Below are 143,704 nucleotides of genomic sequence, written 5' to 3'. Positions count from 1 at the left end.
ATGGGTAATAACTGTTGTAATTTTTAAATAATGTTACAACCAAAATTTAGCACCAACGCATAAAAAGTAAAACACTTCAGAATTATTAGTAGTAATTATACAATAATAGTAATGATCATGATTATGAAAGTGATAATGATAACGACAACAGCAACGATAACGATAACAGTAACAATGATGATGATGGTAATAATAATAATAATAATAATAATAATAATAATAATAATAATGATAATAATAATAATAACGCTTATGACGCTTTTATCAAATCATTTTTACACAGTTTTTTTTTTGCACAAATTATTGTGTAATTGTTACTAGCCTAGCCAAAGCGTTTATTTCTTACTCTGGGCATCCAGACGTTTGTACTGCCTTAATAATAATAATGATGATGATGATGATGATGATGATGATAATAATAATATTAATAATAATAATAGTAATAGTAATCGCATGAACCAACCACGAATATGTTTTTTAGATTTGGGGTTAAATGTTTTTCGATTTCAATATTGTGCACTGATTGTTGAAAAGACTAATTCAACTTCTTTATTTTAGGTCTTCTTAACGATAAAAGCAGCAGTGCAGAAAACAAAGCAGTCAAGCCCACTCAAGCAGTCTTCCAAAGCCAAAGTACGAATTTTGTCACTTTTAGATAATAATAGACCATTTGCATGATGACGTCATTTTACTACTACGACCAGAATCCTTCAGGACTTTGCTTTCTTGTGCAAATTAGGGCTTTTGTTATTTAAACCTCACTGGAATTACCAAATTTAAATCTGAAAGGAAAAACGAAAAGGATTCTAGTCATAGTAGTAAAATGACGCCATCGTGCAAATGGCCTATTGTAACATCGCCCCTTGCAAGGGAATCCAAGACAGTCTTAAATTATGGACTCCAGGGATTGGATTCCGGATTCCAGGGTTTGGATTCCGGATTCCAGATGGGAATTCCGGATTCCAGGAATTGGATTCCGGATTTCAGGTATTGGATTCCGGATTCCAGGGATTGGATTATGGATTCCAGGGATTAGATTCCGGATTCTAGGCATTGGATTCCGGATTCCAGGGACTGGATTATGGAGTCCGGGGATTGGATTCCGGATTCTTTGTTAGCGGAACTTGGATTGCGGATTCCAGCCATTAGTAGGGATGCCGGATTCCTTGAGCTGCATTTCGGATTCCACTAGCAAAAGTTGCCCAGATTCCGGAATGTACGGACTCCCTCACTTAGGGCGTGTACGGACTCCCTCACTTAGGGCGAGTATCAGTTGCCACAAGAAATGTGGTTAATATAATTAATGGAGCCCTATACCTGAGAGAAAATGATTAGTCAATTTCAAATTTTAAAACCTACTACAAATCGTGTCAGTTGACCGTGAGGTCTGTCTTATCAGCTGGTAAGAATGATGTAGGGGCACCCAGCGACCGTATGTTTTCAAGTTTGGGGAGTAAGGGATGGCGCAGGGGTGAGAGCGCTTGCCTCCCATCAATGTGGCCCGGGTTCAAATCCCGGCGTCGGCGCCATATGTAGGTTGAGTTTATTGTCGGTTCTCTCCTTTGCTCCGAGAGGTTTTTCTCCGAGTACTCCGGTTTTCCCCTCTCCTCAAAAACCAATTCGACCAGGATTCAGGTAGACGAAGAACCACTTTGTGGATGTGCTACCTCCAAATCACTTTTATTTATATTTATTAAAGTACGTTAGAAGTGTTCGTTTTACATTGTTTTCTTTACACTTGACTTTTCAAACCTCTTTGGTTAATTTGGAGCTTCCCTAAAAGTAATTTATCTGTTCGGAAGATTCTAGGGGACGCCTTTTCTTAAGACCGACATTTTCAGGAGACCTTTTTTTAATAATAACCTTGGAAATGATAAAAAAGGAAAACACAACTTTGAAAATCTTAGGTAAGCTAGTAGAAAAACTTCGATTATCTTAGACGAATGTAACGAACGGTTATCCCGAACTTTTAAGCCTTTTGCCAGGTTTAGAAAATAATTTTTTAGGCAATATTCTACTCCATTGAACAGTTATTTTACAGTAGTAGGCTGCCCTATGTTAAAATGCCCTGAAATAGCAAACTACCCCTTTAATTTAAAGTGTAGAAGAACACATAAGTAATGCAAAAGAGCTTAACAAGGGCTTTCGTTGAACCAGCGTTTTAAAAGTGTATCTCACAGTCAATAAGGCTAAAATTGCTTGATGGTGTGACTTTCTGTTATGATTGAGTGATTTTTCTTCTACTTTCGTCAGTTACTTTAATCGTGTCTTTTACAACTTTAATGTATTTTACCGTAGAATCTTTGAGACGTGATGGACCTCTACACATTGTTGAATTTAGCATTGATTTGAAGTCCCATAAGGATGCCGTTCCTGCATCAGTTGGAGCATTCGTTTACCTGACAGGTAGGATATTCAATCAAAACATTCAATCGTGAGAGCAGGAGATTTGCTAATAGCTTAGCTAGCCTGTTCACAGACCCTCTCTTTGCTCTTCAAAGTCCGTCGAGCGCGGGGAATTTATTGACCGCCAGCGCAAGGGGGGCCCGTTCTTTAAGCCAAGAAGCCAAAAAAGCGCGCCTTCACATCGAATTTTACACTGAAATTGTGGAACGATCTGACGCTTTAAAATGGAACGATCTGGCTTGGGACGATCTGACCATGGATCTAAGTGACCGTAAACCAAAATGATAACCGAGGGGTGAAAGGAATTGAAAGTTTCCGGAGCGCGTACTTTAAGTATCTCTTATTTCCCCCTGCTTGTCAGTAGCGATAGAATAATTTTTTTGAAGTGTCTTCATGACAATAAATGTTGGTCGGAGTGGTTTATAGCATTTTTCAGCACTGAGTAATTCTTTTCGATCAATACAACAAGCTTTTTCTTAGCGATCGGGTTTGCATAATTACAACACAAGATACGCTAGCAGTGAAAATATATTTTCCACCGTTATTTAGCCTCGAATTCTTTTTTACAGTTTGTCGCCTTCAGGCGTCACACTTATGGTTAGGGCCGCACGCGATCCACTCATAGCTGATTTTACCTGGTTTTGCGGTTATTTAAGCGATAAATAATTAACGTTCGTTTGAGCGAAGCTAATTACAACGTAATCTCTATAACAGCCAGGCGTCACAACTAATGTAGGTAAACAGTAATTTCGTTTATGGCAATCGATCTTTGGAAATATCTCCCTTTGCACGTCAAATTTTTAAACGGGCGTCTTAAAGCGCATCTCAGTTGAACTAAATGGTTACAACTAGAAATCGTTCTAGTTAACTTAGCCCCCAGAGTCTTATAGTACATTTGTATTTCATCTATAAGTATTTTTGTGTGTACTAAAGAGAATGTTAATGCAGATTGTAAATTGGTGAATTGACCAAAAGAGCAAGGAAATTCTGTCTGTGTATCCGTGGGATAATAAAAGTACCAACTAGTAAAATGCGAAATGATTGATGTGCGAAGCATGGTCGTTTTTCTTGCATAACAATTCATCATAACAACGGAATAAACCTATCTAAAAAAGAGTTTAGTGGGACAATTTTGGGTTGCTCAGTTGTAATCAGTTTCTGAGTTGTTTGAGCGAAGCTTAAAATTTTTTACCCAGATTTACTTTTTTCATTTACTTTTTTCATTTATTTTTTCTTTAATCTCATTATTCCAACCTTAAATTGTAAAATTTTGTATATATGGCAAATAAAGAATCAATGAATGAATGAATGAATAAATGAAAAGGGTTCAGAACAATTTTAATTTTAACTAGAGGTGGCTAGAGATTATTTTCGCGCTTCTTGTAACAACAGTTTTCGATTTTTTTTAGGAAACCTGCTTGGACCTGTTGTCAACACTACTATCCAGGGTGGCCTGGAGAAGTTTTTCCGTCAACCCACTGGATGTGGGGAGCAAAATATGATCGGTCTCGCTCCGAACGTCTACGTTTTAGGATATTTGAGTGCTACCAAGCAGTTATCTGGGGACAATGAGGAAAATGCTTATCGTTTCATTCAGTCTGGTGAGCTCAGGGTTATGGCGTTTAAATTTAAAGCGGGACGCATACTATTTGGGTATTTTTGTCTTATCAAAGCCTCACCTTTAAGGCACAAAAAAATGCTACCGTGACTATTTTAAGTCAATTATTGTGTTACAATACTGATTGTGGTAAAGTCAAATCTCTGTTAGGGCCTATCATGAAGCTCTCAGAACGTGTTGTCTAATATTAGCTATCGAACCAATCGATTTATGACTCAAAACAATGTCCCTTATGCCTAAAACCAATAGCGGGGGTGTTTTCAAAGGCCAATGAAAACGGAGGCACCAGCTCAGCGAGGGGTATTCTACTAAGTGGCAAAACTCTCTTTAGGCCCTTTTTATTGGAGAAAACCTGTCCCGGCCCGCGGGAATAAGGGTCACCCTCTCATCGGAGTCAACTGAAGCGATCTTTTATGTGATAAAAAAGTTGACCCCTCTGCCCGAACCAACAGCTCTCACGCATGCTCTGATTGTCTCACCTTGACCGAGCTGACCCGGCTGAGTGAGCCAAAATAATTATATGGGGAAAGGTTGGCCCGGCCAGAAGGGTGACCCTACCATCACAAAAGGATGACTTGGCTAGACAGGTCCCCCTTCTAGCCGAGTCAACTTTTTGTTTCTAGTTTAAACGCCTTGCCAAATTTTATAAAGAAAATGGAAGAAAATGTGGCTAGCCCAGGGTAGCTCGGGTAGGCGGTGACTTTTCCACCGTGTACAACTTTTCTCAGTATAAACCGGGCCTAAGTGACATGTTCGGAGAAGTCCCGTTGGACAAGATGTTTATTCCTTACACACAGAATTTCTCGGCTACTTGACCCTTTCTTGAGTTAATTTGGTCGCTAAATAGAGGTTCGACTGTACGCTCTTCTAGGATACCAAAGTGAACTGAACTACCGTCGCAATGACAAGTCCTTTAGCGCTTTTGGAAACAGCCGACCAGGAAGTACATGGTGTGTAAATATTCAGTGCTTTATCATTGTCTGGTATCTTTAATCTTTCTAGAGCCTGTCATTTTTTAACCCGGGTAGCAGTGCTATCTATACATCACTTGCCTTTTTTTCTGTTTGAAGGCTGACAGCTTTTGTAATGAGAGTATTTTGCCGGGCTAAACAGTTTCCTGGGATCAATGTGGATGAAAACCTTGTTTGTGAGTCAGTGCATTGGTTAATTCAGAATCAACGCGGAGATGGTGCTCTCCCAGAGGTCCACCATGTCATTCATAGAGAGATGGTGGTATGTAAGCCCTGTAGTGTTACCTTTTATGGAATTCGAGATTTATAAAGGTTGTCGCGAAGCAATTCTTCGCGAATTTTTGTCTGCGTAACGAAAAGAAGACAATAGAAAGTAATGTTACTGCACATGGCCTAAAAGCTAACAAATGAAGTGTGTGAAAATTAATTTAAGAATTAAAAACGCCCGTACATTTTACCGCAGTTTAGTAGGGAATAAGTATTTCTGGTTCTCAGTAATAAAATTACTAATTTATTTTGCCTTTGATGTGGGTAGACGGGGGGGAAGGGGTATTCTGCTGCAGGCTAGGGTTACGCTCCAGTTGATTTACACAGGAACCTGATGGGGCAATCTCCGAGAAAGTGGGTTGTGGACTTAGGTTCTCTGCTCACATTTATGTGCCCAAAACTGTTTAGAAGACTGCAAATAGATGCTGACCGTTCGGACGAATATTGGCATTTAAATCCTTGATGCACTCAACTAAATATTAATTAAATGTTTCGTAAATGGATAAACTAAGGCCTATTTCTCATGCATTTAAATTCTTTTCTTATTTAAGGGAGGAATATACGGTAACGAGGGAGACGTTGCCATGACAGCCTTTGTTTTGTCGACTCTGGCAGAATGCAAGTGCAACGGAGTGGTATGTGTTTGAGTTACTTCAGGTTAACGTGGTGATAATTTTAATACAAGAAAATCAACTGGTGAAATATCATTAAAAATAAATAAAGTACTACTGGCAGCGGAAAGTTTTTAAAGTTTTTTTAAGTGTGGGGTTGATGGGGAGGAGGAATCACTCGTCGTACATCACGCCAATCGCATACCCCTCCTCGAATTTACCATAATGTTCTATTCGTAGCTCTTTGCAATCTTAACACTACTCACTGTTTGCTTAGTCAACCATTGTTCAGACAACCCTGCAACATAGGCTTTATGTTGCTTCTTAGTTCTTGATCTGAGTTGTCGGAGGGAAAAGCCATCAATGTCATTGGGAATGTAAAATGCAATGTGGTTTAACGATCTGTGAAAAGATCGTGAGACCAGATATTTGCCAAATAAACATTTTTACTCTTTGCAAGCGATATTTTCGGCACCAATTTGTGGGAAGCCAAATCCCCCCAAAATTTTGAGGACCAAAGGTCGCATAGGTCCTACTCCTGCCCTGCCTACTTTGCTGCCAATGCGGGGAAAATAAAAGTACAATTTCCCACCGGTTCGCTCTCTCTTTTCAGAGTTGTTGCCAACTGAATAAGGTGGCCTTATTCTTTTTGGTTCATTTATTTTCACTTTGTAACATCCATATCTCCCGAGCCCCCTGAGTCACTGACTGAACAGACATCTTTTAAATCCATATTTATTTATTTATATATTTTGCCACGCAGATAATATTACATTGAGAGTAAGTTGTGTTTGATTTGTGTTTTCAGAATTCCCAGGCAGCCATTACGCTTGCTACACAGTACCTGGAAAATCAATACAGGACCCTAAACAGACCGTACAGTATGGCACTGACAGCTTACGCGCTGAGTCTGGTGAACAGCGCAGAAAAATTCAAAGCAAACGACAGGCTTGTGCAGAATGCTGTCTACGATAATGGTTCGTGTGTTTCTTCGCAGTATCAGACTGTTTTCAAATTGACATGACTAAAGATAGTAGTGTTTAGTAAGCTTACGTACGCATTGCATATACTGTAGCTGTAGATCCTGCATGCTCAGCCTTATGGAGTCAGTGGTGCTTAGGTAACACTATTTCCAAAAAAAAAAAAAAAAAATAAGAGAAAAAGACGAGAACAGCGGTGTGTTAATCAACAGAAAGCAGCAATGAACGCGGCAAATTGAAGCCAAGGGCAACTAGAAGATTTATTTTAACACACCCTTTGAGATGAAGAGACTAAGAAGATTTGCAGGTTTATTACATATTCAGTTGCTAAGTGCGCATGCGTTGTCCTCATCTTTCAGCCAAACAGACACGTTACTGGAATGCTGGTGGAAACGCACTGAATGTGGAAACCGCTGGCTATGCTCTCCTAGCTCAGCTTCAGCTTGGTCGCACTGGATATGCCGGTCCTATTGTAACTTATATGACCAGTCAGAGGAAGGGTGGCGCTGGATTCGTTTCCACTCAGGTAGGTAAACGTCCGTATTCTTAACACAAGGCAGGCGTTTTGCATATAACAAGGATTAACCTAATAAGTTAGGTTATGCAATCTCGTCGCCAGTCTCCTTTCCCACCCGTTCTTCACCCCTCCCCCCCCCCCCCCCCCGCTTTCTCTCTTTCTTGCTTCAGGAGACGAGTTAGAGAGGACCCTGGGAATGAGATTGTCGGTTATACAGTTACATCGCTTAATAGGTCAATTTAGGGTTGTATGCTAAGTAACCCAGCCTTCGAGTGGAAGTGGGCCCCTGGAGATAACTAAGTTTTGATAGAAACCTCAGTGCCGTTTGTCTGCATATATTAGGAAGTTTAAGAAACGACGTTTTTGAGCGACGCACGTCAACTGAAAGTGGACTTTTTGCACTCTTGAGCCATGATTGTGAACAAATTTTCCCAGCAGACCATTTCTATCAGAGTAAAGACACTTAGCAATACAAATTTGATCAGTAAGTACGCAGCTCTTCAAAACCTCTAATTTCATTGGTTCTAAATAACACGCAGCTCCGTTGTTTTGGGGATAGAGTCATAGTCATATTTCTATGTCTATTGTTTTCACAGCTAATACTGTGAGGCCTTGAAGGACCTGCGTGGCGCCCCAATTTGATAGCATCAAGGCATATCAATAGGGAAGAGGACTCACTTCAGGTTGACGTGCGTCGCTCAAAGATGTCGTTGCTTAAACTCCCTTTTTTGCGTGATTTACTTGTAAAAAGAATGTTTTTTTAAATCAAGGTCATCACTAGCCGAATTAAAGCGCTTGATAATGGTCAGTTTTACAGTAATTAAGGGAAACTATTTTCAGGACTTCGGTAAGTGACAGCTTATAATAGAGGTTCGCTTAATTTTGACTGTATTTTTTTTTTCTACAGGACACAGTTGTGGCGCTACAGGCTCTTGCTGCGTACAGCGATAAGACAAAAGGAAGGGGATTGGATCTGAGAGTTAAAATTAGGTCGGAGCTGGACATTAATTGGAAACCAGCCGAGATACATATCAACAAAGAAAAAGCACTGCTACGCAGAGCGATTGATGTAAGTCAAAAATTTATGTTCATTTTAAAAAACGAGCGGAAGTGTATTATCTGCATTATCAGGTTTGAAACTCGAGGCGCAGCGAGTTTTTTTGAACGGCTTCAAAATCTCTGATATAGATCAACTCATTCTTGCACTAATATTTAAGATTTGGGGTTATTTTGGTCTAAAAAACTGGACGACGTAGAGTTTAGCCGTGTCTTTATCAGGTAGAAAGTGAGTTTTTTAATACTTTACCAACATGCTGTTAATTTGCTAAACTGTTTTTAAAATACTTCACTCAAAAAAGGACTAGGCCTAAGTGTTTAAAACTAGCCCCTTCCACGGTTTCTCGGTTTTTGACTAGGGCCAGAAAATCCGACATTTCCACTGGAAAAAACGCCTTAAAATCGGAAAGAATACCAATGCCCCGTCCACACTTATCTGGATATTTTTGAATCCGCAACTTTTTTTTTCCGGATGCGGGTTCTGTCCAAACGTATCCGGTGAATCCGCATACGAATCCTCAACTTTCTGATTCTGCTCTCCAGAGTAAAAATTTTTGAATACACTTTGAATCCGGAATCGTGTGGACGCTAAATCCGGAAAGTTTTCTTTATCCGGTGACATAACAAGATCGAACCCAGTTCTTTGCCGTGAATACTATGTTCAAGATGGTATCCTCGTTCCCAGGTTCTCTCAGAGCAGAGCAAGATGTAAATTTCTCGCGTTTTACGACCCATTCCCTGTTTCCAATATTCCCAGAGGAGTCCTGGGCACTAGAGTGAATCCGGATTCAAAAATATTGAGATACATGTGGACGGGGCTCAAGTTTGAAAGTGATTTGCTAAAAACTAACAAAGATGTACGTAGCTCCGCGAAGTCGCGAAATTTTACAGACGTTTATGTGATGGGACGGGGGGGCAAGTCTATCCCCCCCCTGACCATAGACGTTTTTGAGCGACGCACCTTTACTTTTTATAAACGACCTACAAAGGACTCTAGACCACAGATAAAGACCAAGACTGTTTTAAATCTTTCACAATTATATTTGTTCGTCGCTACTTATTTTAATACTCTATCGATCTTATGCTGACAGAACAAACGCGGCGCCGTTTTTGTCGTCTTTGTTTTGATCCTTGGGCTAAAACACACATTGATCGCGCAAAATTGTTCGATCGTGCCGAATCACTGCGACGTCGAGAAAAACATAACCAAGTATCATTGGTACACTACTCCATTCTAAGAAGTCCGTGAATGACGATGGAAGGCAAACTTTAATTACTATTTTCCAAACATCCGAGCAATATACTCGAACATAAACAGTTCATAGAAGTGGCATTCATTATTTCAAAGCCCTGAAGAAGCTCATTACAATTTGGAGGTAAATGCATGCTAAGACAGTTAAATTTACTAATTGTTTATACATTCTGTTCCTGTGTCCAACGATGGTGAATGGAATTGCTCTAAATAAAACCAAAAATGAACGCCTCAGAAGTCTGACCTTAAAGTTAAAAAAGGGCTGAAAACTTTGTGTTAGTTCTATGTCACTCTATAATGACGATGTAGATTGTGTTTCCCCAAGGATTTTTAAATTTGATCCTTCCACAGCTGTATGTTCAAAGCAACGAAAAGCTGGAAATTAGAAAAGTTTCCATACTAAATCGGTGGCTAATCTATTTATATGTTTGGTTGAAGGAATACCCAACCTCTAGATTAAGAATTAATTTTAATAAGTCAAATGAATTCAATATCGGCTTTTTTCACAGGTCAAGAGGTTCCTGGGTGGCAAACTTATTGTGACAGCAAAAGGAAAGGGAATTGGGCTACTCGAGGTAAACACATTATTATTCTGACTTACTTGTTGATTTATTAGGGAGCCTTAGATTTTCGAGGACTAGGACGACTACGAGTACAGGATTTCCTCAATGACGTTAAAGTTTTGCGCGCGTGTAAATCAGCGCCATTTTAGAGGGAAAAAGTGATTTTAGAACCGGATTTAGCGAGAATGTCGTAGTGGCGGGAACAAGTTATCAAATGTAAGAAGTTTTATCATTTTGCGATCGGGAGAGGGCTTAACCTCCTTCAGCATAAATAACCGTACTAACTTGTTTGGTGAAAAAAAGTAAAATCAAACTTTCCGGGCTACCATTTCTTTTTTGAGAACACGCGCTAAAAAACTTTAAGTTAAATCTCGTACTTGTACGCGTTCTCGCCCTCAAATCTAAAGCTCTCTATTAATTTATTTTTAACAGACAATTTTACAGTTTTGGACTGAGTATCCTAGCTTTTGAGTGAATGTGAAGCTGAGGTTGAACTTGTTTTGATTCAAACCTTCTTTGTTTTATTATGGACGTTATGCTTGAAAATACTACAAGTTAGCATAAGAACAATATGATTTACATAAGAAAGATGGAGGTATTGTATTAGAACAAGGTCAACTACAGCCAGGGGTCAATTTAATAAAACTTTTACACGTGTAATTTACAAGTGTAGCTATTGTTTTCAGATTCTAAAACAATGGCTGCACTTGTAAATTACACGGTTAAGAGTTTTATGAAGGGCCTGTTTACATGGAGGTAGGGAACCCCAGGTAGGTGAGGTAACCTGCTTATGTGAGGTAAAAAAATTAACCCTCCTTTACATGCAATCTTACAACCACGCCATCCCGGGGTGCACCTTCTCAAAATTATTGAGTGGTCGCCAAGCACGCAAACAAGAAAAATGCTGACAAACTACGTGTTTTGGCGATTAATGCACTTGTACACTCTTGCTGAAACCTTCAGTGCTGTGGCTTTCTATTGTTAACTTTGATAACAATGCAAAGCAACCGCCAAAGTGAATTTTGCGCGAATTTGATGTATCACGAATCCGACCCCGGCCAGGCGGGTTACCACACCTTGAAACGTTTACATGGCAAAATGTGACCCCGGCTGAGAGGGTGACCCGGTCTGGTAGACCGGGCTACCCGCCTTGGTGGGTCACCCCACCTATCATGTAAACGTGATCAAATTAAAATGAGAGGTTATATGGACAGGCGGGTTACCCCACCTAAGCCAGTTACCTCACCTACCTGGGGTACCCCACCTCCATGTAAACAGGCCCTCAATTGACCCCTGGTTTCTATCTACAACAACGGGCTATTGAACACTAAACACTTTGCTGGAAATTCATTAAACCTCGCTGTAACGGCTGCCGTCGGTCAACATTCGCGGGTAACATTACACTGTTACCCTCTGATGTCATAGATTTTGCAATGTTGCCCGCTCAGAGATTTTGGCGGGAAACAGTTTCATTGTTAGATGTCATGTGGCCTCGAAATAAACAATGAGAGCGCGCTGTTGGGAAAAAATTTCCAGCTATATAACAATATTTGTTACTGAGTTAAATTACTGCAGGCTCATGATCAACGACGGCTGGTGCACACTTCACCAGCGTATCGAAATTTAAAGGATATGTTGTCGCCTAAGGAATTCTTTCTTTCGTGTCTTCGTTCCTGCAATTTCAAGAAAAATGGTTGTCATTTGTAAAAAAATTTTCTTGTTTTGTTCAAGGTGGACGTCCGCTATAACCTTCCTTCAGCCAAAGGTGAAGTCTGCAAGTTTGAAATAACGAAGCCGGAAGTTAAAGAAATCAAAGAGAAAAATTCTGGGAATCTGTTTGGCCCTGGAGGGGACCAAGCTGATGATGATGGGGATGACGCCGATGTAAAGCCAAAGAAGAAAAAGAACAAGAAACCAGATAAAAAGAGGAACAAAAAAAAGTGTAGAGGAAAGAACAAGAACAAGAAAGGGTGTAAAAATAAGAAGCCTAAAAAACCTAACAAAGGGAAAAAACCAAAGCCAACAAGAAAGCCGACAAGAAAACCACCCAAACATCAACCCGTGAAGAGCATTCACTTGAAATTTTGCACTCGGTAAGGACTCTTTCATAGGATAACCTCTCTTATCCGAAAGTATTGACCCTCGTTAGTAATGGAGAGCAAGGGATGGCGCAGTGGTGAGGGCGCTCTCCTTTCACTAATATGGCTTGTATTGTCGCCTCCGTTTATTCGTACCTGCATCCAATTCACTGCCAGAGTGGATGATGGAGTTTGTGACGTGGTTCTAACTTTTACGTCTGTGGACAAAATCCTATGGTGCCACCATTCGAATGAAATCTCTTTGGAAGTACTTTCATGTGGTGTTATTTGTTTTAAAAAATTTTACAAAATGAAATTGGGATTTTTGTCGAATTTGCCTTTGGTCATATTTGGTAGTGAAAGGGTTAAGGCATCAGAGTGTGATAATAGCAATATTGAAACTAGAATCTTATCTTATCTTCTGTCTCCGAATCTTCCCGCCTTCAGGAAAAGAGGTCCTGACTTTTTTAGCAGACCAGCGGCTATTAGTTAGAGCCTCATATTGGTTTTTAAGTAGCACTTAATCATTTTTTTTTTTTTTTTTCTTGTAGATATAAGGAGAGAGGAAATACAAGCATGTCTATAATTGATATTGGCATTTTAACAGGCTTCAAACCAGAACAAAAGTCTCTGCAAAAGGTAACGGTAACGATGATAGCAACCCTTTCACCCAAAGACAAAATTCTTTAAATTTTCAAATTTTTTTTTTTGTCAAATGCCGAAAAATTAATTGTACCAGATGAAAGTTTTGCTAAAGAGAATAGACCTTTTTACTGATAGGGGGGCCATATTGAATTAATTAGATTTAAGATGTATTATAGGATGCCCAGGGGGCATGAGTACGATCCGATATACTCGCTCCGTATTTACGCACGCTTTTCGGGCCAATTTTTCTCTACGTTTTCCTAGAAATAATGATCGCCTTTTCCCCGAGAAATATACAGTGAAGTTTTCTTTTTGCACAAAAAGCGAGCGTAAATACTGAGCATGTGCCCCCCGTGCACACCATAATACTCCTTAAATCTAATAAATTCAATATGGCCGCCGTATCGGTAAAAAGATCTATTAATTTAAACGGTCACACCTTTCAAGACCTCATCATTTATGGTTTAAAACGAGCTTTCGTAAGATTCTGTTAGTTTTTCCCCGGCCGTCGTGAAAATTTGCTTCACTGCGAATTTCTCTATTCTGATTGGCTGACATACTCCTTATGTATCAGCTCGTAGATAGCGGGCAAATCAGAAGCAAAAATAATGCTAGAAGTCAATTAGAAAACTGATAAGCATTCAAATGTTCGCGCCGTTTTCTCTTCTTGACTGCGGCTCCTTGATCTCTCTACTATTTAGGTGCAAGCAATCTTTCCAGCCACAAAACAATGATTTTAAACTTTTGACTGGATAACTTGACTACTGAAGAAGCAAACTCTAAGTATTTTTTTCAACACATTAAAGAAGACTTAACTTTCTCACTTCCAATGCACCTCGATTTTTTTTCTCTCCCTCCCCCCCCAAGCCCCCCATTACCCAACGCTCTGCATTGATTCGTGTCCAGGTCCCCCGTCCCGTCGGCATCGAATAAAGACACAAGATAATAAAGATCTGTGAGCAGTCAATGCTGAATTATTGCACTAAACAGCTATCGTTTCTCATCTTTTCTTACGGGAACTAATCGGTACGTGTTTGTTATTTTTATCTCACAGTTGGGGGATGATTTGCCAGAACTGGACAAGTATGAAGTGTCAGACAGATCACTCGTTTTATACCTAAGTGAGGTACGTTTCTCGTCAACAAATAACAATTGTTGGTTGTAAATATGTGTAATATACATGTTCTTCCTACCAGAGGTTATTTTTCTAATGATACCCGGAAGTTAACCGTATATCTCACTTGGAATAAGGGGTACAGCTGTATGTCTTTTCCACCATCATAGGCAGATAACGCTATCAACTGGATCATTATCTATCCAGTGAATAGTGCAATTGATTTTCCTAATACTTATCTTCTGGATAGTGATTTATCCGGTGGGTAGCACTATCCGTAGTTTCAACAACCGGGGCCTGCAGAAGTCCAACTGAGTCATCTGGCATTGATATAAAATAGTAATAGTGACTTCATGATTATACATTCGAGCATCAGTCCTATAAACGTGCTGTTAATTTATTTCAGATTCCAAATGACCGACAGCTGTGCGTGAATGTTCGGTTTGACCGGGAATATTACGTGGGTGTGGTTCAGGTGGTTCCTATTATTGTCTACGACTACTACGAACCAGGTAGAATAAATAGCTTGACTCCGCGAAATACTGAAGAACTAACAACAGATGAAACCTAAAGGATTTGTCAGGGGATTTCATTTACGTAATTACCCCAAAGGATTTTTTTAGGAAATAATTGACTGACTAATACGTACATCGCCCCTTTAGAAATGAGGAGGAAATTTGGCCGGGTTAACTTTCAAAAAAACTTCTGGGACTGGCCAATAGCTGACCAGCGGGTTCCCAGTAACTATCCCAGAGACATTTGCGGGACCCATTTCGGATCCAGTTCTCTTCTTTTTTCTAAAGTGGCGAAAGTGAGAGCTACGTACATATTTTACAAACTGGCTTAGGAATTAAGGGTTAACAAAGTGTCAAACATTGGTTTTTATATATGGTCCGTGACAGCTGTACTCTGTCAGTGTTTCATTTTTTGAGAAGCTCTTCTCAACCAAGTTTATTCCCTCAGTTAATAAGCAAAGTATTTAAAAAGGTTGTCTCAAATAAGCGCTATCAGACTTAGCCCTGAAAAAAAAAGGCCCACTTAACAAACCCGCCAGGTGGTACAGTAGATAGCTGAAATTTAGTGCGCGTAAGTGGTTTGGCGGTGAAACCGTGAGGAGAATGGGGATGAATCGCTCCCATACAATTTCCTCCATTCCTTGTAAAATTTCCTTAAAACTTTTTCTCTAAAAAACAGTCCCGTACTAAGAACCTCACAGCTTGTGTAACTGTGAGCTATTCGTCATTTGAACAATTGTGTTTGTTTTTTGTAGATGAGTCGTGTAGCGTGTTCTACGGGCCAGATAAGCACAGCCCATTGAAATTGGGCGTTTGCGACATTGGCTCTAGATCCTGTAAATGTACTCAAGGTAATGTGGGAAAATAGTTGGTTTAATCTGATGTCATCACAATTCTAAATAAAAATTTTCATTCCGTAGCCATTTTTGAAGTGCTCGGTATACCTCCAACATATGTACAGTTGGCTCCCGATAACTCGAACCCTCGGTAACTCGAACCTCCCGCTAACTTAAAGTAATTTTTGTTTCCCCTCAGATCATTTCTATATCGAGGTCAATTTTACCCTCGATAACTCGAACCATGTTTGAGCCCTTAAAAAGTCTAGGAAAAACATCGTACTGGCGTCGGAAACATTGGATTTTGAAGTTCCATTGACGTGTTGTAGACATATGGTTTACTAGTAGAGGCTGATGTTGTTTGTCTCAATTCTAACGTGAAACAACTTTACTTCTCAAAACAGTAAAACGCCTGCTCGAATTACGCTATGTTTTGTTACGTTACTTTCTGATTTATAATCTAAAAGTATCTTTCAATTTCCACCCAACATTTCTACAGTAAAATGTGATTAAAGTGTTTACTGTACAGTAAAACTGTTTTTTACCTTACTTCCGGCTATTTCCTTCTAGCTACCGATAACTCAAACTTTTTCGATTTCCCTTGAGGGTTCGAGTTATCGGGAGTCGACTGTATAAGGCGTTGTGCAATGTATTGGTTTTTAGTTTTTGTACAATGTGCTCCCCATAACTTGGTTATAACAGGTCATCGACCTTCAGCTTTTTCGCTGATGTTGTTTAGTAATAAATTTAAGCTTACCCTATGTTTGTCTTTAGTCGTTCAATCCATTATCTTTATTGTAAAACCAATGTTTTCATCACTACCCGCCCTGGCTATCATCCACTGACTCATGACGAGAAAGCCTTTTTAAGTGATATGCTATTGGCCGTTTTTATGGTAGAGATGTTACAGTCGCCTGAGATAGACCGCTTTAATGTCTAGTGTAAAAACGGCAAAAAATAAGACAGACGACATTAACCTCTTCCTTTAAGTTCGTCGTTCAGACGCACTTAACAGACGACTTTAACGTCTCAGACAATAAATGCAAGTATAAAAACGGGACGCAATAAACTGGGACACATTTATCCCCAGCTCGTCAAGAGACGACTGGGAAAAGTCAGTGTTGGAAGTCTTTTTAAGACTGTTTTGTTTTTCAATGGTATCTTTTACTTTTATGCGTCCCGTTTTTACAGCAGTTGACTGTACTGTCTTAGACGTTAAATACGTCTAGACGACTTTGACCAGTGCTTAACGTCCCTAGCATAAAAATGGGCGGTAGTGAATGTTGCAAGTAATTGTTTTTAACCTCTGTTTTGCAGACGAATGCGCTCAACACGATCCTCCTATCGGCAACATCCCCAAGCTCATCAACATGGCTTGTTTAAATTACAATTACGGTAAGATAGCCTAAGCAATAGTGCTACGACAGTGATTGCATGGGCCGAGTTAAGCAAAACCAACAAAACAGGTCAAAGGGAACAAGTCACAAGAACTCGAACCAAAGATTTTTGAGACAATTGGCTTTGTTATTTTCCTCTAGTTTCGAGAGTGACAGGGAAATTCTCGCGTGCGATGGTTTATTTCGGGAAATATGGCGCTTGAAATCATCCGAAATTCAAAGTGAACAATTTTCCGCTCACTTGAACGCTTCAATTCGCTGATCACGTTATACTGAATACGTCACAGGTGTGGAGCAACAGAGGAACCTGAAAATGGCTGACAGTAGTTTAAGTGTAAGCTGTACTCCTTCGGGGTTTGCCCTTCTTTTAAAATCACTATATAATTTCCATTTCCGTATGCTTATGGAGGTCAATATATCAACTCTACTTACTACAATGCATGTTCTTTATATTCTTATGACAGCCATAAAAGGGAAAGTTGTGCTGATCGACGAGCAGAATGCCATGCTTGCCTACGTTGTTCAAGTTGTGAAAATCATTAAGCAAGGCAACAAGGTGTTAAAGGATGGAGGCTTAATTGAGCTCTGGAAGCGCGGAGCCTGCCAGAGTCCCGACCTTAAGGAAAACAAAGAATATTTGTTTATGGGCCGTGACGAGGGGGAGAGGTATGAGCTGGACAAGACCTCGTTCGTGAAATTGTGGCCTCAAAACAAAGGCAACAAGGATAAAACAACCTTGGATGACTTTGCTGCACAGTTAGCCTGCTGAATTGAGGCTGAACACTGCAGACAGCTTGCGTGGCAGGCGTTAAAATAGGAAGGGGAAGAAGGAAGATGTAGCTTTATGTAGTTTTCTTAAATTAAAAGAAAAAATAAATATCAGTTTTGCATTAAAATGTTGAAACACTTAAACAAGCTTAATTTCTCAGACAAAACAATTCGAGGCCTGTGCACAATGGATGTTTTATAAGTAAAGTCAGAGCAATTTGCATAGATACATTCATTAACTCCCATCATGACCTGGCTTTTCGGTCCCTTTTTGTTAGAAACGGACCTTTTCTGTCTTTTAGAAAGTCAACAAACGTGCAAAGTTCTAGTCTTTGTTGTTGCTTTCGCTTTTAAATGTTAATGTTGCGCCTAGGAAACATCTCCGTTGACTATTTGATCCTTTATATTTAGAGAAAGAATGATTAATTATAATATATTCAGCTTGTGCAACGACACGTGTTTCTGTTAGTTCGCGGTACTGCTAAGGGACACTAACGTGGTAGTGTTTTCTCCGATCCTCAGCTTTCTGTATCTGGGTGAAGCGTTATCCTGGTTAACTCAAATAAAAATAACACACACCTGAATGTAGGACTTGATTATACAAATTTATTTCTCCCTCATACCTCATGATCACATTATTCACTTATATGTCCTGAATTATAATGACTTGAAATATTTGAAATGAATCTTTTTTAACTGCGGATAAAGATTTGAAAGTGAACATGATCTTTGAAGTTGAATGAGCAACTTAAGCGGTTGAAAAAGAACCTGAACTTTATTCAGGCTTGACCGGGAATCGAACCCTGAATTTTGCGATGACCAGGCGCAATGCTCTATCTATAGGGCTACATCTGGAGACCAGGCCATTTTGAGTTCGTAATATACCCGATGCTGGAAATCACATGAAATGAATCATATTTTGAATTACGGAAAAAATTTAGGAACAATTTTTTTAGGTTCTTTTTTTCATTGTCAGAACAACAGCACAGTCATAACTGACAAACAATTTTTTTTCCTATTTCGAATATTTAGTTGTAGGTGGGTAAGCATACACCTTTAGTGGCCACATACGAGAACCCGGCCATTCCTGTAAGCGGGTACGTGCAGTTACGGACACCTTTTTCGCCTCCCCAGGGTTATTCCGCTTACGAGAGCTTCCACTGTATTGTTAAAGTAATCATGTGCAGTGCAGTTTTGGGTGACCAGCGGTGATAACTTCCTGTGTGTGTTCAATATCCGTATTTGATTTCTAAAGTAAAGGAAAATTTAGCCTGTTCAGACACCTTTTTTGCTCTCTTTAAAGCGCGAGTATGAAGTTAATAATAAGAAAAATAGACACCTTTTCTGCTGTCTTTAAAGCGCGGGTATGAAAATAAATTCCCGCGTGATAAGGTTGAACGCTAGCGCAAGAGGTGCCGTTTCCTTTTTTCGCGCTTCCCGCTTGTTCTCGTGCTTTTGCCGCACTTACACCCTTGCAAAATTCCTGCAAATATTGACTTGTTTTTCTCTCAGGTTTACATGATTTGCACCTGTTCGGAACGCATGTCTTCCTGATTAGTTTAATTTCAGCACTTGTGTTCACCTAGAAGTGTGAGACGTAAGTAAGGTTGTCGTCATTATGACCTGGCAGTATGTCTACACAATACCTGATAGCTTTTCGTACCGACATGAAACGGCTACCCGCTACATTCACTTATGAACGCTCCGTCTATTTTTGCTTCCGCTACACGTTCACAGCGCGATGAAGAGTGGCAGAAACTTGGCGCGGCCGACATGTGACGATCCACTTCAAGATCGGCGGTGGACCGGTGCGAGGAGTCTCCAAGCGAACTCTCGCCAGGTTTCGCGCGCCACAATATTAAAATCCGAACGAAACTGCTTATGAACTTTAAAATGCGTAACTCGGTGATCGAAAGAAGAGGACTGAAGATTCTTCACTTTCTATGGAAATTGAAACATTGGATGATATTGTCGGATGTTGTTTTTACAGAAGATGTTCTGTTCTACTTAATGACAGCGTCTATTTACTGTCACGTTTGTTTACGAAGCTGGCGGCCACCATTTTGAAGGTTTGTAAGCTTGTATCTTCATCACTATCAGGTAGACTCCTAAAATCATAGAGCAAATTTTCTCGTCGATGCATTGTTAGTATTGATTTGGATATCGACAGCAATACCGCTCGGTTAGCGGCAAAATATTTTACAGATTTAAAGCCGTGAATTGATTATCGCAACGACTACTGTTCAAGCGACTTGAATTTCCCGCTTCGCTGAGGTCTTTGTTCTGACAAACAAAAGGTTTTCTTCTCGTTTAACAAAAGATCTCCAAAAGCCTGAGGTTTTTACTCAAATTTTTCCTTGAGAACGAAGAAGAATCAGGCGAAATAAAATACATGTACAAATTCTTGTCTCATCCATAAAATTGAAGGCGGCGTGCAAAAATACAGCTCAGTATTCTGAGCAATTTGGATAAAAACATTTTCATGACCACATCATCACATAAGATTGATAATCGCTTTCATCCCTTTAATTATTGAATGAAGCTAAGTATGCTGTGAAGAATCATGTAGATTGAGGAGAATATTATTTCGGCCGAGGTGGATTAACAGGCTTCGGGATCTGCACTGACTTCACATCATACGAAAGCTGAATTCAAATTAATGTTTTCGGCTATTGATTCAAAATATTTGTCCCAAGTTTTTGACAACGTTATTTTCTTCAGAACATTTGTCTGTTTCTCAGCACGGTTTCAGGATATGAACAGATATTTTTTCTTGTAGATACTCCTCAATAGGGTTTGATAGATTGTGCCAGCATAATTTGGCATGATTCGTCAGACTCGTTACTACTAGAACAATTTTCCACTATTTTCCGATAAAAGCTTTGCTGACATAATTTGCTTTTTTGGCTAGGTTTGCATATACAAAATTGTCATTTATTGATCATTCAACCAATTGTTTTGGCCCAAGATCCGTGTAACAGGTAACTTTAAGTAATAAAATAAATTTTTGGCCTGTTTATTTTCACATTTATGAGACCTGTATTTAGTAACAAAATTGTTGAGACAATGTCCTCAAATAAGTTATAACTTCGGAGAACAAAACAATGATCCCCACCTCTCCCCTTTCCCCTCCATTCAAACGGTTGGGGTGTCTATTGTTTTCTATAGGTAGCTCCAACAGCGGCACAACATTGCGTGAAGGGCGTGGAGGAAGGAAAGCTTTATTTTCTCCGCCATTTTAAGTTGGCAAAACGTCAGAGAGGCTCTTTAGGGCAGTGTCGCACTAATTTTGCCTTTCCACAGGGCTCATCGCATGCGTACAAGTCGGTTACCCAACATGGCGTAACACCAGGTCACCAACGTTAGCTATGCAAATTAATTGGAACAAAAGAAAATTTATGTACTCGAAAAAGGATTGGTTTGGTACAACAATAAGGCAGATGTGACGTTAACCCTTTAAGCCCTAAGAGTGATCAGCATAAAATTTCTCCTTGTAATATCAATGCTTTGTAAAACCGAGTGGTCATGAGAATTACGGACATGATCACAAGAGATGAATTTACTTGATATTTTATCAACTTCCCCCCACTACTTCTGTAGGAGTTAAATAGGGCAACAAATGAGAATTCAAATTTTGCTCTTAGGGTTTAAAGGGTTAACTGAAAACGTTCTGTTGGCTACCTCTTCCTAACAGGATAAGCAAGGACTGGCTAAGAATGAGGAATAAGTTCTCTGAGGGCCTAAGTTAAAGAGTACCGCAATGCTGCATTTCTACAGCCTTTTCTCTTCCTTATTTTCCTTGTTTTGTCAAATTAAGACGTATTATCTGTCTGACGCGAATTATCCAACGGATAACCCGTCTCAGACGGATAATGCGTCTCTAGTGTGAATACGGCCGATAGTTTTGTTTCACTGAACGTGTTAAAGTTTTTAAACAACACTTACATGCGAAATAGCACAACATACTTTTAGCGTGCCCAGTCAGCTTCCATACAAGTAATATCCGGATTTTTTCAGCGCTTTTTTTTATTAAGACGGATTAAGTCCTTCTACTACGTAAAACACTTATCTTTTGTGCCATATCGCACATTTTCAATATTCCGTTCGTGGATTTGTGATGTCGTTGCTAACAAATTAAAGTCGCGCGAAATGAGTTTTATCAGCGCTCGTGGCCCAAATGAGGCCCTTTCTTCTCTTATTCAGAGCTATTCAATTAAATGCTTGTGCATTTGACTTTGCCGCTCCGGCGTTGTTCATGATAACTATTATGATGTCCACTCATTTTGCGCGATGTCTACGTCCATGCTCAGGTAGAAATTAAACAGTCTCCGCTGAGATTTTTTTGAAAAACCTCTTAAGCATAGAAAAACCTTTTATTTAATTTAGCGTTTCCTCAACACGTTTTAATATGACGTTAAGCTGTATAACGTTTCGCCCTTGACCTCTGAGTCAAGGATCTGCCAGTAATTGGCGAAAATTTCTTGGCAAGTAAACAGGAAGTTTTTAAAACTTTACTAGTTTTTTTATTCCCTATATCTTATGACTCGCTTCAGCGATAACGCCTTTCTTGTATCTGTGACGCCACTTAACCCTTTAAACCCTAGGATCAAAAATTGAATTCTCATTTGTTGCCCTAATTCATTTCCTACAGAAGTAGTGGAGAGAAGTTGATAAAATATCAATCAAATTCATCTTTTGTGATCATGTCCGTAATTCTCATGACAACTTTGTTTTACAAAGCATTAATATTACAAGGAGAAATTTGATGCTGATCACTTTTAGGGCTTAAAGGGTTAAGGCTGAATGTTCGAACACGTTTAAGGAAAATAATAATCATTTGATCCCCAAAGCCTTGCTGTGAGCATGGCAAAGCGCCTTGGTACAATGTTACGATCTATTCTGTTCTTACTTGCTATAGGATGCATATCAGCGAAAAAGTAAGTAACAAGTATAACTAAATCTATAAAACGCGTTGTGAAATTTGCAGTTCAGTTATATTAGACGGCGAGGTTAGCGCGATCGAGCGCATTATTTAGGCGCAAACATAAAGAAGGAAAGGCAGGTGAAACTTCAACTTCAACTTCAACTTTAATACCGTGACTGTCGAGCAAAGCGATAAGTGCTGAATTGGAAAATAGCTAACTGATTTAGAGGTGCTATTCTTCGATTTAGCCCTACGCAGATTTCCTCCAATTTTACTATTCTGCGGAAGTAAACGTATATTAAAGACAAGTCTGCGATTTTACGATTTTTCCGATTCTACTATTCTACGACAGTCACTGTAGTGTGCTATTGTCCGATTCTATCCAAACGCTACAGTAACAAGTCACCGACTGTACAATTCTTCCTTTTTTCCGATTCTAGCCCTCTGCTATGTACTCTACCACTTTAGTGTGCTATTGTCCAATGTAGTAAATATCCCTTATGGTAACAAGCCTCCGATTGTACGATTCTCCGATTTTTTCTGGAGCACGTTTGTTTCCGTTTATGGCTTTATGGGAGTCCAGAAGAAGAATTTTCCCGCTAAGTGCGTCAAAAAAGTGCCGAGCAAATTAAAGATCCGCGATTGATTTCGGCGAGTGACGGAGATGCCGGTTATTTTCCTAAATCAGATGTAATGCATGACTTGAAATTTAGAGGTCTCTAAATAAATCCTGGCTTCTTTGAATCTACGCACGACTGACTCCAAAAAAATCAACAACGGTAACAATAATATCATAGGAACATGCGCTCGATCATGATCCTAGTAACTATCATTTTGGTGGAAGCTCCGGTTTTGTAATTTAGAATATGATAAGAAGGTTTCATCATCCATCTGGTATGAATTTATATCATTTATTAAAACCGATAACTCTGCGTACAGTATTGGTGTATTCAAGGTTACTATACCTCTCTTCCATTTTGCCATAAAAAGGCCTACCGTTCTACTTTACTCAGTTCTCTCCCTTCTTTCAATTGCACGATTATTACACGCAGCAACGACGACGGCGACCGAGCGAGAACGTCAAACAGCAATAGGAATAAGTAAAGCATTGTACATTTTTTGCCGTCACTGCACGACGACAACGAGAATTATTCTCATGCAACGTTTTATGGTGAACGACAAGACGTCAATGAATTTTCTTTTCACCTTCTAAAGTTGGGTTCGGTCTCCCTAACGCTGGGCGCTCTTGCATCCAAGACGCCTGGGTCGCAGGCCACAAAAAGATCAAGTTACTTCGACAAACCAGTAGACTGAAGTGTAATCATCTTGCCGTGAACAATCTTTGAAAAGCGTTTCTTCTTTGCAGGTATGCAATCATGGCTCCGAATGTGTTCCATATTGGGGTCACGGAACAAGTGTCCATTGCGGTATTTGATGCCGGGAACCCTGTGAATGTAAAGCTGTATCTGCAGGACTACCCACACAGACGAAAGACATTTTCCCAAGTACAGGGACGTGTAGGTCAAGGTAATAAATACTAATAAGTTGTATATCATGTTTGAGCTGTTATCTAATAAGCGAGAGGGACTGATTAGGGACTTTTAGATGCCACGATGGTGACGACTACTAGAACTGGGTGAATAAGCAAAACATCAACTCTGCACGTGCATCATGCTTCTTTGTACATTTCTTAACCGTCACTGTGCGACTACGACGGGGAAATGCCTATTCACGTTTTATGGACGACGTAAACAAGCCACGGCTAAATTTTCTTTCTCTTTCTGAACTTGAATATGGCTCTTAGGAATTCGGCTAAAAAAGAGTTCGCATGCCGACAAAGTAAACGAGTTCGAGAAATCACGATAGAGATTGAAAGAACGCAAATTCACTTTTTAAGCGACGTTTTCGCGGCCGTCGCCGTCGCCGTCACCTTCGTGGTATCTTAAACTCCCTATTAATTAAGTGGAAAACAGTCGCGGCCAGCGAGGGAAGTATCGCTACTATAAAGGGGGCTGAGTTACGAAAGTTTATCAAATTTACATCAATAGGTTATGTATTGGTGACACATTTCAGGGGCGGATCTAGGGGGAGGGTGCAGAGGGTGCGCACCCCCACCCCCCTGAGATGACCCGCGGTTTTCTAATACAACTGGTATTCTGCACATAAAAAAAAACTATGTGGTTTATTGGTGTTGAAGTAGAGCAAGAGACGAGTGCACCCCCTCCTAAAAAAAATCCCGGATCCGCCCCTGCATTTTTTTCCAAGTCTACTATATCCATGATGGAATCGAAATTTTTTAAAAAAAATTAGGTTTTTTGGTAGAGACGAAAAAAAGTGGTTACCTAGGAAAGTAGTCTTTAGGAGAAGGTCCGAGAACAGGCGACAACAAAGTCAACTCAGTTCGTGAGTATGAAAGAATGAAACAAGAATCGAACCCAAGGTAGCTAGAAGTGAGGCCAGATTTCTAACGCCTTCCTAAGATGATAAAGATATATCTAAACTATTATGTGATTATTTTTGTATATCTTAGCTTCAGAGGTCCAAAAATGGGCCGCAATGTCCTGGGGCAATCTAAAACTTAGGTCACGTTACCATAATTGTATCATATTTTTCCTTATTAAATCTAATGCTTAAAGGACTTATTTTGTTCTTTGTTTTTGTTTCGGGTTTTGTTTTTATTTCTTAGGGAGCAACATCTTTCTTCCAGTAAAGGTAAATACTGAGGCACGGTCATGATCATTAGCTATTATTTGAACTTAACCAAGATGATGGTTGAGGCAGAATTAATTAAAAATTAATGAATGAGGCTGAGTGTCTTATGAAGAATTATGGAGATCTCGGAGGGTGTTATCCGTCGAGGCCGCATAACCCCCTCCGAGATCTCCATAATTCTTCATATGATACGAAGGCCGAATTCAATAACTGTTTTATTATTCATTCAAAATAATTCCTAGTTGAAAAACATAGCTGAAACAAGCTTACCTATACATCGATGTTAAGTTTATCTTCGATAGTTTACGTTTAGGTTTGTCCAGCTCCGCAAATATTCTCCAAATAGCAGATGTCGCCCTCCGAGTTGTCTTCTTGCTGTTTTTGCTATGTTTTGGCCATTATTTCGCTTAGTTCCAGCTGTAGTTCTTACTCTTGAAACGAGTGAAGTGTCCGCCATTTAAGTTTTTACAACGAAAACACCCCAGGTCTTCTTGGTTAACGGTGCATTAACTTGTACAAGGCTGCATTTTTGACGTAATTTCCCCGTTAAAGATAAAATTCATCTAAATTTGGTCATCAGTAACTGGTAATGGTGAATTATGCGCGTGCTTTTAGCCAATCAGAATTGGGGAAATGTTTTGAATGAATAATAATGTGATTTACTTTCCCCTGTCCTAGTGACTACTTACAAAAGAACGCTGAAACCTTGCTATATATACTTAAAGTAACCAGAAAGCAACGGATCATTGAGAATTAAATTGTATCCTGCTTTTTGAGCACTCTCGACCTATCACTATACTAGTAAAAATGAATTAAATAATTTAAATAAGTTTACATACAAAATCTTTTATTTCAGTGGCCCCGGCCGAGGAGCCTTTGGCTTGTAAGCTATTACGCAAAGACACTATCCCCATTTCATCTTTCCAAGAGTCTTGAAAGACAAAACTGATATTTTCTGTACATTTTGTAATTTTTGAATTTTTAGTGTCATCCGAACATATTCGTGTAACCAGAATCAATGTCCACATTTTCTGTATGGCTGAATCCGCGACGGGCAAGATGAAGCGAATCCTACTTTCTGATTGGCTACCTGAGCAAGAAGGGCCCATCTTACCCTCTCAGAAATTCCCGCATTGGCCTTGCAATAAAAAGTTCTCTTTTTTGGCTATGTAATATATCCTTTATTAACCAATCGCAAGCTTGTTAGGCCAAGATGGCTGGATATTAGCCTCATTCTTTTCTGCGTTTTTATAGACCGCGACTTCGTCTATGCCCATAAAAACGCCGCAAAAAAGAACAAGGCCAATATCCAGCCATCTTGAACTCACGCTTGATCAGTAACGCTTATTTATTATACATTGGACTCATTAGCGCTCTTCTCATTGGCTAAGAGCCTACAGCTATGCCAAAAAAATTTTTGAAATCAGCGCAACCTACGGATTAGTTAGTTATCTGCTAGCAGATGACTGACTAATCTGTAGGTTGCACTCGCAATGCATGATTTCCAATGGCAATCAATTCAGGTTCTTTGCGACGGTATGTTTGTCGTTATTTTCTTCAAAACGATGCATAATAAAAGAATTATTAGATTCGTTTTTTGTGATATCCTGAATAATCAAGGTCCCCGGCTCGGCTGATAACACTTACAGAGGCCTTGATTATTCTGGATATCACAAAAACCGCATCCAAAAGTAATTGTTTAATATCACCTGACATCACTGATCTGCCGTTGACAGACTATTGATATTATATCTCATATTTTTCCAGGTTGAACCACAGGATCTGCCGGACATCAACTCAGTGAACAAACAATACGTTTATCTAGTGGCCAAGTCAGATGATGGCCATTTCCAGTTTCACAAGGAAGCCAAGATCCTTCTTAGCTACAGAGACAGGATGGTGTTCATAGAAACGGACAAACCAGTCTACACTCCCCGACAAAGAGGTAAGAAACTCAGACTTACGTTCGGTAAAAGTCATCAGAATTCACCAGCATAGAAACAAGCATAATCACAGCCATCACACAATTTGATGAAACCGATTATTTAAACAAGAATATACATAATCAGCAAAGACCTCAAAAGAAGAGGGAAAGTAGAAAAGAATGAAAAACGACAAAAATGAAAGAACAAGAAAGGCAAGACAGGAAAAATCGACAAGAAGTAAAAAAAGTATAAGATCCGGAATACTTTTGATAGCAGTTAAGACAAAGCCTGTGAATTTAACAAACTGGATCCTAGTCACTTAAGTTGTAAGTTTTTGTTACTTCTCTTTTGGACCTGACCGTGCACAACGTTCAAAAGCATTCCTATCATTTTGAAGTTACTGACCAATAGAAACATCGCATTGATTTATTCAGTCACAATTTGTTAACGAAAAACAAAGGTCAGGATTGTGCACGGTCAGAGAGCTTCCAACATAAACTTAACAGCACCTTGTATAAACCTTGATGTTTGCCGGCTTTCATAAACCAGCCTCCTCTGCTGACTATGCCTGGATTGGTCTTTTCTTCTTTTCTTTGCAGTGAAAATCCGAGTATTTCCGCTAGAGTTTGATATGAGGCCTTCTACCAAAAAAGTGAGTCGAATTTGCTGTTAATTCACGATTTTTTTTTTTTTTACTCTGACAAACTCGAGTTCTAACGATTTGTTTTTGTTTGTTTGTTTGTTTGTTTTTTTCAAAACAGATAACCGTTATGGTTCTGGTAAGTCTCGTCTCTTTTTGTTCCTGCTTATAGGAGCTGAGCCTGATCCCGGTCAGCAGGAATGGATGCCTTACCATGTTGGCCGGGCTCTGTCTTGCCTAATAAAATTTTCTATGTATTTATAAGAGAAGGTGGCCTGATGTACTTTCCGAGATTTCGGTAGCTTTCACCAGATATTCATGTAATCATCAAGACGATAAGATTTTTGGAAGTTTCTAATGTTTCCTTTTGACATAATACCGTAAACTGCTGCTTTAAGTTTTCTCCCACCTCCCTAGTAATAGGCCCATCTACTTGTAAACAAAAAAGGCACACATCCGATTATAACCCTGCCGGATATTAGCCTTCCCCCAACCCCTCCAAATGTATCAAAATAAATTCGATTAGTCCTTCGTTGTATTGTGACGTTTTAAAGCTTAATTTTTTGAAAACCAGTAAATACAAACATAATTATTATGATCAGCATTACTAGAGCTTGTTTCGAAGCACTCTTCCTTTCCCGGTTATAAACCCCCTTGGATAATAGCCCCACCCTTTACAAACCCTTCTAAAACCCCTTACGAAGATGTATAAGCCCAGGGCTTATAATCAGCAGTTTACGGCATGTGGTTAAGACGTCTTTACACTATTAAAATTCTGACATGACCTAGGCCAAAGTTTTCTTCTGTGTACCGCCATGCCACTCTAACTACAGTAACTACTACTTACTAAAATGTTAGTATTCATTCAAAATATTTTTCCGTTTGTGATTTACTCAAATCCTACGGATAATTCATCATAACCGGCTTCGGAGGAAATTTGTTATAATTGCAAAATGACGTCAATGCTATACAGCATAATTACCAGAAAACTGGACGGTTAACCCAGAAGACCTGGCGACGAGGTTGAGTTGTTATGGTAGGGAGTACAAAATGGCGGAATATTGCACTCGTTTCGCGAGGAAGAAATAGGGAAACTACTGGCTAAAAACATAGCCAGAACAGCAAGAATACAACTCGATGGACGTCATCTATTATTTGGAGAATATCTGCAGAACTAAACATCCCTTTATCTCCTAAACTTGTCGATAAACAGGCTTTAACATGAACTTAACATTGATGGAGGTAAGCATATCTTGTTTATAAACTAGGAATTATTTTGAAGGGTGTTATCCGCCTCGACCTGATAAAACCCTCCTAGATTTCCATAATTCTTCAGATGATACTTAGCCTCATCCAATAATTGTTAAATGTTTCAGTATTCGTTTTCGTTACGTTTGTTTTTCTTTCCTTTCAGAATCCACAGGGAATTAGAGTACAGCAGTGGAAGGACCTGGACACTGGTACAGGTATGTTTCAGTTCTTCTTAAGTTGACTTAAGCATTAATTTGATTTCATTATATATCTGTTCCATTTTTCCATAAGGAATCATAACGAGAAGGCTGGATCTGAATGATTTGGGTCTCATGGGTACCTGGACTATAACAGCCGTATATAGCCATCAGGTATTTGCAATGTATTTCTACCTTTGAGCACTTAAGGTGATTCCCTAGTAAAAGAACCTAACATAGATTGTAGATGAAACTTGGTACACTGATGTAACAAGTCTAGAAGATGATAAAAAAGTAATAAAAAGAGGGGGTCACCGTGCTCGTTTTGACGTCGCAATGCTGAGAAATACGGCTATTTTGGACCCTTTGTCAAAAACCGCGCGCAGCCCAAAACTAGACAAAAACGAGAGATTTTTTCGATGATGCATGTGGTATCGCACAGAATTTGACTTTATTGTATTGTTTATCCACTTGCATACCAGAAAAATACCTTTTAATGCTCCTGTTTTTATTTTACGCTCCAAAGTAGAATTGAATTGGACACGCGCTATTCGACCCGTGATAGCTCAATCCGTACAATTTAGTAAAATTGCCAAAAAACTGAACATAGATTTGGGCCAATTTTTTTCTCATCGAAAGAAAGCACTGTCCTTATTAAAATCATGAAATAAAAGATGGGGGACCGGGTCACCGTACTCGTTTTTGCGGTAGAGCTGCAGAAAAGTGCGCACCAAATGCATTTTCTCCGAGTTTTGAGAGAGGACTGGGACGAGTTTCAAAATAGAATGTATGTGAAAGAGGGAAGAAAGTATACAGAATTTACATCGAGATATCACATTTAGGATACAATAAGATAAAGAAAGCGTTTAAATAAAAATCAAAGTGAGTAAGCACAAGTTAAACATCCACTATCGAGGTTCTCTGTGAGGAAGTCGAACTCAGCAACACGCGTACTGCCTACGTTATGCACATTCCCAACACATTGAGTCTCACCTCGGCAAGAAACAACCGCAAGCAAAAATTCCAATAGCGTTTCTCTTCATTCAACTTCATTTTAATAATGTTACTTCACATGCTCTGTTTTACGGCGGCCATCTTGTTATGCGCAGTAAGAGATGCGCAGTGCAAAACCAGGGAATCACCTTAATTACACAGGTAACAGACAGCTCTTTCTAAGACGGACTCTGTTGGGACCGGCACAGAGCGTGATTGTCTTTAAGGGAGAAATCTGCCAATAGACCGTTTTCACATGATGTCATGATGGCCACCATATTTAGAGGGAGCCTAAGCAGCCATGACGACGACGCCTATTTCCCTTTCGTAAATGGTATTTGCCATTTTTAACGGTCGATGCCACCACTAGTAACCAGGCCTTAAATCATGATAGATGGATTAAGTTACAATAAGGCAAATTGCTGGTTTCCAGTGTCACGCGGCATTCGAAATAGATCAAAATAAAATCAAAACCGTTCGATAGATAAAGTCCAGAATCTAAGAAATAAAAGAAGGTACATATACAAAGACCCTCGCCAAGATTCAGGTCAGAGAAATATTTCGTATACCAGATATCCGAAGAAATGTTTTACCCAAACTTATAGAGATTTGTATGGAGACGCCATGCTGGTGCTCACCTGGATGAGCTCCAACATGACGGACGGAAACCAACAGAAATATCTGTTACCGAGTTTTGCTACAAAAGCGTGAATTTTTTGTTCGAGAAACTCATAAATATTAAAGTAATACTTTTTCTAATACATGAACTATTTAGTTAGCAAAAATTTCCTGAAATAAGTCATTTTTTTAACCTACATGACAGCTCTCTTGCCCGTCATGTAAAGACCGCGTCACGCAAAAGATTAGAAATTCAAGCGTACTCTATCACAAAACCAAAAACTCTTTTAAAGCCAAAATTTGTACGAAAATTAGTTTTCAGCTGCTCTAATGCATCGTGAATGTAAAATCTAGGTAGGATCAATAGTTTTTTAGTTTGAATTTTTGTCACGTCATGTGAAAACCAACAATAGTACGTTTTTGGATACGGTTAGAAAGAACGACTTTGAAGCCCAAAAAAGCGCTAGGGTCACTTGTTATAGATGTAACAGTTAAGAAAGACAGTTTGCAAGTGTACTTACTTAAAATTTAAGAATTTTGGATTGTCGGTGTGGTAGAGAGATTAGGGTACGAAAGATCCCGGTTCGAGGTCCGGGTTTGACACTGGGTTGCGATTTTCTTTCTTTACTAGGAACACTCTCAATAACAATTCCAAAATTTTCTAATTGTCTTAAAAATGGCGGCGACCGATCACGAAAGGGCCAACTGTGATGACGACAGTAACGAGACCTTCTGTTTCTGTTACGTCTTTTTCTTACAATATTATGATTTCTGTATTGAAGGATATTCACAATTCCTCTGTGCAGTTCGAAGTGAAGGAGTACGGTAAGATAACTTTCTTCCAATTTTTGTTCATTTTTATTGCAGTTATCTGTAAATTTAAGCTGTTCAAATTTCATTTCTTTCAGTTCTTCCCAAGTTCTCGGTGAAATTGAATGTGCCACCTTACATCCTCAAAACGGATACCCAGATAGGAATAAACATAACAGCAAGGTAGAATTGGCGCGTCATGAAATACCAATGTCTGAGTACATGATTCTGGTAGTTTTGTGTTTTTAGTTCTCTTGCCTAATCTTGCAAAATTCCGTTTAATTTTCATCTAAGTCAAGGAAAATTGTAATTTGTGATGTTTTTCATTGAAACAGAACTCGATTGTCAGGGGCACCCAACGACCGAATGTTACCAAATATGCCTGAAGTGTCTGGTTGATTTGGGGCTGCTCTAAAAACTGTTTATCTGCTTGGATGTCTTAGGAGAATTTGAGTCGTCTCGAAGTTTGTACGTGGCTTTTTCGTAACCGTTAGCTATCCTGATGGGTCCGGTCGAAAGTTCGAGGTCATGGAGTAGCCGTACTTTCATTAGAAGATTTTTTATCAGAACATAACGGTGCTTGTATCTCCCCACCAGTTTGCACTAACAGCCTGCTTTATGGCAAAGGGGCTTTTTTCATCTATTGTTTTCTGAATATGTCAACCAACTGCAATCTTGTAATTTCAAAAAATTGTGAGGTCCACTCCTCTTCACTGTGAGCTACTATTGTTTTCTTTGTTACTTTGTCGTTTTGATGTGTCCATACGTATGTTTTCTAAATCATTCAAGCCTCAATCATCATCCATGAACTACATATCATTTCTCTAACACCGGCTTGTTTTTTTAAAGGCACGTTTATGGAAAGCCCGTTATCGGCACTGCAGTTGTGTACTTGAGCATGGTCGGACGAAATGGAAAGAACGTGCCTTTCGCTAAACATGCAATCTTGGTAAGTCAATATTTTTAGGACGAGGTTTACCTTCAAGAAACCGACAAATCATGAAAATCAGCTTCTCAATGGTGGTCTTATCATTCAACAAGTTTGGTTGCTTTGTTTAGTAGAATTTTATTTATTCTTGGCGTAAATGAAATTGTCACGGGTTGTTCAAATTGTTAAAATTACACAATTTACAATGCATTTTCGTCACTAAGCAATGCTTGACTTATTCTGAAAGTACTTGCAAAGCACACAAGAACTTCACGCGCTCATTCAGAGATGCAAGTAGTATAGCAGAAACCGTTTAGGCGATTTTTTATGTGGTGAAACCCTATTAACTTGCGGTGGAACAATATTAACGTCGATAAGTTCATAGCCATCCTTTACAAGCTCCACATTTCTATTGTCATTCCACCACCACCACCACCACATTTCTTTTTTTTTCCTGCACCACCACAACCTTCATCACAGACGCCAAATATTTTTCTTGGTTCCGGGTCACTGATTCTTGGCACGCAAATTATGCATAGGACGTTGGGTGGGTGCAAGCAAACCAATACTTAACTTAACACCTGCAAATTTTAACTGAAATGTCTATATGTCGACCTTTACCAAGAACTAATAATGGAACTTTATTATCTTTTTTCTTGTCTCCCGAGCGGTGGCAGTGGAATATCTCTAACACTTTGTACACTTGTTTACAGTTGACCGCCAACATAGGGAACAAACTGCGGTACCAGAATAGGCAGCACACCGGTTCAAGGCCAATCAAAAAATGAGAAAAAAACTAATGATCATTTCAATGGGACTTCACTGCAGTGTTCTTTTATTTCATTAGTATACAGTGAATATTGTCACTTGAGTGTAACAAAGTCAAAGGTTTTCTTGTTCCCTTCGGTGATCAGTTGTTAAAAAGCCTGAATTTAATTCTACCCTGTGTCCGGCCTTTCTGTATGTTCCCCTTATTTTCCTAGCCTAGGACAGCGTTTACCCTCAGAATATGAAGCGGAAGGTCTTGATCCTTTTATGAATTACATCTGTTCATCTTCATTTTCTTGTATTTTTATTTCGTCACCCTTCATTAATAAAATGAAGAGAGTATTTTTGAACTTTTAGCTAACCTTTGTTAAGACTGTTCCGCATCGTTCTCTTCTCGCTTATGGCGCCTCGGAATTTGGAGAATCTGTACATTTCCCCCTTTGGATGATAAAGAGGGCTCCAGAGCTCTCCTTTCAGTGAAATATTTGCACTTTCAGTAAATTACGCCTTTCCCCATTGCACCAAAGAATAAAGGATTGATAAGGCAAGAGAAACAGTCATATGTTAAAATATTCTGATATTCTTTTTTATTATCATAACTTATTAAATGTAGCTCGATAAGAGTGGTGTAACGACCCTGACAGAGCAACTTCAGAGCATCCGGGACCTTCCAGGGAATTTGTGGTTTCCAGACAACAGCCGACTTCAAGTTCAGGCTGACGTCATCGCGAGGGCGACGGGCAATAAAGAAACTGCAGTGGATAAATCATGCCAGTTTATATCAAGCCCTTACCTTATTAAGTTTAAGAACACGGGGAAATATTTTAAACCAGGACTTCCTTTTGCAGCGAAGGTATGATCGAGCTGCCAAAATAAACTAGTAACGAATTTGAAATTCAAAAACAAACCAAAAAAATGATAAAGGAATTTGGCACTGATTTTAAAGAAATCTGTTAAGTTAGCTGCCAAAACGCTTGAAGTGTTCTATGCATATAAAAGTGGCATAGAAAAGGCAGCCTTTAATCCAGAACATTTTCCTAGACAAAGGAATCTAAAGAACTTTGGCCAAAAAGTTGCATTGCAGTAACTGAACTTTTGACTGAGTATTTTACTTCTGAAATCAGCCCCAAGAGGTCTTGGAGATATCCAACAGCTAACTTCTGACAAACTCTGTAGGCGTTAGCAGCTATCGTAAATGATCTAATGGACGCCCAGGGCGTATTCTAGGGGAACCAAGAAGGGGTCGTTTTAAAGACAGGAGGATTTTGTTCTAATAACTGATATTATCGACCAAAATATCTTCACATTTCACAAATTTTGACTTTCCAGTCCATCCATTGATACGTCTAGGCCGTTTAGAGATCCACATCGTGTTTTTGTAAAGCTCAACTCTGATGTCACAATCCCGCTTACTTTGAACTTGACTTTGAACATGATGCAATGTGCAGACTCTTGTTAATCAAACAAGAAACTGAATAAATTCCGATAGGGGCAGAATAAAAAACAAATATTTTATTTGAATGATTAATTGTTAACAAACCCCAGACCAACCTCCATTCAGGGGACACCTCTGTTTAGGGGGCACTTTTCTTGGTCCCAAGGGTGTCCTCTGAAGAGAGGTTCCACTGTAGCTTTAAATAATTTTTCTTAAGCAGTAAGCAATTTTGTGACTTTTTTTTTAAGGTTGTCGTAACCTACCCTGATAAACAACCAGCCAAGAATGTACCTTTGTTGATATCGGCTCATGGAAGGAAAGGATTTGTTAGGATACAGCTCAGGACAATTAACAGATACGCAAGAGGGTTTACGGATGAACATGGGGAAGTCGAATTTATTATAGATGCCTGTTCAAACTGCGACTCTATTTCTATTCAGGTAGAAAAATACTGTTCGTCGTGAAGCCGGATTGGGCACTTGTTGATATTGTGTCATAATCCTTGTCACCTGGATATTTTCGGCGTTTAGAATATAATATTAGTTGCATTCAACGTTAGGTGAACACAACTCCTTATCTAGGGCATTCTGTGGTTTTTTGGGTGTCCCGCGGTGATAGGTGGTGACCTTTAATAAGTAGCTAAAAGTGTGCACGTTTTTCGTCCTTCGTCTGCGTTTTCACTGTCATCTTGAATTGCAGCTCAAAAAGCTCACAAACAGCAAGCTTATCTTCTTTTTTTTCGAAACAGAAGTTTAACCATTACACCCAAGATATCGATATTGCACAAGTACAGATTCTTGACCGAGGGATAATCAAACCGGTGTGAGCAACAAATAAAAACAGAGTTTTGCACCAGTGTTTATTGACGTTTGACAACTTTCCGGTATTCTTGTCGGTGCAAGAACTATCCGTTATAGTATGAACACAGTATTATATTTCTTGTAATAGTAATTACGTTTTTCATATTATTTTATTTATAGGTGAAAACCGATAATGTCAAACTGGGAGTTTCTCAGAACGCGTTCGCCAATTACCTGGTGAGGCCGTTTGATGCTGGTGGAGGACCTCTGATCATGGTTCGCCAGCTTACACCAGGAAAGGTATGGTGTACCATTGTATCATAATTTGTCCAAAATGTATTGATTTGTGCAGAGTTCGTGTTCACTTGAACATTTTAGTGAAACGCGCAATACACGCAAAAAACAAACAAGCTACTCATGATCAGCTTGTCGCGATTTATAAACGAAGAATTTTTTGCTCATTTATATGTTGAAAATACAATGCTCTGACAATATTTCATTTGCTTTCATTTTCAATATGGAGGGTTAATTAGTAACTTCAAAAGTTTATACCGTAGAATTACGTTAATAAAGGGTCCCCCGAAAATAACGGCTACCCGAAAGTAACGTTAATTTTTTACCTTGCTATTAAACCCCGAAAGTAACGCCCCCCCGCCCCCGATAATAGCAGCCCCTGAAAAGACCTGAAAATGACCACTCAAAAAAATATAATTTTTGTACCGTTAATGTAACATTTCAAGAGGGTCGGTATGTGGTTACAAATACAAGTAGGTAGTGGGTTGAATAATATGTTCCTATTTAATTTACAACAAATGCCACACAATGTTTTCATATTTTAGTGGTGTACCGTATTTTCATAAACATAGGATACGGGTAACATAGTAAGTAAAACGCCTAAAAACAGATATTAAAGCTGTAAGTGTCATCACAGTTGTCATATAATACGAACAATATTTTCGACGTATAGTATACGAACATTTGAGCCTTTCTTGTTACAGTTGATTTTGTTTACATGGATAATGAATACCGTAACCAGCATGCAACCTAAATGACCTTTTTTATGGTTGTATGCGTCCTCTTTGTGTAAAACCCCTGCTTAGTTACAAACGTTTTCTAACCATTCGAAAGGAACGGCTACCCGAAATTAACGGCCCCCTTGGCCTGCTAAATCCGAAAGTAACGGTGGCCGCTATTATCGGAATCCCACGGTATTTTATATATTTGATAACTGTATTTTTCTGGCTATAATAGTACTACTACAAATCATAATAATAATCTGAGTAAAATCATGTAGAAGACCATCTTCGTTTTGCTGTCTGTAAACATAAGGTTGTTAGCAGTTCCCTTCAGACAAACCAAGCTAAACCAGCGAGTCCGATCTATTGCTACAGTAGTCCCTTGCTCCTGGATAGTGTTTTACGATACAGAGTAAGTGTATCCCCGATTAATGTTAGCCAGGAGTTCAATGAAACTAATAAATAAACCAAAATTAAATAAATTAAACCGTAGCTTGAAAACTTTTAAACGTGTGATTGATTCACAGGTTGGGCGCAAAGTATTTTGTGAAAGTTATAGAACTGTCAACCGTGGTGGTGCTAAAATCGGACTTTCTTTTGCGGTAGGAGCATAAACAAGATCCTGTGTAGCAGTCTTTTCCTTTTCTTTTTCGCCAAGTGGGAGAAGTGCACGGGACGCGTGAAGAAATGAGCGAAAACAGAAGTGGGGTGGGGGGGAGGGGAAGGGCACCCTTACCGTTCTCGTATTTTTTTGTGTTCCTTTTGGCCCAATGCTCTCACGCGTCGTTCGCGTGCTCCGCTTGGCTCAAAGGAATTGGAAATTACTGCTACGTACAAATATTATTGTTATGTATCACGATAATCATATTGTGATTTCGTTGACTGAATTGCAGGTGTTCCCTTAAACATAATGATATGTTACGAGGGAGCTTTTAGCAACGTCGACAAAATAAAACTTTTTATTAAATACAAACTTTGTCTTGACGATTTCCCCTTGCTTAGAATTTCAAATGTTGGTGAACTTCCTTGGAGCGTAATTCTTGGGGATCAAACCCAAGTTTAGAAGGAGAAAGAGAATTCGTCGTCGTGTGTTGACACGTCCTTCACAAAAGGTTGCATTAGGAAACTTCACGCAAAGAAATGAATGCCAACGGGCAGTGCCACACTTACAGAGTTGTTGTCTTGCTAGTTCAACCTATTGCTTTTTGGACGAGCTCCCTTAATTAATTATAGGTCAAGTGAGCAAACAATCACCTCATCAGAGATACGAACAGTACCTGCTACGGTCATCGCTACTACTCAGATACTGCTAAGCTATTTAGAAAATTGTACCACCAGATGTGTACTTATCATCAGCTTTTATTTCAAAATACTTGGCTGTCTCCTCATGTCTTGTAATCCGGATTCCAGAATCAGGGAAATTTTTACTTGCTGGCATCCTGGCATCCGGAATCCCGCTAACAATTGGAATCTGGAATCGAAGTTTCACTGACAAGGAATCCAGAATCCATTGTGTGGAATCCAGAATCCAATGCTCTCTTGGATTGCGTTACATGGAGCAATACGTTTTTAAATACTTGTGTTTTGTAACATTTTTGTAACTTACTCTCAGGGAAACCTCTATAAGGTGGACAGCCCTTCCGCAAACGGACAGTTGATGTTGGTCCGCTGCTTTTCTTCATGCCTTTTCTTGTACGAACCCCTTTTTAAGACAGACACTTGGGGCGCGATCCATTCAACCAAAATTTCCGGAAATCTCGGTCCAAAACTCAATGGGTCGGTTCGGTCCAACCGGAAAAGTTTCGAAAAAACGGGTCCAGCTTTTGAGGTGGACCAATTTTCCCGGTCGGACCGGTTGGAATTTTGGTTGAATGGATCGCATCCGTGATGCCACTTCTGGAGGTGTCCGTCTTAAGAGAGAGTTGACTATCAATCGTAGCCTTTCTCAAGGTCAAAAAGAGAGCCTCCCTATATTTTTCAATATCCGTAATAATCATTATGATTGGTTAAGTTTTTATATTCCTCGTTCCACAAACGTGTGAACAAATTGGTGTCGTCTTGGTCAATGATTCGACTCCTTACCAGTCTTCACCTCATTCTTCGAATGTTGTTGTTTCTTTCTTTCCAGGTGGTATCTCGAGGTAGGATTCTCTCACACAACACAACTGATCCATTTGATGGGATAATCAGAAGCTGGTCCTTTCGTGTAACTCCACAAATGTCTCCATCAGCGCGTCTGATTGGTTATTACATTGATAACAATGGAAGAGTCGTAGTTGACAGCATTTTGCTCGATATTGAAGACAGTCTTCCAACTGAGGTTATAAAAGCATTTGCATATGCGATAGAAACATAGCCACATTTACCGGCGATAACAGAAACATTTGGCACGGCACCACTAAAAACGGATACAGGACCACCTTTTCACACGACCCCGGTACCCCTAGATTTGTGTGCACCCATGCCCAACACAATTTACATTTGCACGCCGCAAAAAATAAGGGTTGCCGGGCCAAACACTGACAGGCACACGTGTCAAATTTTAGGGTTGTTGTGCCTCAAACTCTTGCTCGCTGTGCCTTAAACCGGGTTCTACTGTCCCGCATAAATTTTGTACCACACGGTAGGAATTCCAAGATGGTAGATATGGTGGTTCACAAAAGTTTATATTATGCGTATAAATTTCTAGAGAAATTCAAGACTTTCACTTCTTAATTTTATACTGGTAGCTAGGCTCACACATGGAAATTTGAAAAGTGTTTTCCCGCTTTTATTTTATTTGTTTTTCAATTTTTATTTTTTCCAAATGAACTTGAAAGATTCCTCTGCAGTTTCAATGATTTTTTTTATTTCTAAGTTTCAAGCTGTAGCGTCACAGAGCGAGCCTCACTCGGAGGTCTAATTCTTTTCTATTCAAGTTCGTCCCGAATTACTTTTTTTGGCAAGTTACTTTTCTTGGTGCATAAAAACCTCAACTAAATGGAACACTTGTCCAAGAACCACCAGGAAGGGGGCTTACATCTTGCAGATTAAGTTTTGAATGTAATACGAAATCAAATCAAACAATCTACAACGAACAAAGAACTTAAGGATTTTATTAGCCTAGGGTAACAAAAACAAACCAGAGAATCAAAGGATCGCGTGTATTTTAAGAAAAATAAAGTCATTCGTGGGATATTTCACGGTATACCACTCGAAAGCATTGCATGACCAGTATGTATTCCATGAAGTTCGTTTCGCCCACGTAAGGGAATCCATGATAGTCTTGGAATCTGGATTTCACGCCGTGGATCCGTATTCCGGGTACTTGACTCCAGTCTTTCCTTGAGCTGAATTCCAAATTCCAAAGCCCAGGATTCCGGATTCCACGAGTAAGATTTTTCCGGATTCCTGAATCCGGATTCCCTTACATAGGATGAATCGTTTTAATACTTTCTCTTGTAATATAGGTTACTTTCCCTGATGCTTACAAAATTCAACCGGATGGCTTATCTGTTCAAGTTAACGAAGTTCAAATACAACCAGGATTGCCATACAGATTGGGCATTAAGGCTCCTCAAGGAACGAGATTGGGTCTCCTAAGTGTGGACCAAAGCGTTTACCAGTTGGGAAATGAAAACAGGCTCACAAAAGAGCGTGTAAGTATAACTACAATAAAATTGCTTCCGTTAGAAGACTCCCATCTCTTAAAGCTGAGAAAAGTAGCTGAGTGGAAGAGAATAGGACGTTGTTTGCGTGCAATTTGTCGTGATCTCAGCTTGAAAGCTTAAAGTGTATATTGTGTATATTTTTTATTTATTTATTTAATCACGCAAATTTCCCTCCTTTAATCTCTACGCTATCAGGCGGCCAAACTGACAAATATGACGTCGAAAGATTTACAAGAATGTAGGCAACTTGTCGTTGTCGACAACTCCGCTGTCATCTTCTGAATCTTAATTTGCTTCGATATATGGTGACCTTTCTTACAATCAAATACATCGTTTAATTCCCCAAAACACAAAGCAACGACCTGAATCGAAAGCGAAAGCTTAGCCAATCAGCTGACGTCATATGTCGTTCTCTCTTTGATCCTTTACTCGTTCGAGCTGTCTCTGGGACATTTCTCATAGGCAAAAAGCAGTTTTTGGACAGCCAAAATTCAAGAAATATTTCGGGAGACACATTTTCAAAGTTCCTACTTGCTGATTAAACTTATTAAAGAACCAAAAACATTTGAAACAAATTTCATGTTATATCAGTGCACTTTAAGGTTACCAAGTGATGTGTAAACCAGTCTTAAAAGACCTACGGTCTCAGAAAAAAATTGTTAGGATACTTCCACAGAATTAAACGCTTTTTTAACTTCTGGTCAATCTCCTCGTCCTCCAAATGAAAGTGTCCTAATAATTTTGACTGAGACTGTAGAAATGGAAATCAATCTTAACATTTACATCATCATCGTCATATTCACTACTCGAATAAATCTCAGTATTTGAGACAGGCTCTGTGTTTGGATCACCGCAGTTCGAATTCCCGATCAGCCAGCAGGCTTGCAAGCTTCCCTGGACTCTCAGTTCGTTAGTCATATGTTCCTCGTTTTCAGCCGTCATTCTGCACCATCCCCTACATTATAGTATAACACCCATGAAGGGATTTTGTAAACGCTTTGGTGGGAGTCCAGGCTTTAGAACCATATGGCATGGTCGATTCAATCGATGCCTATAAAAACCTTACTGGAAAGAAAAACTGGTAACCGGCGACCAGATATGACACTGAAAACCAACCGTTTACCATCTCGAAGTTTCTCAACATCGCCAAACCATTTTTAATGAACAAATAAATAAAATGCTAAATGGTTGTTCAGCCGAATCAATTTAGCTTACTCCCTCCTCTGCAAGAAGACTGCACGTAATAGTACAAAGTCCGATTTAGACGGTACTATTTTTGCTTACGACTATCGTGCGCGACTAGCATACGTCATGACTTTCGATTATCCACACGCGCACAATTTTCACTTACGACATTCAAAGGTGTCGTACGGATGTCCTGGGTCTAATTTACACGACATGGTGATGGTCGTAAGTAAAATCGTACCGTCTAAATCGACCTTAACTGAGTCCTAGGACAACAAACAAGAAATTGAAAACCACACTCCCCATGGACGGTACAAGGGAACAGCGGAGCTGTATCACCCCCTTAGGTGTTTGTTATGTCAAAATACTTTACAAAGACTAATCGTTTAATAGATAGCCTGTGGTGAACTCTACAACGTGATATAAAGGTTGTGATGGCACTGCGCGCTGCGAACCTGTGACGTCATTCACTATGGCCGCCACTTTGAATCAGTTTACTGAATTTTCAGATTTATGTTAACAGTTTAAAAACTTTAAATAAGCAATTATTCAACATTTGTTGTCTTTTTTACCATTTTATATTACGTCTTCTCAAGACCATATAATCATATCAACCCCCTACTTCCAAAGTTTGCCAAAATGTGCAAAATGTGAGAAATAAATGACATATCCTGGTGAGAGGAGGTTCTGGCTTTTAGCGCTTTAGAAAGAAAGAAAGAAAAAAAACTAAAACTGGGAATAAAACATCTACGCATAGCTTCTATCGTGGATCATAAACTTTGTTATTGTTAATCATTGGTACAGATTTTCAAAACAACCGAGGCTCTCGACCTTGGGTGCGGTGTTGGTGGAGGAAAGAACAGCAAGGATATCTTCAAGGTTGGTATCAGAGCTACAAAGATAATTCTAATTGATATTTACGAAGAAAGCTACTAGGTCCTTTGCACAAAACGGTCACGGGTACAAAAACCACCTTGCTGGATGGCAAACAAAGTAGTGGGACCTTGAAGAAAAAGGATGTTTTCTTATCTTTATGAATGATGTAGCCTCTGTTTTTCCTGCCCCTCTGCGTCTGATCGTTTGCCATCCAGTAAGGTTTTTTTGTTCCATATGTGACCGTTTCGTGCAAAGGGTCCATTACAGAAATGAATCACACCTCTGAACTGCATGTCTTGCAAGGAAACCTCTTTTATTGTCTCCATATTTCCAAAAAAATAGTCAAAAATCATAATTGTTGTTGTTCTTAATTTAAAGAACGCTGGTGTCGTTTTGATGACTGAAAACTTTGTGAGCGATGGAAGAGAAGGTGAGAAAAAAGTATAAAGGAAATATCCACTTCACACTTATACACTGCTATTATAATGACTGTGTCATTGTATTAAAAATGCTTCATCCCTAAAACTGCGATGGTATGTTTTTGGTAATTAAACTGCGCAAAAGGAGAAGTATACGAAGAAACTGAAGACTGCGACCCATGTCGACAGAAACCTGGAATTTGGGCTGGCTGGGCCGATATGGTGCAATTATTGCATTAATTTTGACACTGCGCAAGGAGAAGAAAACGCAGAAGAAAAGACTGAGACGAAGACAGATCTCCCCAATTTGCCAAATAGAAACTTCGGATCCATGGATCTGGGTTTGACGTTTAGTGCAATTTAACCACTGCGCTTGAAAACTGTGGTTCGTTGAAGAACGTTCTCAAAGAATATGTTGAAGAAAAAGCTTTACTGGTCGTTTATGCAAAGATTCCCCTATTACTTATGTTACGTGCAAACGGACGCAACAACACCCAACAATGTTGGGAGTTGTTGCGTCCGTTTGCACGGGGCTAAAAGTTTGACCGGTTTCAAACTTTGCGCAATTACAATTCCCAATAACACGCAACAACAAACATGCAACAGGGTGTGCAAACGGAAGCAACATGTAACATCCAACAATGATATTGCGTCCGTTTCTACTGGGCTTTACACTGTTATGGCCAGAGTGCACGTGGACAGGTCTTTCGCCGTAGCTCTCAAACCCAGTACGTAATTAAGTCACTTATATTGTTGCTTTAACTGAAGAAAACTGAAGAAAGCTAGGGTAGACCTTGCTTTTGTCTTGCTTTTGAAATAAGTTTATTTTGATGTATTTTTCAAATGTATTCATCATTCATTGCTCAGGTTATGGGTGTGGTGGTGACAACTCGCGGCAAAAAAGACGTGCAAGTGACGATGTATCAGGTGACAAGTTGTCTTGGTTTGGTTTTCATTTGGCATCTCAATATGATATTGTTTATGTCACTCCATCCGAGAAATACGTTAAATAAAAACGACAGTGCAGTAAGGAAATGCGTTTAATGCTAAGGACACTGTATTTCTGTATACAGTTGTTGTGTTGCAGCAACATGACTGTCCAATTTGACCCATACTGTAGCCAGCGAATATATACAGCCTTCTCTTCTAGCTCCTCGCCGATCCTGAAAACATAGCTCTCTCCTCTCCCTCCTCGCCGTTCGGGGCGTTTCACGGGAGACGTCTGCCATTCGGCCCCCAAAATACCATACTGATTACGCGAATTAATGTTTACATAATTAATCTGGTAGTCATGGGGTTCCAAATGTAAATGTGTTCGAGTTTATGTGACTTATTCGTATTTAATTGACGGTACATTTACAGCAGGGAAAAGGGATTCCGCGTTCCAAACTAGGTATGAGAAAGACGAAAGGAATACCCCTTCTGTCAATAATGGTATACTAAGGGAAGGGATCAGTCTTCTTTTTTTCCAGCCTCCCTGTATAAAACGTTGTTGAGATGCCCCCTAGGAGGAAAAGCCGAACTCAAGACTAAATACTACTAACGTTAACCAGTTGGTCCTGTTACGACAGCAACTGTTCTTTCCATCAGAGACAGTTCAGGAAACACCACACGTACATACCCTTACGATAAATGACTCTCATAGACTGGCAGACAGACAGACTAACTACCTGTATTTTCGATCTTTGTTAACTTCCGAAAGAAAGAAATTTTGCATCTTGTCCAAAATAAGAACTTATTACTTTGCCAAACTCTACCTATGTATTTCAATTGCGGTCGATTTTTCTAACGAACAAACGCCCGGTTTTAAGTCCCTGAAGTTTACCGTTTTTATGTTCTTTAAGTTCTACAGGACTGTTTTCTGTTATTATTTATTAATTGTGTCTGTTGTCTTATTATATATCAATAGCTCCGTTTGGGCGAATGAGGCGAAGTGCATTTGATGACGGTGACTTTGGTCCCAGTGATGAGGAGATTCTCTACCATACACAAGTGAGATCGTTCTTCCCAGAAACCTGGATTTTCGAAGAACAAGTAGTGGGGTAAGTCAAGTCAAGTCAAGTCAATTTTTATTTAAACTCACACAGAATAATTATAATTAATACAAATTAGTGCTTTAAAATATAAAATTGAGAGATTGTGAAGGGAAAGAAACTTTCAATTGTAGGGTTCATTGTGCAGAGTTTGGGACACCTAAATAGTTCGTGGAACTAACCGAGTAGGTGACACAAACAAGAATATGAGTAGAAGTAATATAGATGCAAAATGAATGTTTTAGATAAAAAGTATTACTTCATTAATTAAATAGTAGTTAAGATAATATAATCGTAAAACGTTGGGAATCAATAATAGTATTATAACCATCAATCAAAGAATTCTTGATATGTTGACGAAAACTGGAAAACGGCTTGATTTTCTTAACATCAACGAGATAAAGAATTCCAAAGTTTTGGACCAGTGTAACTGAGCGAACGAATGCCGTATTGATTTTTATGAACAGATTTAACAAACAGATTATCAATCTGTGATTGACGTGTATTATATGAATGAATTGAAGATACTGGGTTAAAATAATTAACAAAGAGGAGACTACGCAAAAATTGACAATCAGAAACCCATCATTCGAAATCGTTCACCAGTTACCATCAAACATCAACTGTATTGTAACCTCTTGACTAGTTTATTTTTCCCCGAAAACCTTTACAAGAGCCAATAGACAGCCTTTGTTTTTGACTGCGCTGGTTTCAACTGCCGTTTGTTGCACATTTACTTTGCTCCGATTGAGAGCCAGTAAGAGAGTAATTAAGTTTATGAATGATAGACTGTGCCAGGTGGGGAAGAGGCCGGGCGGGAGGTTGATAGGCACGTGAAAAGCCGAGACAGGAGTTGCTAAACATTCCATATGAGATGTAAGTATGCTCAAGGGTGAGTTAAAGACACACAAGGCCACAAATATCCCGGAACATTCCGGAACATCATAATAAATAAATAAAACAATAATAAAGAATAATGATTATAAAAATTAATAGTAATGAAATAAATGAAATTACATTACGTAAAACGAAAAAAGAAAGAAAGAAAGAAAGAAGGAAAGAAACGAAACGAAACGAAACGAAACGAAACTTGTACCATCTCCGAGTTTGAGAAAACAAATGACGTTTTGTGGCAATTAATTTGTTTGGTGAGTGAGGGTCCATTCAAATGGCAGTAATGAGTGATTAGGCTTTCGTCTAAATTCCAAATATATTAAAATGGGACACGAGGAGGGTGTTTTTCAAGCTTTCCTTGCACAAGACAGGATATTTCACAGACAGAAAGGTCCGTGTAGTGTTGATTAAAATTTCTTAGTCAGAGATTTGACCTTAATCGAAGTTGTCTATTATATATAATTTCTGGAATCTGCGTAGCTTTCTTCGTTGTTTTAGAATACGTAAGGAGTACCTTAGTATAGGCCATTTGTATTAAGAGGTCATGTGACATCGTTTTTATGAAAATGAAAGTTATATGATTTTGTCTTCGAAAAACGATTAGTGGGTCATATCTTAAACAAAATAATAGTGATTTGGTTTTTCAAACCCGCACCATTTTCTTAAAATGAGTAAGTTCGTAAATGCGATTTTTAAAATTATTAATTACCTCTTTCTTGCACTTAAACTTCAAGGAAAATGTTGAAAAGATGATGTGGTAACGTTTACAGAACATCTGAGCGTAGCTTTAAAACGTTTAACAAGATTTATACAAGCAAACGTAGTTTTGGCCGCCATGTTAGAGGGCAAGAGTAATCCCTCCAACATGGCGGCCAACGCAAATCATGCTATTTTGTTGAAAAATCAAAGTGCCATAAAATATCCCTTAAATGCGTTTCCTCTCAAATTTTGGGTGTATAAATATCGGGTATATTTATTGTTATAAAATAACTGAGATAGTACGCGTGATCTGATTGGTCAAAAACCTATGGTTTATTATACCGGTAAACCCATAGAAAAAGGCATCCGGACCACGAGCCATAAACAAAACCGGCTATTGATCTGCAAACAATGATTTTAGAAAGGCTAAAAAAAATAACAAGTTACCTACCCAGCCCTTCTTAATATCAAAAGCGTTGGTTTCCACATTTTATTACTGCCATAGCTTTAGAAGCAATAAAGTACAAAGCTGGAAAGCAGTTTACATTTCACGACGATGCCAGATCGCAGAGAAAGACAACTACTGTGTGAATTTCTGGTGTAGAAAGTCTCCAGGAAAACTTGCCCATGTCCCAACCAGCAACAAAACGGATAGTTTTAGCATTCTTGATTTATTTTATGTCAAAGTTAAATTCCTTAATGAAAGAAATTGTTCCAAAAAGAGATCTCTGATCAAGATATGGTACAAAATCGGCCGCTGTAGGTTGTAAACAAGCTGCCAACAATGATGAAAGATGTCAGAGTTTTGGGGCTGGTTTTTTTCAACATTTGAACAAATTATTCGGTGATATCGATGCCATAACCTACCTCAAACCACCTGACTTTACAAATCGACAAATATTAACGCCAATATGTGGCTACGGCAAAGAAACCTTTTTCCACTAATGACATATTTCCATCGGTCGCTGTACTTGCATATAAAAGTTACAGGCGACAACTTCGCAAATGCAGCCACGTCGTTACCGCAGCATTTCTTAATTATAATATAGTCCAGAAAACAGATCTTAAACCACTGCGGCTTGTAAAATGTGAATGAAGTCCTCCATTACAATAGCTGCCAGTTCCGTCTGTAAGCACGAAATTCTTACGGATCGACTCAACAAAATACAGCGGCGTACAGTCTGATGTTCAATTAATTTCTACTTCTGTAGTAAACAAACCATGAACGTATTTTTTCATTGTACGTTCGCTTGAATAAATGTTGACTTTTCCTGTAAAACAGCTTTCATAAGTTATCATGTAATGAGTGCAAAAACTCGTGTTTTGAAGTGCTGCTGTTTGTTGTTTGACTGAACTGAGTTTTGAGAAAGTTCAGCGCTATTAAATCGTGAGTCATGATTGGCTTATGATGACTTTAGAGAGAAGACATGACTTGATCACGGTAGTAGAACCATATTTTTTACCTAAAAGACTTCCATTCTACTAAAAGTTATTTTATAAAAGCAATAGACCACACTTTCTATGGGTTTACCGGCGTGATAACCCACGCGGGATGTTGGGAGAACACGAGAAAAGCTTGTAAATCACGAGCCGAAGGCTCGTGATTTACAAGCTTTTCTCGTGTTCTCCCAACATTCCGCGTGGGTTATCACGCCGGTAAGCCCATGGAAAGTGTGGTCTATTGCTTAAATAATCGCATTAAATAATTACATTTACAATACTACAAGAAAGCATTTTAACAATAGACATTAACAGAGTAAAGCAAAATTTACGGTTAAAATATTACAGGGCTAAAAGAAATTAGAAAAAAGTACAACAGGGCAATGAAATAATACGGAGTTAGGACAGTTAACTTAAATAAGGCGTCAGTATCCAATATATTTTAAAGAATTCTTTGTTGCTGATTTTTTCTTCTGTTTTATATCTAGCGATGATCTTCGCCCTCAATCCATAAATGTCTGGAAGGATTTGTTTGCTCCTACAGTCCCACAAATAGAGTTTTCCAATAATTATAAAATAGTTCGGCAAATAAAGTAAAGGGCAAGCATTTTCCGTCAAAATTCCAAAGAGCACATTTTCTAAGCAGAGATGAATTCGTTGATTCGAAGTAAGGCACCAATATAATTCAAATTCTATCCAAAACTGTTTAGAAAGTGAGCAGTGATAGAACAAATGGGTAAATGATTCAGGTTGATTGTCACAGAAAGTACATAAACCATTTGTTCTAAAACCTATTTTGTACAACTTTGTATTTGTGTAAAGAATTGAGTTAATTACTTTGTACTGGAAGGCTTTAACATACGATTCGACAACGATAGAATGTGGCAGCTTAAATACTTGCTTCAGATGGTCGCTGTTCTAATGAAAGTTACTCTGTAATAATATTGAATAATATTAGGCGGTTTAGCTTTGTCTAAGTAGGTTATAGTAATCCTTTGATTTCCCTTTCGTAACATCAAAAATGTAGTCACTTACCACAAATGTTGGAGAGTTTATGAAAGGATACCTGTCATAACTTCTTAACGATAATGGAATGGACCTACGTAAGCTAGCCCATTCTACAGTAAAATATTTGTTTCGCATATTTTTTTAGACAGTTGATTATAAGAATCGGTACTGTTCAGACTAAATAAAAGATCTTGAATGCAAATGATTAAGGGAAGCATTGGTCACGTGACCTCTTAGTGCAAGTGGCCTATTGAGGTGCTTTCCTCCTGCCTCTTAACATATAATCTTATTACTAAATTTTAATACAATTAATCTTGTTTATTTCGTAGTAAACAAAGGCAATTCAAGCGCTTTCCTCGCCTTCCTTCGCTTTTGACACACATAACAATATAGCTAAAAACCATAAGTAGCTACTTTGAAATGCCATTTCCCGAGCTAAAAGTTCTCTCCAATCTAGCTAGGCAAGTTACACATGTATATCAAAAGAAAGGAAATTTCCCGTAGTAATAAAATACAGACATGCGTAGATGCCTAGATCCCGCGCGTGGTCGTCTGACGGGCCAAAATGTTCTAAAAAAGAGTCAAACAGTTAAAATATAAGCTGAAAAACCCGAGAGAAAAAAATATCTGAATTCTTGTAAATAAAGTTTAGCCTTAAGCTTAGATAATGAACTTTTATATTCTGGAGGTGCATTTGGGATTTCTTTGATAGTGTCAGTAAAGCAGAAAAAGGTTGCAAAATTACGGTCTATTCGGGTGAACCATATTTTGGGGGCGTGGTCGTGAAATTCAGTGTAAGAGTATTTATCTGGCAGACTTTGATATGGTTCCGTGTTCCGGGTTTTATCGATGCCCTCGGAAATGTCATATACTGCAAAAGACAGAAAGCTCTAACTTATTACCAGGCAACTATTTGCCATTTTTCTATCGATCAAACACTAGGTTTTGTTAGGTTTCCTCGAGTATTGAAGGTAAAGAGTTTTTCATTTGCACTAACGTGTGTTTACAGCCCGAGCAGCGTTGTTCAGATAGATGTCTTAATACCAGAAACTATAACCACCTGGGTAGTGCAGGGCGTGGCTATCAACAACAAAACAGTCCTGAGGTTTGCAACGCTGCTTAGAATTGTGGGTTTCTGAGATTTATTTGTTTATCGGAAATTACATATTCAGTCGGAAGAGGAGAACAAGTCTCTCTTTTAGCAACAGAGTTAATTATCACTTGGAGGAGATTCGGGTAATCCTCTGAGTAAGCCTGAAAAAAGAATACTTTTCAGATTTTTTAAGTCAAAATTTATTTCAGCAAAAGTACAGCATCTTTTTCAAAGCATCTTTTAAAGTAGCCTAAATTAGTGTCAGTTGTTCGCTCGGCTGATAGACAGAACAATCTACAGTGTACACAGGACGTGCCTGGCTTTCTCATGATACTTACCTGTATACGTATGTGATGTGACATGCGACCATGTGTTTTTGAATTTTTATAGAGTTTACTCTTTATTAAGTGTTGATTTTGTTCGATCCTTGCCGTATCTTCGTTCTCCGCTACAACAAATCGACAGCTCCTGCTCATATTTGTCTCTTTATAACTTAAAGTCGATCGGACTTGAATTAAAACAAGGTCGAAGGGATGTAGTTATAAGATTTGATTTTCCTTTTTATATGATTTTTCTTTATTGTATGAAATCTCTATTCTGGCAACATTTTTCAATTACCATCATGTTTTATGAATACGAGTTTAGCATGAAAAATAAACAGTAATTTTTCCCTCTCGCTTACTTTTATTTGAAAGGCATCTTAATTGAGTTTCAATTTTTGCCTCTGTTTATATTTGTCTTCTTCGGTTACAATAGATAAATTCGTGAACTGATGAACTAATAAATACACGAATTGAACTGAACGAAGAACTTAGAACATGGCCTAAAAAATGTTCCTCGTGAACAAAGCGTCTAGCTCATTACAGTTGAAGTAAAAAAAGAAGTGTGTCTCTGGGGTACCCTGATACCTAAGTCTTCCTTTCAGGCACGTTGCAATTTGGTCTAGAATCGATTATGGTGGTCATGGTGATATCCGTTGAGAAATAAAAATTATATTCGCCATGAACAGAACCGGGAAATAATGAAGATCTTGGCCTGACAAATCTAATCTTTCAGTGCTTTTTGTCTTTTGACATTGTTTTTTTTCCGGGACCTCTCTAAAAATCACCCTGGTGAGAGAGCCTCCTGGTTAAAAATTGTCATTATTAATTATTATTATTATTATTAATGTTGATAGTTATTAACCATTGCTTTTTCTCATTCTGCTGTCAGGCAAAACTGTATCTAAAAGGTGACAAAGACTTCTGTTCTATTGCGGCTAATGAAAGGAGGAAAGGAAACAAAAACATTCGCGCACCGCAGGCTACTACGTTCACTAAGAATTTTTCATATGAAATCTTTTAGATTGAAAATACAGTTATACCTCCACCTTTAGTCACCTTTTGGTAACAGCCACTTTGTTTTGGTATTGGCGGATACATTAACATTCAGTCTTTGCTTGACATCAAGCTTTCTTTAAAAAAATATCACTGAAAATAGTGTCTACAAATTAATACACAAGATCAGCATCATTGGCCACACAGGAAAAAAATGGGCAATACCTGACCGGTGTGTCCCAGAAGTCTTTGCGCAAGCTTACTCGGCCCGGTCTCTTGTCGTCTGTAACAGTGGCGAATAGCAAGTAAAGGCTCGCACGCTAACGTTTTAAGCGTTATAGTAAGTAAGTAAGTAAGTAATAACTTTATTTAACCACGGAATCCTTATCACTAAAAGTGGCCTTCTAAAGAGCCGTGCACATTAAACTAAGACTTAAAAATAACAAACATTATTGAAAAAAATCCTATAATAAATGCCTACTAAGAAAATCTTAATGTACAATAGCGGAATAAAAACAATTTAAAGTAGTGACCCGCTTAGCCTCAGCAGACAGGCTGTTCCATGTTACTGCGCCCCTATAACGAAAACTTTTCTTTAGGGCCTCAGTGTTCGGTCGCGGAATAAACAGGTTATGTTGCGCACCTCGAAGATTATGCCTGTGAATGGTATTAATGCTGGCGAATTTATCAGACAGGTATTCGGGTACAAGGTTATTTACGGTTTTAAACATTAAAGATTTCAGTTGCTTAGCACGTCTGTCAGCGAGGCTATCCCATTTAAGGGCATGAAGAATCAGGGCAGAGCTGGCATCCCAGCTAGACCCTGTAATTATGCTTGCAGCCCTGTTTTGTAGTTTCTTTAGTTTTTGGCTGAGACCATTACCGATAAAGCCCCAGACAGCGCTGCAATAATCGAGATGCGGAAGAATCAATGACTTGTAAATAGTGACAAGGGTACTCTGGGGACATATTGGTTTTAGCCTTCCTCAGGGCAGCTAGTACTTTTACAACTTTACGGATGACTTCGGAGATATGAGCCTCCCACGAGAGTGTTTCATCAACCTGAACGCCTAGGCATTTGCAACTATTGACTCTTTCAATTGAATGCCCGTCGACGGACATGTGTGGATCGCTAGGGAGCAAAGAGATTTTTTGCCTTGTACCTGTAAACAGACGTTTAGTCTTAAGGACATTAAGACTTAGACGGTTAGAATCGAGCCATTGCTTCAGATTGCCCAAATCATGAGTCAGCGATGAAAACAACTCATTAGGGTCTTCGGAGGCAAACGTGAGATTAGTGTCATCGGCGTACATTCTCACATCCGATAGAAGGTTACAGTTAGGGAGATCATTAGTGTATAATAGAAATAGTAGGGGGCCGAGGATTGAACCTTGAGGCACCCCACAACTGATGAAGCTAGTTTCGGAATTTACGTTGTTTATAACTGTAACCTGAGTTCTATCTGAGAGGTAGTCTCGGAAAAGATTGGGACTAACACCTTTAAACCCATACAGCTCCAATTTTGAGAGAAGGATCTCATGGTCAATAGTATCAAAAGCCTTTTTTAAGTCAAGAAACAAAATGGCATTTGTCAAACCATCGTCGATATTGAGATACCAGTTGTCTGGAACTGGAACTGATTATGAAGTCGATTTTTGGAGTGACTCTCCGCAGTCAGTTAGCCAATTGATGAAACCTCTAGTTACTGAGTACTCTTATAGAAATTGCAATTAGTAAGAAACTACTCTTGCATGGGGTCTCATCTTAGGCCTCGTTCAAGCGTCGAACTTTTTATGTACCAAACCTAATCCTTTCAATTAAGTACATGAAACGACCAACGTTTGAGTCAATTAAGTCCGACAAATCTAACTTGGGTCGACCCATGAATTAAGATCGAGAGGCCCTCATGGAAATTTCGACTGTGGAGCAACTTCGAACGTCGATTTTGCCGAACCTACGGAATACATTACTATGATTTTTATTCGCTGTCAAGCATTAAAGGCCATTGTACATCGTAAAAATAAATTGAGTCCGACTAATTAAGTTCGACGTCTGAATCAACTTACATCATTTGGGTCGACTCAAATAGGCGTTAAGTTTGGTACATGAAAAGTTCGACGTTGAACCTGGCCTGTGAGCCCGTAAGGTCTCTAATGAGAGCGGGGTCACTATCCTTAGGTACACAACAATGGAAACAATGCTCTTACCTTTGAGTTAACTGTAGCAGATGTAACACTATATTCTTTATCGTGTTGTAAGATTACAAGCTCAAAAACGCACCTACACTTAAGACAGGACTCTAGTTTGGTAAGAAAAACTTAACTTTGGCCATCTTAAGCGTACGTTATGGTCTGCAATCCGTAATTCATTTGAGTATATTGTTCGTTACCTACAGCCCCAGCGGACTTGTGGAGATGTATGTCACAATACCAGATACTATAACCACGTTGGTAATGCAGGCCGTGGCTATCAACAACAAAACAGGCCTGGGACTAGCAACGCCCCTTAGAATTGTGGGATTCAGGGAATACTTTATCTCTCTCAAGTTGCCATATTCAGTCAAAAGGGGAGAACAAGTTTCCCTTTTGGCAACAGTCTTCAATTACCACGACGAAGACATGCGGGTAAGCGTGGGAAAAAAACTTATTTTTCATGTTAAATTTCTCGTTTTGTAGTATTTTAAGGCATCTTAAGTTAGTTTCAGCTGTTGCCTTTGATTAATCAACTTAATGAAATGATTGCCTTTGATTAATGAACTTAAATGTTGGCCTCCTATTAGCCTGCGTAGCAAGCGTTTTCGTGCAGTTTCGGAGCAAAGAACATCGAACGAGAGTCGGTCCTTCTTTGCCCCGAAACCAGACGGAAACGTTTGCTACGCAGGCTAGCCTCCTTTTTGTCGTCATTGCAATGATTAACCTAACATAAATGTTAATGACTGTGACGAAGAATAATTCGGCATTTAAAGAACCAGAGGACAATCCAAGAATTAACAATGTATCCTAAATGTACCCGCCCTTTTTTGTAATTATACAGTAAAATTGACAATGCGAGTGATAGGGGCGATGATTTAATCGATCATTGCAGCTGCCAGGCGGTCACTGCCATAAAATGCTCACAAACAAGCTCAACCATTAGGATAGTGACCACAATTTCAAATGGCCATTTAATCTCTTTAATCTCTCATTATTCTACCCATAGTTAGTAGAGGAGACTGGTTACGAAAACCGGCAAACATCAAAGTTGTAAACAACGGTTATGTGGTTAATGTTGAAAGCTCACTGACCGTGAACAATCCTTTGTTTTTTGTTCACAAATTGTGACTGAATAAATTATTACGATGGTTTTATTGGTCAGTAAGTTCAAAATGATAGGAATGATATTGAACGTTGCGCACGGTCAGGTGACCGTGCAAAACAACAACAAAAAAAAGCCAACGAAAACATAAAGCAAGGCAGTCTAAGGTCCTGTTTACAAGGAGCGAGGGTTACCCTTGTGCTAGGGTAACCCTAGCAAGCAGGTTAAAGTTAGCTCTGGTTTAAAAGAAAATTTCACAGGTAGGGTTACCCTATCACCTGGGTCAACTTTACCAGCTTTGCTGACGTGTTTCGTCATGCGTGACATTCTTTGTAACGGTCCAAGATTTGAAATAATCTTGAAGTTCTCCATGGAAAACACGTTAAATTCACGAAAAAAAGGGAACATATTTTCCAGATTTTTATAATTAAGCTAAGAAATTGGATAATACTGTTCAAATTGGCACAATTACTGGTCACGCATGACGGCGGAAAGTTGACCCGGGTAGGCGAGTTATCCCTAGCAGAGCGTTTACAACGCAGGTAGGATAACCCTCTTGCCAGGGTAACCCTTGGCTACCTGCCTTTTAGACACGCCGTGTGAAAAAAGAATAAATATGCGAGTGCTGTTGGATTAACCCTCTTGCACCAGGGTTACCCTCCCTCCTTGTGAACAGAACCTAAAGGTTTTCATAAACCATTCATTTTCACTTTAATAACTAAGTTTTACCGTTTTTGCTTTCCTTTCGTCAGGCAAAACTGTATCTCAAAGGTAAAAAACACTTCTGCTCTATTGCTGCGGACGATAAACTCGCTTTGATAGGTGTGGTTAACATACCAGCCAATGACGCAAGATCTGTAGCAGTTCCTATTGTTCCCAAGAAAATTGGAGAGATTCCAGTACAAGTGTCGTCCATTCTTCAAATTAAAGTTGGTAACAGCTACATGAATTCGGCTGGAGATGCTGTGACGAAAACACTTTTTGTTTTGGTATGTGCCTTGGAGTAGGTACCTATTTCTTCTGCGTTCCTTTTATTCCTAAAACAAAATTATCAGCTTTAGACAGCGGTGTCGTTTATTCTTCATATGAAATTGGTACATAAATTATGTCTGAGATTCTTTGAGGACTGAACACCGTCTCCTTTTCATTTGTAAGTCAGTTAAGGTTTAACTTGTGCGTTGCACTCCGTATCCCTGAAACCTAATGCTCCCACTCACCTGCTTTTGTTTCTTGATGTGACTGAAGTCCAGTAGGTAAAATGGTGTCTGTAAGAATAAACGGCAATGTCTAAAATCATATCAATTTTTTGAGGCCGGCTAGTACTCCATGGTTTAAAAAATTTAAACAAGCCCGAGGGAAACTTGGCGGTTTTGTGTGCCGAGCGGCCGAATGAGGGGTGAAGCCGTGGGTAGAATGGGACGAAAACAACGAGAAACAGCGGGTTTTTTCTCACGGCTTCAATGTTTGTTAGCGCGCGCTTCTCGCAGGTTGTCGCAGCTTTCTCCCCCCCCTCGCCAAGAAAAACTAGACATACCGCCAGCACGCAGGCAGATCGTACTGCAACAACAGTTGTTCCAAAGAAAACTGGAGGAATCGGAATAGTGATGTGGAGGCTATTTTTCAAGTTAAAGATATCATTGGTAACGTAATTGGCCAAATATGAATTCGGGTGATCGAAGACGCTGTACTTGGAGAAAACAGTGAAAGCTTTTTTTTGTAGCCGTTTGTGGATTATATGGAAGTAAGCTGGTTCACGTGTTTAAGACACTTTCTGGCAACAGTACACTTCAGTTGTTACCGTTGCGAGATATATTAGGTCAAAACTAGACATTTTTCAACCGTGACAAATATTCATCTTTTGATAATACTGTATATATACCCATCCTATGAATATACCTTTAGGGTTTTACAGTCAAACCAGGAAATCTGTGAACAGTAGAAATATTTCTGGAATGTTATTGTGTTGCAAGGAAAAAGCCAATCTGGCGTGAGAAAACTAAACAGCAAACAAGAACGTTAATTAGTTTGTGGTTTGTGGCTTGCTCTGATGTCCTGATCTTTGCTGTGATTGGTCTTGACACAATAAACATTCTTGAAATATTTCAAGTGTCCACGATTTTCCCGGTCGCACTTTTAACATCTCTCTTTATAACGAGATCGGGGGTGGCCACCAAAGCTCACCAGCTTGGTCGCTATTTTGGATGACGTCATAGACACTCAGTATTTCCATAGTGCGTAACCATATTTTAAATAGGCGTCGATAAAACCCGGAACACGGAACATTCCGGAACATTCCGGAGCATGCCGCAACATCCCGGAACATGAAAAAATAGAAATGATTTTCTTAAAAATATAATTAATGAAATAAAATAATAATAAAAAAAACATTTTTTTGTAAAAATTAATTATAACAAAATTACATAAAATAACAAAAAGAAAAAAAAAACGAAAAAAAAAATAATAATATAGAGAAAGAAACTGTATCATCTCCGAGTATGAGAAAACATCGATCAATTTTGAATTTAGAAGCCAGCCTTCACTCATTACTATCCGTTTGCATGGACTCTCAATCGCCCAACAAACTATTTGCGACAAAATATTGTTTTCTCACACTCGGAGATGATACGAGTTTCTTTTTCTTTATTTCTTTAGTTTTCGCTTTTTTTTTGTTATTTTACTTTATTATTAATTTTTACAAAAATTATTTTGTTATTATTATTATTATTATTATAATTATTATTATTAGTAGTATTCTTTTTCATGAAAATTATTTTTATTTTTTCATGTTCCGGAATGTTCTGTGTTCCGGGTTTTATCGACGAGCATGGTAAATTACATTTATTTATGAGTTATCTACTTAAGCCAAACTTCGACTTGATGTATTGTAACAGACGTGGACTAACTGAAATTAGTAAAATCCAACTAGTGGTCCATTATCAATGCTGCGTTCTGATTGTTTGAGCTACCACTAGGCTATATGTTATAGTTCTATATATTTAAATTTTTTAACCTTATTTTTCGTCTCCCTTTTTTTCCTTAGCCAGAAGGAAAGGAACACCAAAAGTCACAAACTTTTATTCTGGATCCTACGGGTAATAACTATATTAATGTTTTCCCAACTAACAACTGCTGCAGCCGCTCAATAGTTGAACATCTCAGTAAAGTCTATCATTTTGTTAAATATTAAATATTGTTTACTCATACTTAGTTTAGCCTGTTCCAGACTCCAATATATTGAAAAATAATGTGCGGATGCTAAAAAACTCGTGGGGGCTGGGCACACGCTTGTTTTTTCGACGGCCCCACGTTCTGTTTGATCTATGAGAGCCTGGCGCTAGCTGCTACTACTACTACTACTACTACCACCACCACCGCCACCGCCACTGCTACTGCTACTGCGACTACTATTTCTAATAATAATGCCGTTATTGACCCTCGGCAGTACTTATAGCACGAATGCTAGTGGGGCCGAGCAAATGCCTGAAATTACAAACAATTTAAATTGAACTTAAGAGGGTTAAGAATCCCAACTGGCTGGAGGCAAACCAGTTGGCTATTTACAAGCATGGCCGAGGATTTGAACTCGGGACTATCGTGAACAAATCCAGCTAGCGGTCAGAGCGGGACTTGGCCACGCTGCCTCCACAACTATGCTTGCTGGCTTAAAATAATACCAAAAGCGAAAACGTTTCATGAACTTTCATTGTTGGCCTTTTCATTTCAGGGTATCTTACCGACAATGCTAGCGGTGGTGGAAACAGACCAGTAAGGCCCACTCAAACGGCGTTTCAAAGTAAAAGTACGCGTTTAACCATTGTTATGCCACTATAAATTAAAAATTAAGTGTTCATAAAGATGCAGTAACTAAGAAGTACAGACTTACAGACTGGAGGCACTCAGTTGAGAAGTTCATCAAGAAAGTAAAAAAAAAATGTTGAAACAAAAAGTTAATATTAACGTTAAAAGCCGACGTTTTCGGTATCATCATGACACCATTCTCAAGGCAAAATGAACAAATAATGCGAAGATTTGATTTCTATAGTCTCTACAAATTAGCATAATATCAAAGGATCACAAATTCTTCAAGTGAATACCTTTGCGCGAATCGAGTCCGCTTGCACGTTTAGGGATGGTTTGGGTTTTCTTATAAAGAGTATCTCCTTAATTAGGCAATCAAATTTGTTAGAACCTTTAGTGAGCACTTGAAATTGTTCTGAAAGAAAAGGTGGTACGTCCGAGTTATGTTCGCTGTTTTAGACCCCGTTTACATGGAGTGGGGGACCCCGGTCTAGTGGGGTAAGTTTCTTTTGTTTTCACGCTCTGGGGGACACAAAACAAAAGAAACTTACCCCACTAGACCGGGGTCCCCCACTCCATGTAAACAGGGTCTTAAGACAATGTTTATAAATTGACGACGATTTCTGTTTGTGTCCATCAACGCGTTCGTGAAGGTGGCCGCGAGTATAACCAACATATCCTGCACCGCACAGGTTACATTGAAATTGATAAACTAAACATTGTTGGTTAACAATGGCTGGCTTGACTTCTCGAAATTTAAGGTCTTCGTTGAGTTTTCTGCTGATGAACACGGGCTGAATAGTGGTCTTGATTTTTAAGCTGAGGTCTGTGAGACGTTTTTTCACTATATTAGCAGAGACCTGATCTTTAAATGGTATGACAACTCGGATGGGGGCTGGAGTCGTGTCGGTTGATGGTGGTCTGCCACCTTGGAATCTACGAATTGTTTGACAGCCAGATTGAATAGGTGCCTCGGGTACTTAAGCTTTAAGAATACAGTCTCAAGCCGATTGCATTCTTGTGACAAGTACGACCAGTCGGAAGATATGCGGTAAGCTCGATCTAACATGGTGGTAATTAGACTGCGCTTGTACCGATTATCCACGTGGCTCTGATAGTGGAGTAAAAGGCCCGTATTAGATGGTTTTACGTAGACCTTGGTCTTGATTCTGGGAGCTAAGCTTAATAGTTCAACACCGATGAAAGGAAGCGAGGCATTCCAATGCAAATTAAGGAGATGCTCTTTATAAGAAAACTCAAACCATCCCTAAACGTGCAGGCGGACTCGATTCGCGCAAAGGTATTCACTTGAAGAACTTGTGATCCTTAGTTATTATGCTAATTTGTAGAGACTATAGAAATCAAATCTTCGCATTATTTGTTATTTGGGCGTGGCCCAAATAGAGTAATGGAAACGGCTTGTTTTGACGCAAATGTGCAATAGGCACGCAATACGTGCTAACGTAAACAAGGCAAGTAAACAAGCGAAGCGAAGCGAATGTCTGCCATGCGAACGTCTTGTACAAGGTAAGAGGCTTTTGGGAAAGAAAGCTCTGCTAGCGAACGGCAGTTAATCGCACTTTTACGATCTCAAAAGTTAATCTGAATCTTCAATATTTTTGCCTCATCGAAATTTGGAAGTCTGAAGTCCAGGGATGAAATCTATCAAAAATATTTGGAATATTAACGTCGGGTTTTGGTCACAAGCAACGAACCTTGAAACACAGAAACTCAAAAAACGGATCGAAATCCATCAATCACAAATCATAAACAATGACCTTTTGAACCCGTTGAAGAAAACTTTCGTTTCCTAAGAGGTCCGCTAAGATGATTGACGTCTGACATTTTTTTGAGGAGAGGATCGAAATGCACCAATCATAGAAAGACAGTTTTAATTGCATGTTTCCTAAGAGGTCATCTGAATTTGCTGTTTTCTTTATTTTATGTCCATTTTCTTTTCCTTATTTTGTGATTGGTCGATTTTGTAAGGTCGAGTGGATAATCCAATGAGGGACGCAGGGGGGACGATTTGGATATCGTTTGATCCGAAATTTTTCGAAGCAGCAGTGAGAAGCAGTTTGGATAACATTTGGCCGCGGCGTTTCGAGGAAAATGTTATTATATTGTTCAATCATGTTATCCCGGGTTAAACTTGCAAATGCACACACTGTTCGCGGTAGGCCCACACTAAAAAATAACACTGAGAGTTTTCGGAATGGGCTGGTCCGCGAACTCAAAGAAAAACAAAGGAAATTATCAAGACATTCAATGACATCAAAGACTTTTAGTGGACCCTATAGACGTAATAACAAATCGGAATATCAGGAGTGTACGTGTTAAATGGATAAGAGTTTGAACAGAGGAATGTTGAACAAGTGTGAGTGTCGAAAGATTTGTGTAGCCGGTTATCAGTGTGACAATAGTGATTTTGATTTTTGCATTGCGGAACACAGCGAGTTGCCTGTGGTAAAAATCTGTTTCGATGAAGGAAGAGACGATTGTCAACAATTGAAACCAAAAGGGACTGAGACTTCTTTTGGAACTACTGTGATTACTGCAACAATTCTTTTTATTATTTCAATTTTGTTTTAGCAGGGTGACGGTTAATGTACTTGTTTTTGTATTGCGTTTTGTGTTTTTTCAACTAATTGTGTATGTTGTGACGCGCGGTACATGTACGATGCTGTGCGTCGGGATTTTGCATTATCAGCAAGTTTTGTGTTAGAGTGTTTTGATGGCAGCGAGGTGACGACAAGAGAAGGTAATGAGCTAGTTGTACAGAAGGAAAATTGTGTTGTGGAGGAAATAAAAGAAGTTGAATTGAGATCTCGTCGTGGGAAATTTATTTATAAAAGAACTTACAAATTAGGTTAGTCAATTATATTTTCGGCATGACAAATTACCATTAAGTCGAGACTGTAATAGACCATTTTACAGTTGTGGACTTAGTACCCTAGCCTTCGAGTGAATGTGAGGCTGACGGTGACCTTGTTTTGATACAAACCTCCTTTGCTTTGTTATGGAAATTGTCCCTGAAAAATACTAGTTAGCATAAGAATAACTTGATTTACATAATAAAGCAGGAAGGTTTGTACCAAAACAAGGTCACCGTCAGCCTCACTTCCATCCATAACTGTAAAATGGCCTATTCGAAACTCGCGTTGTTTTCAAAATTTGCATAAATCGGGCGCTGCGAAGAAATATTTAGGTTACAAGCGCTTTGAAATACTGTACCTTCAGAACGGCATAGCTTTTACTTGTTGTGCTATCTTTCAAAACTATCGATCGATTCTAGCTCAAAAACTCTCAAAGCAGCGGTTTAAATGTTAAAGCTCGTGGCTGGTTTGTTTTCAAACGATTTAGGATGGATCGAATCGACTTTGGATCGATTATTATTTTATCAGCTTGTGGTATGAAAGAAATGTTTTTCTTCTCGATAAAGTTCACTCAACAAATTTAGAAAGATTTACTTGACTTTTCATTTGTGGAACGAACTGATTTTTTGTGGAACGAACTGACTGTTTTATGGAACGATCTGACTATTGATTGGACGATCTGACTTGGAACGATGTCAACGATCTGACCATGAAACGAAATGACCGGTTACCTTCATGCCCCCAGCAGACTACCGATGAACAAATTAAAATCTTTGTTACAGAAAACACGGAAAGTGACTCTTTTTTATGGAAGACTATGCGGAGGTGTGAGGTTTTTACTTAAGGGGCAACTCCAAAACTAGTTCGTAAACGAGGGAAGGTGTATCTGTCGTCTAAGCATCAGAGCACAGGCGATTTAGGTGGAATGAGATATCCAAATAGGCTTCTAAGTAAGAATTTGCCTCTCTGTACATGTAATTTTCCATTTTATAGTGCTTAACACAGTTTGAATCACCGGGTTAATTTTGGCCAATTTAAGCTTTGTACTGATATAGAGAAGAATCCAGGAACCTCAGTTTATGTAGATGCTACAAAAACAGTTAATGCTCCATACTGTCAAGGAAATGTTACAGGATTTGGGGAAAATGGTGGACAACGATGTGTCGCAATGAGTCTGTGCGCTTTAATTTACAGTAAGATAACAAAGATTACTTCAGTTTATATGACCCAAATATTGATTGTTGGTACTCAATTATATTCTAGTCTGTCACTGCTTGCAAGACAGTCTATGTTCAAGTTAACAGAATTGCCAGGAATGGTTACAGTGTTTGAGCAATTTTTCCACCTTGAATACAGTTACAGTTATACTTGTAACATCCTTCGCTACTGTATTAGCCTGAATTTCATCCGATTACTTCGAGTCGTTATTACTCCCTCAGTAACGTCCGGAATCGACCGGCCGTTAATGCCGTCCAGTGACGTCACTACTCGTTGCCCATTGCTTTAATTCATGCAAAAAGTAAACACGATATTCAAGTGGCAAACCGAGAAATATCGTTTGGAAATGTCTGCATGATACAGAACTGCTTTATGTTTTTCGATTGTAATTCATGTTTACCGTTCAAACTATCAACTGCATGCAGCACAACTCTGAACCGGTTGTACTAAATTCTGTAATCAAACTCGGTCGCAATCACGCAATGAAATAAACACACACACGGAACGCTTAGTTCAAAAACACAATGATTTGCTTTAATTGAAAAGAAGCTATTTGGTGCTTAACGAAGAAAAAAAACAAGGAGACAAGAAAGAAAAGCTAATAGAATCATTACACTTGACGGTAAAAATAGCAAGAAAGTCGAATTATAACATTGATCTCAGAAAACTTCGCGTAAACAAAATCACCGGCCGCCGAAACCACAAAGCGGCTCTAAATAAAAAACCTACCGACTCTTTGCAATGATTCTTCATTCGCAGTTCAATTTAGCATTTCAGTTTCAAAGACAAGGGCAATTTTGCTGTTTAAGATAAAGATTAAGCTTATCGAAATGTTTGAACTAAACGAAAGAATGCCAGGGATGCGATCCGCTCGCTGAATATCAAGCGACAATTCCGCTAAAATTTTTCATAATTATACATAATTATGCGAATGTTTAGACAATCAACCAATTAAAATCACTACCCGGGTTTCGGGTAGTGAGTGACGTCACTGGACGGCATTAACGGCCGGTCGATTCAGACGTTGTTGAGAGGAGAAAACGACTCGAAGCAATCGGATGAATTTCAGGCTACTACTGTATATGCCACTCACAGGTTACAGCATTTGAAACACTCTCGGCACTGAACTACAACTCATTCATTTTAATGGTGGCAATTATTGGTGTTAGCATCTACAGCACTGAGGCTGGGGGATGTAATGTATTTGATTCTCTTACTAGAGATATGTATCATAACAGTCATAGTGAAGGGACATGTGTATTGTTGGAAATACCATCCATGTATAAATTAGTACAATATTTTCAGACTCTACATACACTTTTAAGTTCATATATATCCTCATTCCTACATATTTCCACCTTTGAACCTCATCTTTTCTCAAGCAATGTTGAAAATTGTAGTATATCAAATGTTAATAGTTACCAATGTTCCTGTAAACAGTGCTACAATATACCCTATAGCAGTTTATGCAATGTATTACTCTCTTATTAATCCTGTGAATACTGGACTTAAGGAACTTTATTTGCCCTTGTTAGTAGCCGGAATACACTGTACAAAGTGATGGGTGTGAAAACACATCTGTCAGTATCAGTGGAGCTGAGATAAACCTTACTCTCCGGGCTGTAACCACTTATGTCCTATGTTGAAATTTGGCTCCAAGCATGTCTGCATTGAAGATGCGCATATTTTCAAACATTGTCGTGAAATGACGCTATTTTTGTTGTGGACTGGGACATACTGTATAAGCTGTGTGGTTCAGCAAACAAGTGGAGTAAAGGATTTGTCTTCTCTGGTAAGATATGATGACAGTTCTTTAGCTGCAATAAGGCATGTTCAAAGTATCATACCCGTAGTACGACCACGCCCAGATATACGCTCACACAGCGTCTTGTTCATTTTGCCTTGAGAATGCTGTCATGATGATACCGAAACGTCGGCTTTTAACGTTAATATTCGCTTGCTTATGTTTTAAGAAATCGTTATTGATCAAGAAACAAAAAGTTAAGTTGAAAAAATATCATCTTTCCCAAGATCCTACAGGGTGTATTTGGTATTTTGAAAACTAACCTAACGAAATTGCAGTCATTTCAGTGAAAAGGCGTCAAAGGTTTCTTAAGCCCGAGAAGCTCCAAAATCATAGTAACGAAGGAAAAGGAAAGGAGAAAAAGAAAGAGCGAGGAGAAGGAATGGAGGAGAAGAAAAAAAGCAGTGGTCACACTCTTAGTTTTTATAATGACTACTTTAAAGATAATTTTTGGCCGAATAAAACTGTTGGAAGCAAAAGGTCCATTTGGCAATAACGTTATCAAAAATCCGGTGAGATATACATTTGGCTAGATCATGATTGGTCCCATAAACACGTAATAGAAATTGCTTGAATGTTACTGATGTCTCATAACCTAGGGAGCCTATCATTGCGATGAAATTATTTGCACGCTTTCAAGTTTCCCTGAATCTTGTTAGTTTCGAAAACGTTTGGACCAGGATAAAAAAGAGGAATGAAGGGGAGGGTGAGGGGAGAAATTGGCTGGTGGGGGTGCTACCCTCGAAATGATCTTAAGAGAAGCACACTGCCCCACCATGTCAAGGTGGTGACCCCATTCCAAGAGACTTTTTTCTGTACGCTGTATCTTAAGTTATCTCAAAGTGTGATTTATAATGCTCATAAATAGTCTGAGTTGTTTTCATAGGTATCCTTCATTTTTTTTCAATGAGGTAAACCAAAACTAATTAATACGTTACTAACCCAGCCCATTTAACGATTTTACCTTAGAATCATTGCGACGGAAAGGTCCCCTTCACGTCGTTGAACTTAGCATTGATTTGGAGTCCCACAAGGATGCCGTTACTGGATCAGTTAGGGCTTTCGTTTACCTTACAGGTGAGAATTATCAAATCAAAGCCGTGACATGATGTGAAGACGAGAGAAAATAATAGCCGACAGAGAGGGAATCTTAGGGCGTTGGCCGGGATATGTGAATAGGCAACGTTCGATATATTTTATCGAACAAGACTCAAAGGCTTTAGACACAAAACTGCAAATTTCCACGACTCTGTTGTTTTGCGATTCCCAGAAGAGACTTAGGCTCAAAGAATACCAAATCAAATAAAGAAAAATGATCAGAAAGACTCGGAGTCATGTTATATTAACATATCGAACGTAGGTAATTAGGATGCAATTAAACGGAAGTTTATTCCTGAAACGTCCGCACGTTTTAATCGATTGTTTGAAACGTCATTAAGTCAACGTGAAATTCACACATCCCAAGGGCTAGACTGGGATTTTCCCTCGTTCCATTACTCTCTCCTGGTGAAGACTATTTTTCTAACCAAATGTCTCGTACGGGTTGCTTTTAGTAATCATTGTTAGCAAACATGCATTCCATACCGGCAAAAAAAAATACTACTTACCGAGTAATCATCATTCGTTTTGATAGGAAAGGGCGATAAAGTGAAAGGAAGGACACTAAATCTGAGAGTGAAACTCGCGTCTGAGATGGACTCCCACTGGAAACCACCCGCGATCCATATTACCAAAGAAAACGCTCTGCTACGAAGACAATTTGATGTAAGTAGAATTTTCGATTCTGTTTAACACATTTGAAAGCAAAGATCTATCAGATTTACGAGAAGAAATCTAGCTACTTTTTAGTCAAAATTTGTTCGATTTCGACTATGGGTAAATTTATAATAATAGTTAATAAAAATAGCCGGAATTGAGATATTTCTGCCGCACGAGAGGAGCGGTGACTGAGGCCAGTTCAGCATGGGTAGATGGAATCAGAATCAGAGTTCCATATATACTTAAATCAGAGATTCCAGCCCCGTCAACTACAAAAAGGGAAATCTTAGGAGCGGCATAGCCGCTACCACGAACGCCGACGGTGCGAGCCTGTAGGGGGTCCGGGGACATCTTAAGATATGTGCCTCTAGTTCAGGTAACAGGTTGGTCTCCTTTTATAAATAGGTGACGAGGTACCTCGGTGGAAAATTGAATGTAACGGCTGAAGGGACTGGAATTGCACTACTTGAGGTAATTGCATCATTATTGTAAATTGTCCTTTTAGTCTCTTGAGCACTGAATTTAAGCGTTCTTTAATTTTTTTTTTTTATGTTTCGATTCCTGCGTGCAACTTCCATCAAATGCTTATTTGTTAACCTTTTGAGAAGCCATAAACAAAATCAAATTCAATTTTGCGGCACAAAGAGTTTGTAGTACCCGTAACTTTACCGCAAATTCTTTGCGATGACAGTATAACCAAATAAAAATATGCTGACGCTGGAAAATACCCAAGCTCCTCTTCAATAATTAACGGAAGAAAACTTTCAAAAAATGCCTTAAAGAGGAAACTAAAACAAACACTTTTTGAGATCCTAGCTTCAGAAGACTGTTATATTGATCTCCCAGAAATCGTTCAAAAAGTTAAGTTGAATTTATTTTCCTCTTAGTTGATATGTAATCATTAGTATCGTTCAGCGTATCAGTATAGTCTCTTGTCATAACTGTCGTCATTTATTATTAGTAAATACCATTAGTTTATCAGTAGTCTCCAGTCATTGTTGTCAATTTTAGTTTCTTTAGTTCTCTTGTTACTTTTAGCTGTATTTAGTTGTATTTATTTCCTGTAAACACGCATGACCCGCCTAGATTAGCTTAGCTACCCGCGGGCATGTTATCGTACTTTTACCTCAAAACACAATAAAATAAAATGTATGTATGTAATGTATGTATGCAAGAAATGGCATACTCCTCAAGGAAACGGTTTTGTCAGTTTTGACTATATAATTTTTCAAACTCCAGGTGCTATTGCATGTTTTCTTTCCTAGCTACTTATATTATCATCGTTATTGAAACCTTACTTGCCATTTTTAAAGGTGGACATCCGCTATAATCTTCCTACAACCCGTGATGAAATCTGCAAGTTTGATGTGACAACCACAGTTAAAGAAACCAAACAGCAAAAACCTGGCCCTGTTCAAGTAAAACAACGGAACAAAAAAGGAAGAGGAAATCGGTGTAAAGGGAAAAATAAGAATAAGAAAAAATGTAAAAAAGGAAAAAAGAGGCAACCACCGAAACCTCCACCTGTGAAGAGTATTCTGTTGAAAGTTTGCGCTCGGTAAGTTATGGTAAATAAAACTCTGGGAGAGCTGTCCTTCAGCGCAATAACTGGACCGTTGAAGTTCCATATCGACTCCATAGCTTAATGGATATAGTCGAATACGGATCGTTTAGGGTGACTCGGAGCTGGCTTATTACTGTCAATCAGAAAAGATAGGGTTCTAAATGATTTGTTTACCTCGTAGGTATAAGGAAAGAAGAAATACAAGTATGTATATCATGGATATTGGCATTTTAACAGGGTTTAAACCAGACCAAATGTCTCTGCGAAAGGTAATTTTCCAATATATGTTGCAATAGACCAATTTCGATTTTTTAAAAGTTAACCCATTCTTGGCTCTGAGGCTTGGGGAAATAAAACAAAAGAATTTATTAATCATTGCTGAGCCTTCAGATGATTTCTTTTGTTTTATTTCCCCAAGCCTCGCAGTCAAGTAGGAACTCTAATATATCGAAATTGGTTTATTACTGTCCTTTCTTTAACCTTGTATAATTATAACTCATAACTATAATTACCTATAGTTAAAGAGGGTAACACCAATTAATGTAAATGTATTCTCACTGGTGGCCCTGTAACTGCACTGCGCAGCTACCAAGATCATGGCAACGGCGTCTACGTCCCCTACTTGTGTTGAACAATGTCAGGGGTTCCTTGACATCCCTTCTATAACTGATGTGTAAAGATGATGGAGAAAATGCCAACAGCGTAATCTCACCGCCTAATGACGGTCCTTACCGCGCGCTTTCCCGTCGTCAAATGACGTTCCCTTTCTGTTGCTAAATCGGCTTAATGTCTCCCGTTCAGAAGACGAGCGCTCTTCAATTGAGTTAACTGGGCGGTAATATATCCAAAGCAACGCTGTGTTCCCCTTAATGGGGGGTTCCGCCCGAAAGCAGTACCTTTTTCAGGCTTCAGGTATATGAAATGGTAGGGATTTCATTAATTGGAGGTTATGAAAGGGTTAAGAAAATCATATCTGTCATTTCGGTTTGTAAAAGGATCAAAAAGTAGATGCATTTTATGGATATGAAAGAGACATGAAAACTTCCTGGTTTAGTGATAAGATAAATGTATTTAAAAAAGGCGATGCAATTACAGCAGTTAAAAGGGATGCAATGCTCTAAACAAGCTAAGTGAAAGGGGTAGCATTTTTCAGTAGAAGTTTTGCGAAAGGGGTACTTTTTTCTGTAAAAAGTGGTATACAAAGCTAAAGGGGTGAGAGGTTGGACTTCGGGGGGAAACCTCCCCATATAAACCTTCTTTGAGTAACCGCCAAGACTGTGGTCAGTACCGCCAAACATAGTAACAAGGAATGCATTTTTCAGCGTCATGTAACGCCATTTTGCCGATCTACGCTGTTTAATTTGTCCAGTTCTAATTCTTACCGGATTAAACTATATACTTCCGATTTCATTTGACAGTTGCAAGATAATTTGCCTGAATTGGACAAGTACGAACTGTCAGACAGATCACTGGTTATATACCTAAACCAGGTAAGTCGACTGTCACATAAGAATGAACGAACCTTATTGATATTTAAAGATGCAGTTTTCATGTTATTCTACCCATCGTTTTAACAGTAACCGAAACTATTATATGGCTGAATCCGCAAGACCAATCAAATCCTGTGCTCTGACTGGTCACCCGAGCGGGCAAGTTGTACCCGCTTGAGAGTTCCAGCGTTGGTCCTTCCAGGAAAAATTCCTTTTTTGGCAATAGAATGATGAAGTTTCTTTTAGATGGCTGAATATTGGAATATTGATATATCTCTCTCCTTTTTTTGTGTTTTCAGCCTTTGGTCATTATTTTATGTTCGCTGCTTCTGTCAATGCCCAGTACGAAAAAGAACCTAAAGTCTAGTTATGCGTACGTGTAGCTCGCTCAGATTTATTTGTATGCTTCGCCTTTTTGTTAATGAATATAAGGAGTTCAAAACTGTTGGTCATTTGCTTAACTGTTGCGTAATAGGGGTTCTCATATCCCGTCTTCCCGCCTATTTTTCTTCTTATATCCCTCTACTTTGCCCTTTTTATGTACGAATCCCGATTCCGCCTTAATTTTGTCACGACTTTCTTGCTTGAACTATTGAAAAAGACGTTATATAAGACTAATCTTCATGCATAGCAGCTTTAAGTTTAAGGTTCTTAAGTGGGTATATAAACTAGAAACATGGCTGCTCACCTGTAGCTAACCACAACATTATAACTAACCTCAGTGAAAATTATCGTGATCCATAAAATGATGACAAAACGAAAACTTCAAAGCTGGGTAAAATACAATAATTAAAGTCACTAAAAAAGCAGCCTTGCTCTCGCCTTAGTTTTAAGGTGCTTTGTCAACTGACCCTTAAAAAAGTTAAAATCTGTGGAGTTGCTGATTGTGATAGGGTGTGGTAACGCAGTGAAAACGCTGACAGCGCTGTCTTGGATTAGGTCCCTGACTCTAATGGAGCCTGCAACATAACGGGACTAGATGATCTTAGCGTCCTTTTGGCGTTACGATTGTTCAACCTAAGATAGGAGAGTTAATCCTCAAGGTACAGTGCCTTGAGAACATCATTTGGCAAATGCTTCTTGCGTTTTGGCGCCATCCTAGCTTATTAAGCAAATATTGCTTGGTTGTTGTTGTTTTTTGTTTTTTTGTTTCAAAATAACTGCTGTACTCGTTGAAGTCTCAACATAATATGCTGGTCTTTATTTAAAATGAATGTGACTTCCAACTTCTGAGATTAAATACTTCTGGACACTGACGAAAACCACACGAAAATAGAAATACCGGAGAAAGGTAATAATGGGTAAATTTGACAAGTTTCACTTTCTTTGCACTCATAGCTGTCATTCCTTAACCACAAAGGCGGACTGCTCACAAAAGAGCCATTTTTGTCAGTCAACGCGGTGTTGTCAGGACAAAACTAAATTCCCGTATCCCGCTACTGTTCCTTTACTTTTCCCGCATCCCAAGCTCATAAAAATAGGAAATCCCGCTCCCGCTCGCTATCAAAATTCTCGCTTGCCGCTCCTATTTAGTAAGAAAATAAGTAAAAGCTTTATTAATGTGTCAATGTATTTAGTTTTCACAAGCTCGCATCCCGCGTATCACCATAAAAAATAGCCAAATCCTGCATGATCCCGCCAAATCTATTGTGGACCCTCTTACTTACTTGCTTTTCACAGATTCATTTACGCTTCGCATTTGGTCATTATTTAAGGTTCGCTGAATCTGTCAATGCCCAGTACGAAAAAGAGCCTAAAGTCTAGTTATTACGCGTATGTGTAGCTCGCTTGGATTTATTTGTACGCTTTAGCGCTTGATTGTTAATGAATATAAGGAGTTCTCAACTGTTGGTCATATGCCTAACTGTTGCGCATTGTTCTTAGGTCGGGACCTCTGCACTAAATTTCACTTACATACACGGCCTTGGTAATTTTTGTTATCTCAGATTCCAAATGACCGAGACCTGTGCGTGGATGTGCAGTTTGACCCAGAATACAACGTGGGTGTTGTGCAGGCGGCTCCTATTAATGTCTACGACTACTATGAACCAGGTGAAATCAAACACTTTAGTTGGATCAAACGTTTCGTCCCCAGAGGTGGAAAATATCAATTTGCAATAAAAATCTTAAATTGCGATGGCGAAATACCAATTGATATGTTGCTGTTGTTGTCCTTGTTTGTTTGCCATTGCAGACGAGTCGTGTACCAAATTTTACGTGCCAGATAAGAACAACCCTTTGACTTTGGGTGTGTGCGACGGGGGATCTTGTAAATGTGTTAGCGGTAAGTTGGAACAAGTACTGACGTTGCTTTCATATTTTGATCCTGCTATTGTTAAAATATTTTACAGACCTCTTTAGCTTAATGTACAGTGGAACCTTGATATTATGAACCTCTGTGTAACGAAGTGCTCGGTATTACGAAAGATTTTCTTTATCCCAGTTATACTTAAATACATGGAAATGTACCTCGATATTCCCCTGTATTTTTTGTTTTTTCAATGATGGTCTCATGGGAAATTTCCCCTTAATCTTTTGATGAATAACGCGTACATATCCACGTAAACATAACGAAATTTGAAAGAAATGGAGCGTTTTCACTCACGTGGCCACCATTTATGCTAATTCATTGTTGCCGCGAAAGGAAATGCAACCTCAAGAGAATAAGGCTTGGATTTATAACGTCAAGTTTTAAATTTCGTTTCTTCAGATCCATGTGCTAAGGAAGATCCTCCCATTGGCAACATCTCCAAGCTCACCGACATGGCTTGTCTTAATTATCATTACGGTAAGATGGCACGAACTTACTGTGCGATTTAATAGTGACTGGGGCACTTTAATTTTTTTAAATTTTAAATTTTTTTTTTAATGAACACTAGTGAGCAGCACAAAGCAACGCGAAGATCTTGTTTACTTGATTTTATTTCTCCCACCGGTTTCATCTGATCACACAGACTTCATCAGGGAGTATAACAAGATGGAGCTAAGGAACTAACTTTATACCTAATAATTAAGACAAAATTACGTTCCTGTTAGGGTGCGAACAGTAAAAAACGCCCACAAAATATGCGTACAAGATATGACTATAATCCTGCGTTATAAAATTTGCAATGTTTAGTTTTGGGGCTCACGGATTTAACATTTAATTTTCAAACACTGACAAGAATCTTCGATAAGATTACGTGTTAGTTTCTTCATCGCCTTCGTTCACAAATAAACTCAGTTTTAAATGTTGAAGGAGAAGTCAAGGTTGATAGACGCCTTATAACTTTATTTCAACCTTTTTTCCGAGGTAAAGAGATTTAGAGCTCCGAAATGAGCATTTTCTTTGAAATTATGGTCCGTATAGCAAGTTAAGGACCGCAAATTGACCAATCGCATGGCGAAAACAGACTCAGCCATATAATAATGATTATTATAATGATGATGATAATGATGATGATAGTGATAATGATGATAGTGATGATGATGATGACGATGATGATGATTAAAAAGATCACCCTATTGGGAACGGCGCGCAAACTAAGAAAACTTCTGTCTATCCCGAATTAAAAATACCCCTCTGGCACCTCGGGACCAAGAAATGGGTCCGATTCAGTAAGAAAGTGCAAGAAGCAGTCTGTAGCAAGTTAGCACCAGAAATAATAATAATAATAATAATAATAATAATAATAATAATAATAATAATAATAATAATAACTATCATTAATTAGTTATTATCATTATTTTGTCAGCAATTAGAGGGCGAGTTCTGCTGATTGACCAATACAAAAATATGGTAGAGTATCTGGTACGAGTTCTGAAAATCATCAAGAAACGCAACAGGAAATTAACAGTTGGAAAAGTACTCACGCTTTGGAAGCGCAGAGACTGCAAAAGTCCAGATCTCAAGGAGAGGAACGAATATTTGTTTATGGGCCTTGAGAAGGGAGGGAGATACGAGCTGGACAAGAGCTCGTTCGTGAAATTTTGGCCGAAGAGCCGAGCCAACAAGGATAAAAAGAGCTTGGACAAGTTCGCTAAGCAATTTACGTGCTAAATTGATTCTGGCAAAGAGTTTAGTACAGTTCAGTGCGTTTACTGGATAAAAAAATGCTGTAGAAATGATTTTTCTAAAAGTTGAAAAAAATAATGTTGCTACATCTTAGTATGCAAAAGTAGAGAGAAAAATAATGTTGCTACATCTTAGTATGCAATAAAGCGGCTTCGAAAACTTTAATATTGTGTTTAATATTTTACGCCTGGAGAGAAACGGGTAAGAGCACTCTGATAAGGAACACTTCTGCCGCTTTACAACCCTGCGAAACGGTCCCGGCACAGAACTGTTGTTTGAGAAAAGAAACAAATGACTGGTCTCTGATAAAAGATCAAAGCATTTTCCTATTGGTGATCATTTTATAAATTCTCATAACATTTTCCCTTGTTGATGTATGGATGTTGTTAGGAGAAAACTTATGTCAGGTACTCGACTTAGGACTTAAAGAGTGAAGCAGTTAATTTTTTTAGGAGTATGTATACATTGTTTCGTATTTCTAAGAGTTGCAATTCTTTTGTGTCGTTCGTTAGCCACTGTTTCATGCATAATCTTCTCTCGATTTGCCGACTGAGGACAGGTAGCCGGGGAGCTGGGGAGATGGGGGTGTGACTGAGGGGGTGCCAAAGGTTTGTAGGGGGATGCTCCCAAGCCAAGTATCGTCTCTAAAATGTATCTTCAATTTTGTCTTAAACGGTATTGATACTGTTGTAACGACAACTACATCAAATTAGAAGAGTTTCGACCAATCACGGTGTGACTTGGATTACGAAAACGATCGGCTGTTTAGTGCTTTACATTACAAGGTATGCCTTTGGGGCGGATTAGGGGGTGTACAATCGATTGTACTGTAAGGAGTAACCCCAACCGTCCGGTAGGCCTTTCCCGATTGTGCTCGTAAAATGCTGGAAAGTTGCTAACTGGAATGCCAAAAAGTTGCTAAAAAATTGCCAAAAATCTAAAAAGTTGCTCACTAAATTTCAAAAGTTGCCACTTGAATTTCTTGATATTTTTATATAAACGTTAATTAAGAAGATTATTTTTCGTTCTTCACAATAATTACTAACATCGGTAGAGAAAAATAGCTGGAAGCTTAACTATGTTTAATTTAAAACAAAGTTTAAAAAAACTAAGAATTAAAAAAAAATTGACAAGCATTCAAGAAATTCGCATGAATTGAAGTTTTCTATGAAATGGTTTACTTTTTTTGTGCTTGATATGTGCTCTAAACCTATATTTTGCTCAAAAGTTGCTCAGAAAGGCAAAATTTGCTCGAGGTTCGGCTAGAACCGCAAAAAGGTGCTCTAGACGCCAAAAGCCGCTCAAAAGTTGCCGATCACAAAAATCGGGAAAGGCCCACCCACGGGAGTCTAAAACATAACATCCGTTAAGTTAAACCAAGTTAGTCAGAAATGTCAGAAGAGAGCGTGGAGAAGGCTGACGTTTCCTTCGAAAACCAAAGCACCCTCAAGGAATATCACGCCAGCTTCGTAGCATAGCCTGTGATCAAAAATAGTCACAATACACGTGGGGGCCGACCTCAACGATAGAGAATGTAATATCTTCAGACAACTCTGGTTATTTTTTTTTATTCATCTAATCCACCCATTCGTTGTTATAGTTTTTTTTTTTTTCGTTTTGGTGCGTCTCACTCGCAAACTTTTACTGTGACACTCGTTCAGACTATTGGACCCATATCTCTCCATCCCTACTTACTGTTCAACCAGAATTTCCTCAGAATTTGAGTTCAAGTACTGTGCAAAAAGAAATAAAGGCTATCTTGAAAAATACTTTGAAAAGAAATTCCTAAGTTTCTTTTCAGACGAGAAAGCGGCGAAATTTTGACTCTTATTGTTAAGTGTTCATGATCAGCGAAATTAAGGAAGCTACAATTTATTGTAGGTGTGGAATCGAGAAGGGAAGTTTGCTACATTGAGGCAGCATGAAACGAAGCGAGATAAAAATTTCAGTCATTAAATTCCTGTTTTGTTTGGTTTAACGAAACTTTGTCAGGGCAAAACAATTCCCAAAATACTCAGTAATGATCATGAGTGTGAGCTACTCCGTTACAAGAAGTGAAAAGAAATCGTGATAAAGTGATGAAAATTGGCACTTTACCGACGCCTCTGTTTTTTCAAGTTTTGACAACTTTTCAGCACTGATATGATTCCTCAATGCTGAAAGGGAAGTCAGTATTTGGTATTATATTACGAAATATAACGTATCATAAAGGACCCGTTCCTGTTTTCAGTTCAGTACCAGTCGTTGCGGTGGTCAAGTCTTTCAGCACTAAACGGGAAGTAGAGAGTCACGCGTCGAAATTGCGTGCTCAAAAGCTTTGCTGCAACAATGGCCGAAAATCCCAGTACGTTATTGCGGATAATTGTGCTTCTTATTACAGTGGGGTGTTTATCAGCCAAAAGGTAAGCTGGTAGAGACCAGGTTGTACAGATTGACTGTGATATTTTGCTGTTTGGATTCCGTTTTAGACGTCAATGTGTAATCGGCTCTTGTTCACGAATGCAATCAGCGAAAACTTGCTGAATGAGACTGAAAATGGATACTAACGTTATTAATGAACTCGAAAAGGGCTGGCAATGTTAGATCACGTCAGTCGGAAAGGACAAATGCTTATTCACCGAGTTTGGCTGCGTTCAGTTAAAAAGTGGAAAATGTTAAAACATGGTTAAATAAGTTTAAAAAGGTTTCCGTTCGTGGCCCTCTGATTTTAAAACCCAAAGGCTCGGTGAAGTCAGTGGCAGCCTCTGCAGGAGCAAATCTGTCGGAATGGCCGTGTATATAACTGTTTTGTTTAGTTAAAAGGCGAAAGGCTATAGATAGAAAGTTTAATATTTCTAAGTTTTTTTCAAAAAGTAAACGTGCGAGGTTCGACGAGTTTCGTTTTTTACTTTTTGGGAAGTCGTGCAGATCTTCATGATCAAGTGAGATTTATTTAGTTCCTTGCAAACTAGACATCTGAAAAGAAAGTGACCGTGTTTCCGGTTTCATCGCTTAAGTGCAAGTTAATTTTAGAGGAAGCAAACAATGTTTTCTTTGATCAATTTGATATCAAAAGTAGAAGTTAGCAATATCTCCTTTGACTTTTGATTTTGCGTTTGAAAGGTTTCCTGTATGACTCGCTTTATGCAAAGCCACAACTGATACATCAGTCGGACTCGGAGAGCAAATTGAAATTTCATTATCTTCCTCTTGGCAGGTTTTCTATAATGGCACCAAATGTGTTCCATGTTGGGGTCAAAGAGCAAGTCTCGATTACGTTGTTTGACTCTGGGAACCCTGTGAATGTACAGTTGTATCTACAGGACTACCCACATAGACGAAAAACATTCTCCCGCATTCAAGGACGAGTGGATCAGGGTAAAAATAATCAAATAACGCCTCAAATTATTTAACAGGATTTTAAAATTAGAAGGAAAATATAGCAATAATTCATTGAAATAACTGAACATATTTAGCTACTAGGTCTGAAATTTAAAACCTGGAGGGAGTTGGAGCCGGAGTCGTAATCAGAAGAGTAGATGTTTAATTTACGATCTAGTGAAAACAGCGTTCTGATTCCGCTTACGACTCCGTCGTTTACGATCAAGTGAAAACTGGGTCGTCGGAGTCGCAAGCAGAAGCGGAAGAACCAGACCAATCACAGTACTTAAAAATACTTGATGTTGTCACGCTACTGGACATGCGTAATCGTTTAAGGGCAGAACAACTGTATTACTTTATACATACAAACGCAAAACCGATATGTTTCACTTTTTCAGTAAAGTTCAATTAGATCATAGTACCTTACAAAGATGAAAGTTTAAATAAATGTAATAATGAGAAAAGTTTGTTTCGAATTTTTGCTCTTGTTTGAATTTTATCCGGCGGGGTTCAAATCCACATGTAATTTATCATAAGCACCGGAGCTGCTTTACAACCGCTTTCATATCATAGTTTTCTTCCTCGCCTTTAAACTACACAACTGCACTGTTACAAGTGCTGCTAACCTTAAAGGATTTCGATATAAACACAATTCTGCAAAATTTTCAAAATGTCATATTGTTTGTTTTTGTTTTATTGTTCTTTTCTTTTTTAGGAGGCAATATTTTCCTTCCAGTAAAGGTAAGGGCGGAATTCTTGTTATATATAAAACACGATATTCTCGTAATTGAGGTTTATTTAATCTATTAACTCAAATTTCTTTAAAACTAAAACTTGGAAAAAACTCCGCTTAGCTCCGGTTACAAAAAGTTAAATGCGAGAACATGTAATCGCCTGACTTGCTGGCGGCAGAACCTGCAGCTCGTGGGCATAAGTTATTACAAATCGAAATGAAATGGCTGCTTCCGCGAGCGGGTAACTATAACGCGAATCCTGCATGTGTTCTTAATGGTTACCCAAGCGGGTAAGACGGTTTTTTCTCGCCTTCGCGGGATACCCCGCGTTGGCCCTGCAAGAAACCAGTTCTCTTGGACATGTAATGAATCCTCGGCCTCGTTCTTCTTTTTCCTTTCTTTTTTTTTTTATTGTTGTTTGTAATTGCCGGTTGTTGTTGTGTCCTTTTTATTGACCTCGACCTCATCTCATCTCGACCTCACGGCTTATACAATAACGCATCTATTTATTCATAGCTACTAGTTTCAGCCACTTAGAACACACACTGTTAAGTCATCATAGTTTTGCACATATTATAGGTAGAAGCCGGAGACCTGCCAGATACCGCGTCTGTGGATAAACAATACGTATATCTGGTAGCCAAGTCGGATGACGCACATTATCAGTTTCATAAGGAAGCCAAGATTCTTCTGAGCTATAGAGACGGGATGGTGTTCATACAGACGGACAAACCAATCTATACTCCAAAACAAAGGGGTAAGAAGTGCGACGACCCCAATTTTCCTTAATAATTTTTCACATTTTTTGCGCGTGTGCAGCGCCACCTTGCTTGCAAAGACCACAGGCAGATACAGTGTCACGCCTTATGGTGCAGTTGGACCGTCCAACCAACTGTTAAACAATTGCGAGTTTTGTTGAATTTTGAGTTAGGTATTCTGAGGAGTTAAATATAATATGTCTTTTATTACATCAATCAGAAAAAGAAAACTGGACAAATCCAGTGGACGGGCCTATGTGCTATAGTTTTAAGAGCTAACCGTATGGGAGTTTCCACGAAATGTTATCTTTCACCCTAAAATTGTAAAATTTCGTAGAAATACCCAGAAGCTCATGCTCACAAGAACAGTGGAGCTTGATGAGCGCCCTCATTCCTTTCTCTGAAAGATTTCAGACTTTCCCGTGCAAGAGGAGAGTATCTTGTCAACACCCACCCAATTTTAAAATGATGTTCCGTCGTCCTTGGCGGGAGAGGCCTTATGCTATTGAGGTACATGTCGAGGCAGACCCTTAAAAACCTCTCTGACGCTCTGACAAAGTGAAGTTGTACGATCCAGTGTTGAGGAAAACTGACGAACAAAGATCAGTCCTGATTACAGTTCATTACAATGGTTGTGTTTTAAAAATAATCTTGTCAATTGATACTTTTTTGATTTCTTTCCAGTCAAATTTCGAGTAATTCCTCTTGAATTTGACATGAAACCTTCACGACGAAAGGTGAGATCGTTTTACTAATTTCACAACATCAAAATTCCAATGTCTCCCTCTTTTTTAATTTCCTTTTTTGTCATTCTTTTTGTCTTTTTTTAAATTTTGTTTCAATGATCAATCTTGTCTTGTCCATTCTCAATATATGATATCTAATGATAGCGGAGCTCTAGCACGCTCGATGCGCGCGCAGCGGAACACCATGGATAAGAAAATTTCGTTGTCTATGTATCCGAGAAATTTTGGTAGTGACCTGTAGTCACGTGGACATACGTCCGTCCATCCGCCCTCTCGTCCGTCCCCACCACAAGCATACCAATATATGTGGCAACCCAAATGCAACTCGAGATCTTTTTGGCGGGATATAGCGTGGCCACCCTCGTCTTGTGAAGCAGAGACAGTAGTGAGCTTAGGCAACAACAACGGCAAAAAGCAATGGGTTTAGATTAGTAAAGCAATAACTCTGCACGTGCATCACGCTTTTTTGTACATTTCTTTACCGTCACTGCACAAGTACGACGTGAAACTTCCTAATTTCACGTTTTATGGAGGACGTGAACGTAAAACAACTATTTCCTTTTTCTTTTTGTGAACTTACATACAGTCCTTTAGGGTTCAACTCCTGAAAAAATCTCCAAATTTAGCAAATTAAAAGAGTTTGAAAGAGAGCAATAAAGTTTGAAACAGCGCGAATTCACTTTTTAGGTGACTTTTTTCCTGCCGTTACCGTCGTCGCTGCTTAAGCTCCCTAATTTAAGAGTCAATAAAGACAAAACAGAAAGCGGAAACTGTTTCTGTATCCGTGTTGTCTCAAGTATTAAGCTTAGAGTAACTGTCATGTCCACAAACTTCGACGATAGAGAAAAAGAAAGACATAGAAAACGAGAAAGTAGGCGCCAGGCTAGCAAAGCTCAACGAGAAAAAGAGCGACAGAGAGCTAGCTAGAGCGAGAGATATTCATACAAAGGAGGCGAATTTCGTTGGAAGAACAACATGAAAATTTCATAGCGGAGCTGAGAAAAAAAAGGAAAGGAAACGGCCAGCAAGGTGAAAATGAGCGGCAGTAGAAAAATGGCGAACAGGAACACAAGCAGTAAAATTTTGTGAGCACAATAAAATGTGTAACTAGGAAGTTTCATGTTGGAACAATAACGGCAAATAAAAGTACGAAAAAGTGTGCTGCGTGTACAAAATTGTTTTTTCGCTAAGTAGACTTGTTGATTTGTTTTGCCGTTCTCGTTGCCGTCGCCGTTTAACACTACACGATTTTATTTTTTGAGTAAATTATAAGTTTATTAACGAGAACTTCGCTTTTCGCCCTGGCTAACTCTATAATTATACTATGACATTGGATAATCTAATGCAGAATTATGTTTTGTCTTTCATTTTTCAATAGATTACTGTTGTAGTTCAGGTGAGTCCCTTTTTTATTATTATTCCTTTGTTACTGGGTTTGGTAGTTTTGGTTTCATTGCAATTTCATTCAGTTGAATTCCATGCTTTATTGCCTTTAATAACTTGATTTGCTGGGCACCTACAGAATCCGCAAGGAATCAGAGTTCAACAGTGGAAGGACCTAGACCCAAGCACAGGTTTGATTTGGCTTCCTTCATATCTATTCACTAACTATACGTTTGCTTGCTCAGTATCATGGCCTTAGCATTTGAGCGAAAACGAGGCTGGATTTGACAAACCTTTCGTCCCTTATTTGAAGAAATCATGCTGAACAATGCAAATACCATTTAACATAAGGCCAGCTAGTGTCCATATAATCGTCCGCGTTATCTATTTTTACTCGAAAGCATTGAATTTTGGAGGAAAAAAAAGACGAGTAGCAACTGCCTGACCATATTTTAGGGAGGGCTTGGACGATCGACTTGACCTGGATGATTACATGGGGTCCAGGCTTAGAACAATGGGAGCTACTTACGCCGATCCATAATGAACCCCAGCCTCGGTCAATTCCTTCAGTTATAGTCCTTTCGTCCGATAGCCCTGACAACTGAAGTTTCGGTTATCCTTTGCAAAACTATAACCATAGTGATTTTCATTGGATTTGTTTATATACAAGTACATAATACCAGGCGATTGTTCAGAAGTTGGATAGCGCTTTTATATCCATTGCATAAATATTAAGCAAACGTATGCGTTATACCCCACCCCTTCCTTTGAATTTACAACAATGGGGCCAGGAAGATAAAAGTTCCAAACATTCGGATCAAGGTATTCTCTATTGGTGGATGAATGAGACAGTAAGTTTGATAACAATTCCATTGAAGTAGTCTTACCAAGAATTTATTAGCCTTTTTCGTATAATAATCCAGATATTGCTAAATATTCTTTTCTAAACGCAGATCAAAACTTAATTTCATGAAACATAAAGTAGTGATTATAACACGGATTCTTTAGTGTTGTATAAAATTGCTCCTGACCTTTGTACTTGGCTTTTTTATTCAGGAATTATATCAAGGATTTTAGATTTACAAGACTTTGCCCTTTTGGGTAACTGGACGATAACAGCCACCTACGGACATAAGGTAAGTCGATCCACCACTACGAGCACATGCAGCACAAGCTCAGTATGAGAGTTAAATCATTTTAATCATTAAAATACGTGTGGTCCGTAGAAGAAACTCAGGGGGTAAAAGAAATCGCAATTCGAGACCACACGTATTAATGATTACACTCTCATACTGAACTTGGGCTGCCTGTGCTACGAGAAGCACACGTAAACGCGCGCGCAAGGCTTCCCTTTTCCGCGTGAAGTAAGAGAAATTAAATAAGAGCCTTTTGCGCGCAGGTAATTGCCATAAGTATTTTCCAAATCAATAGCTAGGAGTTTCGTGCGTTTTGATTGGCTTCCGTAACTCGGACTATTCTTGGCTATTCACTGTTCTAGTGCGCGATTTTTATTGAAATTTCTAAAAAACTCGGTAAAAATTACTCTACAAAGCATTGAAACACGATCAATCAAAACGTAGACAATGCTCATACTAAGTCACACCTTTTATTTACAAACATTACTTTTTTAATTTTTTTCCAACTAATATGGTAAATACTAAAACAACTAACTCCCCTATCTCACGTATGTATACCAAGAGGTGAAACGTCGAGGTATATATCCATGATATTCTCCTACCCTTCGAGGGATAGTTGTATATTTGAGGTTAATTGGTACTGGGTCGATGTCGTGTTGAATTGTACCATGGGATTCAAGTGGGTGAGCCAATCTTCAATTGCGACAAAATTAGTTGAGTTACTTTGCCCGAAAGAGGCTAATTGACGTGTAACCGACTTTAAAAGGTGAAAATAAAGCTTTTTCTCCCCCATCCCCTCCATGCAATGTTTGTGCCGCTGTTCGAGCTACCTGCAGAAAACAACAAACACCCCAACTTTGAATGGAGGGGAGGGGGGAGGGTTGTGGATTCTTTTATTCTCTGAAGTTACCCTATTTGAGTACAAAGTCTCAACAATTCTGTCGCCGATTGCTGACTCAGTTTCCAGTAGTTTTTTGGTGTTGCGCACGGATGCGATCGCCAAATGAAGTATTTCATAAAGGATTCAAACGACATTGGATAATACCCACACAGGGTTCTGACAGTCTTAAAAAATTCCTTGAATTTTAGGGGAAGTCCTTGAAAAGTCCTTGAATTTTCTTCAAATTTGAATGTAGTAGCCTAGAAGAGTTTTTTTTTATGCTTTTTGGTTGTCCAAGATAGAATATAAATCATAGGTCAGAGAATTTAAAGGTTATACATAAAGTGCTCTATGTTTTATGCAATAATTAACTATCAATTTAAGACAAGTGAACTGAAAAATGTTGAGAAGTTGATGAAGCAAACAGTTAAAGCCTTAGAGTCTTATTAGAATGGACTGGGAAAGTGCATTTTCGTACAATCTGTGAAATTATATTCCTAGTAAGTAAGTGGTCCTTGAAAAGTCCTTGAAAAATGATTGCAATGTTTTGTATGAACTCTGCCACAGCACAAAACAAAAGTGAACCAACAATGGTTTCCACAACACCGCGAAGAAACACCACAGTTCCCTGTAAAACTGTCTTAATGGCCAATAAAAGAAGTGATACCGTACCCTTATAGTGCTAGTCCGCTACACAGCCTTTCAGTGTCGTCACGCAAGGCTCCTCCCCACAAGGAATGGAAGTAGGAGGAACGTTGCGTGACGACACTATAAACAGCTGTGTATCAGACTACTATTGATAGTGCTTCCGAGACAACACTTACGTAGAGATATGCAAGAAATGGTATTGCTTTTATATGTATGACCATAACTGTCCTGTAATCGTTTTGTTAATTTAATTGCTCCATTCTATTTTAATTGTACTTTGCTTCTTTTTTTCTAGGATATTCATAATACTTCTGTGCAGTTCGAAGTGAAGGAATACGGTAACAATGAAGTCTTTTTCACAGGGATACCAAGGTCGATACAATGTATTTGACCTCCCATTGCCACAAGAACTTCATTTATGCTTTCTCTATTTTTCCCAAAGTTAAACGATTTATAACTTATGTATGAGGCCAAATACGTCAATTTGTGGGTTTGTCTTAATGCCCTCTGTCAACCTTTGGTGTATTGTTGTGAATTACGGCCATAGTGAACGGATCTGAGATCCCTGTTTGGTTCGGTGTTGCGCCATAGTATAATATGGTATTTCGGCGTTTAAATACCAAATTGAATTCTCGACATGTATAAAGTCTTAACATATCGTTTTTTACTTTTAAGCTTTTATGGCTCAACCGAGAATGAACCACATGCGGTCCTGTTTCCAAAAAAAATATCTGCTTTTCTCCGAGTTCTCATTTTGGCCAGCTTTCCATTTTTGTCCATTCTAATTTTTAATTTTATTTTATTGTAGTTCTTCCAAAGTTTTCGGTGAAACTCACGGTGCCACAGTACATCCTCAATTCTGACAACTTGACCAGTATAGGCATAACAGCACGGTATGAATGATACATTGGGTTTGTTAATTCTTTCATATTGATTAATAGATAAATAAATAAATAAATAAATAAATAAATAGATAAAACTTATAGGTAAATGCCGGTAAATTTTGAGCGGTAACACATCTGCAGAGTGGTTCCGAGGCTCCATCTGCTGTCCCGAGTAGAATTGGATTTTGAAAATGTTACGATGGGTTTCTTCTGATGACGAGAGGAATAAATGACAACTAACACAAGGGAACTCCCCTCGGAGCAAGGGAGGAAGAAAACAACAAACTCAAACCATGGTGTCAACTCTGAGATTAGAATCGTATGTGCTCTCGTTACCACTGCGTATTACCCTTGCGCCACCAATATTCAATAATTGTTGTCCAGATGACTCAGTATGTATCCTTTTTTTCTTTCAGTTACACATTTGGAAAGCCAGTTATTGGCACTGCTTCTGTGTATTTGAGCATCGTTGGACGGAATGGAACTATTCCCTTTGGAAGACATGCCATTATGGTACTCTTCTATAGCAAAGACAATTCTATCTTGTTTTGTTGAAGCAAACACTTTTCTTTTAAATTAGTCAAACTCCATAGAAGAATACAGAAAGTCGAACCTCTACCAACCAAAATTCAAAGATTTCGCCCCATGTAAGGTAATCTTAGACAGCCTTAAACTCTGGATACCACGCTGTTGATTCCGAACTGCAGGTAGTCATTCCAGTCTCCTGGATTCCGAATTCCAAAATTCCAATCGTTGGAGAAATTACGGATTTCATGATCTAGGCCCCCAGTTGTTCAAAAGGTGGATAGCGCTATCCACTGGATAAATCTGTATTCAGTGGATAACGCAATTGGTTTCCATGATTTTCATCCGCTTGATAGTTATTTGTCCGGTGGATAGCGCCATCCAACGTTTGAACAACCGGCGCCTGAGATGAATTTCGGATTCCACAGCCCAGGGTTCCACGTTCTGCAAGCGAAAATTTTACGGATTCCGAATCTGAGTTACCTTACACTGGGGCAAAGATTCAGTGGTTCCTCACGGTTGGATGTCCCGAACGAACGCATTGTTCATTGACTGGAATCAGGCCATTGGGAAGCAGTTTTTAATATCATGTTGGATAGGCAGTCACTAACGAGAAGTAGTTACAGATGCTGAACGTTCAACCGCAGGTACCCTAATTTAACGAGTGAGAATCATTGTGGCATAATAAAAATGTATGGTTTGTGTGGGTATTTTAGCGATGGTTATTTAGAGGTTAACAAGAACGCTCTTAGTAGCGTTGAGTCTCGCTTGCTTGGAGATGAGTTTTAATGTAAAAGGCCGCGGTGCCGTTGTACTACTTTTTCGTTTGGAATACAAAGCGAGTGTTGAATGTCATAATTTATATACTCAAAAAGTAAAAATTGCAAGGAGAGACAGGCTGCACATCTTAGCCTCAAACCGTTGTGAAACCTTTGAAAACCTTCTACATATTGATATTGCTCCATTGAGGAGTACTCTTTCAGGGATTCTACACTCGAAAAATTGAACGATGATTTTTATCGGTATCAGGGGCCCATGACTCTGTCAGTATAAATATACATGGCTTCTTTGTACCGGACCAAGATACGGCTCGGTACAGTATATGTTCAGCACAGGAAAAAAGTGTAAGTTGAACAGAACCTTATACAACACACAGTTAATTCAGTTCGTGCGTATTCCTGCTGAATTTGTTGTCCGTTTTATAAGATATCAATATCGCATGAAAGTAATGACATTTTCCATAGCTGCTTAATATCTACTTTTAATATCTCCGTACAGTCTCAGAGTACAATGTTTAGAGTTGTACACAGCATGCATTTTAGATAGATAGATAGATAGATAGGCAGATAGACAGACAGACAGACAGACAGACAGACAGACAGACAGATAGATAGATAGATAGATAGATAGATAGATAGATAGATAGATAGATAGATAGGTAGGTAGGTAGGTAGGTGGGAACCTTAGTTTATGGCACGATAAAAAGATCAGCATTGCTGGTGGGGTCGTGCATACAACAATTACAAGAAAAATAAGGAGTACTGAAAGCAAATGTACACTTAAAAATTAAAAACTGTTAAAAGTTTTTTCTTGTAGTACAGTATCACCAGGATAAAGCGTTTCATTTTCCCGGAAAATTTCACTTTCTCGTCAAAACAATCACTGACTCAGACAGACTCGATTAGTTTACTTGAATTTAGCGTTCAGTACAGCGAACGGGGTTATGTTCTGTGAAATTTATCTACAGTCTGCGGCCCACATCATCACTGATCCACGATTTATTTATTTATTTATTTATTTTATTTTCAAGTTCTTTTGAACCGATCCTTGATCCCTGATTTCTCGATCCTCGATCCTCGATCCTGATTTTCCAGTACACCTTGAAGTTTTGTTCATTAAGATTATTATTTTTTTTTTTTTCGACCACTGAAGTGATCAGTTGTTCCAAAATAATCAACGCTTTCAAGCCATAGAATTCTTGGACCAACCCGTTCCGGAAAAGCTCGATATGGGATTTCTATTAACTATGGACATGAAGTGCTGCAAGTAGAGTGTGCGGTTAGTCAAGTTCAAAGCTACCCGTATAAACACACCCGTGACACGTTTTTTTGTTCCACTGATGCGTTTTTGGCGCCGCACGTTAACGCACGTAAAATTTTAATCACGTAAATCAAATAGAGGTAAGACATAAAGTATTGAGATTAAACGTCAAATTAAGCGAGTTCCTACTTTTACGCTTACATAATTGTACGTGCAGCCTTTCATACATTGCCTTTATTTTATTTGCGAACGCAAATTTTACGCACGTGCGCACGTAAAAATTACGTGACAGTGGATACTTCATATCTCAAGTATTTATGAAGTGCAACACGACTTCACATCGTAACAACTGCGAAAATCTATCAATTAAATACATAAAACAAAGTGAATCTATTTAACCGTACATTTCCTGTAATTGCGACAATATTCTGAGAAACGTAACGCCTTAAAAAGCCACAAAATCCTGAGGATTTCCCCGCTATAATATTTTCTCATCCTGCTTAGGGATGTGCCTGCATGTCGTGCATAATTACACGAAAATCAAGGGCCTCCATTCGAGGAAAATTACGTCATTGCCAAACTTACATGCGTCATTTCAGTCATCGCCGAAATAAACTGCATTCACATCACGAGACTCATTTCCATACAATGAAAGTCGTCACGATTCTTATCTCCAGTTTCCACGGTCTTCGCTAGGAACGCGGGGCCTACAAACTAGGTCCCATCGACGTAAAAAAAAAAAAACGACTGCATTTTAAGATTCTCGCTTTGCTCAAGCGAGACTAAAAATAGCAATTAAACAAAAATAAATCAGAGCTCATACCTTATTTTTGTTGTATTTATGGTGCGTTCTTAGCATCTTTTTACTGTTTCAGCGCAATACCTGCCTTGATGTTCTCTCCATATCATTAATCCCTATGTATTATATACAGAGTAAAATTAAAAAAAAAACGACAGAACTAAAACTCGCTGAAATTGTGTTTAGAACACACATAACAAAAACAAGGAGGCAAGGTAGGAAGTCCTGATGTATTTTTATTGCTATTTTCGACCCCTAAATAACGATCGCTAAAATCCCCATAAAAACCTCATTAATATTTCTGTTATGCAACAACGATTCTCACTCGAGAGCTTGGTGTACCTTTGGTTTGATTATTGTTTTAAAAAATATTCAAGAATCCGCCGAGGAGTTCGTGTTGTTTGAAGTTCATTGATGTCTATTCAGTTCTTTTCGCATACATTCATAACGAGCAAAGAACTTTTAACATTATTGCTCTTTTAATTTAAGAGGTAACTAAATCATTTTGTTTTCACCTGATGTAGTTGGACAGAAGTGGTGTAACAACCTTCAGACAACGAGTTCAAGTCATCAAACAACTTCCAGGAATTTGGTTCCCTGAAAAAGGCAGACTTCAAGTAAAAGTGGACGTCATAGAACGGGCGACTGGCAATAAAGAAAGTGCCGAGGATAGATCTTGTCAATTTACATCAAGTCCTTACCTTATTGAATACATTAACACTCCGAAGTACTTCAAACCTGGACTTCGTTATGTCGTTAAGGTATGTTATTGTGGCAGTCAATTATTGTCTTATCCTGAGTGTCAGTAGCTGCTATCTGAATCATGACATACAGAGATGGAGAAACATGCATCTGCTTTCAACAGTTTATTCTCCAGTCAACCAACATAAAACATGATTAGAAAGTCACATGCTAGTCAGTCACATGGTACAATACCCCTTGATGGAGAGCAGTAGGACCTTGAAAAGAAAAAAAATTAGCTTTTTAAATGATGTAATCTCTCTCTCTCTCCCTACCCCTCTCTCCTCCTTCTCCCCCTCCCTCTCTTATTTTTATTGTCCCACTACGTCTCATGGTCTCCAGATGTTTTTGTCACACGTGATAGTTTAACTGCAAGGAGCTGATTTATGTTATAAGAGTAAATGCACAGGACAACCAATCACGACAACTGCAATTTACCTTTATAGGTTAAAGTGTCCTACCCAAATAAACAACCGGCCGGGAATGTGCCAATGCTGATATCAGCCAAGGGAAAACAAGGCAATGCAATGATAGACCTTAAAAGGTTTGACAGAGATCCCAACGTGAGGGACAACACTGATGAAAACGGAGAAGCCGAGTTTGTTGTAGATGCATGTTCTAACGCAAGGCCATCACAGTTCAGGTACATGGAACATCATGGCGCTTTCCATTCAGCCAAAAATTCTGGAAATTTGGGTTACTACTACTACTACTACTACTACTACTACTACTACTACTACTACTACTACTACTACTACTACTACTACTACTACTAATAGTACTACTACTACTACTACTACTACTACTACTACTACTACTACTACTACTACTACTACTACTACTACTACTACCACTACTACTAGTACTACTACTACTGCTGCTACTACTACTACTACTACTACTACTACTACTACTACTACTACTACTACTACTACTACTACTACTACTACTACTACTACTACTACTACTACTACTACTACTACTATACTACTACTGCTACTCACTACTACAACTACTATTACTTCTAAAATTTACTACTATTAATTAATACTACTAATTAATACTATTAATGAAATAAATACTACTACTACAATTAAAATGAGATGGCAGACTTTTTAATTAATTTCGTACTAATGACCTGGTATTCTAGTTTAAGTTCATAAGTTCATACCATAGCTCTTTTTTCGTCGAGTTTAGGTAAAAACAGACGACATCAGACTAAACGATGCTCAGAATGCAGTTGCTAATTATCTGGCGGAGCCATTTGATGCTGCGAATGGTCCATTGCTTATGGTTCGCCAGCTTTCACGAGGAAAGGTAACGTACCATATATCATAGCGTGGGTAATTTATTTCTTATTCGTTAAAAACAGTAGCCTGAGAAAACAGCCGACATTTGGCGACGCTACCACTGGTTTCCCAGCCAAATGACGTCTGAGAAACGAGCGCAGAAATTCCATACTGTTGACGCGTTACTACCCAGATCTGAGTAGTGGTACTGATTGGTTGAATCAAATTTCCCACGCGGTACGACTATTCAGAAGCACTACCCAAATCTGTGTTGTGACGCGTCATCAGTATGGAATTTCTGTGCTCTTTTTCTCAGACGTCATTTGGCAGGGAAACCAGTGGTAGCGTCGCCAATTGTCGACTGTTTTCTCAGGCTAAAAAAACAGTGTTCTTAATTAAGTTGATGTAAGTATTGATGTAAGTAAGTGTGATGTAAGTACCCCAACGTCGTTACATACATGAAATGCCTATTGTCAAGAAACGCCAACTGAGGCCTTTCTCAGTCTCATAAAACGAAACAACTCGTCAGTTGTTTTTGTTTGTTTGTGTGTCCACCAAACTTTAACTAACATATGATTACGTCCCGATTCAAGACCGCAGCACGCAATCTAAAAAACTACCAAGTGTTAGCCAACACCTAGAATGCCGCCACGCATGTAGGAACTTTTTATGCACTCCGGCTCTAAAATTGAAAATTGGTCAGAGAAAAGTGCGTGAGATTAGAAAGAAAACAGCCAGAGAGCGGCCACCAGCGGAGCGTTGATTTAAAGGTTGTTCCTCATGACACCTTCTTTGTCCTCCAGCCATTATAGAACACACGGGTACTGGAAAACAAAGCCGCTAAAAATAACAGCAGCGCAAATAATTTAATTATTAGGCATCCATCGACCCCAAAAAACTTTGAAACGTTCATTTTAATTTTTCGTACTAAGCAGTGCCGGATACAGACCTTGAGTTAATGGGGAGCCTTGTCATCCAGACCCTTAGATAAAGGGAGGGCGGAGGGTGGTCTCCAAAAAAACTTTTTTTAGGCCCTTCGGGCCTCTTTTTGGTCTAAAAAATAGGTGGGAGGGCCCCCCTGGGCCCCTCCCTGGATGCGCCACTTCTAAGCTGTGCTTTTAACTTTCCAGGTCGGTCGCAAAATACATTGTGAAAGTTACAGGAATCTTAATAACGTTGCCGCCAAGTTATCATTTGCGGTAAGACCTATTTGAAAAGTATTATCTACTAGGCTGTTAAGGCGACCTCTTGTCGGGGGAAATCAGTTTTACTTGTTTTTCGCTCTCACATCGAGGTAGAATTACCTAGAAAAAATCCTTTTTATCAGTTCATAGAGACGTCGTTTTGTATCACGCGGCCTAGTCAGTCTCCTTTAATTATGTCATCAGATGATGCACATTATCTGCAACATCAAGAGACTCCCTAATTTTTTCTCTGTCCCTTATTTCATCAATCAAAACCTAATTTCCAAAGGCCTTTTCTAGCTACTCACTTCTTAAGTCCAATAAAACTAAGGGTAGCTAGTTGTATGACACAGTGGGAGTTAGCCTACTGATCATGCTTATTGGCCCTGGGGCCCATTCCTCGAAAGTCCCGGTAAGCGATGCCAATCCTTAACCCTTAAGTAATCTGGCCTCTTTTAATCTAAGCCCTTACATCTTTTAGGTAGTTTCACGTGGCCGGATTCTTTCTCACAACACGACTGACCTGTTTGACGGCATTTTCAAAAGCTGGTCCTTCCGTGTAACTCCACAAATGTCTCCATCAGCGCGTCTGATTGGCTATTACATTGATAGCAATGAAAAAGTGGTAGCTGACAGCATTTTACTCAAAGTGGAGGACAGCCTTCCCACCGAGGTACGAAATTGCGCCCGTGGATAACAAAAATGACTAATATTCTTTTTTCTTGAAAGAAAAGAACAAACATTTCTCATTTCTTTTTCGAAGAATGAAGTAGCCTTTTGAGAATATTGCATTTTATTTGCTAGGTTAATTTTCCTGACGCATTTGTTCAAGTCCGCGGATCACGTGTACAGCTCAATAGAATTGATAAACGTCCAAGTGAAAAATACATTCTGAAAATCGAGGCCTCTGAAGGCACAAGGCTTGGCCTTCTGAGTGTGGATGAAAGCGTTTACCTCTTAAGAAACGACAACCGACTCACAAAGGAGAAGGTAATTGAATAAGCGTGTGAATCTTTACAGGCATGAAACTCCGACAAATATATGTATATATATCAGACAATAGGCCCACTTCCGAGTTCCAAAAACTCTCACTTTCAAAATAAGGCCAAGTGCACAACCTTTATTGTGAAAATGAATTTGAGAATGAAAAATCATTTCTAGTAGTTTTGATACAGAGGCCTTGGGAACTCGGAAATGGCCTATTTAGTGGGCGTTGCATTTACATATAATTCATGTAGTGGTCTCTCTAAAAGAAAATATTCCAACTCACAGATTTTCAAAGCAGCCGAGGAGTTAGACCTGGGATGTGGTGTAGGCGGAGGGAAAGACAGCAGAGATATTTTTAAGGTTGGTGTGCAAGAATATATATCCTGCATTAAGCAATCCAAGTAAGACTCCGTTTGTATAAGGTGACTACAAAGTTACAAGGCCCGAGGTGTATTTTTGAAAAATGTAAGGAAAACTTTGTGGAGGAAGGCAGCTAAGACTACTAGCGATCCTTGTGCGGCATGGAGCTACAAAAAGCATTCCAAGAAAACGATGTATAACAAAATAAAGTTGATTGTTTTCCTTTGCAGAAAGCTGGTGTTGTCTTGATGACTAACGACTTCGTAAGTGATGGAAGAGAAGGTGAATTATTGAAACGAGTTTTACTACTGATTAAACGAGGGTCGCATCTCTTTGAAAAAAAAAAAAACAGTTTGCAGCATATTTTCAAGCATGCAAGTCCTCTTTCATCGATCATCATGCACCCATCGATGTTACAAGGGTATCAAACAAAGACCTCAAACGAAAGGCCCTGCAAATTCTCTGAAAAAACTGAATGATAAGTGACAGCTCTGAATACAGCGCCCTAGCTCTTTTAGAAACGCCGTGTTTAAGTTATGATTAAAGGGGTTCAAGAGGTTAGCCTGTTGCCATGGTAATTTGTGATTGAAAAATCATTATGTATTTGATTGTTATCATTGCAAACATGGGCATCCTTCAGTCTCGAAAGACTATAGTGTTGTGCTCTGATAGGTTATTCTCGAACAGCGTCGTGTGTGGCTGGAAAGTCCAATTCGTGAATGACAGTCCTTTCCGCACAGTGAGCAAATGTGGTCAGTTACTGATCTATCTCCCTGGTTTCGGGCCTTCCTCGTTCGTTTGTCTCTTTGTCTCAGCCTGTCCGGAAAGTGTTTCTTCAAACTCGGAAAGGCTTTGCTGAACTGCCTGCCTCCAAGATCAACTTTCTGAAGTCAAAGTTTCCCATCCGTTGTTGTCAATGCCCTAGGCCTTCAGTTTAAAGCTTAATTGGCGCCTGTAAGTGGGGCGCTTTCTCTGAGCTACTTTTCTGTAAAGGAGATCCCTTGGGATCCGGCCGTCGTCCATTCTCGCAACATGGCCAAGCCAGCGCAAACGTCTCTGTTTAAGAAGTGTATATGCTGGGAATTTCAGCTCGCTTCAGTGCTGTGTATTTGGAACTGTCAGGTGAGGTTGAGTATGCTTCGGAGACAGCGCACGTGGAAAATATTAAGCTTCCTCTCTCGTCTTGCTTGAAGAGTCCAGAACTCGGTGCCGTATAGCAGTGTGCTCAAAACGTAGGTTCTGTAGACCTAGATCTTGGTATTCTCCTTTAGCTTCTTGTTGGACCATACTCTCTTGGTCAGGCTGGAAATAGTGCTATCCGCTTGGCTGCCGGCGTGTTTACCTCGGAGGTTCAGAGATCGTCTAACCAAGGTATAAGAAGTCCTGGACAACCTCCAGTTCGTGCTCCAAGACCACGACCTGAGCCATGGTCTGTGTTTTTTCAGGCTGTGATCGAGTCCAAAGTCAAGGCAGGCCTTGCTGAAACGGTCCATGAGCTGCTGAAGGTCTTCTGATGAGTTGGGCGGTGATGCCTGCTTCGTCGGTAAAGTGGAGATCATGGAGATACTTCATTTGGATTTTGGACTTTGCTCTTAGTCTGAAAAGGGGCTAAAGAGCTTTTCCTCTGACCTGGTTCAAAGGTAGATGCCCTCTGTTACATTTCCAAAGGCTTGTTTTGTGCAGGAAAGCGAAGAAAATACCAAATATTAGGTGGGTGAGAGGTCATAGCCGTTTTTCATTCCACTTCAAATGTCAAAGGGCTCTAATGTTGAGCCGTCAATACCACAATGCCCTTCATGTCCTGAAGGAGCCTGGATGGACATCTGATCTTGGTCAGACTCTTGAATAAGCCAATGAATAAGCCATCTCTTGAATAAGCCATCTCTGCTTACCAGTATCGAAAACCTTCGTGAGGGCTATGAAAGGCTACGAAGAGTGGTTGCCATTGTTCCCGGCATTTCTGTTAAAGCTGTCGCAGGGAGAACACCATATCAATGATTGACCTATTGGCTCGGGCAACGCATTGCAATTCTGGGTACTCTCTCCGCCAAAACCTTAAGCCTCTCCAGTGCTACTCAGGCGAGAAACTTCTTGATGACGGTAAGGAGGGGGGATGCCACGGTATTTATTGCAGTCACGTCTATCGCCTTTGTTCTTGTTCAGTGTGACGATGTGTGCATCCCTCATGTCCTGTGGTACCTCACCCTCTATTCAGCAGAGACAGGATTTCATACAGCTCTCGAGATGATGTTTCTTTTGCAGCACTTCAGTACTTCGGTAAGGATTCTGTCTTTTTCAGGTGCCTTGCCAGAGGCAAGGGAGTAGAGAGCTTTGTTTAACTCTTCAAGGGTTGAATCACTGTCAATCTCCTTAAGCACAGAAAGGTTCAGTGCATCTTCCGTTATTTCATTCTCACTGGATTATTGGATTATGACTCTGAGTTAAGTGCTACAACCAGCATTCCATCTGCTTGGCCCAGCCTTGGATGAGCTTGCCTGTGGCGGACTTCAAAGGGGTAGCTTTCTTCTTTGTTGGATTTAAGGCCTTCTTAATACCATCAGACATCTCCTTGATGTTGTATCAGCTAGTGACTGTATATGAGAGCATTGCTGAAGCCAGTATTCGTTTGCACATCTCCTGGCGGTCTGCTGGACTTTGCTGTGAGCTCCTAGGACGGCCTACAGGTTGAGTCTACAGTCGAAGCTCTCGTAAGCGACTACCGCGGAAATTCGAAAAAGTGGTCGTAACTAGAGCTGATCGCTTAAGAGAATAAGCTCTCGTAATTGACCGCATGGAAAAGTAATAGAGGATGGTCGATTACGAAAGTTTTAGAAACTCAACAACAATTCATAAGGAAAAACAAAAGTAATTAATGTTTAATGAGTGTCTTTATATCAAGTCAAGTCAAGCTGGTTAGATCTCTTTTGGGTGTAGTGCGTCAATTAGTGGGCTTCAGTGTGGCGTCAATTAAAGATGTGCTGTAGTCTTGAGCCACAGCATTAGTGCTGGAAAATGCTGCAAACATTTTTAACACCTTGATTGTTAACCCAACTCCATGCCACCTTTCACTCAGTATCTCCTGAAAACGGCCTCCTCCTACTACGTTAATTTGATTTGATGGTATCAATAATTATATTGTGTCAATGGTTTATTTTTTAAAGATTATGGCTGTGCTGAAGATATGTCTCGAAAGAAGAGAGATGTAAGAGGAAAGTTAGGTAAACACTTACTCCAATTATGTGTAAGCAAAATTGTTTTTCGTGACGAAACAAATATGATCCCATCCAAGAGCTTCTTATTCTTTTAGATATGTGCTTTTTTGCTCAACCAATAAATAAAAGAAATTGTATGTTGCATGCCAATTTCTAAAGGATATGAATACTTTGAAGGCTTGTCCAAACTTCTCCTCTTATAAGATAACATGGCTCGGAATTGCCGGAATGGCCATAAACATGCTCTGCACTTTCTATTTGTGATTAGAAATATAATGCACAATCCAGAATCCCATGAACTGACTATCAACCACCGACCCAACGCTCAGATGGGCGTTCTCAAGACTTCACGTAGTTTGGTGTCAGACTGTTAATCTTACCTTTAATTTGGTGCCCTTAATTTTGTTTTTCTGCTGGTCTGTCTATGTTGTTGGCTTAACAGAGGATACAATATGTTGCGATATGGCCAAAGACAACGGAAATGTGAGTTGCGGAAAGTTGTCTGTTGATAGCAACAAAGGATTAAGCACTCGATGCAGAATGTCCTTCTGGAACTGCTGCATGGCTTTGTATGGAGCGAAAGGTAATAATAATAATTATCAATAATACTACTTCTACTAATAAGAAGAATCAGAAGATTATTGACGTAGAATTGTGTGCGAAAAAGACCTCGAAATATGTACTGTTGGGGTCAGAAAGAATTTTAAGAAATAAGGTGCTCGAGATATAGGGGAAGCAAGCCATAGCAGAGCTGGTAAAAAAACTTCTGTGGGTTGTTCAGTAAGCTTAAAATAGTCATAATAAATCGAATTCAGTTCATTTCAAGACATTTGGCAGGAAGAAGCTTTTTGGGGGGATTTCCAGATGGACCTATAACTGGGAGGGGGTGGGGGGGGGGGGGGTTTGCGCTGCGAATATGAACGGTCATAATAATCGCTAGCAATTATTAGGTTCATCTGCATCGTAAGGCTTATTTAAAACTTAAAAAAACACGGTCAAACTGAGCTGCTTACTTAATTATTCTCATCTACAGACACAGCACTGCTTGGACGAAGTGGCCTGGATGCGGGTAATTTTGAAGACTACAGTGATGAGAAAATTCTTGATCAAACGCAAAAAAGATCCTTTTTTCCAGAGACATGGATCTTCGATGAAAAAGTTGTGGGGTACGATTATCGAGAATCTAAATAATGCCTTTTAATTATATTTTCAATAAGACTTTTTCCACGTAACCGTAACCCTCTTTTTTCACAATAAGGGTAAACCTTAACGTTAACATGAGAAAAACTGAATATGTATTTGCACTCAAATAAAACTATGATTGAGTCAATGGCCTCGATTTAAAAGTGAGGGTTTCTGGAAACCCAGAGGATAGAATTGGTGAACTTTTTCCTGGGAGTATTACAGTGATTTAAATCACGTCTGCATGATCTCTCTTAATTCAGTTTAAAATGGGTTCCCCAAAAGTCGGTCAAAAAAAATCGGACCGATGTCTTAGTTTACAAAATAACAAAGCAACTTATTTACAGTTTTAAAAAGCCTAGTTGTACTCAAAAAAGCCATAAAATCGAGGGTCTTTGTCAGTTTTACTAACAACATTAATGCTTTATTTTTATAGTTCAGATGGCCGTTTTGAGATGGGTTTTACGATGCCGGACACTATAACTACATGGGTGATGCAGGCAGTGGCTATCAACAACAAAACTGGCCTGGGACTAGCAACGCCTCTTAATATTGTAGTGTTCAAGGAGTTTTTTGTTTCTGTCAAGATGCCCTACTCTGTTAAAAAGGGGGAACAAATCTCTCTTCTGGCAACAGTCTACAATTATCACAATGAGGAGATACGGGTGAGGCCGGAAACAAAACAACTGTAGAACGACTTGATGTATTGTTTCTTGCACCTTTTTTTTTCGCAAAATCAGTTGATCAAGGCGCGAAGCGCCGGTGTGAGATATTTTTCATGAAGGGCATGTGTAAGGCGTACGGGCACTTGTCTCCCCAGGCTCACATGCAATTTTTACCCACGGTACGAGAGTTTCGTTTTATTGCTAGCCTGCGTAGCTGGCGGTATTGTGTGGGTGCGAGATTAAAGTTTTGGCGGCGGAGCCGTGTTCCAAAAAAAGGGAGTAGGGACGAGGCGGTTGAAATACCGCGGTATTTCTCCCGGCTTCGCCGCTCGTGACGCCTCCGCCGTCATATCTAACTCGACTATATTACAACGGCTCCGCCGCCAAATCTCACTCGACTACTACACAATACCGCCAGTTACGCAGGCTATTTTATTGCCGGCTCGCATTTTCTGATGAGCAGTGATGTTATTGACCTACGCAAACGAAAACCATTCATTTCAACAATATTCTTGTCACTCTTAAAGGCTTTGCCTTTATTCTCAATTGCAAAGACAATTGTTCTAGACAAATTTTACTGAATTGCATTCCTGTTATTTTGGTACATTTCAGGGCTTCAAGAAAGGGTTTTGTCTTTAAATAAGTCCAACGATTTTATCCTAAGAGAAAAGAATTTTATGGGACAATTGCACGATAAAGACATTTTACTACTACTACCATGATCCTTCAGTTTTTAGTTTCCTTGGTCAAAGCGGGATCGACAACATAATAAGAAAGCAAAAATGATATTCTGGTAGTTTTAGTCCTGTCGTCATCGTGAAAAAGGCCTATCCCTATTACCGGCGGCTTGGCGATTGTGATATAAAAAGTAACATTTTTCTTATAGTTTCTCGCTGGTTAGAGTCAAATTAAGCAGTATTGCTCACTTGTCTCGTGTTCTCCTCATCAGGCTAAATTGTACCTCAGAGGAGACCAGGACTTTTGCTCGATTGCGCAGAATCGTGAACTTTCTTCAATTGGAAATGTTCGAGTACCACCACGTGACGCCAGATCTGTGGCAGTTCCCATTGTTCCCAAAAGAGTTGGTGAAACTGAAATTGAAGTGTCTCTTATTGTTCAAATAAAACATGGTGGCTCGTTCAGAAACGCCGCAGGAGATATTGTGATTAAGAAACTTCTTGTTGTGGTAAGTATACTTGTCTGCAACCTGAATTGGCCAAAAGCAGAAAATATCAGTATTCCTTACTTTCTCGTTTGGGTGGTGCTCAAACGTGGTAAATTTGCATACACTGCAAGTGCAGTTCATGCAAAGAACAAAACATAATGAAAAAGTATGGTGTACATGAACCATCACCTTTTAAAACGACAGTTTAAAGAATATTAATTGTGGTATTTTCCTCTATGGACAATCATCTGTTACTGTTAAACCTCCATTTGTGATCATCGCTCAAATTAAAGCGATCACCTCTCCAAAACTATTCCCACATTTTCCTACCCAAAGTCTTTACTCAAAAACGGACCACCTCCCTCGTCGATCGTTAACCACTGCGACCACATTTTAGGGTGATGATTTAACAACTTTGCATTGTTTTAACCTCTTGAAAGCGACCACTTGAAATATGTTCGCCGCAGATGCAGAGCCATGCTACTTGTCGAATAGCCAAAATTAAGTCATGCTTCAAATGGTGGCAGCCAAGTTGAACCGATTTGCCGACCATACATTCTTTCGTTTTCATGGTGATATGGGCCCAACCTCCAATTATGTGAGGGCCATGATTTGAGCGACGAGTAACTTACCTGAAACTGGTAACATCTCGATAAGTAGCAGACAGTGGGAGTCTGCGAGCAAAGGTCTGCAAAGAAAATATTTAGAGGCCTCAGCACGCAGAAGTGGGGGGTTATAGTATTTAACAATTAATGAATGATGCTGAGTATCTTATGAAGAATTATGGAGATCGAGGAGGGTGTTATCCGTCGAAGCCGTAGGCCGAGGCGGATAACACCCTCCGAGATCCACATGATTCTTCATATGATACGAAAGCCGAATTCAATAATGGTTTTATTATTCATTCAAAATAATTCCTAGTTTAAAAACATAACTAAAACATGCTTACCTCCATCGATGTTAAGTTCATCTTCGATAGTGCGCGTTTAGACAACATTTTCATCGGTTCATTAATCGCAAAATTCTTCCAAATTTGGTCATCAGTAACTGGTTATGGTGAAGTATGCGTGTGCTTTTTAGCCAATCAGAATCGGGGAAATATGTTGAATGAATAATAATTAACAATTAATGAAGGAGGGTGAGTATCTTATCAGTTGTTAGAATTATTGAACCATCAGCTAAAGATGCATTGTCGTTACTTGTGATCCAACGTATAAGAATGCTGTAAAAAGTTGTTAGCCATTTGAAAAACAAGCTCATTACAGATTTGATTATATTAGCAGAATTGAAATCAGAAACTAAAAATGGTAGTTGTTCTACCTAAGGAGTGATAAAAACGCGCAATTGGTTCTCACAATAACTATTGCTTTGCCTACTTTATTTGGCGCAATGATTCATCTATTTTGTTCTAAAAAGCCATGTTTTTCGTTCTATTTCTAGCCGGAAGGAAAGGAGACCCAGAAATCTCAAACTTTCATTTTGGATCCAAACGGTAATGCCTGACACTTTAGAAAGAAATTTGTAGTCCTCTCTTTTCCCTTCATTTTTTCTTTTTTTTTCCTTTCTCTGCGGAGAGACATGACGTGTAATAAACGTCAGAGGGCTTCCCAATAATGTCGCAATGGTTTTTGTCGACAGTGGCTTTCACACTCCAAATGCTTATTGTTTATGGTAACTAACCGGTACCTGCAGAGTCTTGAAGAGACTGATCATGAAGTCCGACATCAATTCAAACTGACCACCTAACCCTCCCCTAAGCCAAAATTTTACCCTAAGTGATAAGTAAGTGTTAATGTTGGCTTAGGGGAGGGGTAGGTGGACAGTTTCTCAGCAAAGTATAACGATCTGGAGTCCCACTAAGGTCACCCTTGGAAAGCGGGAAAAGTGCCTGCAACTAGAGTGGCAATTCTTACAGGAATGGTTCATATTCTAATTAACGATTGAGTTCAAAATACATGTACGTGGTTTTGTGAAGTCCCGTTCGCCAGCAGTGGTCTTCACCAAAGAAAGTTAACCCGTCTAAGGAGCTTTGACTGCGTTTTAAATTCCTACTTCTCATCTGCCCATGCAGGCCCTTCTCAGCCACTCGTCCCCCTCGCGTCAACTACAAAACCTTACTATTATAACTGATCTTTTCTTTTAGGATATCTTAGCGATAGACCGAGGAGTGAAGATAGCAAACCAGATAAACCGATTAAGTTTCCATTCGAGAGTACAAGTATGTATGATCAATCTTCTACAAGCCTTGAACCCCCAAGCCTTTTTTTCTGTCATCAGTAATGATTTGTTGAAAATGTTCTTTAACAGTAATAAATAAGAATTGCAAAGCTGCTGGACATTAATAATGAAGTATGTCCCTTTACTCTAGGGCAATATCGACCGAATGATCAGTTGCAAGTTGATAACATTAAGCTTTCAGTACCGAAAGCAATAATCCCTGGATCAGTTAGTGCAAAGATTTACCTAACAGGTGAGAGATTTTATCAAACGAACTTTGGGTTTTGGCGGCACGCCATGAGTGGAGGATAACGTTCTTTAAGGTTCTAACCGACCCAATATTTTTTCTGAACTATTTTCAATTATTTTACATCTAGTTTACTTAAATCAACAACTAAAACAACAACATATAAGTTCTGTGTTAATGGCGGCCTTCTAAAATAATCTTCAATTTCTGTACTAACCTTCTGAAGAGGGAAAAACATGGCCGAAGCCGAATGAGTAAATTCTTCTACAGTGAAGTTGATTTGCGAAAAGTGAGATGGTTGTTGTTGTTAGTTAGTTCCATCTGATATTAATGCACCTTACCATTATTTTCTAGTTTCTCAGTGTTGCTCTACACGGTCTTTCTTGGGGAGGGGGGGAGGGTACTTCCTTATAAGAGGCTAATGGGGATGTGCCGCTGGATGGGGTCGCATTTGCACTGCTGGATTGACTTTTTGGGGTAACAAAGTTTTTCACATTTACGGTTAGCAAACGTACCAGAATGCTTGTACTAGAGGTAAAGTAAAGTGTTCTTCGATTCATTCAATATAAGGTAAATACATAAATAGAAAGTGGCTAAGTTAGGATCGCAAAAATTACATATTTGCCCAAAAGTGACTGAGATGGGGTCTATAATTGGCCACCGAATAGACCATAATGGGTAGGGGCTCTGAGAGGCCAGCGACACATACCCAGCAAAAATTAACCCAATTACCCTCCCCCCCCCCCCCCGATCCAAGTCTTTGTCTTTCCTCTCAAGGAGTCTATGAGTTAAAGGCAAGTGGCCTGTAGCGTGAATATAATATCTTTTAATGATTTCTGGCCTGCTCTTTACAGATATTTGCATCATTCCCGATGTGATCTATCTACTTTATCCTTAGTACCCTGCGAAGGCATCCTCGATTAAAAGCGTCGAGCTTAGCTTCCTATTGACTTTTTCTGTGACCTTCTACGTCTCATTAGCATATACTGACACTGTTGGCATGACAACAAAGGAGTGAAGCTGAAGTTTCAAGCAAAGGGGGATTTGCTTTAGATGGCCATATTTTAAGCCTCAGCTTCACTTTAACTTTTTTCTCATTTCCTTCTAATTTCCTAAAATCAATTACCAAGAGTCAATTACGGTCCATTTGACGTATTTTTGAAAAGGCCAAATTCTCGATAGTATAAGGTGTCGTCTATATTTCCTGTAAGGCAGAGAACCATTGACACAATTTTTTTTTCTTGTCAAGGTGCATTTCGTTTGTGTGGTATGTGTTTTCTTTGTTTTTTTTTTAATATCTGGATTTTTATTTGCAATTTCTAGGAAACCTTCTTGGTCCTATCGTTAATACTACTATCCAAGGTGGTCTGGAAAGTTTTATCCGTATGCCTGGCGGGTGTGGGGAGCAAACGATGAGAAGTTTTTCTCCAAACGTATATGTCTTTGAATATTTAATGACCACCAACCAAGTCACAGGAACGATGGAGGCAGACGCTCATCGTTTCATTCAGGCTGGTACGGATACTTAGGAAAGTATATATACCGTAAAATTCCGAAAATAAGCCCCTCCATGTATAAGCCCCTCCAAATATAAGCCCCCCAAACTCGTAACGCAAAAAACCCTGCGTTAAATCGCCCCTCCAAATATAAGCCCCCTCCGGGGGCTTGTACTTGGAAATTGCCCTCAAATACAAAGAAAAACAAAGCAAAAACGGTAAATTTCCTTCCAACTATAAGGCCTGCCCAATCGATTTTGAAACGCCAATTTCCCTCCGTAGATAAGCCCCTCCAAATATAAGCCCCTCCAAAAATAAGCCCCTCCAAAAAGGCCTTTGAAAAATATAAGCCCCGGGGCTTTATTTCGCAATTTTACGGTAATTCATAAAGTGTCCTGCTCTTAGCGTGCTCCATTTAAACGCAATTCGTTAGTTCAAACCTGTGGGCAATGTGTGACACACGGCTACTGAAACCTATTGACCTGACGGGATGGGTATATTTTTACCTGGATTTATGCATCAGTCAATTCCACCTGCGCCCAGCCCCCCCCCCCCCCCCCCGGGCTGACCCCCGGGCATTAGCATTTTTTTTGCCTTGGATGGCAAATTCCCGGGGGTGGGGACTCTTGAGCTGTCAAATTCCCCGGGGTGGGGACGAAAAAAGAGGGCAAATGCCCCGTCCTCCGTCAACATTGCAACATTTTTCATTGATCGCACAGTCAAATAGTGCCGTTTTAAGCATTTTAATGTGCGATTTTTTTGGTTTAATTAACGTCTTCTTTTGTAATAGCGCGAGGATTCTAATTAGGACTTCACGCCGCGACGACATGCACCAGTTTTAATATGGTTTTAGTATTGGTAAAAAATTATTGACATTAAAATTAATAGAGCGCTGTAAAGTTATATGTTATGAATAGTTTTATAAATATGAAAGGATGTTCTTCAAATAATATCAACAGAAATTTGATTCAATAACCAAAAAAACGTTGATTCACATCGAAAGCTCCAATTTCGCTTCGTAATTCTGGCTTGATAAGCAATGAAGAAATGCATACATACATTTAAAATCGAGAACATGCCTTTACAACCCTCTACAATTTATTTCTGTCCTTAAAAAATGAGCCAATCTGCTTTTCTTCCAGTAAAACCTTATATTCTGATAGGAAACCGCGCGCGTATCAAAAACTCGGGATTGGCGCGGGGGTTGGCAAATGCCCGGCCCCCGGGCAGTGCAACATTTGCAAATGCCCCACCCCCGGGACTGACAAGGCGGGCAAATGCCCCGCAGTTGCCCGGGGGGGGGGGGGCTGGGCGCAGGTGGAATTGACTGATGCATTAGTTGTTATTCTCAGGCTACCTGAAACAAAATTTGGGCTTTCTCTTGAATCATCATCCTTGCAGTAGACTTATTAACGTTTGGAACAGTTTATTCAAGAGAGGGACTTTAATTTAGTTACGTTTAAAGATCCTGGAAAAGATATGATTTATACTCTTGCCTGTGGACATAAATGGACAACTGCATCAAAAAAAATTAAACCTTGTGTCTGACAATTACTCAGATGATGAATAAGTATTAAAGAGTGTAAGCAATATACAACTGAATTTTTTTTCGTTATTTTTCTTAACTAGAAATGTCCCGATGAAGTTTTGATTAAAAGTTGTTTTTGCTAGGGTACCAAAGGGTTCTCACTTTTCGTCGCGCTGATACATCGTTCAGCATTTGGGGTGAAGATCGACCAGGAAGCGTATGGTTTGTAAACGTTTGCATCCTTGTCAATTTATGATAACAAAAAAAGTACGTGCTTTTAAGAAAAAGTACGACGATGATTATTATTATTGATATTATATTTTACATCATTGTTATTATTATTTTGATCATGATGATGATTTCGATGATGATATTGTTCACTTATTAAGAACTAAGGACTCTCTGAGGCGAAGTTATCTAAATGAAAAACATTTCAGACAGTTTTTAACTATTCCTGCATTTCCCGCACGACCGTACATTTGTGACAAAGACTTTCCTGTGTTACAATTAGGCTGACTGCGTTCGTGATGAAAACATTCTGCAAGGCTCAGAAGTTCTCTGGAGTGAATATTGATGAAAACCTGGTTTGTTCTTCAGTGCGCTGGCTGATTCAGAACCAAGGTGGTGCTGGGTTCCCAGCTCTCGTTTATGGGAGACACCTCGCGGTAAGTTGAGGAAATCAGTGCTTTCTTTTTTTAACATTCTTTACTTATGTTAGCTACATCGTGTAACGTTAATTAACTCACTTCGTTGTAAGTTGGGGGAAATTACTTAGTGCTTTCCTTCTAACAGGCTGTACTTGGCTAAGCTGTATCGTGCCATGTACGTTTAACATTCTCTACGGGAAAGTAATGCTTAGTGTATTAACATAGACTGCAAAACTGTCGGTTTTTTTCTCAAAATCAGTAATGAAATCGGTAAAGCGTGGCGAGCCTCACACTCCCGAAGGGCCTTGCTGTCGTAGTAGTCTTGCTCTCTGTTTTCAGCCTCGTTCCAGACCTTTTGTTTGACTACTCGCGCGTACTTGAATACGCAAAAATACGGACTGTTTTGCAGTCTAAACGTTCCTAGAAACTAGGAATGACTTTGCGGAGCCATCTCGGCCCGTCTCACAAACGCAGCTAAAACCAACCAGCTCAACTCAATTAATGAAATCATCAGAAACAAAAGAAAACAAATCGTTAAGCTCTTGACGATAAAAACGCAATCTTTCTTTGCTTAAATAACGTTAAGCTTGACTGAGATATATGGGTTGTTTAAAAGCACCAGATTTATTTTTATCGATGGATATATATTAAGTTTGATAAATTATTTTAGTCTATTTCTATTGACAACGTTTTCTATTTCCCGGCATTTGAACACGTCTCTATAAAGTTAAGCTTTCTTTTTAAGGGCGGAGTTTCCGGTGAAGGAGATGTTGCCATGACAGCGTTCGTCTTGGCAGCCCTGGGGGAGTGCAAATGCCCAGGAGTGGTATGTAGATGACAACGCTTCTTTCCATATTTCTTTGTGTCCATTTAGTATATATTTGTTTACGGTAACTTTAAAAAAGCAGGAAAGTAATAATTAAATGTTTTGACACTCGACATTATAATATATAGACAGTGATAATTATTACGTGGCCAATATCGAAGACTGAAGTGATTACATAGAGGATATTACACGGTGGCGCGAAGATATGAATTTTATTTTCGAGTGGCAAAACAATATTTTACGAACGAGCGCAGCGAGTGAGTAAAATATTGTTTTGCCACGAGAAAATATAATTCATATCTTCAAGCCGCCGTGTAATGTTCTTTTTATTATATAGACAAAATGAGATCGATAAAATAATGGGGGGAAATTACTAAAATTACGTCATCGATAAACTCACGTGTGAGATTATGGAAAATAAACCACTCGGGTCCCGGATGTAGTTTTTGTGAATTTTACGAGTGGTGTATTTTCCAGTAAAACGCTCGTGTCTACATAATAAAAAATTTTATTTCTGGGAATAAATAACCAAAAAGGCATGTTTGCAACATACAACTTCTTTAACGTAGCTTAATTACTTTACCAGAAACTAATGAGTAGCGAAGAGGAAGGCTAGAAATGATAGTCCCAATAGTGAGCACGATTTATCTAGGATCCTTTTCTAATGAAAATCTTGAATCCATTCCTTTTTAAACCAACGTGTCTTCTGAATACTTGCCCTTAGAATTCACAAACGGCCATAAACAATGCCAAAGCCTACCTTGAGGTACAATACAAGACCCTAAACAAACCGTACAGTATGGCACTAACAGCTTACGCGCTGAGTCTGGTGAACAGTGTAGAAAGATTCAAAGCAAACGACAGGCTTGTGCAGAATGCTGTCTACGATAATGGTTAGTACGTCGAAACGCACTTTGAAATTCTCGTTCAGACCTATCACATGGAGGTACCAAATATTCTGCTTTATTACTCAGTAAACACCAATAAAATACCAGGTGTTCTTTTACTAGAAAGTCCCGCATGATATCTTCACACGCGAAAATAGCATGTTACTTAAACTCGTGAAAAGATCACCGTTGCTAAGGTTTCATATAATAAATCGCGCTTTTTGCTACAAAAAATATATACTTCATTGGTGTTTTATGCCTAAATAGAAGATTGTATGGCCGGTTGGATGTACTGAATTTCTCTTCTCGTGTTGAAAAGTATTTCACGAATGAGCGAAGCGAACGGGTGAAATAATTTTCTACACTCGAGGAGAAATTCCGTATCTCCCTGCGCCCATGTAATATCCTCTATATATTGACGGCAGTAAAAAAGTCACGTTACTGGAACGCTGGAGGAGAGGCGCTCGATATTGAGACCGCTGGTTATGCACTGATGGCTCAGATAATTCTGGGACGTACTGGCTACGCTGGTCCCATTGTTACTTACCTAACCAATAAGAGAAGAGGCGGCGTTGGATTCTCTTCGTCACAGGTATGTAACAATTCTCAAATTAAACTTATCCTTAAAGTTAGCTTGCTCTTCTTTGACCGCCTTGAGCCAAACAAATTTTCAGATTGAAGATAAAGGAAGTACCTCAGATCTAAAGGTTACAATTTTTACCATTAAAAGTCAAATAATCGAGCAACATCTTGTTGATTCACTAAACTGTCTTGAACTTGCACAAAAAAAGGGTTTTTTGGTATGTTTTTTGAGTCATTTTCTGGTATTTCTCAACATTATTAGAGAGAACCAATTCAGGATAAATGACTGATTACCCAACACATTTGATTGCGATAAGGCTAACCACAATTTCCAGCACATTCCAACAACTGTACTTAGATGGATCAACATCGCGCCTCTTTTTCTTTTGATGCTACAAATAGGGTATTGTAGCAGGGGCTTGTATTTAAAGGTTTGTCTTAACAGATTGGCTCAATATCCTTATTAAAAATCAAGGCAACGATTAAACAACGAAAATGATGCGTCTAGTCCGCCCACCCCCAAACAAACAAACAGTAGGAACTGCTGCAGGTTTTAACAATAGGCCTGATACATTCAGACTGTAAAAGAAAAGCAACTTATGCAGTTGTGTTTCATATTTATCATGATACATTAGAGATCTTTAGATTCTAGGAGGGGGACGAGGTTTGTCTTAAAGTTTTGTTTTTTTTTTCGTTTGTTCTCCAAAAATAGACACCACGGGAAGCTTTATTTTACTTTTTTCCACCAGGAAAGTTAACGCAATTATTTTTTTTTTATTGATGGCGGATAAGCTTTCTCCCGATTGCAAAATGATAAAAATGTTAACATTCGATAACTTAACTGCTTCCACCACTGTTTCCACTCACCGTAGGAAAAGACTACGGCTATCATGTTTTCCCCCAAAAATGACGCCGATTCACGCACGCGCGCGTACTACATAGTATTGAGAAAATCTCTTTCTCGTAGTCGTTCTCGTACACAAACACAAGCAGACTGCAAAAATGTCATATATAGCGACGATCATAAAATAGAGAGGCTTTTTTACGTTTCGTATAATCTGCCTTGTTTTACTGCATGACCACTCTTTCGCAAGACGCTGAACATTAAAATATTGAAGAAGATTTGAACTTGCGTAGAAAAATGATGACGGCTATCACGTTTCCCATCAAAATGACCCTGGTAGGCGCCCAAGCACTGCTTAGATTGAGAAAATCTCGTTCCTGTAGTCATCGTCGTACGCAAACACGAGCACACAGATCTGCGCTGGTCATCCATGTAAAATAAAGAGGCTTTTTTACCCTTCTTGTAGTCTACGTTGTTTTACTGGGTGACCACTCTGTCGCAAGATGCTGTCATTGAAAAATAGAACAAGATTTTAACTTGCGAGCGAGGCTTAATGAGCCATTGACTTTTAATTCATAAGAAAAACAGTTCTTCTTGGAAACCATGCAAATGGTCTCAAACTGAGGCCGTACTGATTTATAATCAGCCAGTACATATAACGTCAATTTAAGGGTACGTGCATAAGGACACATAAGGTCCTGTATATTTGCTGTTTCATGCAGTGTATTGTTTTTCCACAGGACACATTTGTAGCTCTGCAGGCACTGGCTTTGTACAGTGAACGTACGGCGGGAAACACTTTGGACCTGAGAGTCAAACTGACCTCTGAAATTGACGCAGCCTGGAAACCACCCGAGATACATATTACTCCACAAAATGCCCTTTTAAGAAGACAAGTTGATGTAAGGAATTTTATTTTACGACGAATAATAATAAAAATAATTTTAAGGAGGTCGTAAAATTTAGAAACACTGAAAGCTGTCAAATAGTTAGTAATTTACCCCAGTGTAAGTTTAAAGAAATGGAGGTAATCGGAGAGTGCTCCGAATTACCCCCTCTATAGCATGAGTAAAAAGACTGTTATATCTTATTTATCCCTTTTTAATGTAGGCATATTAATTAATTTTTACTCAACCGATTCTCAATCTAGCATCTTTTGATTTAATGACAGGTTAAGAATTTCTTGGGGGGAAAATTATTTGTGGAAACCAGAGGAACTGGGGTTGCGATGCTCGAGGTAAGTCAAGAATTGTTTTAAAAAAACTAGGTTGCGCGACTATGAAACTCTGATAAAGCTATTAGAAATACTCCATACAAGTTTCAAAAAATGGATCATTTTAGTAATACGTTTTAAAGATATATCGTTACAGCGAAGCACCACGGGTAAGAATAAAATTAATCGTAAATAATCGTCATCGGCAAATTCAGTCACAGCTGCCACCTTACATGGTTGGTGGACGCAACCTCTTTTGTTAATTGGTGTAGTCAGGGTTACCTGGGAATGAGAAAAAGAAGTGGTTAAATAGGAAAGAGAAGTTGCCTTATTTCTTTCCACAAGAGGCCAAAAATATTGCAGTAGAATTGGGGGAAATAAAAAATTCAAAAAAGAAGAACCCAGTAAAGTAAGAAAGATAACGCTGTGAGATTAAACATTTCCTTTTTGTCGAAAAGGGGTGGGAAAGGCCAGAAATCTTAGATCACTAGGCTCTCACTTTTTAACGCTGTTTTTCTTTTTTCTGAAAGGTTGATGTTCGCTACAACGTACCGGCCATATCTCGCAATGATGTATGCAAATTTGAACTGAAAACAACAGTAACTGAGATAAAAGATGCTGGCGACGAGCTGTTTGGTCCTGTGCAAAACGATGCAAAAGGAAACGGCGACGATAAAGCGAAAGCGAAAAAGAAAGGAAGGAAACCAAAAAATAAAGGTGGAAAGAGAAAGAAAGGATGCAAAGGGAAGAACAAAAATAAGAAAAAGTGTGAAAAGAAGAAACCTCCACCGAAGCACCAGCCCGTCAAGTCCATTCAATTAAAGGTTTGCACACGGTAAGGGAGAGTTACAGTCGAACCACCACCAACGGCCACCTCTCCACAACGGCCATCTCTCTACAACAGCCACTCTTTTTGGCGGACAGGTCATACATTGACTCTTGTTTAAACCTCTCTACAGCGGCCACCTCTCTACAACGGCCACTTTCTTCTGTTCCCAAGGTGGCCGTTGTCAAAAGGCTCAACTGTATAGGCTACCAAACCCAGAAAGAGGGGACAGCCCCCTCACCCTTCCTCTCCAGCCCAACCCCTAATATGTGAAACATACGTATACGGTGCTTAAATGGGCCATGTCAATAGGATAGAGCGGTTTTCATTTGAGTGTCGAAAAGTAATTGGTTTTGCACTTTCTACACGATGCGATTGGCTTAAAAGATTCGCGCCACCTTTTCATCCAATCAGAAGTAAAACCAAAGCCAATTGTGACGCGCTCGCATGCATTTTCCCGCGCTTTGCGTCAGCCACATGTAATTACTTCGAGTTTTGATTGGTTCAATGTATTGTCTGTGTCCTATGTGATTGGCCAGAGTAATTACTTTGGTTTTGGTTTTACGACACTCAAACGAAAACCACTCTATTGCTGTCATAGGTCAATTCTGTGTTGAAATCGTTAGTTAGTGCCTTTAATTTACCCAGGGAGCACTTATCACAACATTGTTTGGTCATTTTTGCAGGAATGGCATGGAAACTTAAAAAAAAGTTGGCTCAACTTATTTAAGTTTTAATCCATGTCAATCCTTGCCATCCGTTGCAACAGAAGACAGGAAACAGTTTCAGTATCTAGATATAGCCTTAAAAAACAAACCTGGACCATTATTTTTAGAATTCAATTGATGAGAAGACACATTTCAGTTTTTTTTTTTTTTTAAGCAAACAACGTGATACAGCCCCTTCAACATCAACCAACATCTTCTATATGTTACCATACACGATGTACTGTTTCCGATCTTTACTGATCGCGGGCTCATGGAGACCACGTTTCAATACATTGACTACTTCAGTCACAATGCCAGAGACAATACAGCGCTGGAACACCTGACGTCCTAATAAATTTTCTTTATTGTTCTTAATTTGCAGATATCGCGAAAGAGCAAATACAAGCATGTCAATCATAGATATTGGCATTTTAACGGGATTCGAACCAGACCAGAAATCACTGAAGGTAGAGTCCATTGTTTTCTAACAAAAATTAAAGGTTCTAATGTTATGCATCTCGGTGACTTCGATCGTTGCTTATTCATGAGGCCGCAGAACTGATTTCCCTTGTAATAGCTGGCATCACCACTGAAACTGGAGTGAATCATTTTCATCTAGCCATGTCACAGTTGTTTTCCCTTGAAAGGGGAGGGGTTGAAAAGGCAGAAAAAAAGAGGGTTCATCATCAGAAATTTAACGGGGGAGGATAAGACCGGTACCCGGGGGATATACTCCCACACACGGGCTACATAGGTATGTGCCGCCTTTTAGGGTTAATTTTTGAGTCTCCGTCCTTAAAAATATTCGGCAACATTTTTACCCTTGTTGGCTTTGTGTACCCGGTGTGATCCTTAGACAGAGTACCGTTATCATGTCAGATAAAATTCGAGCGCGTAAATACCCAGTTAAGGGAGAAACAAATCATCTGTTAAAACCAAGAGCCATAATGGCTCTTGTTAAAAGTGAACTTTACCTTAGAGTATTAGGAAAGCGGTTTAAACAAGATTTGTGTGTTTCGATTGAATGTTTGTTAGGTTTTGTTTTTTCTGAAACTGGGTCTTTTTTCAGATTTGGGCCCTAAATAGGGTATCCGTTTTCCTTTGTCTCTTATCCTTAAATAGGGTCGGGGTTTAAGACCCTGGAAGACACACACCTATTTGAAATTTATTGGAGTACCCGCCCCAGAAAATAGGGGTCGCGTACGTTTCTTATTAATCCCTTTTCCATCAAAAAGCAAGACTGCCCCCCAACACCTTCCCGTTTTACGCCTACTATGCACCCTTACTACTGTTGTTTTAAGGATTTGAAATATTTGAGTATTAATTTGGTAATTTATCTTTGACAGCTGCTTGAGAATGTGGCTGAAGTAGACCGACATGAGGTTTCTGACAGGTCATTGGTCTTATACTTAAGTGAGGTAAGCCTTGTTATCCCGGGCTTGTAATTTCCTTATATAGACGGGTTTTTTTAGGAGAAATTGTTTATTGTTTATGAGGGCTGCCTTAACACCTTGTCGGATAAAAGGAGTAAAGAAGAGAAGGCTTCCAAAGGGGAATCGCGTTCTACAGAGAACAAAATAACTCACTTAACTCACTTGTTAGGCTAAAATGTGCCAGTTAGGCCCCCCTTATACAAGAACCTGTTTAACCTAAAATTTGAAACAGGTTCTTATTTTGTAAAATCTATAACCAAAATTCTGTACAGTTCGGCATGTAAAATAAGTCAGCTTTCAAGGTCCTCTTTTGAGACATATGTGCCCTATAACTCTAACTGCAATGTAATCGTATGCAGATTTTATATAAGGAATAAGCTTAATACCAGTAATAGTCTTAGCCTGTTCATAGACACTCTATTTTCTCTTCAAAGTCCGTCGAGCGCGCGAGTCATCCTTTGACTCTTTGCCTACTTAAGCCAATTACACAAGCAATTTAAATCCTCAATAACATTGGTCAAATTTAATTGGTACTGTGAAAGTGGAGGTGATAATGATAAGGCGTTGACATGAGGGAGGGAATTAATAAATCTCTCCGACTTTTTTCCCAAAGATGTCTACAGACGTTCTTTATTTTTCTTTCTCGCGCTCCGCGCTCGGTCTCACTCTCTCTCACTCGCTTCGCTCGCGCGCTCGCCGATGTTTTCGAAAAGAACGAAAAGAAAAATAAAACAACGTCTGTGTACAGGCTATAATAGTCTAAGCTACTACGTATTTTTTTTTCTTCAAACAATAAGAACCTATTTAGGGACCTTGTGCTAATTATCATTTATTTAAGAACCTTTTTAGGCTAACTTGGGAAAATGCAGATTCTTACTCCCGGTTTTTTGCTGAAATGTAGGCGCAAAAATGGACTTTAACACGCAGCAACATAATGAATTCAATGACACAAAATGTGATTTTTGAAGACAGCTTTCCGTGTTGAGGATGTAAACGTTTTTTGTAACAGAGAGTTGATTGTTATCGTCTTTACAGATTCCAAATGATCGTGAAATTTGCGTGAATGTTCAGTTTGACCGAGAACATTACGTGGGTGTGGTTCAGGCGGTTCCTATTAATGTCTACGACTACTACGAACCAGGTCAGTCAGACACTTCTTACATAAGGGACTGGTCAAAAAGTATGGGGGGGGGGGGGGGGGGTGGGCCGGAGCATTTGGAAATGTGGTTGATAAAAAACACATGACCCACCCCCTCCCTTCGGCACAAAAATGACTGACCCACCCCTAAAGCAAGGTTGGAAATTGCATGACCCACCCCCTAGTTAAAACATAGATGTTTGGTTTCCTCTTAATAATCCAATAAAACCTTGTTCTGTGCTTGACAAAATTTGTTGATACACTAGCTGCTACAACCAATATCAAAATCACAGAAATCATACCTTTCACTGAAAAGACAAAAGTGAAAAACCGAACATTTCTTGTTTCGATCGACGTTATGAGCTTGACACACATATACAGCAAAACGAGGGTATATTGAAATGGTCTGTTACAAAGCAAATGAAAATTTCTAGAAAGACAACCCATTCCTACACATTATTTGCCGGAAATGTTTAGATTAATCCTCAAAGAAAATTTCTTCCACTTCAATGGAAAGCACTACCTCCAAAACTATGGAACTGCAATGGGCACAAAGACAGCAGTTTTGATTCCTTTGCCAATATTTTCATGACATATATTGAAACAACAACTCTAAGCAAAACTGTCTTTAGAACAACAGTTTGGAAATGCTACATACACGATATGTTTTCCCTATGGGACATGAGTAAACCAGACATCGACACCTTCATTGAACAAGCAAACTTACATCACCCAACTATTGAATTCACGGCCGAAACATTTGACACTGAGACTGCGTTTTTAGACACAGTTGTATACAAAGGCACAAGATTCAAGGTAAAATCTATCCTTGATGCAAAGACACATTTTTAAAAAACGGAAACCTTCTTGTATACACATTTCACCTGGAGTCAAAAAAACTCCTCAGAAACAACCTTTGAGGAAAATAATTCAAAGTTAAAAAAAAAAAAAACGCTTGATGGACTGAGGCTACCCACAATCTTTGATAGAAAACCTACTATCAGAAATAAAATTCACCAAAGGGAGTCTAAACTTCTAAAACAAAACAACAGGAGGAAAAAGAAACATTGCCAATCGTGTCACAATATCAGCCCTCAGTGTCTACTATAAAGGAAGCTTGAATGAAAAAATGGAATCTTATACAAAACAAACTATAACCTCAATAAATTTTTAAAGAACCACCAATCATTTCCTTACAAAAAAGGAAAATCATTAAAGGACATGCTCGTGCGCCAAAAAAAAAAAAGGTTCACAGAGGGTTCCACGCCCGTATAGGTGTGCGGCCGGTCACCCTTTGTATTTTTTCGCACAACACTGAGGTTTCTGAGTATTTTAGCAATAATTCCAGCTGGCTGTGTTTTATATAACAAGTGTAGTGAACTGTCTCGTTAATAGTTAGTGCCTATTTATGTAATAAAATAGGGTGACCCACCCCCTAAGGGTAGCTGAAAATTGCACGACCCACCCCTTGCACTAGGCTCAAAACCTCATGACCCACCCGCTCTCTGCTCCGGCCCACCCCCCCCCCCCCCCCCCCCTATACTTTTTGACCAGTCCCTAACTGAAACTAAAGGTCCTTATGTTACGCCGGCAACTTGAAATAGTGCACAATTAGACTGACAAGAGGCAACTGGTGTGCCCCTCATTTAACCCCCTCTCTCCATAAGTGCTCAATAGAGGGGAGAAGTGCGACGTCACGTCATGGTAGCAAAATTTCTGGATCACAGCCGTATGGAACTTTCCATTTGTGTCTTTTAACGATGTATTTTTAACCCTGAAATGCGAAACTTGTGTCTTGAAACCCACTGCATTCGCTAGCTAGTCTCCTCCACTAACGGTGTGACAGCTTTAGCTCCGTGTTTTTTACTCTCATGAAACATACCAATCAGATTGCGCGGTGTATCTGAACTTTATTATAAAAAGAATTAGTTCACGCCGGATCAGCTGTCGTGACTTTTGGCCAAGGAATACTTTGATACTTTTTATCCGTTTCAGCCCAAACTTTGCAGGATGGTTAAACTTTGTACTTCAAACAATCGTATGTTTTTTGGTCTTCGATTTGAACGGTTTTTGGCAGGAAAATGAGGTCACATGATTGACAGCAAAATTTTAAAAACTTCATTTAGAGACGTAACAGATAGTTTTTAATAGCACGGCGTGATAGAAACAAATGCGAAAAAAATCGCAACATCTGACCCAGTGTAGTTGAGATAATTTGTTAAAGATCAAAAGAATTTTCCAACTGGTGATTGTTTCATTAATTCTGACAATCTTTCCTCTTAATAATATATCCGGACGAGACTAACTTTTATTGCTTAAAGGCTTAAGAGGTCTGATGGTCTGTTCCGGGTAAGGAAATATGACTTTCTTTATTCTTTTTTCTAACGCAGACGAATCGTGTAGCGTGTTCTACGGACCAGATAAATATAGCCCGTTAAGTCTGGGGGTTTGCGCCGTTGGCTCTTCATCCTGCAGATGTACCCAAGGTAAATACCAATTAGGTAGCACACGTGGGCAACTTTTTCCCATAAGCATTTCATCTAAGAAAACAAGAACTCGGAGTAAGATGAAAACTGAGGATAAAAAATTCAGTCTGAGGCCCAGAGACGGGAACGGCGTTACTGACCAAAAACAGAAAAACAACAAAACTAACACAACAAACTACCTAAGAAGGACAGATTGAAGTTAACATTACGTAACCCCCAAAAATTTATGTATGGTTATTGGCACAGCCTAATCATCACTGTCGGGAAAAAATGAGGAGACAAATGGCTAAGTAGTTCTGCGTTTCCCGTCACCCTTACTGTAAGGCCCACTACTTACTTTTGAGGGGAGGGGATGGGTCATTTTAGGTGGATAAATCGCGTCTAGTTTTTGAACAAAAGATCTTCTTGGCAACTTCTTCTACAAAGGTAGATTGTTGAATAAGCACCTCACTGAAGAAGCATTAACTTCCGAAAATTTTTAATGGAGCCCACAATAGTGTTTTTGCATATGATAGTTACAAATATAACAGCCTTAATCTGTCTGCTATTTTAGACGAATGTACTCAACCAGATCCCCCTATAGGCAACATTCGAAAGCTGATTGATAAAGCTTGTGACAAATACCATTATGGTAAGTCTGATTCATCTTTTTTTTTTCTAACCTATTCCAGTTAAAGAATTCGGAATTTTTAAAACGCAGACCCGTGATGTACATTTGGTTGATTGTCCACGTACATTGTATAGTGAGACAAAACAGTCAGCTGCCAGGCTCTCGGTCAGTTCCGACGAACGAAAAAAAGCGAACGAGCAGCGAAATAGCGAACTAGAGAGAAACGGCGGAAGAGCCTGTGAGCATCTTTTCAAATGCCTCAATCTGCCCATTTCCTGAAAAACCGTTTCTTGTGTCAAAATGTCAAATGTCAAGGCGTCAAAAGGTGCGGTGTATAAGGGTTTCACCAGGGGAGGGGGGGGGGAGGTGTCTCCAAGGAAATCTGTGGTACAGTCCGCCTGCCAGTATGACGTCACGTCTCGCGTCAGTAACTTTCAAAATGGCAAGCAAAGTGGTCATCGAAGAGACGGATAAAAATTTCGATTTCATCAGGGAAATACTGTTCCGATTTCTTGGATTTGGAGATTTTAAGGTTTCCATTGTTTCTATTGTCATAGAAAACATTCGATCAAATAAGCGATATATAGCGATATTTGTTATCTTCTTAGCATTTCCTCGACTTCGCTCGTCCAAATAACTGTCGTATCCCTCGCTAATTTGCACAAGCGATCCGAGGCTCTTGCCCGTTACTATGTGACGTCATACTGGCGGGCGGAGTGGATCAAGAAACTTAGTTGGAAAACAATAGAGTTACCTTGCGCACCCTGGGTTTCACCTGCTCTACATGTTTTTTTGACTGCGCGTGCGAAGCCAAATGATTGACGTAAGTATTGAAGTAAACTGTCACAATTGACCAATCACAGGGTATACCAGGAGCAGGTATACCGGAAGAAGTATTGAAAATAATGCTTACAGGCTCCACTACTCCGTCTCTTCCCAGGCCCCACGCTGTTTTACAACTCGATCCGTTTCCTTCACCCTCTTGGAGCGTGGGACAGGCTAAGATTCTTGTTAAGCGCTACAATTAATTCAATACAGAGAGAAGCAAGTGTTTTAGTTTTACATTTAAATCTTAAGATCCCGAGGCCTTGTTCAAAGAGCAACAGAATAAAACAGCATGTTGTTTGCTTTCCATTATCTTGTTCACAACTATCTGTCAAATAGAATTTCAGTATGTCGAAAATTAACCGAATTAGCTATTTAAATCACAGGAAGTACGTGTTTTTATGCCTTTTGAATGATTTTATCAACAGCAAATCCATGTACCATCTTGGACTTTAAAAGAGAATGTTTCACTGAGATCACTTTTTAGGCGGTTGAAAAACATCGCAATGGTCTCCAAAAAACTTTATGTAAACACCTTAAGCATTTCATTTTCTCGGGAGTGTTGGGATATTGTCTTTATTTTAACCATCTATTTTGTTTGTTACTACAACTTACAGTGATCAAAGGAAGAGTTGAGCTCATCGATGAACTAAATACCCAGGTAGAGTACGTGGTAAAAGTATTGCAAGTTATTAAGCAAGGGAACAAGAACGTAAACGTTGGGGGAGCAATGCATCTTTGGAGGAGCAGTACCTGTCACAGTCCAGATCTCAAGAAATATAAAGAGTATCTGTTTATGGGGCTAGACAATGGAAATCACTATCAATTGGACAAAAATTCGTTTGTTAAACTGTGGCCCAGGCGCCCTGCCAACAACAAGGACAAAAAAGTATTGGAGGATTTTGCCAGACAGTATGCATCTGATGCAAAATGCAAAAACTAACTTATCCATAAGCCATGAAGGATATTGGCTCTAAAAAGTTCACGGTTTATTGGGTTAAAGCTTCGAAAAGAAAAGAATATTTTGTTTTTCTCTTTTATTTTTTCTCGCTTGCTTCTGTTTAAAATAGACAAAGTCAAAAAAGGATTTACTTAGCAAAAATTTGCACGGATACAGATTGCCACCAAAGTACCCTCAAATGACACTAAGATGCACTGCAATTGACTAGGAAATGTGTGAAACTTTAAAGGCGACAAAGCATCCCTCCGTTTCTTTTTTTTTTCTTTGCATTTCTTGTTGTTGTTTTGTTTTTTGCTTTAGTTTCACAATGCTTAAAAAACGGATATGAAAAAAATTAAGAATGTTAAATTGCCATCAAGTCCACTTCCTTTAACAGAACATAGCATCAGTATCTGTTCGCCTGTGTTTCAAGCCAAAAGAAGAAAAAGGGGATCCAAGTCATGCCATAAGACGCTGATACTATTAAAAAGTTTCAACTTTTTCACCAAAATCATGGACTAACTCCTTTGGAAAATTTCCAATTTGTCGACTATTTTAACTTGTTTTTTAACTAATCTAGAAAGGCGTTTTTTCACTCTAGAATATGGTTAAACACATCTTTTTGGCCTATTTTGCCTAAAAAAAAAATTGGAGAATTGCCGATTTTTCAGCAAGACCGTGGACTAACCCCTTTGGAAAATTCCCAATTTTTCGACTATTTTAACTCGTTTTTTTACTAGTCTAGAAAGGCGTTTTTTCATTCTAGAATATGCTGAAACACATCTTTTTTGCCTATTTTGTCTAAAACAACAAAAACAAAAATGGAAAAATTGCTACCATTTCACCAAGAATAGAATATCGTAAAACACATTTTCCTGTCCTATGGCTAAAAGAAAACAATGAGTAAATTCCCAATTTTTGTCCAAACCCATGGACTAATAACCCCATTAAAAAATCCCAACTTTTCGACGTAATTATCTGCTTGATTTAATAGTTTAAAAAAGCCGTTTATTCTTTCTAGAATATGGTGAAACACAATTTCCTGGCCTATTTTCACCAAAGTAAAAAAATAAAAAAATTGCCAACTTTTGCCCAAAACCATGGACTAAGTGTTTTGGAGAAATCTCAATTTTTCAACTAGAAAATGGACAAACCCCTTTGAAAAAATACCAATTTTCTTATTTTATTAACTTGTTTTTATGGCCTACGAAAGTGTTTTCTCTTTCTAGAATATCGTCAAACACATTTTCCCGTCATTTTTTGCCTCAAACAAAAATATAGAAAAATTGCAAATTTTTGACCAAAACCACGGACTAACCCCTTTAGAAAAATACCAATTTTTGACTATATTAAGTTGTTGTTTTTGAAGTCAAAAAAGCCGTTTTTCCTCTCTAGATTATGGTAAAATACATCTTACTATTGCAAAATTAAAAAGATGGAAAAATTGCCAACTTTTCACCAAACCCTCTGGAAAAATGCCAATTTTTCGACTTTATTAACTTTTTGTTTTCATTGTCTACGAAGGTGTTTTCTCTTTCTAAAATATCGTGTAACACATTTTCCCGTCATTTTTGGGCTGAAATAAAAATATGGAAAAATTGCCAATTTTTGACTTAAACCCTGGACTAACCCCTTTGAAAAAATCCCAATTTTTTGATTTTATTAACTTGTTGTTTTTATTGTCTACGAAGGTGTTTTCTCGTTCTAGAATATCGTCAAACACATTTTCCTGTCATTTTTTAGGTAAAATAAAAATATGGAAAAATGGCCAACTTTTGAACAAACCCATGGACTAACCCCTTTGGAAAAATAACAATTTTTCGATTTTATTAACTTGTTGTTTTTATTGTCTACGAAGGTGTTTTCTCTTTCTAGAATATCGTCAAACACATTTTCCTGTCATTTTTTTGGCTAAAATAGAAATATGGAAACATTGACAATTTTTGACCAAAACCATAGACTAACCCCTTTGGAAAAAAGCCAATTGTTCCACTTTATTAACTTGTTGTTTTTATTGTCTGGGAAGGTGTTTTGCCTTTCTAGAATATGGTCAAACACATTTTTCTGTCATTTTCTTGGCGGAAATAAAAATATGGCAAAATTGCCAATTTTAAACCAAACCCATGGACTAACCCCTTTGGAAAAATCACAATTTTTCTAGTTTATTAACTTGTTGTTTTTATTGTCTACGAAGGTGTTTACTCTTTCTAGAATATCGTCAAAAACATTTTCCTTTCATTTTCTGGCTGAAATATAAATATGGAAAAATTGCAAATTTTTGACCAAAACCATGGACTGACCCCTTTGGAAAACTACCAATTTTTTTACTTTATTAACTTGTTACTTTTATTGTCTACAAAGGGGTTTTATTCTCTCTAAAATATCGTAAAAAACATTTTCCTGTCATTTTTGGATAAATAAAAAGATCGAAAAACCGCCAATTTTTGAAAAAACCCATGGACTAACCCCTTTTGAAAAACCCCATTTTTGAAGTTTATTTAATCGTTGTTTTTATTGTCTACAAAGTTGTTTTCTCATTAGAGAATGTCGTCAAACACATTTTCCCGCCATTTTTTAGCTGAAATAACAATATGGAAACATGGCCGATTTTTAACCAAACCCATGAACTAACCCCTTTAAAAAAATACCAATTTTTTTTCACTTTATTAACTTGTTCTTTTTATTGTCTACCAAGGTGTTTTCTCTTTCTAGAATATTGTCAAACACAGTTTTCAGTTATTTTTTTGCTGAAATGGAAAGATGGAAAAATTGCAAATTTTTGACCAAAACAATGGACTAACCCCTTTGGAAAAATCCCAATTTTTCGAGTTTATTTATTTGTTGTTTTAATTGTCTACGAAGGTGTTTTCTCTTCCTAGAATATCGTCAAACATAATTTCCAATAATTTAGAGCCTAAAAAGGCGTTTCTTCGTTCTAGAATATCGTAAAAGACATTTTCCTGGCCAATATTGCCTAAAAAAAAGTTCGAAAAATGACCATTTTTTGACCAGACACATGGGTTAATCTCTTTTGAAAAAGGTCAATTTTTCGACTTTTTGAACTTCTTGTTTTTATAGCCTAAAAAGGCGTTTTTTCATTCTAGAATATCGTAAAAGACATTTTCCTGGCCTATATTGACTAAAAAAAAAAGTTGGAAAAATGGCCAATTTTGGACCAGACACATGGGTTAATCTCTTTTGAAAAAGGTAAATTTTTCGACTTTTTGAACTTCTTGTTTTTATAGCCTAAAAAGGCGTTTTTTCGTTCTAGAATATCGTAAAAGACATTTTTCTGGCCTCTATTGCCTCGAAAAAAAAAATTGGAAAAATGGCCATTTTTCGACAAAAACCATGGGTGAACCTCTTTGGAAAAATGTCAATTTCTCGCCTTTTTGAACTTCTTGTTTTTATAGCCTAAAAAGGCGTTTTCTCGTTCTAGAATATCGTAAAAGACATTTTCCTGGCCTATATTGCCTAAAAAAAAAAGTTGGAAAAATGGCCAATTTTCGACCAGACACATGGGTTAATCTCTTTTGAAAAATGTCAATATTTCGACTGTTTGAACTTCCTGTTTTTAAAACCTATAAAGGCGTTTTTTCGTTGTAGAATATCGTAAAAGACATTTTCCTGGCCTATATTGCCTCGAAAAAAAAAGTTGGAAAATAGACCATTTTGAACCAAAACCACGGGTTAACCCCTTTGGAAAAATGTCAATTTTTCGACTTTTTGAACTTCTTGTTTTTATAGCCTAAAAAGGCGTTTTTTCGTTCTAGAATATCGTAAAAGACATTTTCCTGGCCTTTATTGCCTCGAAAAAAAAGTTGGAAAAATGGCCATCTTTCGACCAAAACCACGGGTTAACCCCATTGGAAAAATGTCAATTTTTCGACTTTTTGAACTTCTTGTTTTTATAGCCTAAAAAGGCGTTTTTTTGTTCTAGAATATCGTAAAAGACATTTTCCTGGCATATATTGCCTAAAAAAAAAAGTTGAGAAAATGGCTTTTTTGGACCAGTAACATGGGTTAACCCCTTTGGAAAAATATCAATTTTTCGACTTTTTGAACTTCTTGTTTTTATAGCCTAGAAAGGCGTTTTCTTGTTCTAAAATATCGTAAAAGACATTTTCCTGGTCTATAAAAAAAACCTTTGCAGACTGCGGTGTGAAGACAAAGTGGCTTGTAACCTAGCCTGCTTCAACTTATATATCACCCTGATTATCACGTCCCGGATGTAACCACTATTCACATGATCTAAACTTAACTCTGCCCAGGATAACTAAGCAGGACGCATAAAAACATTTACTCCCTCTCTGGGAGTAAATCTCCTAAAAGACATTTTCCTGGTCTATATTGCCTTAAAAAAAAATAATTGGAAAAATGACCATTTTTGGACCAAAACTCTTTTAAAAAAATGTCAATTGTTCGACTGTTTGAACTTCCTGTTTTAAAAGCCTAGAAAGGCTTTTTTTCGTTCTAGAATATCGTAAAAGACATTTTCCTGGCCTTTATTGCCTCGAAAAAAAAGTTGGAAAAATGGCCATCTTTCGACCAAAACAACGGGTTAACCCCTTTGGAAAAATGTAAATTTTTCGACTTTTTGAACTTCTTGTTTTTATAGCCTAAAAAGGCGTTTTTTTGTTCTAGAATATCGTAAAAGACATTTTCCTGGCATATATAGCCTAAAAAAAAGTTGAGAAAATGGCTTTTTTGGACCAGTAACATGGGTTAACCCCTTTGGAAAAATGTCAATTTTTCGACTTCTTGAACTTCTTGTTTTTATAGCCTAGAAAGGCGTTTTCTTGTTCTAAAATATCGTTAAAGACATTTTCCTGGTCTATAAAAAAAACCTTTGCACACGGCGGTGTGAAGACAAAGTGGCTTGTAACCTAGCCTGCTTCAACTTATATGTCACCCTGATTATCACGTCCCGGATGTAACCACTATTCACATGATCTAAACTTAACTCTGCCCAGGATAACTAAGCAGGACGCATAAAAACATTTACTCCCTCTCTGGGAGTAAATCTCCTAAAAGACATTTTCCTGGCCTTTATTGCCTCGAAAAAAAAAGTTGGAAAAATGGCCATTTTTGGACCAAAAGCATGGGTTAACTTCTTTGGAAAAATGTTAATTTTTCGACTTTTTAAACTTCTTGTTTTTATAGCCTAAACAGGCGTTTTTTCTTTCTACAATATCGTAAAAGACATTTTCCTGGCCTATGATGCCTAAAAAAAAAAAGTTGGAAAAATGGCCATTTTTGGACCAAAACCATGGGTTAACCAGTTTAGAAAAATGTCAATTTTTCGACTTTTCGAACTTCTTGTTTTTATAGCCTAGAAAGACGTTTTTTCGCTCTAGAATATCGTAAAAGACATTTTTCTGGCCTATATTGCCTCGAAAAAAAAAGTTGGAAAAATGGCCATTTTTCGACCAAAACCATGGGTGAACCCCATGGAAACCCTTTGGAAAAATGTCAATTTTTCGACTTCTTGAACTTCTTGTTTTTATAGCCTAAACAGGCGTTTTTTCTTTCTACAATATCGTAAAAGAAATTTTCCTGGCGTATGATGCCTCAAAAAAAAAAGTTGGAAAAATGGCCATTTTTGGACCAAAACCATGGGTTAACCAGTTTAGAAAAATGTCAATTTTTCGACTTTTTGAACTTCTTGTTTTTATAGCCTAGAAAGGCGTTTTTTCAGTCTAGAATATCGTAAAAGACACTTTCCTGGCCTATATTGCATAAAAAAAAAAATTGGAAAAATGGCCAATTTTGGACCAGAAAAATGGGTTAACCCCTTAAGAAAAATGTCAATTTTTCGACTTTTTGAACTTCCTGTTTTTATAGCCTAGAAAGGCGTTTTTTTGTTCTAGATTATCGTAAAAGACATTTTCCTGACCTATGTTACCTAGAAAGGCTTTTTTTCGTTCTAGAATATCGTAAAAGACATTTTCCTGCCATATATTGCCTAAAAAAAAAAGTTGGAAAAATGGCCATTTTAGGACCAAAACCATGGGTTAACCCCTTTGGCAAAATGTCAATTTTTGGACTGTTTGAACCTCTTGTTTTTATAGCCTAAAAAGGCGTTTTTTCGTTCTAGAATATTGTAAAAGACATTTTCCTGCAATATATTGCCTAAAAAAAAAAGTTGGAAAAATGGCCATTTTTGGACCAAAACCATGAGTTAACCCCTTTGGAAAAATGTCAATTTTTGGACTTCTTGAACTTCTTGTTTTTATAGCCTAGAAAGGCGTTTTTTTGTTCTAGATTATCGTAAAAGACATTTTCCTGACCTATGTTCCCTAGAAAGGCTTTTTTTCGTTCTAGAATATCGTAAAAGACATTTTCCTGCCATATATTGCCTAAAAAAAAAGTTGGAAAATGGCCATTTTTGGACCAAAACCATTGGTTAACCCCTTTGGAAAAATGTCAATTTTTCGACTTCTTGAACTTCTTGTTTTTATAGCCTAGAAAGACGTTTTTTCGTTTTAGAATATCGTAAAAGACATTTTCCTGGCCTATATTGCCTCGAAAAAAAAAGTTGGAAAAATGGCCATTTTTGGACCAAAACCATGGGTTAACCAGTTTAGAAAAATGTCAATTTTTCGACTTTTTGAACTTCTTGTTTTTATAGCCTAGAAAGGCGTTTTTTCATTTTAGAATATCGTAAAAGACATTTTCCTGCCCTGTATTGCCTAAAAAAAAAAGTTGGAAAAATGGCGAATTTTGGACCAGAAACGTAGGTTAACTTCTTTGGAAAAATCTCCATTTTTCGATTGTTTGAACTTCTTGTTTTTAAAGCCTAGAAAGGCGTTTTTTCGTTCTAGAATATCGTAAAAGACAATTTCCTGGCCTATATTGCATTAAAAAAAAAGGTTGGGAAAATGACCATTTTTGGACCAAAAGCATGGGTTGACCACTTTGAAAAAATGTCAATTTTTCGACTTTTTAAACTTCTTGTTTTTTTAGCCCAAAAAGGCGTTTTTTCGTTCTAGAATATCGTAAAAGACATTTTCCTGGCATATATTGCCTCGAAAATAAAAAGTTGGGAAAAAGGCCGTTTTTCGACCAAAACCATGGGTTAACCCATTTGGAAAAATGTCAATTTTTCGACTTCTTGAACTTCTTGTTTTTATAGCCTAGAAAGGCGTTTTCTTGTTCTAAAATATCGTAAAAGACATTTTTCCTGGTCAATAAAGAAAACCTTTGCAGACGGCGGTGTGAAGACAAAGTGGCTTGTAACCTAGCCTGCTTCAACTTATATATCACCCTGATTATCACGTCCCGGATGTAACCACTATTCACATGATCTAAACTTAACTCTGCCCAGGATAACTAAGCAGGACGCATAAAAACATTTACTCCCTCTCTGGGAGTAAATCTCCTAAAAGACATTTTCCTAGTCTATATTGCCTTAAAAAAAAATTGGAAAAATGACCATTTTTGGACCAAAACTCTTCTGAAAAATGTCAATTGTTCGACTGTTTGAACTTCCTGTTTTAAAAGCCTAGAAAGGCTTTTTTTCGTTCTAGAATATCGTAAAAGACATTTTCCTGGCCTATATTGCCTCGAAAAAAAAAGTTGGAAAAATGGCCATTTTTGGACCAAAAGCATGGGTTAACTTCTTTGGAAAAATGTTAATTTTTCGACTTTTTGAACTTGTTGATTTTATAGCCTAGAAAGGCGTTTTTTCGTTCTAGAATATCGTAAAAGAAATTTTCCTGGCCTATGTTTCCTAAAAAAAAAAACGTTGGAAAAATGCCCGTTTTTGGACCGAAACCATGGTTAACCCCTTTGAAAAAATATCAATTTTTCCACTTTTTGAACTTCTTGTTTTTATGGCCTAGAAAGGCGTTTTTTCGTTCTAGAATATCGTAAAAGAAATTTTCCTGGCCTATGTTTCCTAAAAAAAAAACGTTGGAAAAATGCCCGTTTTTGGACCAAAACCATGAGTTAACCCCTTTGGAAAAATGTCAATTTCTCGACTTTTTAAACTTCTTTTTTTTATAGCCTAGAAAGGCGTTTTTTTGTTCGAGATTATAATAAAAGTCATTTCTCTGGACTATATGCCCTAAAAAAAAGAATTCGAAAAATGACCACTTTTGGAAAAAAACAATTGGTTAACCCCTTTGAAAAAATGTAGATTTTTCGACTTTTTGAACCTCTTGTTTTTAAAGCCTAGAGACGCGTTTTTTCGTTCTAGAATATCGTAAAAGACATTTTCCTGGCCTATATAGGCTAAAAAAAAAATTGCAAAAATGGCCAAATTTGGACCAAAACCATTGGTTAACCCCTTTGAAAAAATGTCAATTGTTCGACTTTTTAAACTTCCTGTTTTAAAAGCCTAGAAAGGCTTTTCTTAGTTCTAGAATATCGTAAAGGACATTTTCCTGGCCTATATTGCCTCGAAAAAAAATTTGAAGAAATGGCGATTTTTGGACCAAAACCATGGGTTTCTCGACTTTTTAAACTTCTTTTTTTTATAGCCTAGAAAGGCGTTTATTTCTTCGAGAACATCGTAAAAGACATTTCCCTTGCCTTTATTGCCAACAAAAAAAAGGTTAAAAAAATGGTCATTTTTGGACCAAAACCATGCGTAACCCCTTTCGAAAAATGTCTATTTTTTGACTTTTTAAACTTCTTGTTTTTGTAGCCTAGAAAAGGCGATTTTGGGTTCTAGAATATCGTAACAGACATTTTCTGGCCTATATACCCTAAAAAAAAGAGTTGGAAAAATGACCATTTTTGGACAAAAACAATTGGTTAACCCCTTTGGAAAAATGTCAATTTTTCGACTTTATGAATCTCTTCTTTTTATAGCCTAGAAAGGCGCTTTTTCGTTCTAGAATATCGTAAAAGACGTTTTCCTGGCCTATATTGCCTTTAAAAAAAAGGTGGAAAAATGCCCATTTTTTGACCAAAACCATGGGTTAACCCCTTTGGAAAAATGTCAATTTTTCGACTTTATGAACCTCTTCTTTTTATAGCCTAGAAAGGCGCTTTTTCGTTCTAGAATATCGTAAAAGACGTTTTCCTGGCCTATATTGCCTTAAAAAAAAAGTTGGAAAAATGCCCATTTTTTGACCAAAACCATGGGTTAACCCCTATGGAAAAATGTCAATTTCTCTACTTTTTGATCATGTTCCTTTTATGGCCTAAAAGGGCGTCTTTTCCTTGTAGAATATCATAAAACACATTTTACTGGCCTATACTGGCTAAAAAAAAAGTTGGAAAAATGGCCATTTGTGGACCAAAACCATGGGTTAACCCGTTTGGAAAAATGTCAATTTTTTGACTTTTAAACTTCTTGTTTTTATAGCCTAGAAAGGCGTTTTTTTCGGTCTAAAATATCGTAAAACACATTTTCCTGGCCTATATTGCCTGAAAAAAAAGTTGGGAAAATGGCTTATTTTGTACCAGAAACATGGGTTAACCCCTTTGGAAAAATGTCAATTTTTTGAGTGTTTGAACTTCTTGTTTTTATAGCCTAAAAAGGCGTTTTTTGTTCTAGAACATCGTAAAAGACATTTTCCTGGTCTATATTTCCTTTAGGAAAAAACTTGCAAAAATGGCCATTTTTGGACCAAAATCCTTTGGAAAAATGTCAATTGTTCGTCTTTCTGAACTTCCTGTTTTAAAATCCTAGAAAGGCTGTTTTTTTGTTCTAGAATATCGAAAAAGACATTTTCCTGGCCTATATTGCCTCAAACAATAAGTTGAAAAAATGGCGATTTTTGGACCAAAAGCATGGGTTAACCCCTTTTAAAAAATGTCAAATTTTCGACTTTTTGAACTTGTTGCTTTTATAGCCTGGAAAGGCGTTTTTTCGTTCTAGAATATCGTAAAAGACATTTACGTGGCCTATATAGCCTAAAAAAAAAAAGTTGGAAAAATGCCCGTTTTTGGACCTAAACCCTTTGGAAATATGTCAATTGTTCGACTTTTTGAACTTCCTGTTTTAAAAGCCTAGAAAGGCTTTTTTTTGTTCTAGATTATCGTAAAAGACATTTTCCTGGGCTATATTGCCTCGAAAAAAAAAGTTCAAGAAAATGACGATTTTTTTACCAAAAACATGGGTTAACCCCTTTGGAAAAATGTCAATTTCTCGACTTTTTAAACTTCTTTTTTTGATAGCCTAGAAAGGCGTTTTTTTGTTCGAGAATATAATAAAAGTCATTTCTCTGGACTATATGCCCTAAAAAAAAGAATTGGAAAAATGACCACTTTTGGACAAAAACAATTGGTTAACCCATTTGAAAAAATGTCAATTTTTCGACTTTTTAAACCTCTTGTTTTTATAGCCTAAAGACGCGTTTTTTCGTTCTAGAATATCGTAAAAGACATTTTCCTGGCCTATATAGGCTAAAAAAAAAAATTGCAAAAATGGCCAAATTTGGACCAAAACCATTGGTTAACCCCTTTGAAAAAATGTCAATTTTTCGACTGTTTGAACTTCCTGTTTTTAAAGCCTATAAAAGGCGTTTTTTTTTATTTAGAATATCGTAAGAGACCTTTTCCTGGCCTATATTGCCTGAAAAAAAAAATTGGAAAAATGGCCATTTTTGGACCAAAACCATGGGTTAACCCCTATGGAAAAATGTCACTTTTTCGACGTTTTAAACTTCATGTTTTTATAGCCTAGAAAGGCGTTTATTTCTTCGAGAATATCGTAAAAGACATTTCCCTTGCCTTTATTGCCAAAAAAAAAAGAGTCGAAAAATGGTCATTTTTGGACCAAAACCATGCGTAACCCGTTTCGAAATATGTCTATTTTTTGACTTTTTAAACTTCTTGTTTTTGTAGCCTAGAAAAGGCGATTTTGGGTTCTAGAATATCGTAAAAGACATTTTCTGGCCTATATACCCTAAAAAAAAGAGTTGGAAAAATGACCATTTTTGGACAAAAACCATTGGTTAACCCGTTTGGAAAAATGTCAATCTTTCGACTTTATGAACCTCTTCTTTTTATAGCCTAGAAAGGCGCTTTTTCGTTCTAGAATATCGTAAAAGACGTTTTCCTGGCCTATATTGCCTTTAAAAAAAAGTTGGAAAAATGCCCATTTTTGGACCAAAACCATGGGTTAACCCCTTTGGAAAAATGTCAATTTCTCTACTTTTTGACATTGTTGTTTTTATGGCCTAGAAAGGCGTTTTTTCGTTCTAGAATATCATAAAACACATTTTCTTGGCCTATATTGGCGGGAAAAAAAGTTGGAAAAATGACATTTCTTGGACCAAAACCATGGGTTAACCCCTTTGGAAAAATGTCAAGTTTTTTACTTTTGAAACTTCTTGTTTTAATGGCCTAAAAAGGCGTCTTTTCGTTGTAGAATATCATAAAACACATTTTACTGGCCTATATTGGCTAAATAAAAAGTTGGAAAAATAGCCATTTGTGGACCAAAACCATGGGTTAACCCGTTTGGAAAAATGTCAATTTTTCGAATTTTTAAACTTCTTGTTTTTATAGCCTAGAAAGGCGTTTTTTCGGTCTAAAATATCGTAAAAAACATTTTCCTGGCCTATATTGCCTGAAAAAAAAGTTGGGAAAATGGCTTATTTTTTACCAGAAACATGGGTTAACCCCTTTGGAAAAATGTCAATTTTTTGAGTTTTTGAACTTCTTGTTTTTATAGCGTAAAAAGGCGTTTTTTGTTCTAGAACATCGTAAAAGACATTTTCCTGGTCTATATTTCCTTTAGGAAAAAACTTGCAAAAATGGCCATTTTTGGACCAAAATCCTTTGGAAAAATGTCAATTGTTCGACTTTTTGAACTTCCTGTTTTAAAATCCTAGAAAGGCTGTTTTTTTGTTCTAGAATATCGAAAAAGACATTTTCCTGGCCTATATTGCCTCAAAAAAAAAGTTGAAAAAATGGCGATTTTTGGACCAAAAGCATGGGTTAACCCCTTTTAAAAAATGTCAAATTTTCGACTTTTTGAACTTCTTGTTTTTATAGCCTAGAAAGGCGTTTTTTCGTTCTAGAATATCGTAAAAGACATTTACCTGGCCTACATAGCCTAAAAAAAAAAGTTGGAAAAATGCCCGTTTTTGGACCTAAACCCTTTGGAAAAATGTCAATTGTTCGACTTTTTTGAACTTCCTGTTTTAAAAGCCTAGAAAGGCTTTTTTTTGTTCCAGATTGTCGTAAAAGACATTTTCCTGGCCTATATTGCCTCGAAAAAAAAAGTTCAAGAAAATGACGATTTTTTTACCAAAAGCATGGTTTAACCCCTTTGGAAACATGTTAATTTTTCGACTTTTTGAACTTCTTGTTTTTATAGCCTAAAAAGGCGTTTTTCTTTCTAGAATATCGTAACAGAGATTTTCCTGGCCTATGTTCCCTAAAAAATAAAAGTTCGAAAAATGGCCATTTTTGGACCAAAACCATGGGTTAACCCCTTTGGATAAATGTCAATGTTTCGACTTTTTGAACTTCTTGTTTTTATAGCCTAGAAAGGCGTTTTTTTGTTCTAGAATGTCGTAAAAGACATTTTCCTGGCCTATATTGCTTCGAAAAAAGAAGTTGAAAAAAAGGCTAATTTTTGACCAGAAACATGAGTTAATCTCTTTTAAAAATGTCAATTTTTCGACTGTTGAACTTAATGTTTTAAAAGCCTAGAAAAGCGTTTTTTCGTTCTAGAATATCGTAAAAGACATTTTCCTACCCTATATTGCCTTAAAAAAAAGTTGGAAAAATGGCCATTTTTCGACTAAAACCATGGGTTAACCCCTTCAAAGAAATACAAATTTTTCGACTTTTTAAACTTCATGTTTTTATAGCCTAGAAAGGCTTTTTTTTCGTTCTAGAATATCGTAAAAGACATTTCCCTTGCCTTTATTGCCAAAAGAAAAGGTTGGAATAATGGCCATTTTTTAACCAGAACCATGGGTAACCCCTTTGGAAAAATGTCTATTTTTTTGACTTTTTAAACTTCTCGTTTTTGTAGCCTAGAAAAGCGATTTTTGGTTCTAAAATATCGTAAAAGACATTTCCCTGGCCTATATTACCTAAAAAAAAGAATTGCAAAAAAATGGCCAATTTTGGACCAAAACCATGGGTTAACCCCTTTGGAAAAATGTCAATTTTTCGACAGTTTGAACTTCCTGTTTCTAAAGCCTAGAAAGGCGTTTTTTTGTTTTAGAATATCATAAAAGACATTTTCCTGGCCTATATTGCCTAAAAAAAAATTGGAAAAATGGCCGTTTTTGGACCAAAACCATGGGTTAACCCCTTTGGAAAAATGTCAGTTTTTCGACTTTTTGAACTCCTTGCTATGGCCAAGAAAGGCGTTTTTTCGTTCTAGAGTATCTAAAACACATTTTCCTGGCCTATATTGCCTAAAAAAAAAGGTTGGAAAAATGGCCATTTTTGGACTAAAACCATGCGTTAACCCCTTTGGAAAAATGTCAATTTTCCGACTTTTTGAACTTCTTGTTTTTATGGCCTAGAAAGGCGTTTTTTTTGTTCTAGAATATTATAAAAGACATCTTCCTGGCCTATATTGCATAAAAAAAGAAGTTGAAAAAATGGCAATTTTCGGACCAAAACCATGGGTTAACCCTTTTGGAAAAATATCAAGTTTTCGTTTTTTTCAACTTCTTGTTTTTATGGCCTAGAAAGCCGTTTTTTTGTCGTAGAATATCATAAAAGGCATTTCTCTGGTCTATATTGCCTAAAAAAAAAAAGGTTGGAAAAGCGCCCATTTTTCGACCAAAACCATGTGTTAACCCCTTTGAAAAATGTTAATTTTTCGACTTTTCCAACTTCTTGTTTTTATAGCCAAGAAAGGCGTTTTTTTTGTTCTAGAATATCGTAAAAGACATTTTCCTGGCCTATGTTCCCTAAAAGAAAAAGTTGGAAAAATGCCCATTTTTCGACCAAAACCATGGATTAACCCCTTTAAATAAATGTCAATTTCTCCACTTTTTAAAGTTCTTGTTTTTATAGCCTAGAAAGGCGTTTTTTTGTTCTAGAATATCGTAAAAGACATTTTCCTGGTCTATATTTCCTTATAAAAAAAAGTTGAAAAAATGGCCGTTTTTGGACCTAAACCCTTTGGCAAAATGTCAATTGTTCCACTTTTTGAACTTCATGTTTTAAAAGCCTAGAAAGCCTTTTTATTTGTTCTAGAATATTGTAAGAGACATTTTTCTGGCGTATATTGCCTCGAAAAAAATAGTTGAAGAAATGGCGATTTTTGGACCAAAACCATGGGTTAACCCCTTTGGAAAAATGTTAATTTTTCGACTTTTTGATTCTTGTTTTTATAGCCTAGAAAGGCGTTTTTTTGTTTTAGAATATCGTAAAAGACATTTTCCTGGTCTATATTTCCCTAAAAAAAAAAGTTGGAAAAATGGCCGTTTTTTGGACCAAAACCATGGGTTTACCCCTTTGGAAAAATGTCAATTTTTCGACTTTTTGAACTTCTTGTTTTTATAGCCCAGAAAGGCGTTGTTTTTTTCTGGAATATCGTAAAAAACATTTTTCCGGCCTTTATTGCCTAAAAAAAAAAGTTGGAAAAATGGCCATTTTTGGACCGAAACCTAGGGTTAACCTCTTTGAAAAAATGTCAATTTTTTGATTTTTTGAACTTCTTGTTTTTATAGCCTAGAAAGGCGTTTTTTCGTTCTAGAATATCGTAAAAGATATTTTCCTGGGCTTAATTGCAAAAAAAAAAAGTTGGATAAATGACCATCTTTTGACCAAAACCATGGGTTATCCAATTTGGAAATAAACTTTTGAACTTCTTGTGTTTATAGCCCAGAAAGGCGTTTTTTCGTTCTAGAATATCGTAAAAGACATTTCCCTGGCCTTTATTGCCTAAAAAAAAAAGTTGGAAAAATGGCCATTTTTGGACCGAAACCTTGGGTTAACCTCTTTGAAAAAATGTCAATTTTTGGACTTTTTGAACTTCTTGTTTTTATAGCCTAGAAAGGCGTTTTTTGTTCTAGAAAATCGTAAGAGACATTTTCCTGGCCTATATTGCATAAAAAAAAAGTTGCAAAAATGACCATTTTTGGACCAAAAGCGTGGGTTCACCCCTTTGAAAAAATATCAATTTTTCGACTTTTTGAAATTGTTTTTTTTATAGCCCAGAAAGGCGATTCTTTGTTCTAGAATATCGTAAAAGACATTTTCCTGGGTTATATTGCCTTGAAAAAAAAAGTTGAAGAAAATGACGATTTTTGGACTAAAAGCATGGGTTTACCCCTTTGAAGAAATGTTAATTTTTCGACTTTTTGAACTTTTTGTTTTTATAGCCTAAAAAGGCGTTTTTCTTTCTAGAATATCGTAAAAGAGATTTTTCTGGCCTATGTTGCATAAAAAAAAAAAGTTGGAAAAATGGCCATTTTTGGACCAAAACCATCGGTTAACACCTTTGGAAAAATGTCAATTTTTCGACTTTTTGAACTTCTTGTTTTTATAGCCTAGAAAGGGGTTTTTTTCGTTCTAGAATGTCGTAAAGGACATATTCCTGGCCTATATTGCCTCGAAAAACGAAGTTGGAAAAATGGCCAATTTTTGACCAGAAACATGAGTTAATATCTTTTAAAAACTGACAATTTTTCGACTGTTTGAACGTAATGTTTTAAAAGCCTAGAAAAACGTTTTTTCGTTCTAGAATATCGTAAAAGACATTTTCCTGCCCTATATTGCCTTTAAAAAAAAGTTGGAAAAATGGCCATTTTTGGACCAAAACTACGGGTTAACCCCTTTGGAAAAATATCAATTTTTCGACTTTTTAAACTTCATGTTTTTATAGCCTAGAAAGGCGTTTTTTCGTTCTAGAATATCGTAAAAGACATTTCCCTGGCCTTTATTGCCAAAAAAAAAAGGTTGGAAAAATGGCCATTAATGGACCAGAACCATGGGTAACCCCTTTGGAAAAATGTTTGTTTTTTGACTTTTTAAACTTCTTGTTTTTGTAGCCAAGAAAGGCGATTTTTGGTTCTAGAATATCGTAAAAGACATTTCCCTGGCCTATATTTCCGAAAAAAAAAGAGTTGGAAAAATTACCATTTTTGGACAAAAACCATTGGTTAACCCCTTTGGTAAAATGTCAATTTTTCGACAGTTTGAACTACCTGTTTTTAAAGCCTAGAAAGGCGTTTTTTCGTTTTAGAATATCGTAAAAGACATTTTCCTGGCCTGTATTGCCTGAAAAAAAAAAAGTTGGAAAAATGGCCATTTTTGGACCAAAACCATGGGTTAACTCCTTTGGAAAAATGTCAATTTTTCGACTCTATAAACTTAGTGTTTTTATAGCCTAGAAAGGCGATGTTTTGTTCTAGAATATGGTAAAAGACATTTCCCTGGCCTATATTGCCTAAAAAAAAAGTTGGAAAAATGGCGATTTTTGGACCAAAAGCATGGGTTAACCCCTTTGGAAAAATGTCAATTTTTCGACTTTTCGAACTTCTTGTTCTTATAGCCTAGAAAGGCGTTTTTTCTTTGTAGAATATCGTAAAAGACATTTTCCTGGCCTATATTGCCTAAAAAAAAAAGTTGGAAAAGTGGCCATTTTTGGCCTAAGACTATGGGTTAACCCCTTTGGGAAAAATGTCAATTTTTCGACTTTTTGAACTTCTTTTTTTATAGTCTAGAAAGGCTTTTTTTCGTTCTATACTATCGTAAAAGACATTTTCTTGGCCTATACTGCCTCAAAGAAAAAGTTGGAAAAATGGTCATTTTTGGACCAAAACCATGGGTTAACTTTTTAGGAAAAATGTCAATTCTTCGACTTTTTGAACTTGTTGTTTTTATAGCCTTGAAACGTGTTTTCTCTTTCCCTTTGAAAAAATGCCAGTTTTTCGATTTTATTAACTATTTTTTTTATTATCTACAAACGTGTTTTTTCGTTCTAGAATATCTTCAAACACATTTTCCTGTCATTTTTTAGCTAAAATAAAAATATGGAAAAACTGCCAATTTTTGACCAAAACCATGGACTTACCCCATTAGGAAAATACCAATTTTTTGGCTTTATTAACTTGTTGTTTTTATTGTCTTGGAACGTGTTTTCTCTTTCTAGAATATTGTCAAACACATTTGCCGTCATTTTTTTATAAAATAAAAAGATGGAAAAATTGCCAATTTTTGGTCAAACCCATGGACTAACCGTTTCGGAGAATGCCACTATTTTGACTTGATTAACTTGTTGTTTTTATTGTCTAGGAAGGTGTTTTCTCTTTCTATAATATCGTCAAACACATTTTTCTGTTATTTCTTGGGCTGAAATAAAAATATGGAAATATTGCCAACTTTTGACCAAACCCATGGAGTGACCCCTTTGGAAAAATAACAATTTTTGGATTTCATTAACTTGTTGTTTTTATTTTGTACGAACGTTTTTTCTCTTTCTAGAATATAATCAAAAACATTTTCCCGTCATTTTTTGGCTGAAATGAAATAAAAATATAGAAAAATTACTAATTTTTGACCAAAACCATGGACTAACCCCTTTGGAAAAATCCCAATTTTTTGAGTTTATTAACTTGTTGTTTTTATTGTCTACGAAGGTGTTTTCTCTTTCTAGAATATCGTCAAACACAATTTCCAATCATTTTTTAGCGGAAATAAAAGTAAGGAAAAAGTGAAAAATTTTTTAGTAAACCCACGGACGAACCCCTTCGGAAAAAGACCAATTTTTGGATTTTATTAAGTTATTATTTATATTGTTTACAAAGGTGTTTCCTCGTTCTAGAATATCGTCAGACACATTTTCCTCTCATTTTTTATCTAAAATAAAAATATTGAAAAATAGCCAACTTTTGACCAAACCCATGGACTAACCCTTTTGGAAAAAATGCAAATTTTTCATTTTTCTTGCCTCGTTGTTTTTATTGTCTACGAAGGTGTTTTTTCTTCCTAGAATATCGTAAAACGCATTTTTCTGTCATTTTTTGGCTGAAATAAAAATATGGAAAAATTGCCAATTTTTGACCAAAATCATGGACTAACCCCTTTGGAAAAATCGCAATTTTTCGAGTTTATTAACTTGTTGTTTTGATTGTCTACGAAAGTGTTTTCTCTTTCTAGAATATCGTCAAGCACATTTTCCTGTCATTTTTTGGCTAAAATAAAAGTATGGCAAGATTCCCAATTTTCGACCAAAACCATGGACTAACCCCTCTGGAAAACTTCCAATTTTTTTCCATTTTTTTAACTTGTTGTTTTTATTGTCTACAAAGGTGTTTTCTCTTTCTAGAATATGGTCAAACACATTTTCTTGTCATTTTTTTAAAGAAATGAAAAGATGGAAAAATTGCCAATTTTTGACCAAACCCATGGACTAACCCCTTTCGGAAAATGCCAATATTTTGACTTGATTAACTAGTTGTTTTTATTGTCTAGGAGGGTTTTTTTTTCTTTCTAGAATATCGTCAAACACATTTTTCTGTCACTTTGCCAAAAAAATCCAATTTTTCGACTTTATTACCTTGTTGTTTTTATTGTCTACGAAGGTGTTTTCTCTTTCTAGAATATCGTCATACACATTATCCTGTCATTATTTAACTGAAATAAAAATATGGAAAAATTGCCAGTTTTTGACCAAACCCATTTACTAACCCCTTAAAAAATGCCCATTTTCTACTTTATTACCTTCTTGTATTTATTGTCTACGAAGATGTTTCCTTTTTCTAGAATATCGTGAAACACATTTTCCTAACCTTTTTGTGCTTTAATAAAAATTTCGAAAAATTCACAATTTTTGACCAAAAACCATGGACTAACCCCTTTGGAAAAATCCCAATTTTTCGACTTTATTAACTTGTTGTTTTTATTGTCTACGAAGGTGTGTTCTTCTTCTAGAATATCGTCGAACAGATTATCCCGTCATTTTTTGGCTGAAATAAAAAGATGGAAAAATTGCCAGTTTTTGTCCAAAACCATTGACTATTCCTTTTGGAAAAATGCCAATTTTTCGACTATATTAAGTTGTTGTTTTTAAAGTCAAGAAAGCCGTTTTTCCTCTCTAGATTATGGTAAAACACATCTTTCTGGCCTATTTTGCCTAACATAAAAAGATGGAAAAATTGCTAATTTTTGACCAAACCCATGGACTAACCCCTTTGGAAAAATCACAATTTTTCGAGTTTATCAACTTGTTGTTTTTATTGCCTACGAAGGTGTTTTCTCTTTCTAGAAGTTCGTCAATCACATTTTCCCGTAATGTTTTGGTTGAAATAACAATATGGAATAATTCCAAATTTTTGACCAAAACCATGGACTGACCCCTTTAGAAAGATCCCAATTTTTTGACTGTACTAAGCTGTTGTTTTTAAAGTAAACAAAGCCGTTTTTCCTCTCTAGATTATGGTGAAACATCTTTCTAGCCCGTCATGCCCAAAATAAAAACATGGAAAAATTGCCAATTTTGACTAAACCCTTGGATTGACCCCTTTGAAAAAATCCCAATTTTTGGGCTTTATTAACTTTTTGTCTTGAAAGCGGTTTTTTCTTTCTAGAATATGGTATAACACATTTTCCTATCGTATTTCGCCTAAAATAAAAAGATGGAAAAATTGCCATTTTTTGACTGAAACTATGGACTAACCCCTTTGAAAAAATCAAGATTCTTGGGTTTATTAACATGTTGTTTTTAAAGCCTAGAAAGGCGTTTTTTCTTTCTACAACATCATCAAACATATTTTCTATTGCTTTTTTGGCTGAAAAAGAAATATGGAAAAATTGCCAATTTTTGATCAAACCCATGGACTAACCGCTTTGGAAAAACCCCAATTTTTTCTACTTTTTAAACTTTTTATTTTTGTTGTGTAGGAAGGCGTTTTTTCTTTCTAGGATATTGTGAAACATATTTTCCGGACCTATTTTGTCTAACATAAAAAGAGAGAAAAGTCTAGAATATTGCAGAATCCATTTTCCTGTCCTATTTTGCCTGAGACAAAAAGATGGAGAAATTTCCAATTTTGGACCAAAACCATGGACTAACCCCTTTCAAAAAATCCTAATTGTTCGACTTTATTAACTTGTTGTTTTTATAGTCTATGAAGGCATTTTTTTCTTTCTAGAGCCGTGATTGTCAAACAAATTTTCCTAGTCTGTTTTTCCATATACAAAATGATGGAAATGTGGCCAATTTTTGAGCAAAACCATTGACTAACTTTTTTGGAAAACATCAATTTCTTTTTACTTTTTAACTTCATGTTTTCATAGTCTAGAAAGGTTTTTTTTCTTTGTAAAACATCGTCCAACACTTTTTCTTGGCCTATTTTGCCAAAAATAATAAAAAAAGAATAAAGAAAAATTGAAATTGTTGACCAAAACCAAGGACCAACCCCTTTCGAAAAATCCCAATTTTTCGACCTCTTTATCTTCTGGTTTTTGTGAAAGGTTTGAACCCAGAAGTCATTTCAAAAGGTTGAGTTTGATCGTCCAGTTCTGGTTTTTATTGTCTGGAAAGGTCGTTTTCTTTTTAGAATAATGTCAAGCAGATTTTTCCCCACTTTTTTGCATAAGAAAAACATGGGAAAATTTGAAATTTTTGACGAAAACCAAGGACTAATGCCTTTGGAAAAATCAGAATTATTTCACTTTTTTAAGTTTCTGTTTAATAGTCTAGAAAGCTTTTTATCTTTTCTAGAATGCCGTCAAACACATTTTCCTGGCCTATTTGACCTACCATAAAAAGATGAAAAACTTTGAAATTTTTGACCAAAATCATGGACTAACCCCTTTGGAAAAATCAAAATATTCCTGTTTCTTTAACTTGTTGTTTTTATAGTTGTTATTTTTGTGTATCTAGAATATCGTCAAACACATTTTCCTGGCCTATTTTGTCTAAAATAAAAATATGGAAAATTTTGAAAGTTTTGACCAAAACCATGGAATAACCCCTTTGGAAAAATCCCAGTTTTTCGATTTTTTTACCTTCTTATTTTAATAGTGTAGAATGCCTTGTTTCGTTCTTGAATAATGTTATCACATTTGCCCGGCCTGTTTTGCACAAAAATAAAAAGATGAATAAATTTCAAATTTTCGAAGAAAATAATGGACTAACCCCTTCAGAAAAATGCAAATATTTCGAATTTTTTAGAATGAACTTTTTTTAGTCTAAAAGCGCTGTTATTGCCTTTAAACATCATTAAACAATATATCTAGGACTATTTTAAAGAAAAAGAAACTTAAAAGAAATTTCATATTCCATATATACTTTTCCATATTGGTAGCGTGACATATTTAGAACTAGAAAGTCCAGTTAATACCCCCTAAATATCGTTAAACAATATACCTAGGATTATTTTAAAGAAAAAGAAGCTCAAAATAAATTTCAAATCCTTTTTATAGTCTAGAACTGAGGGTCCTGTCAATGCTCTAAAACATCATTAAACAATATATCTAGGATTATTTTCTGGAGGGTTTAAATAATTTTATGGGTTATCCCCCTCCCCCCCTCCTTCAAAACAAATTAATAAATTGGTACATGGTCATCACTATGCTTCATGTTGTTGGAGGTGATTTTTTACCTGTAAGGGACAAATTCTCTTTCAGAATAGACCGCTCCTTACCAGTTCATCCAAGCCACTCCCGGCCGAATTGGAGGCGTTTTGCAGAGCTCTGGGCAGAGTCAGGGTAATTCTGGTTTCCGTTTGGTTCAACATTATCATCTCCATCCAAAAGAGTCGATAACGCGGCCGTTTCATCGGTTATGGCTGATGCGTTTGCAAAATTGCCACAGAAGAGTTATCTTACAGGGTCGAGAGGAGTTCCGAGTGAACAAATGAATTACTTATTTGAAGTCTCACCTTGAAAAAATGTCTATACTTGTCGCTTAGCACGATTAATTAGCCCAGTGGGATCTTTATGAATCTACTGTAAACGATTTCTTCGCTTCTTATCTGACCCAGATCGACTTTTTTGTTCGCCATTTTGAAAATCAATAACGGCAAGCCAAGTAAAAAAGGGACAAGCTCTGTATTATGTATTGTAAGCTGATCTTGCGAGCTCTCAGTCTCTTGGTTTGCGGTATATAGAATGTGTAACGAAACTGTAACGCGATCAAAATAACCCATTTTTCAAAGGTTTTCGACGGGTTTTAATGTTCTAACGACAAACACATATCCTCTAGACCCTGTGGTTATCTGGAAGCTTTCGGAAGATAATTTTATTATCTATTTTTGGCAGGATTCGTGATAATGTCCTGACAGTAAAACACTCCCTATAAGGGACTGTACAATAATTATCAGGAGGGGAGGCTGGAATCCTGCCACCAAAGCCAATTTAGCTTTGACCCCCCTCCTGGTCCGGCACTTAAAAATTAAGACCACCATCCCCTCCTTCCTCGACTTACATTTAAAATCTTTCAGTTATTGAAACGATAGTTATATTTTGTTGTTTTCGCCCTCTAACTCGTAGCTTTTACTCACAACTCAAAAGAGCCGTTGGGCCGAGAAAATTTTTCATAATGCCCGGTCATCCTGACAAGAAAATTTTTCCTTCTCGGCAGCCAACCAGAGCGCGCGCTCTATTGTAGCCATGTAATTCTTGATATTATAGTCTATTAGGTGCGGTTACACACACCACGGTAAAAGGTATTTCCCACGTTATAATTAACGAAGCCGTCGTTGGTAAATTTTAACGTGGGTTTAGTTTGCCGTGGTAACATGTGGTTACACATAAATTAATTCCCAAGTTAATTCAGCCGCTTTTAAGGCTTCATTATCGCTAATGCGGTAATAATCACTGTCGATGATGGCAATAAGTATCTCATGTTATGTTGAAAATTTACGTAGAGTTTTAGCTGAAATTTCAACTGGTATGTTAGTCCTGATAACTAGCGAAGGTACATAGCATTTTTGTTGCTGTTGCGCATAATCAAATGCGCATAACTCCAAAAATACAATAACTACCAAAACGGCCGACTAAAAATTTATTAACGCATATCGAATACATCGAAAAAATGCGGGTTTTTGAATTATGGAAAGTACGAGTCAGCATTCTTTGTTTGTTCTCTCTTCTAATATTAGTGTTAGCCCAATAAGATTACATTAAAAGGATCAAGTTATCTGTATCAAGCAGCCATTATCTTGCGGGTTTTGGATAAAAAAGGTTTTCATGATTAGGTAGATATTCTAAACAAAAGATCAGGTTGAGCACTGAACACCCTGGGAGTAACAGTAAACATGATTTGGCCTCCAGTAACCGCGAAAACGCTTGAATAAATCAAAACTAATGAACCAGGAATCGGCATGCTAGTTGTAAAAAGCCGGCAACGAGCGACAGGATTTGGGCTAATCTGTACGAGATTAGATTAGGGCTGTTTCTTTTAAAGTGGAACACACACTGCATTCAGCCATATGGTAACAATATCAATTCGTTCGTTGCTAGACAAAATCCTTTAATCGTAGCATTCTTCGAACTGCAAGATTTATTAGCTTAGAGGCTCCCACGCCCTCGTACCACTCCCCCTTCCCTGCTTCCCCCGCTTTCCCATTAATGTAGGAGCTGCTCATAAGGTGTTTCCTCATTGGTCGCAGAAAACAATAACACATCATTGTTTATCATTATTTCACATTGTTTTCACGGTTAGGGTATCGAACAAATTGGCGTCCTACGCCCTTGGAACTTGTTGCGTGTCCCCTGCACTTTTCTGTTTGCTTCAGTCATAAACTGAGAAAGTCGACGGCTGAAAAATGGCGCCCTTGTATTGCTTTATCGTTATCTCGCTTCTGTCGAGCTGCCTAGCGGCAAAGTACGCCATGTTTCCTTTGTTTTCAAGAAGCCATTATCTCGTGATTGCCAAACTCGGGGAAGAACTTGTTGCCAGAGGACACGAAGTAAGTTAAGTCTATTTAGAACTTGTGTGCAGTTTTTTCCCGGTTCAAACGTCGAATTTCACATGAGCCGAACTTAACACAAGAGTTAAATGCATTTGAAGTGCGACGTTTGAATCAATTAAATTCGACTGTTTAAATTAAATGCGACGTTTGCCTTATCTGCGACTGAAACAGTCGAAGCTTCGACCAGTAGGTTCGACTTTTGATTCAAACGTCGCATTTCACAGGGGCACCCAACGTCAATTTTTGGAAAATATCGGTTTGGAAGACGATTTGAGATCTAGAATTTTTGGAACTTTTGTTGTAAAATTTATTGCCTGCCTGCCTGTCTCTCCTAGGATTTTCGAACATCTAAGAAATGGTATAATTGCCCGTCTTTAACGGATTTTTACCCTAAAAAGGTCACCTAGATTTTTCGGGGGCCTTTTTTCTGGCTGAAATTTTCGAAGAGGTAAGTTTTGGTCCCTATAATTTTTGGATCACTAGACTTTCCGCTAGGAAATCCGAACAGATGACAAAGTTTTAGGGGACAAAAATATAATGCCTATATCTACCGTTTATCGGCTCCTGAATACGTTCAACAATGCTATGTTTAGCTATGTTTAAATGGTTTTGAACTATATTCTCTTTGGGTGCCCCTGATTTTACATGTGCCGAACTTAATGAACGAATTTTAGTAAATTATTACGCTTCAGTGAATTCTACGTGCGGCCAGGTCCCCTCCCCCCCCCCGCTGGGCTGACCCCCGGGTCAGTTAGCATTTTTTTGCCTTTGATGGCAAATTCCCGGGGGTGGGAACTCTTGAAAAGAGAGGGTAAATGCCCCGTCCTCCGGGGTCCGACACTGCAACATTTTTCATTGATCGCACAGTCGAATAGTGCCATTTTAAGAGGGAGTCTCCCTAAAACCGGTCCACTGCGTTTCGGGTCGGAAAATCAATTTCCTTTAAACTTTAACCATGAATATATCTTAGTCCAAAAGTAATTGAAACCGCATTAGTTTTTGAAAATATTTCAAAATAAAATTTTTCGGGAGGAAAATCACTTCAGCACTCGGAGGCCAAATTTTTGCAGTGACAAAGAGTAAAAATAGCGCATATTGCCGAGTTCACCACTTCAAAGTTTTGCACTTTCAACGATTTTTTTCACTTCCTAGGATTAAATTGGTCCTTAAATGATGTAAAGGACACAATTTTGGTCCTTCAAAAACAACTCGTGTCTACTAAATATTTTTTGATTTACACCCACTTTGCCGTACGCAGGAAATGACTCAAAAATGCATATTTTCATCGTAGCACTGTGCAAAATCCCCACATCTTCTAAACAAAATGTCTTTTCAGACCAACAAAGGGAATGTCCAAAAACATAGAAACATAAAAATATGTTGTGATTTTAACGATTTATCAGCACAGCCGATCGACGAAATATGCCTATTTTCTGTTATGACTGTTTACAATACACGATGGAAGGTCTTAATGCAAAGCCCAAATAACACAATAATTCATCAAATGTATCAAGTATTTTAAACTTTTTGTGACTTTTGACACAAAAGAACATCATGTAGGAAAGGAAAGCCTTTAAGCCGAACGCATTAATACTACAGGTGTACCTGTTTACAGCGCTTGATCCGATCGAGTCGTCTTCGCTGTGCACACAAAACTGATATCACATGATGGCGCCTGTCACGCATTCCTATATCTGGAATCGTTACGCCGTGAAAACACTTTTTGCTAGTCTGACTAAAATTGAAAGGCAGGAAATTATCTTATCAATAGAGTATTCTATTATATTTATTGCTGTTTTCGTTGACAAGCTACAATATCAAGAATCATGCATGCATAAGTGCCCAGTTCATTAACAACAGCAACTTTTTAGTTTTCCACGAACAGGCTCCTGTCCATTCAGGTTAGCATTTATAAAACAATTGGTTGTCGTTATGAGCTTTCTCTTTGTTTTGTTTTATGCTTGTCGTTTAAGTTTGCATTTTTTATTATTTTTAATATATTTCATATTTCTGGTAGCCCATGGTATTAAACCGACGAGTACCTGTTTTCAGGTCTAATCAAGCTCCCCGACTCAGGGTGGGCCTGGAGATAGGGGTGGAGTGTGCTTGCTGGCAGGAGGTCCGCTAGACTGTTCACAGTCCTCTATTTTTCCGTAAATCGTCGGTATCAAGCACATTCTCTACAGGTGGCCATCTTGGTTTTAAAATGTACCGGGTTTAGCCTGGGGATGACTATGAAATCTACTCTTGGGGCAGCGGACCCAAGAAGGCCCGCACATCTGGACGATTTTACGGAAAGATAAGGGACAGTGAACAGTCTAGTGGCCCGCAAGCAAACATCCCCCTTTCTATTATCCTAGAACAAATACTGTATCTTTGAAATTAGGTTACCCTGCATTTAAAACTGGCGTGCTGGTTTACCTCGTTTAGCGCTTTCGATTTTGACTCCAGGGCTAAAAGCGCAGCTCTGACTCGTTAATTTACTCAAAGTTGTATCCCAGAAAAAAAAAAAAATAAAAATCGTGTAATGCTAACCGATGACGGCAACGAGAAATGCAAAAAAAATCAATAGGGCTTAAGAGCGAAAAAAAAAGGTTTGCACGTGCAGCACATTTTTTTGTACATTTCTTTGTCATTGTTTTGCACGACTTCAACGTACGTGAAACGTCCTAGTTGCACGTTTTATGGAGAA

The 143,704-nt window shown here is 38.1% G+C and overlaps 3 protein-coding genes and 2 pseudogenes across 3 annotated transcripts in view; 4 read left to right on the top strand and 1 right to left on the bottom strand.

The window, feature by feature from the left end:
- The window catches only part of LOC140936384 (complement C3-like), a 41,965-nt gene extending 23,787 nt beyond the window's left edge, over positions 1-18,178 (top strand). The window contains exons 25-42 of the mRNA XM_073385846.1: positions 1-4; positions 559-633; positions 2,299-2,406; positions 3,816-4,007; positions 4,896-4,974; positions 5,095-5,257; positions 5,814-5,897; positions 6,682-6,850; positions 7,213-7,379; positions 8,278-8,439; positions 10,188-10,253; positions 11,973-12,334; positions 12,871-12,958; positions 14,019-14,090; positions 14,485-14,590; positions 15,349-15,444; positions 16,747-16,824; positions 17,291-18,178. The exon at positions 1-4 is cut by the window's left edge and continues 48 nt beyond it. Coding sequence (XP_073241947.1) covers positions 1-4; positions 559-633; positions 2,299-2,406; positions 3,816-4,007; positions 4,896-4,974; positions 5,095-5,257; positions 5,814-5,897; positions 6,682-6,850; positions 7,213-7,379; positions 8,278-8,439; positions 10,188-10,253; positions 11,973-12,334; positions 12,871-12,958; positions 14,019-14,090; positions 14,485-14,590; positions 15,349-15,444; positions 16,747-16,824; positions 17,291-17,595 — 2,376 coding nt within the window. The 3' untranslated portion in view covers positions 17,596-18,178. The remainder of the gene's footprint in view (positions 5-558; positions 634-2,298; positions 2,407-3,815; positions 4,008-4,895; positions 4,975-5,094; positions 5,258-5,813; positions 5,898-6,681; positions 6,851-7,212; positions 7,380-8,277; positions 8,440-10,187; positions 10,254-11,972; positions 12,335-12,870; positions 12,959-14,018; positions 14,091-14,484; positions 14,591-15,348; positions 15,445-16,746; positions 16,825-17,290) is intronic.
- Positions 18,179-22,395: 4,217 nt separating this feature from the next.
- LOC140936382 (complement C3-like) lies at positions 22,396-73,246 on the top strand. The gene is made up of 35 exons (XM_073385845.1): positions 22,396-22,531; positions 23,885-24,045; positions 25,205-25,230; positions 26,998-27,175; positions 27,755-27,807; positions 27,917-27,934; positions 29,210-29,261; positions 29,338-29,417; positions 31,637-31,679; positions 31,763-31,847; positions 32,514-32,613; positions 33,974-34,213; positions 35,044-35,235; positions 35,776-35,895; positions 37,139-37,213; positions 38,740-38,931; positions 40,061-40,249; positions 42,251-42,325; positions 42,701-42,752; positions 43,609-43,668; positions 44,651-44,783; positions 53,621-53,849; positions 55,272-55,508; positions 57,560-57,611; positions 58,244-58,318; positions 65,185-65,292; positions 65,849-65,979; positions 66,379-66,444; positions 67,287-67,531; positions 67,719-67,806; positions 68,956-69,027; positions 70,974-71,079; positions 71,222-71,311; positions 71,738-71,815; positions 72,762-73,246. The coding sequence occupies exons 1-35, from the start codon at positions 22,458-22,460 to the stop codon at positions 73,064-73,066; spliced, it is 4,080 nt and encodes a 1,359-aa protein (XP_073241946.1). The 5' UTR covers positions 22,396-22,457; the 3' UTR covers positions 73,067-73,246.
- On the bottom strand, positions 58,602-59,386 carry LOC140936570 (uncharacterized; annotated as a pseudogene).
- Positions 73,247-75,309: 2,063 nt separating the features above from the next.
- LOC140936383 (complement C3-like) lies at positions 75,310-117,586 on the top strand (annotated as a pseudogene).
- Positions 117,587-140,865: 23,279 nt separating this feature from the next.
- Positions 140,866-143,704, top strand: part of LOC140937827 (UDP-glucuronosyltransferase 2B15-like) — an 11,125-nt gene continuing 8,286 nt past the window's right edge. Inside the window, exon 1 of the mRNA XM_073387403.1 lies at positions 140,866-141,009. Coding sequence (XP_073243504.1) covers positions 140,866-141,009 — 144 coding nt within the window. The remainder of the gene's footprint in view (positions 141,010-143,704) is intronic.

The sequence above is a fragment of the Porites lutea genome, chromosome 5, assembly GCF_958299795.1.
Source record: "Porites lutea chromosome 5, jaPorLute2.1, whole genome shotgun sequence".
In the NCBI taxonomy this organism is placed as follows: domain Eukaryota; kingdom Metazoa; phylum Cnidaria; class Anthozoa; order Scleractinia; family Poritidae; genus Porites; species Porites lutea.
Note: the sequence above shows the minus strand (reverse complement) of the source record. Positions and strands in the feature narration are given on the sequence as shown.

Coding starts and splice junctions, on each gene's coding strand:
- LOC140936382 (XM_073385845.1), top strand. CDS start 22,458: ATGGCAAAGCGCCTTGGTACAATGTTACGATCTATTCTGTTCTTACTT. Junction 40,250..42,250: donor ACAGGCTCACAAAAGAGCGT/GTAAGTATAACT, acceptor TCATTGGTACAG/ATTTTCAAAACAACCGAGGC. Junction 53,850..55,271: donor ACCACGACGAAGACATGCGG/GTAAGCGTGGGA, acceptor TCCTTTCGTCAG/GCAAAACTGTATCTCAAAGG.